At 42.2% G+C, this 116,476-nt stretch overlaps 2 protein-coding genes and 1 long non-coding RNA gene across 10 annotated transcripts in view; 2 read left to right on the plus strand and 1 right to left on the minus strand.

Moving 5' to 3' along the window:
- The first annotated feature begins 358 nt into the window (after positions 1–358).
- CLTA (clathrin light chain A) lies at positions 359–15,819 on the plus strand. Of its 3 annotated transcripts, XM_009466654.2 has the most exons (7): positions 359–743; positions 7,730–7,767; positions 10,265–10,382; positions 11,385–11,496; positions 12,914–12,967; positions 14,213–14,248; positions 15,282–15,819. In XM_009466654.2, the coding sequence occupies exons 1-7, from the start codon at positions 533–535 to the stop codon at positions 15,451–15,453; spliced, it is 741 nt and encodes a 246-aa protein (XP_009464929.2). In that variant the 5' UTR covers positions 359–532; the 3' UTR covers positions 15,454–15,819. The 3 variants fall into 3 exon arrangements, with proteins under 3 accessions (XP_009464929.2, XP_087597401.1, XP_087597402.1); XM_087741275.1 differs by lacking the exon at positions 14,213–14,248 and having other exon boundaries at positions 360–743; positions 15,282–15,815; XM_087741276.1 differs by lacking the exons at positions 12,914–12,967; positions 14,213–14,248 and having other exon boundaries at positions 372–743; positions 15,282–15,747.
- A 4,872-nt stretch (positions 15,820–20,691) lies between these two features.
- Positions 20,692–57,000, minus strand: GNE (glucosamine (UDP-N-acetyl)-2-epimerase/N-acetylmannosamine kinase). 6 transcript variants are annotated; one of them, XM_087741272.1, is made up of 13 exons: positions 56,828–56,950; positions 45,068–45,255; positions 39,856–40,064; positions 37,006–37,457; positions 35,697–35,849; positions 35,010–35,222; positions 34,210–34,297; positions 32,898–33,108; positions 29,190–29,319; positions 25,859–26,080; positions 24,673–24,855; positions 23,903–24,019; positions 20,692–23,189 (listed from the first exon to the last, which is right to left on the minus strand). In XM_087741272.1, the coding sequence occupies exons 3-13, from the start codon at positions 40,017–40,019 to the stop codon at positions 22,954–22,956; spliced, it is 2,169 nt and encodes a 722-aa protein (XP_087597398.1). In that variant the 5' UTR covers positions 40,020–40,064; positions 45,068–45,255; positions 56,828–56,950; the 3' UTR covers positions 20,692–22,953. The 6 variants fall into 6 exon arrangements, with proteins under 6 accessions (XP_087597398.1, XP_087597397.1, XP_087597396.1 ...); XM_087741271.1 differs by having other exon boundaries at positions 45,068–45,269; positions 56,828–56,946; XM_087741270.1 differs by lacking the exon at positions 56,828–56,950 and adding an exon at positions 47,732–47,919.
- Positions 57,001–111,945: 54,945 nt separating this feature from the next.
- The window catches only part of LOC148050477 (uncharacterized), an 11,329-nt gene continuing 6,798 nt past the window's right edge, over positions 111,946–116,476 (plus strand). Inside the window, exons 1-2 of the long non-coding RNA XR_015701001.1 lie at positions 111,946–112,604; positions 115,441–115,536. This is a non-coding gene — a long non-coding RNA (uncharacterized LOC148050477). The remainder of the gene's footprint in view (positions 112,605–115,440; positions 115,537–116,476) is intronic.

Raw genomic sequence — 116,476 nt, forward strand, 5'->3', positions numbered from 1 at the left:
AAATGCAACGGAGAGTCAGTCCCTGCCGCAGACCAAATCCTGGTCTATGACTGACGCGGAAGCAAAGGCCTCTCGGTACCTATCGGGCCTGCCGGACCGGGCGCTGCGTATGCAAGAGGCCAAGCCCGAGGCCTGGCCCCAGGCCGGACCTCAGGGTGCCACCGCCCGCTGCCGCAAGCCACGCGCCCGCCACCGCCCGGCTCCTCTACGCGCCAGCTCTGGTGGGAGGGAGGGGCCGGACGACCCGCAACGACGCCTCCCACCCGCAACGACACAACGCGACACGACGCCCCGCCCTCCCCGGGACGCAATGACGCTTTTGGCGCTGATTGACTCGAGCCCAAGGCATCACGCGGAGAGTTCCGTCAGCCCCGCCGCCGCCGCTCGCTGATAGGCTTTTCCGCTGGGCGATGCTCGACTCTCATTTGGCATAGGCGGGGCGCCCTCCCCTTCCGCGCTGATTTCTGGCGTAGGCGGAGGTACGGAAGCTACCGCCGATCGCACCCTGCTGCTTCCGCCGTTTCTTGCCCCCATGGCCGACCTGGAGCTCTTCGGTACTCAGCAGCAGCCGACGGCCGCCGCCGATAACGGGGCGCTGGATGGCGCCGAGGAGGATCCTGCCGCCGCTTTCCTGGCGCAGCAGGAGAACGAGATCGCGGGCATCGAGAATGACGAGGGCTACAGCATCCTGGAGAGCGGCGAGGTGCCGGCAGCACTGCAGATTCCGGAGGGCCTCGACTCGGGTACGCGGGGAGGGACGGCGGGTGGGGCGGGGAGGAGAGGGTGCTGGCCTGGCGGGGCTTCACAGCTTTGCTTCTCCCTCGGAGACCCCGTGGCCAGGAGGGGACGGTGCCGGCAGGGCCCTCGCCTCCTCCTTCTGCCCCGAGCACATGCCACCGGTGAGCGGGGCCTGCCTGTCCGGGGATGGTCCAGAGCTTAGGTCTGGGCCGTGCAGGCTTGCCGTCTTGGTCGTCCTGGGTGTGCTCTGCCTTGTGTAAGTTATATCTCTGCTCCCTCAGACGGGGTGGTCTTTATATCTTCTAAAGATGCCTGGGTGCCCAGGCTTGCTGAAGTGTAGCCTGTTGAGAACACTGCTGAGTAACTCTGATCACATCTAATCCAGGAGCCTGCCTGAAATGAAGATCCACTGAAAGCAGGATAAGTCAATATGTTGTTCTGCCACTTGTGTTTCTGTCTTCAGAGGCAGTGACCTTAAAGTATGCTAGCAGTTGAGCTAATGTTTAATTTTACAAAGCCTCTAGCCTTTATTGCTTGGCAACCTTTGTACTGAATGTGAGAAAACCGACACTGCAGAGCACAGTGTTACATTCAGAGGAGGGTGGCTGTGTATGTTGGGAACTAGAGGTTAGTTTGTTTTCAGTTAGTCTAACAGTAGCTAAAGCAGCCCTGAATGAACACTTCTAATTACAAAAGGTTTGGGGTTTTTAACTGAAGTCTAAGTGGAAAGGAGTTGTGAATGTAGGATGATGCTGCGCTTAACTGATGTGTCAACACTCTTGGAAGACTTTGCTTGTACTTGTCACTGGGTCCATAGGAACATATTTTACTCTCATGTGACATTCCATTGTTGCTTCAGGAAGATGCCACTCTTCTTCAGACTGTGACATTCCATTGTTGCTTCAGGAAGATGCCACTCTTCTTCAGACTAAGTTGAATAACTTTGCTCCCCAGTTCACTGCTGGAACATCTTTAGAATTAACTCTTCATTATGCAACCTGATTACTGAAATTACTGGCATATCTTTTGTATGAGGATGCAGGTTCATACTATCTCTTGGAATAAAGCCCACAGCTCCAACTGAGTAATGGAGACCTGTTGCTTCCAGTGCTTATTTAGCAGTAGCATGCCCTTAGAGTCAGCTCATTCATGAAGTTCAAAACATCCAGACTATATACTTCCTGTAAAAAGGGTATTTACAGGAGAGTGACTTGCTCAAGCACTAGAACGGGAGGATAATTGCTATCAGAATACCATCCTGTTTTGGTATCAGACATAACTTGACTTCCATATTATATGTATAATGCAGAAACAGACACAGTGGACAACCCCCCCTCTTTCAGAAACCTCAGACAAACATTATGCCTTATATGGTCTTTACATTCCAAACATGCTCTGGAACATTAAAGTAGCTGTTTGAAGACTAACTTCTTTGGAGAAAGTTCTAACATTGGCCTTTCTCACAGGGTGCTAGAACTAGCTAGATCCATACCTTCTCTACATGAATGCAGTGTGGCTATTGCAGGGTGATTCCTTGTCAAAAAGTCAACCTGTTAAATACTTCTAGATTGGCTTGATATGTGAAAGTAGTTCTTAAGCTGGTTTTCAAGAGTTTTTTCTTAAGTCACATAAGTTCATTTGTCATGGAATACAAAACTGTTATTGGAGAACTTTCTCTAGAAAGAGGGTCATAAAATAACGAATATGATAATATGATCTAAGGATCTGGGAAGTCTAGGTGTGATCTGTATGTCATTGTGCTTTCTTGTATGCACTGGGATTGCATTTATGCTCTGGCCTGTTAAATAGGCATAGCAGATAGTGCTTGTGGACTTTTGGTGGTCCCATTTTTTAACAGAACATCCATTTATTGACTGTTGGAGCCTGTACTCACTCACTGTTAAAAAGTGCAGACTGCAGCAGTGCAAAATGTACTGGTTCAGGCATGGTGACGAATGAACTAATGACTTCTGTTGCCATTTGTGTTTCAGATTTCTTAGCATTTGATCAGTATCCTAACAAATATCAGACAGCTCTAGTCTCTAGTGCATATTAGTTTATTAAACTGTTTTGTAATTAAGTTAAATAGGTGAACGCAAATTTCTTCTTGAAATAATACAAATTCTTATGTAAATCCTTAAGCATCATGATCAAGGATTTGTGGATTTACTTTTTTTAACCGTAACCTTTTTGAACTTCTTATTTACAGGTCTGTTAGATAAGTTTTCTTTCTAAATACTGGGCCAAAAGTCATAACTCAGGCAGCTGTCAACTGAAGGCTGAAGATCTTAACTTCAAATATTGTGAGAAGCAGTTGCCAACTTCTTGAATACACTTGAAAGAAACATGTTGTCTCATACAACAAGCAGTTTTTAATCTGCAGCCTCTTAAAAAAAGATTAGACAACTACATGGACAGCACTGAATTCATGAACTGTTAATATCAATATCAGGAAACTGGTATCAGTGTATATTTCTGTTAATTGTAGTAATGGTGGATACTGGGTGAGTATGGGGGGGAATGGCAGAATGTTGCCAAGATCATGTGTCTCACTCGCATCACTTCATATTGCCGTGGTCAGGGTTGGAATACTGGCCTGAACCAGTAAGCCAGCTAGCTATTATGTAAATAGCTATCCTGTTCAAGTTTCCTGGGCATGTGAAAACTATTCTTATTTCCCAAAAGATGAAGCATAATTGCTGCTTCAGAAAACAGGAAGTACTGTATGAGTCAAGTAATACATTTCTGTTTCCTAGTTATCAGTAACTTGGTCTTTTATGAGATTTCCTTTTCAGTGATAAATCAATGCTTGCATTTGTTTACAGTCAAATTCTTCAGTTCTCTCCAGTCTGACAATAGGACGTCTTCAGGTTATAGCAGTTCACGTGCTGCATCCTCTGAGCAGGAGAGAGTGTGTTTAGGTTGAAGTGTGGGGGTTCTAGAACTTGTATGTCAATATAAAAACCTTGTGACAGCTTGTCGAGTAGCTTCTTATGGAGAATTACATTCAAAGACAAGCAGTTTTATATGTTAACAATCATGGAAATACACACAAGTTTAATGAAGGCTGTCTAGTCTCAAACATTGCCTTTTCAAGCTCTGTCATTTTTATATTAACTTGAATGAACGATGTTTCTTCATCTTCTGAAGAGGCTCATGAGCTTCTCTAGGAATTAAGAAACTTAATTGCATTTGGTGCTTTGTCCATAAACCACATTTAATAGCCTTTCAGGGACTGAATATCAATTTGCTTGAAAATATGATTAGGAAAGAATTGGTTCCTCTGTCTCTCTAGTTAGCACCACAGACAGAAAGAGATGCTTGTTTGTGACTATTGATATTTTTTCTTAATTGTTTGAACAGCTATTATTCTGAGTTTTGCTATGCAATCAGTATCTTGAGGCTTCAAAGCACCATAAGGTAGCTCTGAGAAAGATATAATAAAGGGATGGTATCTGTTTAACTTGTATTTGCTGTCTCGTGGTAATACCGCATTATTATGAAGCTTATGGCAGAAAAAAACAATGTTTCTGTTTACAAGAGAATACTACATCTATTGGGAAGTTACAGAAGCTGTTATGGCACAGCATTATTGCAGACAGAGGAAGGTATGGTCTAGTACTAGCCTATTGATTGTATTGAAAATGAGGGAACTCTAATGGGTTTTGGTATAACAGCAGGTTAGAACTAAAACACAGGAAAGAAGCACTCTTCCTGACCTGCTTGCCTTTATTTTGCACACAGGCATGAGAATGAGTTATGGCTAGAAAAACCATTTCTTCCTCAGTTTCTTGCATACCTAGCTAAACAAAAACTTCAGAGAAAATTCTTTCTCATCGTCTTATTGATGAGAGGTGGGTGAACGGGAAGCATGATCTATACCCAAAAGGAAAAGGATGGGAAACTAGGCCTTGAGTGGTGAAGTTACTTAACCTTATGCCAGAATATGTTAAACTTGGTTATGTTCTTCTGTTGCTTTAACTATAGCTACTAGTTCACTCAAAGTATCAATGAAGAAGTAGAGTACTTACTATTTAAAAGAGATGCTGAAAGTAGCTCATTAAAAATACTTTTGTGTATGGTCATACTGAAGTTCATTTCTCCTGCATGAGAATATTGTGCAAAGCATAGCTGGATAGGAAGACCTCAGGAGGAACTAATCCATGTATTAGGAAATGGTTGGACTTGTGTTGGAAGAGCTACCTCTGCAAAGTCCTGCCTCTGACTGTTCTGATAGCTGTCTTCTTTTGCATTGAGAGTAAGAATTCAGAGAGGCTATTGAACAAGGCTAAGCAAACTTCCTTTTATGCCAAGCAGTACTGAGTCTGGTATTAATGCAAGTAGTACCTTCAGAGTAGATAATCATTGTGATAAGCCTGTGAAGCCATACGTTGACTTGTAGGACTGAAGTGGAAAAACTGTTGTACTTATCTTCAAGCTACTAAGCCCTTTCTTTTGTAAGCTCTAGTGCCTGTGGAGGGCACTGATTCTAGCTGTCTGTACCTGGCAAGCTTGACTGTTGCTTCTCTCCTGTGAATGCAAGATAGCTGATATGGTTTATGCTTTCTGAACCCTTCCAGACTCTAAAAGCTGTCTGGGTTGCTGTGTGGAATTTCATTATTGCCCTATTGCCAGCGTATGTTACAGAAATGTAGATGTTTGGACATGTTCTTTGCAACAGTATCCTTAGAAATAAAGCTTTATCTTAAGTTCAGAAGCAAACACATTGAGACTGGAGAGCTGAAATGAGAGGACATTTGACTATTGGTCTGGCTCCAGTTAGCATACTTGTATTGGCATAAAACAGCATGCTAGTAGAGTGCCATTTCCTCTTCTGCTTGTGGTATGCTCAGTCAGCATGCTGACTCTGCATCTTAATCACAAGTTCGAGGAAGCTCAAAACAGATGGGAAGTTTGTTTTAATACTTTTAGTGCATCTGACCTGAGTTCCCTCTGGAAATACTTAGCTCTGTGCCAGTTAGTGGCTGTTTCTACACAGAAGAAAAGCGGCTGTAAGACAAACACATCTGTTTTATCTCAGCTGCAGCCCTCAGCAATGATAATGTTCCTTTTACCTCAGCAGACTACCAGCGTGATTACTGAAGACCTTAATGAATGGTTTTTGGTGTAACAAGAAAAGTTAATCATATTATCACAGTTCTTGGAAGAACCTTCAAGACTTATTAGTCCTCTCACCTAGCTGGTGAGTCAGTGCTTCCCAAGGTGTGTGTCTCATGAAACAACTGCCTGCCTTCTGGAGATGAGAATTACATATATTTAAAGGCTAGCCTCTCTTGGATGTTGTAGCAATAAACTCGTGTCTCCAGTTCGATTGTCCAAACATGAGAATTGCTCTCTGCTCTTCCAAGGTAGGCAGAGTGGGCAGCTGGCTTATTCAAGCTGTTAATGTCAATATGAGTTATAGACCCTGGCTTAGCTTTTAATTCCAGCCCTGTCAAAACAAGGTGAACAGCTGCAGCATGTGTATGTAGTGCAGATGGGCTTAAATTGAAGGAAAGTGAAGTGTAAGCATGTTTTCTTTTGGGCTTTAGTCTTCATAAACCTATTTAGTAGAACTGTTAATCGTAGCTGTAACTGCCCAAGTCAGTGTGTGTGCAGTGATCTCTACAAATCTGCTTTGAGGGAGCTTCCAGACCGATGATGTGATGTGCAGGGTAGCTGCAGTGAAGCGGACAGATACTGTTAGCTTTATGTGCCTCTCAAACCAGTTCCTTTTGGCTCCTGTAACTTGCAGAGGAGTAGCAATTAGACAAAGTAGCTACCATCTTTCAGATACAGGAGTCTAGTTATAAAATACTAAGTTCTCATATCTGAAAAGCTAGTTTTTTGTTAACTTGAGTCTTCCTCTACTGAAGCTAGTAACTATGTTCTTGGAGACTAGTATCTTCTAACTTAACTACCATGTTTGAACTGATGACTTTACAGTCCTCTACCTAATACAATTAATAATTGCTATTCAGGGCTCAGGGATAAGGACTTAATAATACTTGCCTAGTTCCCTGGTAAGGGAGTATGAAGAGCTTCCTGTGTGCCATTAATGCCAGCATGAAGCTCGGGCATACATAGCCACAAAGAAATAGAGGATACAGCAGCATAATGCTCTTAGTTTTAGGTGAGTTAGCTATCTTATTTAAGAAGGTGGTACAAGATAACTTGGTTTTCTGCCTACTATTAGGCGAGTTTTGTACAGTCTCTTCTTTCATTGAAGAGTGTATTAACATGGCAGAAACACTTCTGTGTGATAAGTTTATCCATGGTAGCATTATGGGTGAGACAAAGGTAGTAACATGACTTGTTTATATCCTGCACGCAGATGTTACGTAGCCCTGTTTCAGAGAGATGCCTTGCTGAGATTTAGCAGTTCTTGACAATCTTTGTGCGTTTTGCATAGTCTGGAGATTTAAATAGTTTCACAAACTCAAATGTTTGTCTCACAACTGACACGTGTTCCCTATGGCTGTGTTTTCGTATGATGAAATTTTAGGGTTCTGTGGCAAAGATTCCTAGCTGATCCTGTTCCTGAGGCTCTACTGCCAGTGTCACTTCAGAGGGAATAATACTGCAGCTGAAGTAGGAAACTATCAAACATGTCATCAGAGAAGGTAGCAGAAAGATAACTTTGGTAGGAATGTTAGCTTTATCTTTTGAGCTGATTAGGAATTAGGAGGTAATCAAACTAGGATAAGAATTACTAAGTATTGGCTGCAGGATTGTTAATCTTCCAAGTAGAGACTAAAACAGTGAGAGCCATGCTTCTTAACTTCTGAACAGTTGTCTAGTAGCCAGCTTCTAAGAAAGGGAGGAGAAAATGAGAGTAACTTTAGAACACTGCTTGTAGCAGCTTCTCAGCAGTATCAGCTCTGCTGTTTACGTAGTCTGAAACACGTTCTCATGATGAAGAAATGACCTTGTGTTAATTTGGCTGTTCTGTCTTTTCTCAAATGGCTAAACTACAGTCACTTCTTTACAGGTGCTGTTGATGGAGTGGTTAATGGAGATGTCTATCAGGTAAGATAGAAGTATTCTGTACTTAGAATGTGCTGTTCTACTGTGGGAACCTTACCTTAATCTAGGTTAATACTTCTGATTTCTTGTCTCTAATTTCCTTTTATCTCTTCTCTGAAGAGGAACTTCTATTCTGATAGCTCATCTCATAAAGCTGTTAATGCTCTTAATATGCCCTTGCTCTGAACTTAGAGGCAACTTAAAGCAGCAGTCCATTTTGAATTATGGCTTAATAGGACATAACCACTGTAAGGAGACTGATAGGCTCTGTGGTATGACTTAATATTGACTTACCACTGTCTAATAAGCTGAAAGCATGCTCTGACTGTCTAGCTTAAAGCAGTTTTCTGAATTGATTGCTCTTTAAGGATAATTCATGTGTCCTTGTTGTCTTACGAAGATTGGTCTTACAAGGAGCTAACTGAAAACACTTCTTAGTGACAGAAAGTTGCATGAAATTATGCTGATGGCTAAATAGCTCAATCATAGTATGAAAGCATATTAGTCAGCCATGGTAATGACAAAAGGACGAGATACTTGCTTTATTAGTGCCAGGGAGGAATGAGGCATGCTAAGACAATCACTGTGTTGTAACTGAATTTCACACAAGTTTGGCTAAGGCATTGTCATTGCCTGGTATTAGAGTTGGCTGGATAGCCCTGATTAAATGAATGCTTGGGAAGGAGGCAGCATATGAGCTACTTCTCCACAGTTTTAAGTGAACATTGAGCTTTGTGGAGACACAAACAGCTTTCACTGCTGCTAACATTTTTGTATCCTCATCATTGCTGTGAGACTGGGAAAACTGTATCTTACTGGCCCTTTGTGCTTCCTTATACAACAGAAGGTAGATGAAATACCTTGGTTTTGTGTTTGCAGTTCTAAGTGACCAGCTGCCTTGGTTGATAGAGTTTCCTCTTAATGAGGAAGAGCAAACTGAATGGGCTATATGTAACTTTTGTTTTAGCTACCTGTAACTAGTTTGGCCCTGCAGCCAGCCAATTTATTTTGTTTTGGATTGAATGTGAAGCCTGGTGCTGTTGCACCAGCCTAGCTCATTCTCTTTGCATTATTCCTTCATTAAGGGCTACACGAGGTCCAAAGAGGGGCAAGATGCAGCCAAATCTGTCATTACCTGCCGTCCATCTGGTACTGTCAGGAGTGGTATTTCTTAGGTCTGTTAAGAGTAGGGTGAACTAATAGAAGTTGTTGCACTTGGGAGTATCCTCTGTGGCAAACAGCACAATATTCATTAGCTTTGCAAACCTGATGTATTAATGATAGCCCTATTCATTGCAAGTCTTTGAGCTATTGTATAGTAACAAGTGTGCTAGCACTCACACTATTTTGATGCTTAAATGTTGAAAAGTCTCTTGTGTTCTAAGCTGCTGTCATGGTTTAACCCCAGCCAGCAACTAAGCCCACACAGCTCCTCGCTCACTCCCCCCCACTGGTGGGATGGGGGAGAGAATCGGAAGGGTAAAAGGGAGAAAGCTTGTGGGTTGAGACAAGAACAGTTTACCAATTAAAGTAAAATAAAATAGAACAGTTTAATAGGTAAAGCAAAAGCTGTGCAGGCAAACAAAGCAAAACAAGGAATTCATTCACTGCTTTCCATTGGCAGGCAGGTGTTCAGCAATCCTCAGGAAAGCAGGGCTCCATCATGCATAACGGTTACTTGGGAAGACAAACGCCATCATGCCAAACGTCCCTCCCTTCCTTCTTCTTCCCCCAGCTTATATACTGAGCATGACGTCATATGGTATGGAATAGCCATTTGGTCAGTTTGGGTCAGCTGTCCTGGCTGTGCCCCCTCCCAGCTTCTTGTGCACCTGGCAGAGCATGGGAAGCTGAAAAGTCCTTGACCAGTGTGAGCACAACTGAGCAACAACTTAAACATCAGTGTGTTATCGACATTGTTGTCATCCTAAACCCAAAACACAGCACTATACCAGCTACTAAGAAGAAAATTAACTCTATCCCAGCTGAAACCAGGACAGCTGTGTACAGCAATCCAAATTCTGTGATGTCTTTAAAGGACATGGGCTTTTAATATCAGTTAAGTTCTCAAATGTCTCTGAAGTAGACAAATAAGTTAGAATGTTTTAAACTCTTATGCACAAAGCCATAACAAAATAAAAAATTACTTTCACAGCAAATATTTAAGGTGAAATGAATTGGAGGATCTCTAGGCCTACAACTGCATAGTGAGATGCTAGGCATTGTCTTCTGCTTTCTTCAGGCATAGAACTCTGACATACTTTGACTCCCCAGTCAACTTGAATTTGTGTTTGATCCCTGATTGCTAGAGGCAATCCTGTATTAATTTCCTTCAGTCCTGCTGGAATTTGCAGCAAGACATTTTTCATGTTAATGGCAGAAATGTGGTACAACATCAGCTGAATGTGTTATGTGTTCGTAATTTTATGTAGCTTGCAGGCAGTTATCTGAAATATTCAGTTTTCATGTGTAAGTGATGTTAGTATTCCTTCCCTTTAAGGAGAGTAATGGTCCAACAGATTCCTATGCTGCCATATCCCAAGTAGATCGACTACAGTCTGAACCGGAGAGTATTCGTAAGTGGAGAGAGGAGCAAAAGGAGCGCCTGGAGCAACTTGGTAAGGAGGGTGTTTGTAGTAGTATTCTTGCTTGTGGGTAACTTAGTGGCAGCTTCTTAAGCAGCAGAATTCTCAACAAGGGCTTCTGGCTTTTGGGAATCTAACATGCTTGAGTTTGAGCAGCAAGTCTGGATGAGTCTTCCAGTAAGCAGACTTAATACTGGTGTAGGAGTCAGCAAGCAAGTGGCTTTCTGAACCTTAAGAGTATTCATGTGGCCTGCCCTTTACTTACAAATAAGCTGTCAGAAAATGAACAGCTTTTATCAGCAGAAAAGAGTGAATAAATACTGCAGCCATCAGCACTTTTTTCAAAGGATAAAGATTGCTCATTTTGTAATTGCTGAGGCCATCTGTTGTCACACAGATCTTAGCTATTAGATTAAGTTAAGTAATAGACTAGTAACTAAACTAAATACAGCTGTCAAATACAGTGATACCTACCTGTGGACAGCTTGTAAGAGCCTACAAACTGGTATGCTTTCCACTTACATTATGGAGGAGGCTTTGCTTGAAGTTGTTAGGACAGAATCTTCTGTACGACATGATTCCAGATAGAGCTGAGCTTGTTGATCCTCTTCTGGGCTAGTTACAGTGGATGAGCTTGTCCTGAACTGTAGGCTGGGTGTAAAAGCATGCTGAGTGCCAGGCTCCCTCACTTTGTCTAAGCACAGAGGCTTTACTGAGCTTTGTTCTAGCACTAGCAGAGCAAGGTGACTGTGTCTGGTTTTGAACAGTTTGCAGGCCAACAGACTGACTGAATCTGAATTAGTCTACAAATGCCTATCCTAAACTGAAGTGGACTGCAAGCACTTTATTTAGCTAATCCTCTGAATGTTCATGGTATTTAGAGTTCTCAGGGCCTAAATCAGGAAATCTCCTAACCCTTACCTGAGTAGATGAAGCAACTGTCTACACTAGGGTGCACCCTGAGCCATCAGCTGAAATGTTAGCAAGATCCGGCTGGAACAAACATGACTGACAAATCAATTCTTAAATCTTCAGATGCGAACTCACGAAAGCAGGAAGGAGAATGGAAAGAGAAAGCAATAAAGGAGTTGGAGGAGTGGTATGCAAGGCAAGATGAAAAGCTCCAGAAAACAAAAGCAAGCAACAGGTAAGTTTTCTCCAGCCCCAGCCATCTGAAGAGTTATGGTACTGGATATGAAAGTAATGGGGGAAAGAGGTTAGAGTACTTCTAGTATGTTCTAAGGCACTAGTCCTTCAGATCATTAAAGTAACCTCTCCTACTAAGAAATGGGTCTCCAGTGGCAGACTATCTTTCTAGGTTTTCTTAGAAACTAGATTAAATGTCCAAGAATAGCAAGAGAAAGCATTAAGATAATGAACCAGAATTACTGAAGGTTCCTTAAGACACAAAGTTTGAATGTGCCCAGAAAAAGTTTTAGTCTACCCACTTGTTTGCATGCCACTAGTTACACAGATTTTCAGTGACTGTAATTACGTACCTTGAGACTAGCAATCTTACTTGCTATCTTTAGAACACATGGAAGTGACCTTCTCATTAGTCTTTGCTACAAGTTAATTCATTAGATATCTTAAAACCTTTGGCTGCTCCTTTTGGAAGCATTTGAGAAATAACCTGACTCAGTTCTGCTAGTGAAGAACTAAATGATGACTGTGTCTATGTTGGGTTTGAATTGTCTAATTATGGGCCCTGGGGCAGAAACTAATGACCTGGCTGCTAGGCTAGTAAGCTTACTTATTGGTTCCCTGTGGAATTTGGACTTCAAGCTACGTAAAAGTAAATATGATAGTGCTGACTTAATACCACTTAGATCTCTGCTTCTGACCGAGGATTGCCAGTGTCATTCTGTCCAGGTAATCATCGGGGCTGCTTTATACTTTGGGAACCCACAGACTTCAAGATGAGCTGCTTTTTTGAAACACCGTTTTTCCTATCAAAATGGCCAGCAGATTTGTCTTGAGTAAGTAGAGTCTTAGGTAGACTCTACTGCTTACTAAAGGAAGAAGGGAGGCCTACACTTCCTCCAAAACTATGGATTTGACACTTCTGTTCACTGAGGTACAGTCTTTTGGTTGGGCGAAGAAAGGGCAACAGGATTGGCACTCTTCTAGTTGGTGGCCAGAGCTCATGATACTCCAATAGCTTTATTGTGGCCAGTGTTTGGGTGCAGGGTTATGCATTTTGGCGCAGGGTCCATTTAACAAGCGTTGCACAGAAGGAGTGTTTAGCATTCTTATCAGCCTGGAGATCTCTCTCCTAATGGTAGTTTCTGTCCCCTGGAAGTACCCTAATGCTAACACTGGGACTCTAGTCCTAAACTAGCTGCTCCCAGCTTCTAGGATGTAGCAGAGCTTTTGTGTTGCCTGTCTGAATCAATGGCTTAATTGATACACTTCATGTGGTAGCTCCTTTCCTGTTACAGTAAGCCTAGGTGATACAAGGTTAATGTGTTTGTTAAAACTGCCTTCAGCTGTGTTCTGTACTTCTCATCCTTATCTCTTTTCTCCTGCCTGCTTGCCTGCCTGTTGGACTACTTGCTACCTAGGGTGGCAGATGAAGCTTTCTACAAACAACCCTTCGCTGACGTGATTGGTTATGTGTATGTTGCTTAACTACTAATTCTGTTTGCTAGTCAACTAGGTAATGAGGAGGATCAGAAATAGTGCTGAATGTCTGAAGGTGACTTCTGAATATTTCAGGGCAGTATAAGTATATAAGTAAATAGCCTTTACTTTTTGGATGGACTCTAATCTGCACTATTAAGTGCAGTTTTCCTGTAAGGATCTCATACACTGTACAACACCGAGCACTTTCAGATTAAGTCATGTAGTATACATACTACCGGAATTTTGGTAATTACTTCAGTAGTCTTTAGATGTAGGGGTTTACAGTTGTTTCCAGGCCAGCGAACACTGCTTAGCCAGATGCTTTGCTGGGTATGTGGGTTCGTGTCTGCAGTCTCACATGGATGCTGCATTTAGTCCTAGTCACTTCCACAGAGAAGCACTGTTTAATTCTGCATTCTCTGTAATAGGTATTGAGCTCCTGATCTGTGCTCATTTGCCTAATAATCAGAAAAATATTCAAGCAATGCTAGCACATAAAGCTCTGCAAGCCAAGGAAGGTGGAAAGGTATCCCCTGACATAAATCAGGGTGGAAGAGGTGCATTCATGTAGAATTAGGATGCTATTAGAGAACAGATGAAAAGTACAAGAAGGTGGTATTGGAAAATCAGCATTAGCTGCTGGGAGAACGTTTAGGAGCAGCCCTGTGTAGACATTTTGCCAGCCTAATAGATCAATAAGCATACAGCCATGACTTTCAAGCTCCAATGAGTATGCTAGTTTCCGTGGGGTGGAAGAATTGCAATATTCATTGGTTTGTTCATGTGTTTTTAATATCTTCCCTTAATTTATAGACTTGAATTGAAAGATGGCCATGCCACAGATTCTAAGGTGACACCTTTAGAAGGTGTATTGGTGAGCCATGATGTGGCTTTGAGTACATTAATATTGAAGGTCCAGTGTAGAATTCATTACTTAACTGTAGGTGGATGTAAACCAAGACTTGTGAAATGATGGATTTACAGGTGGTGTTTGACTTTTCTGAAGTCTCCTGGGGTTGATTTTGATAGATTTTTCCAATAAAACGCTTATTTTCATATATCCAATGCAAATGTGCAGCGTAAGTGCTGCAGAATAAAACTGGCAGCCTGTTTCCTGAATGTGGCTAAGCTACTAGTGCATGTTCAGCCAGCTGATCATCTGCATTAAACTCATTCTCATTTTCTATATCTGACTTAAACTTTCTCTCCTTGTTTCTTTTCTTCTCTTCACCTTTAAGCACAAACATAAATCATCCTTGCTACAGCCTAGAACAGTTAAGTAAAAAAATCTTCACTGCCCCTTAAAAGTGTCATGTCACATAAAGTAGCAGTGTTGTAGTGACCCTTGTCTTCAGTGGTGTCTGTAACCTTATCATCCCTGTGAACAGTGCTGAACCCTCATGGGAGAGTCATCTTCACTGCTTTTTCTGTACTGCTTGTTGGAGTAGATGGATTTGGTTTGATCTCGTAATGCTTACTGCTCTTGCACTCAGGCAGCTACCAGGGCCCCACGGTTCACATGAACTAGATGCTGGCATGTTATCCATGCATTGAAGCAATGCTGTTGGCAGCATAGCAATGCCATAAGGATACATCTGGGAAGCCACTGGCCCTAACCTGTATGTAATGTAAAAAGTCTCCTTATGGTGAGAGCAGGGAAATGTGTTTATCCTGTAAGCTGACCTCAGATGAGTCATCCCCTCTGCCAAGATATGCTTTAGTTTATAGCACCCACAAGCATGGGATTCATGACTTACTTAAATTCCTTTTGATTCATGCTGCTTCACTACAGCATTGGAAATCATCAGCAGATAGTTTTATGATGGCCTGTCGGCCTTGGGACTGATTTAAATGCTCAGATGGAATCTGTTTTAAGACATGCTTGCAGGGAGTTGTAAATTTCTAGTTGGCATGTGTCCAATATAAGCCATCAAGTGGCAGAGACTTACCTAGTTAAGACTTCGGCATTTCCTCTGTAAGTAAAATGCCTACATAGGAGTACCTTACTTCCTGGCAGTTCGTGTGGTGACTCCTTAGGCAAAGACTCAATAACTATTCTTAAAACCAAACACCTGTATTCCAACATTTTACACAGCAATCCTCTGCACTGCTTGTGCGTAGCATACTACTGCAACCTATTTTCATCTCCAGGGTTGGGGCTGTGGGAGCTTAAGTAGCCATAATGTCCACAAGCAGCTGTCAGGTCACATTTCTTATGAAACATGCTGAAAGAAACTGCATCCTGTAAGAGGGAGGGAGTGCCTTATATGTTGGGCATTAACACAAGGTGCATTGCATTGCTTTTAGGGCAGCTGAAGAAGCCTTTGTGAATGATGCAGAAGACATTTTTCCGGGCACTGAATGGGAACGTGTGGCTCAGCTCTGTGACTTTAATCCCAAGTCTAGTAAGCAGGCAAAAGATGTGTCCCGCATGCGTTCAGTCCTCATCTCACTCAAGCAGGCTCCGCTGGTGCGCTGAAGGAAAGCACAATGGAAACACTACAAATGCAATATCTTAACCTTACTCAAAGATGCTATGTTTGCAGTAATTAGATTAATTGTTTCAATGTTTTTTTTTTGGACCAAAACTCATGATGTATCTAGAGCTGATCATTGTTTGGTTGCATGTTCTTCCTCATGTTTCCTTTCTGTGTCTCAAATGGGAGAGCCTCCAAAACTGTAGTCTCTGTGCTATTGTGCACTGAGATGTCACTTCCCCCATTACTGATATTAAAGATCTGTTAAACAGCAAAATGTGTTGACTTTGAATGAATTAAGAAGCTCTCCTGCTTCCTTTCGACAGGATGTGTTTGAATTGAATGTAAGCAAACATTTCTCTTAATTGTTAGTGATTTCACCTTCCTGGTGACTGACCAGCGAGCAATGTGCCTGGTCTCTGAGAGGGTGTCCTGCTTGTCTCCAGTAAGCATTCTTAAAGCTCTTGAGAGCTTTAGTTTAAAAACTGCTTCCCTATCCAATTTATCACACAAGATAGAAGCTCTAGGAAACTGGAGCAGCAGGCTTGTTAAGGAGCTTAACTCACTTCTAGCAGAACTGAGGACAATGCCTTCTGCAGGTAAGCAGTTCTGTGTAGTTTCCTGCTGTCACTCCAGCTGCAGATCTTAGGCTAGAAATACAATACAGGGCACTGAGTCATTAAAGCCTTTGATATTCTGCTGCATATTCTATTCTGCCATCTATTCAATGCTGGCTTCCTATGCAAAGATCTGTTGTGCAGAGGCTTTTGGGGGGTTTTTGAACTGTGTCCTTGTCCTTACTGACTCTTGCAGACACTTTCTTCCACCAGGGTGGTGGGCTGGAGATTTGGAGAGCAAGAGAAAGGAAGACTTGTCTTATTTCTGCCTGTCTACTGGGTTGAAGCTCTGTTTGCCAAGGTGGTTGGATATGAAACAAACTGATCCAGAAAATCTGTTCTGCTGCTTCCTTGGCTCTCTCATCTCACCCAGCATTCACAGGGGCTATATTCTCGCCTTGCTATGGTGAGACTTACCTTAGCTGTCTATCTGGTAAGAACAGTCTGTTCAGTCTTGTACATTATTTCACTATTTTTAACAAAGATAACAGTAGCTTAAGTAGTGTGTAGCAGAATTACTTCAATACCTTTTGTCAGGCAGTTTGAAGAGGGCTGCAGATGCAGATTAAAACTTACTAAGGTTCAGGGACTGTCTTACTAGCAGCTGTGTTCCTTTGGTGGATAAGATACTGAATAAATGGTTGCCAGTTGGGCTTCAATAGTTAAGCTGTACCTTACTGTTGTCTATAGTGACTGGAGCTATTCTCATGTTTGCAAGTGTATTCAGAAGCTACTGATGAGTGGTGATGAAAATATAGTAGACTACAGGCCTGGAAGCTTAATTCCATGGAAGATTAAAGCAGGAAAATATTTTCTGAACTTCACAGGGGTACTGCAGGTGAGTTTAACAGGACTGAAGCACAGAGCAAGTCCATAGAATACTGATACTCAATGCTAGCCTTGACCAATCATGCATTCACCTTGACTGAACCCTTCCAGTCTTCTACTCGCCCCAAAGCTCTACAAATAAACACTTCTTTTAGAATTGGTAATTTAATAAAAGAAAACTCCACTGCATTAGATATACAACACTTAAAATGTTAATTTGAATTTACTGCAGTTTGAAAGATCAGCAGATTAGAGAGGTTCCTGCATGCTGAGTTATGGAACTGATTAATCACCACATTGTCTTGTCTCATAGGACATTTTACTGTGCATGAGCTGCAATCTAAGAAAATGGGCAAAGACTCTCAAATTCAAGGCCAAAGCAATGTTACAGAAGTTAAAGCAGTGTTTTATAAGCTGGGTTTGCAGGGGCTAACAATGTGTCTGCAGGTTTTTTTTTTTTGTGTACACCATCTAGCTGGAACACTTAACAAGCAGCTCTGTGGATTTTGGTTACCTCCTCTAGCTCTTGTGCTGAGATTTTGTAGATTCTGTCTTCTGCCTTAATTTTATATTCAAGTATTCTGTGTTACGTCTGGCCTAGTTGAGTGTACTCATTCCTCTGTTTACTGGCCTTAACTTCCCACTGTTGCTGCTTATCTCCATAGCATGTAGCTGATGCAGAAAACCAAGTCAGTCAGTGGAATCTGGAGAAAAAAAAAAACAACTGACATTTCCTATCCTTCAAATAAAACCCCAGGTGTGTGTGTACAAAGATCTCGTGCAGCATTGAAAGAGAAGCTGCAGACTCCTCCTGAATATATCTTTGTGTAGAACTTGCTTTGTTTAGCTTGTGATCAGGTGGCAGCCAGCACCCAGCCAGACTAAAATGATAATGAGCATTTGTAGAGAAGAAGGGGGATAGAGGGAAGGTCATGGGTTCTTTAGAAAGCAGGGAGCCTGAAAACAACAGCACTGCACCTTCATCTTGTTAGCCTGAGAAACATGGGTAATAGTTTTAAGTAGCCATAAACCAGCATGCTATGGCTTTCCTGTTTCTAGCTGATGTTTTTATTTCTGAGCAGCTGGTAAGGAGGGAAATGTATAGTTTACTGGCTTGTATTTTAGAATGGGTGAGGTGGATGTCTGTTGGTTTTGCCAAAAGAGGTTTCCTCCACCTGTCATGTGAGGAAGGTTGTTCTTCTGCAGAACGGTGATGCTGCAGCAGCACACTGTGGCACTGAGTGGTAGTGTGCCTGGGGCTGAACCGGACCTGCAGGATCCTCAGATGTTACAAGGTTACTGACAACCGAGAGCTTTGTGGTCTGATGTTATAGGGGGTGGGCTATTTAAGTGCCTCATGTTCTAGTCTGAGAAGGGAAGGGCTACTCAACACTGTTCAACAGGGGAGTGTGTCATTAGATCTTCCATCAGTAATAAAACTTTCACTGACAATTACATACGATTACAGTGTTGCAATGCCCTTGGCTATAGTTACAAGCACACATTTAATCTCTTGCTTCATGTGGCTGTTTATTGGTCACAGCTGGTTACCATGTGCAGAAATTTTAGCCTGCTCAAGGCATAAGGTACGGATGAGGTAAAATCTTACTAGCTTTTTAAAAAAAATGATGTATCCATACTTATCACAGGCAAGTGAAATTAAAAATAAAGGAACTTTTGGAAAAAAATCAGGATACTTCTTCAAATTTTACCTTAAATACAGTCTTCATACACTTTCCATTTAATTAAGCAGAAATTTGGCACTTTATTTGCATTTAAAATTTCTGTGTAATGTGCTTCATGCAAAAAAAGCTGCAAGACCTAGTATTTGGAACACCTGCAGATAGAGTTACAGCAATGGTGGTCTAATAGTATAAGCAAGGCAAAAATGGTGTGGAGATATGTTACCTCTTTTTAGACTAATGGAAAAAAATGTGTGCTTTCAAGCATGCAAAGCTTTCTTCAGCTAGCAGTAACAGCCTAACAGTAATTTGTGATTTGTTAAGGATAAAACTGATACCTGTGTGAGGTCAGAAGGAGGGTTGTGAACCCAAAAGCTTTCCTCAATTATGACAGCAGCAGAAAGAACTGGCATATTACTTGTCTTCTCATTGCCTTGCTCAGTCTGAAAAGCAGCCATCTTTGTCTGATTTTATACCAAACTGCAATGTGGAAGCAGTGGGTGGTTTGAGCACTACAGCAAAGTATATGGTTTGGTCTTGTTTTGTGTGAACTTGTCAAATGAACCAACCCAGCAGTGCTAAAACTGTATGTGCAAACTTAAGCAAGGTGTAAAAAAAATTTGGCATTCTGTGTCTTCTTTGGAATCTCTTGAGCATTTTTACTTGTTACTAAAACACATGATGTGCCCACAGTGCAAAGCATCTGCTTTCTGATTATAAAGTAAACATAGCTTGGTACCAGACTAAAACAACTGTACTAAATACATGGCTTTAGCACTTACACTTCAGCTGCCAAAGCACTAGTTCTGATGTGCCTTTGATAAACCATTTTCCAAACACAGTTATCTGGAATGGTCCAAGGGGTGTACAGTCCAGGTGTTTTACCCTTACTAATGCCTGTAAACTCTTCACAGCATTTGAAAGGGACACAGTGATCAGATTTCACTGATGCAGATGGAATCAGAGTATAAACTGTCTGGACCTTACTGTCTCTGATGTGTTTCTGTGATACAAACTTGACAGTGCCTCTATTGGTACTATGTCCTTCTGACAATTTTCATACACTTGAATAGAGGAAGGACAGTGCTTCAAGACCACCAGAAGGCTGAAGCATTTGTTAATTTTGAGTGTCTGGATGGCAGATCAAAGACTCAAAATACTGAATAACTAAACTTGCTGCTCAGGAGACCAAAAAGAAATCCCAGACCTTGATGCTGATCTGATTTGCTATGTGGCTTGCAAAGCATCAGCAATGATCTGTAAAAAGATAGCTAGCAAAATTCAACTGGCCTCCTCGTGGTCCCAAGTCCTGGCTAGTTGGGTTTCTATGCTTTGGCAGAGCTGTCACGGACAAAGCAGTCTTTTTCCACCAGGTGCAAGGATGAGGAGCAATGTGGTATAGGGACTGGCAGAGGTCTTACACTGGTTACATGAATGATAAGCTACAGCGCTAAGAACTCCAGTTTTAAATCACTTTCTAACCTTTTGGTACTCTGCAGTTAAGCACTGCTCATACTTGCTCATGCAATGCTGATTATAAACACGCATGTCCATGAAGGGTCTCCTCCCACCCAAGCTCTTGAGTGTCATATGCAATTCTGCTTAAAGGGCTGGACAGTGGCATTCTTGCTAAGGCTTCAGCAGTTGGGATACCATATGCACTTACCAGGGACCACAAAACCAAACCTCCTCCTCCAACAGGTAGTATTAGCAGGTAGTATTAGCAGATGCTGCCAATGCAGGTAATGAGAAGGCACTGCTTCTTTAGGCTTTGAAATGCTGATAATAGCTGGGGAAAGAGAGCTCAGCTGTGGTCTTGTGCTTTCACTCCCCTTCTTCCCTCCCAGTAATGGATATAAAGGCTGGTTTGCCCTCACTGGAGCCCATGACTTTCATGGTATGGACTGCTCTAAATGGACATAGTGCCAGCATCCAGTAACCAGATAGCACAGTACTGCAGATATTCTGTGAACATCTGATGTTAGCTGCCCCTGGGGTTGAATACAATTGGGAGCTAGTGTCCGTAAAACCTCTGGTACGCAATAAAGTGCCTGAAGTGCGAGGGAGGTTTCTGAACAGGGGGGGAAGGAGAAACAAACAATTAAAATCACTATTATGCTATTAAATATGATTTTTTAATTATTTTTCATTTTATAAACCCACAAACTTCTCAGGGAAAACTGCAAAGACTTCTGCACCACATGCACATATGCAGCAGGGTCTTGTCCAGTTGACAGAAAAAACATTTTCAAAAACATTTGAAGAACCATTTTCTTAACAGTACTAGACATTAAAGGTGTTTAGAGTAAAACTTTTCAAATGTGTTTCAGTCTTTCCTGTTTTCTCTATGCCTGTACCCGCCCTTCAGCTGCTAGGAAAAAAACACATCTGGAGTCTGAGATCAAAAATACCCTAGCTTCAGGAGGTCTGGAAAGCAAAAGCCTGGTCCCACTTTTAGTCAGGGATTCCTTGTGATGCTAGAGGATGGAAAGATCAAATAACAGGGCTCCTCTCTGTAAGAACCTCAATATTGTTACTCCTGACCTAAACTACTGTCACTGTAGAGCAAAGCTGATTTCTCCTTGACCTGCTCATGGAGCTACCGCTCTGATATTGAAGTTACTGGGAATCACCAAGTAAACCAAGACGCACAGGAAAAGGAACTAAGAACCCCTGGTGATGTAAAACCTACTACAACTTTGCACGTGGTTAAGAGCCAGTATTTGCTGATTCTGAGAAAAACTATCGTACAGAGGCTGCATAATTATTCCTGGAGATATCAAGAGGGAGATCTGGTGGTGTTTCTAAAATCTGTTATGAATATGTGAGTTCTCAGTAAGCATTCCTTGTAGAGGAGAGGATGAACTGAAGGCAACCTGTATATATCCCAGAATTAGCCAGTGGAGTGGTTCCCTACACAAACAGCTATTCAGTCTATGATTATTGTACAGCACAGGGCAGTGGTTGCAGAAGGTTGTTTCATTTTGGTTGGTGAAGAAGTTCGAGTGTGGAAATGGCCCTTTTTACTCCCCTGTACTAGTACATTACTGGGCTTCTGAGAATATCATCAATGGTGGCTGAGTTAGATGTCAAAATAGGCCATTAAATGCAGGCCAGAGGATGGTCTTGTGACTGTTCCTCCACAGGTACCTTCTTTCTGGGATAGCTGATCAGTTACATGGGTCTGTTCTTCAGTTTCTCCTTGTGTCAAATAGTCGTCATTACTACAGTATCTTTAAAGTGTGCTAAAAAGCAGCTGAATAAAGACAGAGCTATATATCAAGAAGGACTAGTTAAAGAAACATAAACCTTGGTTTACCTAGGCAAACCTTCATTGGTATTTGACATACTTTGCTCCCAGGCTTCTGAATGTCTTGAAGGTGAGGATAAGGCTCACATTCTACTTTCCATCCTGCAAGCTGATCACGAATACAGGAAAAGAACAGTGTACCTGCAGCCACCAGAACTGCTGAGGAGATGCACTATGTCACTCTGCAGTGGAAGAGGTTTCTTGAAAGGTAGAGTCTTTATGCTCAGATGCACCACATAGCTCAATTTCAGCTAACTGGCTACCAAAGAATAAACAGTCCCCTCTCTGCTAATTTGGCAGACAAAGTAGTAGACTAAGTCCCTTGAGAAAACCCCAAACAATAAAGCTCAAATAATTTACTGTTGGCCATAGCCAGAAGACAAAGATGCTTACTGCTACGCTTGCCAGTTTGTTTGGACTGCTCTGCAGGTAAGCTCGCTAGACCACGATCTTTTTCCTTCATATGCAAAGCTTCTAAAATGAGACTCCACCCTCTAAAGATGATGTAATAAATAACTGTCTTCACCAAGTCCTTCATGAACCACAATTTCTAGATGCAGCCTTTTTGATTGTAGAGGCAGCTTCCCTCGTTTCCACCCACTGAAATTACTACCTGCTATTGGTGATTACCTCGTATTTACTTCGTGGGTGGAAGCCTGGAAACTGAAAAGCTGGTCACATTGTAGACTTCTCATTTCACACAGGTGGGAAATGAGATATGGATCCCCAAATGTTCACTCTAATTTGACACATCATCACATATTTCCTACCATACATCAAGATATGCTCACAAATAACTCACCTGCACTTAAAGCAACATATGGGCTTATCAACAGAGGTGATTAAGAACAACTGAATTGCACATTAGTTCCTATGAAATCAGATGAAATTTAGGAAAAATATAAAAAGAAAATACCTCAATTAGGAAATGCTGAAGTAGTCACTAACTATTCAGAACACTACTCTGATTCAGTAGCTGCTCCCATAAAAGAAAAATTTTGGGTAAAGTATTCCCTCCACCCATTAGGAATTTGAATAGTCCATTTCTATAATTCTTCCAGGTACCTAGTATATTCTACGTGTAGTATAATCCAGTACCAGGCTAGCAGCTCCAAGAAGAGCAGGATCTGCTAGATTTGAGACCACCACATCCACAGTTTTAACAGAGGACAGAGCCTGTCGATTTATCACATCTTTGACAGCATTAACATAGTGGCTAGCTAGAACTCCAGAAAGGATCACAAGAGAGGGGTTCATGGTGTGCAGAATGTTCACAACTCCAAGGCCTAATGCTGTCCCAGCTGAAAACATAAAATGAAAAGAAATTAAATAGAATACTCAAAGCAGTCCAAGCATCAGTTGTTGAAATAGGTTTGTTAGCAGTAAATGACACTGCCGGAAAGTGTTCTATTCCATACGGCAGGCAGTTTTGAGTTTATGTTACCAGACAATATGAGTTTTCCATTAATTTTTCTTTCAAAAGTAAAAGAAAAAAAGGCAATTTTATTGCACAATAATGCATTATGTAGTGATACAGATGTGAAAGACAAAGCAATGCATTACCACTCTTGTAAGCTAAGGGAAAATAGGAAGGCATTATTGTACCATCTTAGTGCTATCAGCTATGTATGAGGAAGAGGACTGTGTTTAAAGCTAGTAAAACAGTAAAATATCCATATGTAAATTGCATTTGCTTGCTCAGACTAGCCATTTACTTGCCAACAATGAAATTTCCCCAAATTTTCCAATACGAGAATGTTGAGACCTCACTTTTTTAAACTGGTCTTTGCAGAAACTATTCATCTTCTCATTTATCGGAACAGAGACTTTTAATACACACTTCTGCTCACATTTCCTCCAACATTTGTATTTAACATTTCATTACCATTAGTAATATTATACAGAGGGGTCCTCAACGTGTAGAGTTGTGTTGTAGTGTTACAGTGCATTACCATTTCTGTATCCCCAAAAATCTAATTATGGGAGGTTTCCACACTTTGGGCTATGTTCTCACCTGTTCTGAGAATGCTGTCTGCTTTTGTGTTCCCAAGTTTAGCTGCTTGAATGAGATGTGCAGCACTAACAACCTCCTCCTTCTTCATTGACATTCCTTCTACTAAAAGCAGATCCTCTGTTTGAACAGGAGAGAAGCCAAGAGAAAAACATGGTGATGTGGGGAGTCAAGAAATTGAGGGTGACAAACAGCAGATCTTTACGTCTCTTTTCCTTAAACACTGAAGCCTGAATCCTGAGCAATCTGTCTAACCGTGAGTTTAGCCAAAGCAGTCATATCCATATTATTCAGGGAACTACTTGTAGAAGACAGCATCAAACTCAAACAGCTGTAGTATGGTAATTCACTAGTCTTGTCAGCCCCAAAAGTTAATAAAATAAAATATAAATGTTCCCAAACTTATCTAAGACTGAGAAGCTATTGCTGAAAGACAATCACTGTGAAACCAAACCTCACAGAATGCCTGTCAGATTACCTTACAGCATGCTTAAGAAGGAAAGACTAAACTCTACTACATGCTTCTGGTAATTTTGAGACCAGTGGTTCCAAGCGTGGCTTGTGTGGGTGTTGCCATCACTGAAAAAGAACTTTATTGTACTATGCAGGTTGTGGCAGCTCCTAGGTTGGCCATACACAGGAATCCTGTACACTTACTCTCATCTCCTCCTAGAAAAAGATGGTGGGTCTATTTTTCTTAATATCATCTTTGCAAGTTTCTCCCTGTACTGCAATTTAGTAATCATGCTTTCAAAAATAAAGTATATAGATACCATCATGCAGTTTCTTAGCTTCTCTCTGTAATGCTATTCCAGAGGCATACGCTTCTATACATCCTTGGCTACCACACAGGCATTCTGGTCCATCTAAAGATACAACAATATGCCCAAGCTCAGCAGCACAGAAAGAACTGCCATGGATCAATTCGTGTTGATGAACGATTCCGCCTCCAATTCCTGCAAAGATATGAAAACTTCTACCATTAAAAAAATAATAATAATAATAAAAAAAGATAAAATACAGTTTTTAAAGGCTCCAGTTCTTCAGGACATTGACATTTGCTTATTCTAATACAGACAAGATGAAATATGGGCCATCAGTGGTCTTCTAAACTGGAAACCAAAAATTACTGGTTATTGAAGAATTGTTGACACACCTAATAAGCAAGCTCATAGCTCCCTCCTATTCATGTATGTATCAAAATGGTATATAATGCTTCTCCTTTCTTAAAAAGCCTATGGATGGTATTGATCTACTATGACTGATCTTTTAAGTTTGTGAGTCATGCTCTCTATGCACAAAACTAACCTTTCCAAGTGGCCTTAAAATTTTGCATTTCAGAGGAGGTGATGTAATGCTGTATTTAGAGAGCAAAACCTGTGTGCTAAAGAGCCAGAACACTTAAATCTGCAATCCTCTGCTGCTCCTTCCCAGTCCCTGGGTGGGGATTCGTCAGCTAGTTATTATTGCCACCATTCTAAAGGACTATATACTTAACAATGGAAAAAAGTTACCCCATGTTTGCATTTGAAATATAATAAGCATCATCTCTCATATTTGCTTGCTTATCTTCTAGATACATACCCCGATCTGGCTTTTAGTTCTGCAGCTGGAGGAGAATTAAGCTATAGAGCTGAAAAAAGCAAAATTATTCCAGCTAAAGTGGCTCAGATTTTCCTTATTTTGAAAAAAATGGTTTGTCTGCATAGCTCTATCAGCAGAACTTCTTTTATCAGGAAGCTTATACTATGCAAAATGTTTCATTTGCCAGAGTAAATTAAGAAGTACCCTAAAAGAAACAAATAGATATAGTGGCAAAAGGATTTTTGGTTTAAGAACCTAATATATTAGGGTTTTGCAGGCACAGTGGTGGTGTTTATGCTTTTAAGATCATCAGAGTCTCTGAATGATGGTGCTGGTATTTTGACTCTGGGTTTCATTGAACTATAACATACCCACCTGTACCAGTAATGAGTGTTACAAAATTTTCTACTCCTTTTCCATGACCAAATTTCCTCTCTGCTAGAGCAGCACAGTTTCCATCATTGTCCACCCAGACTGGCAGGTGCAGAGCATCAGATATTGGAGTTCTGAGATCCACAGAGCTCCACTCCTGAATGAGTTTTGTAGAGTGAAGCACAATTCCTTCTCGAGGGTTTACCCGTCCCCCTGTGGAAATACCTAAGTCCCACAAATACAGGAAAGAAAAATCAAAACTAAGTCTGTGTAATACTTTAAGTAAAAGATCTATTTTTCTCTTTACAATGACAAGTATTTTTATTTCTAATACTAGGCTTTGAAGCAGAGTGTGAAAGTAAAAATTTCTAAGTATTACTGGCAGTGCAATTTCTGACATGTAAAAATAATTCATAGACCTCCATTGCTCTAATCACAATGCACCTGGTATCTTAAGAATAACTAGATGGATAATGGTTAGTGTTACTCAGAGAGTTAATGTTCCTACTTCAAGCAAGATTGCAGCAAATCACTTAATACTTGTGTTTCTTTTTAGTCATGTATGAAAGACATACAATAGCAAACTGTACAAAATAAATTGTTCAAACCCTGGAACAGCAGAAGTGTCCTGAAATTTGCTGTAACTCTCAAGATTTAGAATCACTAAAAATAATCACTGGACTTTGAGTAGTGAAAATACACTCCAGAAAAAAACCTCCAGAAAAATCAAGACTATGTGCAGAGATTTCTCTACTGAACAGAATAATGGCTAATAATAGGCACTATTTGCCAAACCAGTTTTCTCTAGCTGGACAAGCTTCCAAAGTTGATGGACTCTGGCAGGACCTCTGAAAAGCAGGCCACTCTATTATGGAGGTATTTAGCTCTAGACAACAAAATTTGAACATTTTTATCTATTATTCTTGTACAGAGATTGTGTCACTTATCTAAACATATTCAGAAGAGAGTGTCTCAGGGTTAACATTATAATACAAAACAGCAGCACAAAAGCTACAAGACAAGCAGCTGAATTGAACATTAAAGCTGTAAGACCTCCAAAAATCTCAGTTTTTAAAGAACAAATAATCTGAGAACCTGTCAGCAAGTATCTAATAGAAATTACATTCCCAATGTCAATCTGTGAATCTCCCTAGGATTTTAAGAACCAAATGTTTATTACAACAAAACCTTATTTAATACTTATTTGCTAACTGAGCAATAGCTTAGTAAAAAAAGTCTACTTTTTCTAAATGCCATAATTCTGTAATTGATGTAAACAACTATGGGAATTAGCAGAAGCTATGTCTTCATCCTCTTTTCTCTACTATCAGCTCCAGAAAGGTAACTTAAATACTGCCTAATAGCAGTAAATAGATAGCTCTGACAAGTACCTCTATGTAACAGTTGTGTATAGATCTGAGTCTCCTTGTGTTTTGTAAAAGTAAAGAAAAAAAAATTCAGTAACAGCTGCTAGTGTTCTTCGGGCCTGATAGCCTTTACTTTTCCCTCATTTTCATAAAGCTGTTTTTAATATAAATGTTTTGTTTTCAGTGAAAAAAAAAACAATAAAAAACCCAAAATTGAAACTAACTGCAGAGGTGTTTCAGTCTAGACTTATTTGATCATGAAGACAAATAGATGTTGAATTTTTTTTTCCCACAGTCCTACTTTTTAATTACTCTGCAAACCTGTTTTGTATTAGTGGGAGTTCTTCAATCGAAGTTATGCTTATGTAGCTAGTATTTTGAGTGCTGACAGCAGTTTATAGGACTAAAAACAGGAAAACACTTTTTTTTCATTGCTTTCTGTTAGTAGCTCTTTCTCTTTATTCATTTCCCATGGTTATTACTTCTACCCTTATCTATGATAGCTGGAAGAATGCCAGTGTTACTAATAAAAAGTCCAGGACTAAGTGCAGTCTTTCTGCTCAGTCTTGCAAAAACTTCTCCAAAGTTACAGGAACTCTCCATCTTACAATTGTTAGCCTTAACAAAATTACTAGCATCTAATACATTAATTATTCCTATAGGAATTATATGTCATTCTCTAAAGAGAATTTTCAATTTCAGCTAGTATTCTGATTCAAACTATGAGTCTGAATGAGGCAAAGAGAAGCTAACAAATATAGCCAGCTAAGAAATTTCTTATTCTGTAGCACAGCTTTTCCACTCATTATTCAGTAATTGAATAGTAAGCAATAAGTCACAGAAGGAAGGGGGCTGAAGAATAAATAGAAATGTAATTCTTGTAAAATGACAAACAAAGGGAAGTTTTTTTCCCCATATATAAACCTCTATAAACCAGTTTATGGTTTCATTATCCTAATAAACATAGCTGACTGTAAACTGTTCTTAGATACTTGCAATAGTGACTACTGCAGAGTTTACCATCTTTTCTACAGGAACTATGAGGCTTTCAAGATTTAGCATTTGGACACAATAAAATAATCTGGGTGGTTAAGTCATGTGTATGACCCAACAGATAGTCTGAAAGATTTGATTTGATTTGAAGGTCTGACATATTTCTTCTTATGGCTTTGTGTACTTAACATTGTTTTGAAAAATACTTTTAAAAGAGGTTCAAATTAACTTTTCTTCCTATTGTGTGATTCAAGTAAATTTTGGTCTGAAGCAAACTACTTTTCTTTTGGAGCATTTCTCAGCTAAAATGAGGATTGTATGTCCTCCTTAAAAATCCAGGACACATTAATTGACACCTTCATGAATAACTGTAATATCTAAGACCAAAGATCATGAAACTGAAGAAGTCCTGTCTGGTATAAACACAGTTTAACTTGGAACTCTACTACAGTGTAAGTAAACCAGACATAAACAAAAAGGCTGCTTTCCTCTCTGTTAGCTGCAAATTTAGTCTAACATTTTAGCCTTTTTAGTCTGCCCTAGTGTAACTGAGGATTCTGCTGCACAGTTGATCTTAGCCATAAGGAAAGGCTTACAGACAACAGAGGAACCTTGACTCAGCTGCAGTTGTTTCAAGAGCTGTTTCAATATACACTAAGCATCTGACTCACAATTCAGAGACTGCAGGGAGTTTCAAAATCCATAAAATCTATATACTACACATTTTAGATACAGTTTAGATATAATTCACCAGATTGCTTTCATGGCTGTTACAGACTGGGGCAACTTCAGCCTTTATAGTCAGCTTCTCATTTTCAGAAACATTTAAAAAAGTTTCTGTTTTAAGAATATAACTTAAGAGCTTAAAATACACAAGATCTGTTTTAAAGAAGTGTTTTAAATTAATCAGTAGTGGTTTCATTTCACATTGAAAAACTCAGATGAAAAGACAAAATTAGTATTTGTTAACTTACCTACTCCCAAAATTCTACAGTTCACGTTTACTGCCTCAGATGCAGCCTCTACACACATCTTTAGAATTAATTCTAGTCTGTCTTCATAAGTTTTAGGGTTGAGCTGGGTATACTTCTTAACTATTTCACCCTAGAAATTAAAAACAACAAAACACGCCCCATAGAAATGTACTTCATGATGAAATTTCTCTTCAATTTAAACTACAGGTCAACCTGAAAATGGAGTCATAATTTCTGTCTTTTAAAAAAAATACAGATGCATGCCTTAGATCTTTGTTCTACAGGCTGTTCTGTGCAAGATTCCTGACAACTGTGGGAGACAAGTTTGCAAGATTAGGCGTTACACTCTGCTTCTGTATTCAGCCTCCCCTGTCTGAAATAAAATATGGTAAGGAACACATGGACTGTGTAAGGAAGTATCACAGGAGCTACTGGAACTGTTGTTAGAAGCAAACCGTGATACAGCAATGCACTTAAGCTCAAAACTATAAAGTGTTAAAAAAAGGTAACAGAGTAACAATTGCTAAAAAGTAAAGAAAACCCATAGTGCTTGAAGAAGAAAATGTTTCCAGGTTGACTACATGAAAGTTTTGCATGGTGTCAAAGACTGCTATTTTACCAGCAGGAGGACAGTCAGCCAGAGAGAAATGCTAGAAATTTTAATGCAAAATTTACTATTCTTTCAGGAATAACTTTTCTTCTAAGCAATTATACTTCTGAGTCGCTTAAATATTTCTGGGGCACCATCTACTGTGATGTATGTTGTACAGGGGACAGAGGATCCAGGAGGAAGGGATTATTTTCAACCCTAGGAGTCACGCAGTGGTAATGAAAGCATTCATTATGCATGCCTGAATCTGTGGGTAGTAAGGAACTTAACGTGATGTTAATATTGCAGGATTAGGCCAGGAAGCTACAGAAGATATGCTGCCTAGTGATGTTATTCTCCCTATTATATCCCCAGTATGCTACAATCTATCTAAGTGAACAGCAGTGTATTAATACAACTAAGCAAAAAGGAGTAACAAAGACAGTCTATATGCAACATGGCTGAGTCACTGTTGCCAAAGTAACAGAAAATTCCAAGACATCAATGGTTTGAGTATTAGATCCCACCATCTAAGCATCACATCAGCAATAGGGTTTGGGGATTTTTATGATATTTCCTCTTCACTTTTGGTTTCGAGGGGGAGGGGAATCAGAGGAAGTTATTTTGGAAGACAAGGCTGAAGCAAACATTATCAGACACAACAGCTTTTAAAAGGCGTTTTTGAAAACTCAGTTATTTTCTTCATGAAAAGAAAACTAGAACTTCAACTCTGCCATTCCCTGTTAAATGCTTACATCTGTTGTGTAACTTTTATTATGAAAGTCTGATCCTTTTCACTCTGACTTGCTAACATTTCAACTTTCATAAATGCTACCTCAAGCTACACTCTGTGAAATGGACAGGATTTTTTAAATTTCTTTTTTTTCCTGGCTGTGTTGGCAGAAAATGTTGTACCAATTCTACTTCTAAAAAAATTATATTTGTACAAGTTTTCTTTAAGACCTTAAAGATCTGCCAGACATCTCCTTTTAAATGAATGCCAAAATTCTGGACCATATCAGGTCAATTTACAGAGCCCTTCATCTTTCTGCAGGTAACTTACTTTTCTTTCTGGGTAACTATGTCTAACTGATCTAGTTATCTGGAAGTATGCAGTGTAACAGTAGGAGTAATTATCCAATACTGTTCGGAATAAAAGCCAAAGACTTCTAAAGATGAGCTTCATTCACATCTTTTAAGTGCTGCAGAGTTCAGGATTTTTATGGGGGTTTTTCCCCCAAACAGGAAGACGGGTATCTAAATGAGTTAAAATTCTTCAGTCCTAACTATCCTTTGATTTATCAACCTGGATAAGAATTATTTCAAATATTTTTACACCATCACCAAGTAATTTTTATCCCATAAGCTTGAAGCTCACAAGTTTAAACAGAAATTTTGTGGTTTTTTAATTGATCTGGATAATCAGCTGATGGTCATGGGTGTATTTACTTGTTTCACTATAAGATGCCCTTGCAAGTGATCTGGCACCAGACTGATACTGATGCCATTTTGGTAGCCTTACTTGCTGTTTTTTAAGACTTTTTGCCAAGTATAAACTTTCATCTTTGCAAGGTAGCCGTCAAACATTTGTAATATGCTGTCTACGGCAAAGCTATGCCAGCAATGCATACTTATTAGTGCTATGACACAGGCAAAGGAAAGCTTCCAGCTGTGCCAGTACCAAAGAAATGGGTTGAGGAACTTCTAAGCATGGAGACCATTAAATCACACAGTATCCCTAAACGTGAACATCTCTCCATACAGCCTTTACAAAGCTGTAACTTCAAACCTATTTCAAATGGGTTACTTTTACAGGAAGAGAGGCACTTCAGACACAAAACTCACTCAAATCTTTAAAGTCTCTATGAATTCTAGTGTATGTATATCTAGCTGTATGTACATCTAGCTGGATAATCAAATTCTACTTACTCTGATGATAGTATTAAACCATCAATCACCTTTTTTCATACATCAAAGGACACAGTCAACATAATGAAAAAAAACAAACCAAAAACCCTGATATGAATTTTAGAAGATCATTACACAACTCAAGTCCATCACCCTTTTCCATGCAAGAACAACAAACTGTAATTCAGCTGGTTTTAAGAGACCTTTTAAAACCAGTTCCTACTATTTCAGTAATGAAGACACTATACCCTTCCAGACTATCTATTCCAGTCTTCTATTGCATTGACAGCTAAGCTGGATAATAAGAAAAACTTTAAAATAATTTTCCGTTCTGCTGCTTTAATATTTTACTACTTGTTCATGCACAAGTGAATCTGATTTTTCTCTTCACAAAAGTCTTCCACATATCTGAAGGCTCTCCCCCTCCCCCAGTCAGTTTCCTCTTCTCTAGACTAAACAGTTCTAGTTTCTTCAACTTCTCCCTGTCTTCCATGTCTGTAATAATTATTGCTATTTTTTTCCTGACTCTCTCTCCAATTGATCTATATCTCTGTGGTGTGATGCATTTCAGTGAACATTGTTCCAGCTGAGGCTCAGTACTATGTTACTGATTATGCTTCTACGCAGGAAGATACTGAGAATTTTTGATTACTGGCTGTTCTTCTCTTGGTAGAAGAGATGCAAAATTCTGTATCCTGAACCCACCCACCATGAACCCACCACTCTCCCTCAGTAAATTGTTTTGCTAGATGCTGGTTGTTGCTCAAAATGGTTCTGTGTGTCCATTGCATGGCTGTGTAAAGCAGCGGGGAAGTAAAAAGACTGCTCTTGGAGCCTTTTCCTTTTTTGCTTGGCATATAAAAAGTTGCAGGGTGAACTGAGTCACCTTTTACAGGGAACCAACACATCTGAGAGTTGTCCTATTTTTCAAGGTCTGTATGACTCCCACAGAGAGGGAGCAGCTAGGACCATGCACCAGCAAATGGGCTTTGCTAGTTCAACAGCAGCCTTGGAAGAGCAAACCAGCAGGCAAATTGTTTCAAGACTGTATGAGAGGTGCAACAAATGAGGGAAAATCTACTTTACCCCGCAACAGCAAAAGGCAGTAGGACTGCTTTGTTTCGGAGCTGTTTTGCATCATCTGTAGGAACAAAGCCACAAAGCCCAATGGAGTTTGCAGAAGATATCTAAAAGCACAACAGAATATTTACCTTCATACTGACAATTGCTACTCGGAGATTTGTTCCGCCTAGATCCACAGCCAGAGCACTCTGTGTCTCTAGAATATGGTCAATATCTTGAGAGATATTATCTTTGACAGGAGGAAAACAGAATTTCTTTTGCAATGGCTCTTTGAGGTCAATAGATTTGAGGAACTTCAAAATCCTTGGAACAGCATTACCATCTCCATATATTTTTGAGCTATAAGATGAAAAAAAATCAATTTAATTGGAAATAACACTGCAATCTATAAAGTTCTTTGTATGACAGAAGGCTGTAACACTGTGTCATTATAAAATTATTATATGGCTTCTATGACAATACTGCAGCTCACACTACTTGAGTCTGTCATGGAATATGGTAGATGGTGTCAGTTGTTTGAAGATCACACAACGGATTGTGCAAGTTGGGCATTAGCTCCACTTTGGAATACGAAACATGGAATGTAGAAAACTGGAAAGCTAATGATGCAAGAGAAAAAAAAAAAAAAAGAGTTTAACGAAAGGACCCACATAATAAAGCTCTAAAATTATGGAAAGTTTGTGTATGTGCTACATGTCTAGACAAGATGTACTTATCACACAGATGACAACTACATAATAATAAATGGTAGATTCATGTCAGTTTGCAACATCTAAGTCTGGTTTTAAAATATCATTGTACATGGTGTCAGACATTTGGTATTACAGAATTCAGTTTTTTTACTCTATTGAGGTTCTTAAGAAATACAATTTAGATTCTTGTCCTTCATTAGACAGATATTATCTCTTGAAGTTTGTAAGAACTTACACGTTAAAGAAGTGAGGGTCAATACTGTCTGGCTGAAGAATAACACAAAGCATCTTGCTATAATCCTGCAGCTCCCCTGAAAGCTTGCAGTCAGGACTTGCTACATATCATGCCTGAGGTCAATCCAGCTGTAAAGTACTGTGTCCTTCAGGCACAAGTCAGGGGTAGGCAGACAGGATGTCCTCCCCCATGCTGCTCCTATGGAACAAGCTCTCTTAATCATGCTAGTCTAAGCTAGCATATGACTTTTGTCCTCTTGACGTTCTGTTGGATGTTACATTACTAGTTATATCAAAACACTATGAGTACCATTTTGCTCTATAAATACTAATCTGCACGCCAGACATTGCACTATGATTCTGAATGAGGCATGTGAAATGAAAAATAATTTGTAACCTCAGATTAGTGCATTAAAAGCACTCCAGTCAAATATGATGAACCACCTCAAGACTAAATGCCTTTTACTCTACTGCTTTAACATCCCCTCCAATGAAGCAAGATGAATGTACTTACCATGGATACTGTTTACCAAACTGCAGCTGTAGAGCATGCAGAATCTTATCCTGTGTATCAGCATCACGAACATGAAGAACATTTTCACCTAGATGACAAAAAGTTAACATAATAGGACAGGTCAGCTCCTCAAATTACATTAGAAGATAAGAACTGCTTTAGAAATTAAGAAATATTATTTGTGTTTGCTCTGGCAGGAAAGACTACAGCCAGATTGACGTTGCTCTTCATCAGTTGTTACGTGCCTCCCTTTGCTCCCTGTGCCTCCCACCAGTAAAGCAATGGTGACTCCTACGATACGCTGTCATGCATCACAAAACACCAGAGAGTAGAATATTAGCTTTCAACAGAATTCTATTATTAAATTTAAAATGCATGAATGAAAACAGGAAGTAAATGGCTCTTTGTGTCATATCTGCATATCTGTGAAATACCACAATACAGTTACTTCTTGAAGTGGTGAAGAGGTCATATTTTTTAAAGTGAAAATTTGATACATGTCAAACATCAAACTAGCTATAAAGGAAAACAATTAGTTGCCTATTCTGCTAAATGGAATCCACTGCAAATGGAGATATATTTTAACATGTCTATAGATAAAAGCCTCATTATCTTACGTAAAACACACAAGCAACACTAACATGATACAGGAATAGCCAGTGAAGCTTTAAAATTGGTCAAAAATTATGTTGCACTGATACTGTAAGATGGCCTCTGTCAAGCATTCATTTGACTTTATCCCGTGGAACAAAAAAACCTCAGAACCATGAGGAAATTAAAGTAGTTAAGCAAACATGTACCTGTTTCTCTTCCTGTCTGACGTGTCCCCAAGTTGATGACAGGTGTACCAAATGCTCCCACCTCTCTGACACCACAACTGCTGTTACCAATCATACAACCAGCGTGAGCAACTAGTTGAATGAACTGGTCAAATGGGACATGCTTTACTGCCCGGAAATTGGGATGATGTTCAATGCCCTTCTTCCTCATCACCCGAACCATATCTTTGCTTCCTACAGAAAAAACAAGAGAGTTGTTTTTAAATAAACGATTCAAGTTCTGTTGTTAAACGGAAAGTCCAAACATGCAAAGGAGCTAATAGCTGTTCATTGAGTTGCCCAGTCTGAGTTGGTTTTGTTCTTTTTTTATCCTCACAGGGTAAGCTGCAGAGCTGGGCACATAAGCCCAAGCTTGATCCCAAAATCCACTGCAAAAATCTTTTTGTAGTTTTTAGTTATTTTAAGAGGCACTAATAGTGCTTCCATGTGTCACATAGCTTCCCTTCATCTTCCTCCCCACACTGAAAAGCTGAAACATCTTCCAGCAATGTGAACATGGAGCTGCAGCAGATGGACACCTGATGCTGAGACCATCCAGCTACTTCCATCTGGCTGGAGGTTCTGGGATAAAAGCACTCCATAAGAACCAAAGTATGCTTTAAAGACAATCTGTTATGTGTGCCTCTGTCATGAAGGCATTTTACTTACCTGCATCCACATTAGGGAATAGAACAAGTGTTCTCTTGTTGAAGGAGATGAGTGCATCTAGTGTCAGTTCAAACATCTTTATGGAATGTTTAATATCTGTGGTTACAGGATGTTGCAGAGCAACTATATAATCTCGGGTTTTGACATCTTCACCTGTCCAAATGGTGCCCAAGAAAAGTTTTTTTTATTGGCATAGAATAGTAAGAGGACGGGAGGACATACTTTTGAAACTAGCAATGTGAAAGCCTTAACAGTCAAGGCACTGAATGGGATATCTAACACATAAATTTCAATGCTACTATAAAACTCAAGGGAATACCAGTAGGATTTAGCTTGTTACTTGCCTCTCTAAGCAAGTCTTATAACTTTAGAAACCACTACCTAAACCCTAACAAACTGTTAACTTGCAGGCCTACCTCTAAAGCTTTGCAAGACTATACCAGAGTCAAGAGCATGTTCTCACACCCGTATAAATCTGGAATAACAAGAAAGCCCTGAAGCTGCTCAGGTTTTATGTCAATTCTCCATCTCTCAAGCAAAGACTTCATTCTCGTTGTGTTTTAAAAAGTCAGTCATACTTGGTTTAGTACGTTTGATAAAAAAGTTTATCTGCAAAATATTCACCTACTGATCTAAGAAGATTCCAGCTTCCAGCTACACAGGTTGATGTGCCATATAGGAGATTGCTTTGTCAAAGATAAAAAGCAAACACAAAACCCCATTGTTTACAGGAATTATTTGTAAGTAAATGAATATGAAACACCAAAAGCCTCTGGCACATGTTGCCCTGTTTCAGTGCATTTGTCAAAAGAATGATCATAATATAAATTCCCTTTGATTTTTTTTAGATTAGCCCTGAAGAGCTCTGATTCTATTTAAATACATCCTTTACACCAAAATAACTGTTCATGCAAGACTGTTCTGTTTTTAATTGTTCAGCTCAGAGAAATTACCCATTTAAGAAGTTATTTTTTTTATTTGGCAAGAGGACCAGAAGTGTTTACTAGGACAGATTGTAGCTTTCCAGCTATACATGGTAGAACACAGATCAAAAGAAAAAGAAAATGTAGAAGGAAAGAAATACTAGATGCTATTACCAAATACACTATTTTTTGAGAAGCAGCAGGTTGATGCTTGATAATTATCTCCAATTAAGCAAACTTAAACTTACTAGCAAGAAGTCCATCTGTTTCTTTCCTGTACTTTTCTCAGAGCTGCTGGTCAACAGATCCCACAGATCTGTAACCTAGTTACTGAGTTTGTCTAGTGTTGAAAGTCATATGAAAAACATAAAAAGTAGACTGCTTACCTAGCCACATACGTATAATACTCATGTAGTCCTTATTTTTGGCAGAGAGAAGCTTGTCATATGAGGGACAGCCCGCTAAAAGGATGCGATCATGGTCTTCACACATGGCTATTAAATGCTGCTCTGCACTCCTTGTGCAGCACACGTGGTAATGGGCCAGTTTGGTTATAGCGTGTCTGATAGAGTCATCAATGGTCCCACTGACTTCCCCACCTTCAATGTGAAGAATGCGAATATTCATCAGGGCTGCAGATGTGGCCAGGGCCAAAGCATCAAATCTGTCCCCATGAACTATCATTATGTCAGGTTTCAGGCGGTTCAGGACATCCGGTAACTTGACTAATGCAAGGCCCACTGACTCCACCATAGCTGCCTCATCCTCCCCTCTCACAATTGTGTGCAATCTTGTATGAATATCGAAGTCATCTTGTTCAATCATACGGTAGGTATTACTGAAGGCAAGAGAAAAAGGGTTAGAGTAAATACAAAGTGGTTTTACAGCAACATAGCTTGACAAAATAACTGCAAATTAGAATAATTGTACTGAGTTTGAACAAAGGCCTGCTTATCACATCTCCTTCATTGAGGAAACTAGTTTTTAAGATTTTAACAGAATGTTCTCATTCATATCAAGATCGTCCCTCATACTCCAAGCATCAAGTTTTTCTAGACATCTTTAATAAGGAGTTAAATAAGAGAGAAAAAACCCAGAAGTTTTCCAATTTTGTCTTCAACCCATCTGACATATTCACTGTCTTATTCAAAGGATTACACTTTTAAACTGATTTAAATCAGATTTAATTTTCATTAAATCCACTCTGCACATTAAATCACATTCATTAAATCACATTCTGCAAATGAAAATCTCATGATCTGCGAGCCAAGCAAAGATAGCAAAGACAGCAAAGATAGCAAAGTGCTCCAGCTCCAGTAAAGAAGCAATCTCCATTCTGTGTAACTAAAGAAAATTCTATCTATCTACTCAATTCTGCTCACTGCTGTAAGACACAGCAGATATTCCTACAAGTAGCTAGTCAGGTAATTTGTTTTTTTAAAAAGGCAAGTCCTTTTTATGTGACTGAGTGAAGCGGCTCAGATTTTTATAGCATAAACTGCATTACATTTCCAGCTCCATTTACAAATACCCTTCATAGACCTGCCTTTTTCCCTACTACGAGCATTTATCTCAAAAAACTTTCTTTTCTTTTCTTCTATAATTCTTTCCCTTCCGAAAGATCAAAATCTAGGGAACAAACAAGACTGCATTTTTGGTGTTTTGTTTCTTTTACTATCCTCCAAATGTTTCAGTAAGAAACATTTCATGGGATCACTATCATTTGAATTCTGCTGCTGTTCATTACCCTACTCAAATCACTGGAACACATACATTTTGAGGACCCACTAATTCTCTAGGATCCCCCAGCTTAAGGAGTGCAGGGTTAGGTCCTGAAAAAAACCGAAGCAGTACCAGGGTTTAAGAATACTTACCACAAAGCAACTAACAGCAACAACATTTGTCAGATCAAAATCTCTATTGCTTTGTGCGTTACAAATGACTTACATCAGAGAGACAGGGGTTAAACACCTTGGAACTGGAAAAGTATTAGTTTGCACAAGTCTTGCAGACAGCAAAGGATTCAAGACTATAGAAAAATCAGGGCCATGTTTCTCCTCTTCAGCAAATGAAATGGGATTACCTTGTTACCTCAGACAGAATGGAATTCAACATGTTAACCTGGCAAGAAGTTTCATAGGATTTTTTTGTTTGTTTTTTTAAATCAGGTTAGTTTTGTGGTGTTGAATTCAACTTGCCATGTCATGTTATTAGATGGAAACAACATTCAGTACAAAGCAAGGAACAGAGCACTATACTGAGAACGGGCAGCAGTGGAACTTCCTGTCTTAGTAGTTTGAGATAATATAACTTTCTCACACTCTAACTTATAAAGCGCCAACTATTTCTCGTTGGAAAGTCCAAAACGTGTCTTTACTTGAAGATATGCATACCATTTCTAAAAGCTCAGCAATGCTGATATACTGCAAGCCTTATGCTAAAGTCTGATTTTGACTTGCAAAGTAAGCGTCTTCCTATCTATTTCACTTACTGGGCCCAATCTGGTACATGCAGCCTGAGCAAAACCAACCAACCAACCACCATAACCCCAGCAATATGTATGCTGTTCCTTCTGCCTTTTCCCCAGCAAATAGGAGAATATTCACCTAGGATACGGTAAGTCCTTCCAAAGCAAGGGATTTCGACCAAGACATTCCATCCTCCCAGGCAGGTGATCTGACTGCTTACTTACAGAGTGTTACAGAGGGGACCCTAATCTCTCCTGCAAAACCATATCTAATACATCTATCAGTTATTCATTTTGTCAGAAAGAAACAACCACCCTTTCCTTCCTCCACCACCCTGGAAGTAAGAACAGTATTCCCCTAGAATATGGAATATATAAGCACTTTCTCCAATAACTATGCAAAGTGGAAGAGCTGCAACTTAAAATGATTGAAGATTATCTTTCCTCTGTGAAAATTAAAAACTGCAGCACATTTTCACTTGATAATCACCAGATTCTTAGGGAAATCTGAATGGAGTTTCTCACTTCATATAGTCCGTGATCCTGTTGAAGACCTGAATTACACCATTTACACAAAACTTTCTAAAATTCCAAGATTGGTTGAAAAAAACAGAAACATGCAATCTCAGAAGCAGCTGCAAAATGAAATAAAATCTGAAAAAAAATTTAAAATTCTGCTTTGTACATTCACCGTGACAAGAATTTTGTTACCTAACATTCATGACTAACACGCCAGAAACAGATTGGAAGATACAAAAATTCACCTTACCCATAATCATCAATCAGGTGGGAACCAAGCACTACAACATCAAGCTCAAAGAACTGTGGTTCTGCCTTAATACCAAACATAATGGGAGCTAATTTTGAATAATCAGCACGGTTGCAAGTAGCAACACAAACACGGAGTTTGTGGTTGTTTCCATTCTTCTCCATGACTTCCTTTTGTTTCTGTTTTGAAAGATTCTTGAAATACACTTCCTGAAATAATAGGGGGAAAAAAAAAGAAGCATTAATAATACTCTTTATAGTAAGTAAACGGTACACTTCACGAACAGCATACACAAGTGCAGCTCAGAATTGTGGACACATACTATCTCATCCATTGATAACAGACAACTAATACCTTACAGTACCTATCATTAGAAGATTTTAGAAAAGGACAGATTTTTTTTTTTTTTTTAGTTAAAACTCACTTAATTTTAATACCTCTATTTCAATAAATAATGTATAAAAATTCTATATAAATGATATTTAAGTATTATGAATTTCAACTGTAATTACACAGTAAAATGACCTTTTCCTGTTCAGATGGAAACTTCTGTATAAATGAAAAAATTATTGATGCCTTAGTAAATGAAAGAAAACAATCTCATATTCCAAAACCACACAATGGAACAAAGTGCTAAAAGATACATCCACTGACAGACTCTGAACAAAAAGAGAAAGTTTTTGCCTAAGTCAGCTTACGTATCTGTTAAACACACTTTGGTGAGATAAAGTGAGTTAAACATTCACTTCTAAACCCTTCCATACTATTTTGCAGGCCAAAGTACATCAAGATATTCAATAATACAATATTAGGTTGCAATAAGACAACAACTTTTGGAGACAAGTAGACAAATAAGGATGATGATTATCATCAGGCAATTTGGAGGCTATTGGAAAAAAAAAGGGGTTCTGACAATTGAAATGTCACAGAAACCCAGTATTTTTACAAGAAACATCAACAGCTACTGTAACAAGACGTTTTCTCTAATCCAATTCTACAGCTTGTTGAGTAGCTGATAAAACTATGTAATAATTTTTAACGTTTACCAATCCTCTGTTTATTATTTTGCCTTGCTGGCTTTTTGCCGTTTTTTTTTTCATTTAGCAATTGGAAAAAAACATTTTAGAGAAAAAGAAAATAAAAATACAATAAAAATACAATACAGCGGAGAGGGAACAGCCTAAGAGGTCTCTGGTGTGTGTGGAAGATAACGTCCTGACACAGCTGGTGAGCGAACCAACTAGGGAAGGCGCCCTGCTGGACCTCTTGTTTGCAAACAGAGAAGGCCTGGTGGGTGATGTGATGGTTGGAGGCTGTCTTGGACATAGTGATCATGAAATGACAGTTTTTGATTCTCAGAGCAGTAAGGAGGGGGGTCAGCAGAACTGCTACCCTGGACTTTTGGAGGGCAGACTTTGGCCTGTTTAGGAGACTGAGTCCCTTAGGAAGCAGTCCTGAAGGGCAATGGAGTCCAGGAAGGCTGGACATTCTTCAAGAAGGAAATCTTAAAGGTACAGGAGCAGGCCATTTCCGTGTGCTGAAAGATGAGCTGGTGTGGGAGAAGACCAGCCTGGCTGAACAGAGAGCTTCAGCTGGAACTCAGCCAGTTTACCTCCAAAAAGAGGTTGTTTTAGAAATGAGAAAGCAGTGGTTCTGTTAGATCTGAATCTAGCTAATGCAGTTTCGGAGAGTTTATGGCCTTTGGAAGAAGGGGCAGGCAACTCAGTAGGACTATACGGCTGTCATGAGGTTATGCAAGGAGAAAATCAGAAGGGCCAAAGCCCAGCTGGAACTTAATCTGGCTACTGCTGTAAAAGACAATTAAAAATGTTTCTATAAATACATTAGCAACAAAAGGAGGGCTAAGGAGAATCTCCATCTTTTATTAGATGCTGGGGGAAACATAGTAACAAAGGACGAAGAAAAGGCTGAGGTACATAATGCCTTCTCTGCCTCGGCCTTTCATAGTCAGATCAGTTGTTCTTGGGGTACCCAGCCCCAGGCGCTGGAAGACAGGGACGGGGAGCAGAATGAAGTCCCCATAATCCAAGGGGAAACGGTTGGCAATCTGCTATGCCATGTAGACACACACAAGTCTACAGGGCCGGCTGGGATCCACCCAAGGGTACTGAGGGAGCTGGCAGAAGTCCTCACCAAGCCACTTTCCATCATCTGTCAGCCATCCTGGCTAACCAGGGAGGTCCCCGTTGACTGGAGGTTAGCAAATGTGATGCCCATCTACAAGAAGGACCAGAAGGAGGATCCAGGGAACTACAGGCCTGTCAATCTGACTTCAGTCCCGGGGAAGGTTATGGAGCAGATCAGCCTGAGTGCCATCAGGTGACATGTGTGGGACAACCAGGGGATGAGGTCCAGTCAGCATGGGTTTATGAAAGGCAGGTCCTGCTTGACTAACCTGATCTCCTTCTATGACAAGGTGACCCGCTTAGTGGGTGAGGGAAAGGCTGTGGATGTTGTCTACCTGGACTTTAGTAAGGCCTTTGACAAGGTTTCCCACAGAAATCTCATCAAGAAACTGGCTGCTCATGGCTTGGACAGGCATACTCTTCGCTGGGTAAAAACTTGCTGGATGGCCAGGCCCAAAGAGTTGTGGTGAATGGAGTTAAATCCAGTTGGTGGCCAGTCACAAGTGGTGTTCCCCAGGGCTCAGTATTGGGGCCAGTTCTGTTTAATATCTTTATCAATGATCTGGATGAGGGGATTGAGTGCACCCTCAGTAAATTTGCAGAGAATAGCAAGTTGGGAGGGGGTGTTGATCTGCTGGAGGGTAGGAAGGCCCTACAGAGGGATCTGGACAGGCTGGATTGATGGGTTGAGGCCAATTGGATGAGGTTCAACAAGGCTAAGTGCTGGGTCCTGCACTTGGGTCACAACAACCCCATGCAACGCTACAGGCTTGGGGAAGAGTGGCTGGAGAGCTGCCCAGTGGAAAAAGACCTGGGGGTGTTGGTCAACAGCCACCTGAATATGAGCCAGCAGTGTGCTCAGGTGGCCAAGAAGACCAATAGCATCCTGGCTTGCATCAGAAATAGTGTGGCCAGCAGGACTAAGGAAGTGATCATTCCCCTGTACTCGGCACTGATGAGGCCACACCTTGAATACTGTGTTCAGTTTTGGGCCGCTCACTACAAGAAGGACATTGAGGTGGTGGAGCATGTCCAAAGAAGGACAACAAAGCTGGTGAAGGGTCTAGACCACAAGTCTTATAAGTAGCTGAGGGAACGGGGATTGTTTAGTCTGGAGAAGAGGAGGCTCAGGGGAGACCTTATTGCTCTCTACAACTACCTGAAAGGAGGTTGTAGCAAAGGGGGGGTTGGTCTCTTCTCCCAAGTAGTGAGTGATAGGACAAGACGAAATGGCTTCAAGTTGTGCCAGGGGAGGTTTACATTGGATATTAGGAAAAGTTTCTTCACCAACAGGGTTGTCAGGTACTGGAACAGGCTGCCCAGGGAAGTGGTTGAGTCCCCATCCCTGGAGGTATTTAAAAGGCATGTAGATGTGGTGCTTAGGGACATGGTTTAGTGGTGGACTTGGCAGTGCTAGGTTAATGGTTGGATTTGATGATCTTAAAGATCTTTTCCAACCTAAACCATTTTATGATTCTAAAAGCCTATTAAAAAAGGATACAGCAGTAACTCCCCCAAAATAACTCAAATTTCTTCTCTCTTCAAACAGAAACCACTAAGTTGGTAGCAGAGGGTATCAGACCAGCTGTTTCTAAGTTTTTTCTTGTTCTCCTTCCAAAAATAACTGCATTTTAAGTGAGCACCATCCTTTTGGTATGAAATCTAATGTTATGTCAGATTTTTACTCCAGTTTAATGGCAATTACACTTTTTCCAGATTAATGCACAAGGATTTCTCACCTCTGACTCAGATAGAACAGTATCAATCTCTCTACAGCTTTTGACAGCTAGGGAAGCTCTTTCTGAGAAACTGCTATGCAAGCATGACAATATTGACATCCAATTTCATGCCCCTTTTATATTGCATTTATTGTTTTTCACTAAATTTTTAAAAGAAAGGCTATTGTGACATTGCACTCTTAGGAAACTTAGAAAATCCAGCAACTTTTCAGATTTCTCTATTTTTAACACAGATTAGTTTAGGTTTTATAACACATAATGAAACAATGTTTTGGTATAATAGTCACGTTATGGTGATCAGGAATCTGTCACAAGTTGTCAAAGGTAAGAGATGTTTCTAGTCTCCACTTGCAATCCATTATGGCTCTGCAAAACTATGACTGGCAGTGATGATTTTTCTAGTTTATCTCCAACAACCACGATTCCTGAGAGAGTAGTTTACACTGCCTTTCAGAATGGCAAAAAGCAAAGACGGCTGCCATGACTAAGCTCATAAGAAATGGCATTTCTCATTTACTCAAGCAAAGCAGCTATGGCTATGCCAACCAACTTCAGTAGAATAGATGCAGCCTCGAATTTCAGCATTTGATTACTATCATGACAATTAAGCTGAGTTCTATGGATTTAGCCAAAAAGTAACAGATATTCTTTGGTTTACATTGAGCCCCTTCATTTGAATTTACATTTGAAGCTTACTTCAAAAGTAGTATCTTAATCACTGTCAGATGATTAATCAGGGTCAGATGATAATCCTTCAGGCAAATTAATTATTTCCTCATGCTGAAAACATTTGCAGATACATGTGTATATGATGTCTGTTTTAATTTAATCTTGTCTTTCTTTTTGTCCAGTAGGCTTGAAATATTTTAAATGTATGTAAGAAATTCAGTACCTCATGTTGAAAATGTAGAGAAAGTACTTAGCAGGATTTAAGATGCTGCATAAAGGTAGGTCAGAGAGCATGTGTTCCTGTATCATTGAGTTAAACCTGAAACCACGTTAGCTAGATTCAGATCTAACAGAACCACTGCTTTCTCATTTCTAAAGCAACCTCTTTTTGGAGATGGTTCTGAGCAGGACATCTTTTCATTGCATATGTAAAAACAGCTGCTAATTCAAATAAAATCATGTTCAAGATGTGAAGGCCACTTCTGACATCCCTATAAGCTTGTCTTTGAAACTGCATGAATAATGTTAATATAGTTAGAAGCAAACCTCTCACAAGACTCTTCAGTCACCCACTGCTGCACACATATTCTACACTATATAAACTGAGAAGCCAAAGTAAAAGGGCACAGAATAAGTTAGTGACAAGAGTTAGCTTACCCAAAGTCTGCTTACTCCAAGTTACCTTCCTGAATCAGAACCATCACTTCCCCTCTGACAAAGCAGTTCTCTTTTCATTTATGCAAAGTAGGCTTTTAAGAAGCAGAATAGTTTTGTGTCCTCCTTGATCTTCAAGTAGTGTATAAAATTCTAGAACCTTTCAATCCAAATCCAGAAAATACCATCTCCTAAAATAGTAAGTCTGTAAGTTGTAAAAAAATAAAATCTCATGGTTCACCAAAACTACAGATCTACCAAAACTCAATTGCTAGATCACACGTCTTTCTGGCCACACAGATCACATTTAATTATAATTGCTATGGACTGCAATAATGGTCTCTTGAAATAATTTTGGAGGTAGATGTAGAGATATTTCAAAGGCATATGAACTGACCAGAATCAAAAGCAATTCATGCTATTTGTGCATTTCAACTTCTGTTAACATTAGGTTTCAGTAAGTCCCAAAGCAGAATTATTTTTAGTATTGCCCTAAACCTCTGTAACACAATAGTTTCAAAAAGTTTCAAGTAAGCCACACACAGGCCTTGCAGCAGACACAGTTTTTCTATTGCTGTCAGTTTTAACACATTTTTCTGAAGAACCAAAATATTTACCCTAGCAAAAGAACTGTTAACAATCCAATATAAGTGTTAACTACATGGGGAAATTTACCACTAATTAAACCAGTTTATTGTTTTTCAGGTTAGGTTGGATGATGATTTCTAAAGAAACATGTGATGTATTTCTACATCACAGTTTAAGAACAGACAGATTAGCATCTTGACTCTGACCAGTTCTGAGCCTGTAAATGCATAAATAATTCCGTATTTTCAGACAGCATTCACTGTCAACGAGTAATGGCAAAGTCCCTTCAATCATTAACAGTATATTCCTTCAAGCAGAGCTGTAATGTCCTAGCTATATAATTTTAAGTTTGTTGCCACTATGACTTTAGAATTTATTAACAGATTTTGCAAGCTAATCACCTCTTTTCAGAACTGTTCACTGAAATTCTGACAAATAATTAATTGCTAACAGTTGCCTATTAGTTTCGAGGTGTTTGATGATATACTGAGTTTGATCTACACAGCCTTCTCTCGTCTGGCATCTTCCTGTTCCAAGGTCTACTTCTTCCACCTTGCTGGGACTAGTAATCTTCAGCAGAAAGGAGAAGAAATAAAACAGTGTTCCATGAAGGACTGCTTGAAATAATTAATCTCTACTTGTTTTGGTCTACTGCCCTTCCATATCCCATCTTAAGGCTTTTAGACTAGTAGAGGTTCAAAGACTTTTTAAGACTGGAAAATTCTGGACCAGATTTTACAACAACCAAGTAGCAACTATTACTGTTAGCAGTCTCAAGTGCACGAGACACCCCTTTATCAGTGTTTCACAAACAAATGATACTACCTGTATATTCTACATTCACATTTCTAAAGTGATGATTTTCAAAATCAAAGAGTCTGGAATACTCCTCTACAATCTCTACACTCTGCATATGCCTGTGTGCTTGTAGAGTCATTCGATCTTCCCACTTGCTTCGCTGTGTGGTATGCATGTAGGTTATTCTGCCCAAATCTCTTCCCACACCATGTACTTGTATGTGTATTCGTGCCACCCTCCTTTACCAACAGTACCATTGCTTCCATATCGCCTGTATGCACACACATCCAGGGCCTGTTCCTGTGTGCAGGTGACCGTATACAAGTGTCTTTCAACAACACCATTGAACACATCTTTGCAAGTGGAAAAAGTATTCTCACTATCACACTGCATATTTGTTTCTTGTATCACCCTGTGCACCTATTATGCTGTGCTGAGGTGATAAATCCTTCCCCCCATTTTCCCCCATGAATGGGATCAACCTCTTCACTGCCTCCCTTCCTTGTGTGCATGTGGGATCACACCCTCTACACCTCTGAAGTATACAGGTAAATTTATTACCCAAGTCCAGGGTCTGCCCTTCTATACCTCCTTTCTTCCACACCTGCGAAGAACCATTCCTGCTGTACACCCCCAATATACACTAGCACACACCTCTCCATGGAAAACCCTTCTGCCATGCAACATACATGTGTGCACATATCCGTGTGCAGGGTCATGTCCTCTAAAGGCCTGTTAAATCTATGTGTGCAAGGCCAGTACCTCAACACACCTCCAACACACAAAAGTGCACACGTGCCTTTCTGTGAACAACCCTTCCATTCTCCCCGATTTGCACATGTGTATACACCCACACCTACGGCCATCCTCTTTATTCCCCCGGAAAAGACTCATGCGCACCTTTCCATTTGCAGGAATTACAGAACCCTGCATCTCCCCAAGACACATACATGCCTTGGCACGGCCATTCCCGCTGGCCTCCATAACAAACCCGCGCTCGCTCCCCCGTGCAGGCCCAGACGCTTCGTGCCCCGCCGCACGCAGCTGGACTCGCCCTGCGCTCCTCGCCCAGCACCCTCCCTCGCAGCGGGCGCATGCGCCCGCTCCCCGCCGGTTGGCCGCGGCGCGCGACACCGCCACGCCCAGCGGGCGCAGCACTTCCAGCCTGATGACGCCCTGGCGCCGGGGCGCGGCCACAGGCCGCTCTGCAGAGCTCCCGCCCCCGCCTCCCCCAGCCGTTAGCCGGTGCCCCGCGTCGCGCCCCCCGTCCGGCAGGACGACCTGAGCGGCCCCGGTCCCTCCGGGCGCCCAGACACCCCGCGCGGGCCGGATCGGCGCGGCCCCGCTCCGCGGTCACCTCGCTCCGCGATCACCTCGCCCGGCGCCGAGGCCGCAGTGAAGACGCTGGAGCCGAGCGCATCAAAGGCCGAGCCGGCACGAAGGCCCCGCCCCCAGCAGGGCGGCCCCGCCCCGCCCGCCTCCGCGGAGGGCTGGGGGAGGGGCGGCTGGGCCCCGCTGGCGAGCGGGCTACGTCCGGGCCTTGCAGTTTGGGGCCAGCCGCGGCGCCGGAGCCGTCGCTCCTGCTGCGGCACTGCGCACCTCCTGCCGCGGGCGTCTTCAGAATGATGGAGCAGGAGCCGTCAGCAGCGTCGAGCTGGACATCTGTCTGACGAAGGGCTGAGCACGAGGGCTGTCCGTGGTAGTATTTGTAGGGTCATACGCTTGTTTGCCTTCATAACGAGTAACCACATCCTTGCATGAGGACAGCCTCTTGCTGTTGGTTTATATATGGAATAAGCTGATGTAATACGCATCTGAGCAATACAGTTAAAAATGCTGAATGATGTTACAGCTTCAGCGAGAATTACCATCATGTTAATAGCTTTTAAAATGAGGGCTGTCTGAAAACTATGAACTGTACAGTTGCCTGTAGGAGATGCAAAGCGAGGACAGCAACGGCCCACAGCAGTGCATAGAAGAATAAGGAGGCTGCCTGAACTTGCAGGCTGTGAGAAACTATAGCATAGCTCTCTACAGTTAGAGCACCTGCCTGTAGCTCATGAAGAGTTTCTGGGTGTGCTGCAGAGTTCTATGACTTTGGTGTTAATTCAGCCAAGAATGCGTGCATTTCCTTAAATCCTGTTGACTTAATTGGCATGTGACACAATCAAGAAAGCTGTTAAATGAGCTGTTAAGTATTACTGATCATCTGTGTGTTTCAGTTGATGGTAAACAAGATGTGTTTTGTTTTTTCGCACTGGATGTGTTTTGGGGTCAAAGTGGTCTCTTATTAGTGAGATTACTGTGACTTTGATCCTGGTTCAATACCGTAGGCACCATGTGTAACAACAGCAAACTATGCCCACTATATTTTGCTATGGAAGTGCCTAAATAAAATGTTTTGGTAGCTGGTGTCACACAATCCTAGTAAAATGAGAATTCTTCACCCATTTTTCTCCCTCTGATAGATCTCATATTTGTGTGGCTGAAACCTGACAGTCTAATGTGGTAGGACCACGCATATTTGATCATGAGTGTATGAAAGTGTATATATTTACAAATTCTGAATTATACCAGTACTTACGCAGCTAGAAGCAACTGCATTGAGAGTTAATTATTCTTACAACAGCATCAGTGCATCTCTTTGATGTGGTCTTTCCAGAAATGTTCTAATGGTGTTTCGGCATCTTGCAGCACAAGCTGCAGAAGAAGGGGGAAATTTTATGCTCCTTTTGGTTACTTCTCCCCCACAGACCTTACATATTACATAAACAGGATGAAATTTATCTTGTGTTACTGAGTGAGCCCTGCCCCAAGTCTCTCCAGCAGAGAGACAAATGCTATCCAGAAAGATGAGATGGCAGGAGAAGCCTCAGCCCATAATCTGCCTGCTCCAGTCAGCCTTACCCTTTCCTGCTCAAAATCTCTAATGACACTGTGAAGATGGCCTCCTGTCCTTGCTAAGCCATGAGGCAATACTGGGGTTCATTAGAGGAGTAGGGTCTCAGTGTTCACATTCATTGGCCCTCTGCTCATCAAAAAGCTATGCAGAAATGGTAACAGCCCGGCAGGGACTAAAGGGACATTAATACACAAAATGTTGGGAAATGCTGGAGATGAGGAGCTTACTTCTTTCTAGAGAGGTCACACTGCTTAAGATTTGAACAGAAGGACCAAGATCATCTGGTTTGGTTTGCAGCTGTCTCAAGATCATTCTCTTTGGAAACCCATCCTGAATGAGGTGAAAGGTGCAAAACTGTGGTCTGACAAGGGATTTGTCAGTGCATGACTGTGTCCAGGAGATGGATAATGTGGACAGTCAGTAGCACTGTGATCTTCTGCACTGGGGCTAAGCACTTCTTCCCTCCTGAAAGCAAAGGAATATGTCTTTTTAAATCAACATCTAGATGAGGTGGAGCTTTAATTACTTCTTCTCTTAACTCTTCATTTGCATCCATTTTATTTGTGTCAAAACCAGTTGCTGAGTGTAAGAAAGTGAAAACTTAGGCTAAGATTTTCAAAAGCAACTAGAAGCAGCTGTCCATGTCGATTCTGTACTGTCCAGCTTGAAAGCAGCTTGAATTTTAAAGGTAAGGGTCATAGTGCTTTCAGACAAGCAGGTCCTTCTGACACGGCCAAAGTAAAACCTTTTGAAAATTCTGGCACAGCAGTGCTCAGCTGCTGTGAATGCACTCCATTATGAATATCCCTTATAGGAAAAGACTACGTAACACATATTACATGATACAAGGAGAATACACACAGTAGGGAAAGCATAACAAGTTATTACCTTCCTGCATTTTCCTGTTTGTTCTTCCCAGTTAAAACTACCAGGTGAGCTGTGCAGTTAATAGTAACTGTAAGCAACCACAGCAGTGTGTTATCTAGGCCAGTATCACATCATGGACTTGCAGCTTGTATGTGATGTTTCAGAGAAAGGGAAGAGATGGAGGATAAGACAATGACATACATGCTATGCAAAGGGAAATTTGGGTTTTTATTCTCTCCTCGCCACAACACAGATGTCTCACATCTTTGCTCTGTGTCTTATGCTAACACAAGAAGAGGACCTGCATGTAGATAAGATTGTTAGGCACAGAATTCCTGGCCAAGGGAGAGGAAATCTAAAACTATGTGAAAATTTGTTCCCTGTCTCAGGGAGGATATATGTCCAAAGAAGAGCAATGAAGCTGGTGAAGGGAGCTGCCTTATGAGGAGCAGCTGAAGGAACTGGGGTTATTTAGTCTAGAGAAAAGGAGGCTGGGGGGAGACCTTATTGCTCTCTACAACTACCTGAAAGGAGGTTGCAGCAAAGTGGGGGCCAGTCTCATTTCCCAAATAGCAAGTAATAGGATGAGAGGAAACGGCCTCAAGTTGCACCAGGGGAGGTTTAGATGGGATATCAGGAAAAATTTCTTCACCAGAAGGGTTGTCAAGCATTGGAACAGGCTGCGCAGGGAAGTGGTTGAGTCCGCATCCCTGGAGGTAGTTAAAAGATGTGTAGATGTGGTGCTTAGGGACATGGTTTAGTGGTGGACTTGGCAGTGCTAGGTTAACGGTTGGACTTGATGATCCTAAGGCTCTTTTCCAACCTAAATGATTCTGTGTTAAAATCAGGTGATCAAAACCCCAGGTAGCAAGCAGAGTTGTGAATCTCATTGAAGTAACTAGGATTTAGCTAAAAAATATCACAGGATTTTCTTTAGAGCTGTCAATATTCTATAACAGCCTCTTCTTTCTTACTAGAAAGAGGGCATACACTGATGTCTGGTGTTTTACGATAGAATTGCGTTTGCCTACGTCCTATAAAATTTGAATCAAGTTTCCAGTAACTAGCTACAGTTGTAGGATGCGATAAAGGGACGGTATGAAAAGCAACTTCCATTCTAGGGGATTCCTTGGTTGGGGGCAGGGAGAAAGAGAAGTATCCATCTGAAACTCCTGCAAAGCACTGGAAAGAGTGCTGGCAACCTCAACAGGATTTTCTTCAGTTCACTCAATCTCTAACAATTTGAGCCTTTATCATAATTTCAGCTGGAAAAAAACCACAAAACTTTTCTTTCCCACTGCCTCTCTCTAAAAACAAAATAGTGGAACTGACCCACTTTTTGCTGTCACTGTGTAATTCACTCTGCTTGTGTGATCTGTTTAATTCTTCAAAAGGGCCTGTTTTCTTTACTTGGATTAACAGCTCTTAAGGTTATGGTTTGTCTGTTTCTTCTGAAGCTCCACTCCTGTTCAGTCCTGCTGGAATAAACATGATTGCTATGGCTGATTGTTGACACACATCTAACAACCACTGGAGAATATGACAGTTCAACATACCCAAGCTGGCTTCAAACTAGTTGGTCTTGAACAATGATGGCAGCCTAGGCTGGGATGATTCTTGTGATGGAATTCCTCTTCTTACTGTGCTGATGCCTGTGCTGTGCATCTAAACCCCTTGATCAGCAGTCAACATGGTTTACTTAAAACAACTTGGGGTATGTTCAAACAGGAATTAATAGAGCCACTGTACATACTCAAGAGTATTTGGACAAAAGCCAGAGAAGAATCAACTTGATTGGAAGCTGTCATCACTAGGTAAGAACAGTGGGCAAGTTTGCCAAATACCAGATCCCAGTTTCCACCTCAGCTACAGGTGGGAGAGTTGTTATGCACACTTCGTCAAGGAAACCATGCAGAAGAAACAGCTAAGTTATCTGGATGCAAATGACTCTCATATGTGAAAGACCAGAAAGCAAGTTCTGTTAAGCTTTCTCAGTTCTGGTCACTTTGGGTTTTTATCACAATAACAAGTGGTTTACATTTCTTTAAAGAGACAACTTTGCAAGACTGGACTTAATTCTCTATCCAGCTTGCAGTGGAAGCTAAACCTACATTGTTTCTGCTTTATTCCTACTGTATCACAATTATAAAGGTGGAAGATACCAAAATTACCATGTGCCAGTGGTGCTGTGGTTCTAATCTTGCAGCCCTCTGTCCTGACCCTAATCTTCCTTTCAGTGGGTGCAAAGAGACTAAGCGTGGATTGTGTTGTCTGTCCAGAGAGGAGCAGCTGTGCATGTGGGTCTGTGGAGGCTTGTGAGCTCTAACAAAGGTGCAAGAGCTGTGCTGTCTTGGAGCCACAAGTCCAACAGGCCAGAAGCTGGGAGGAATAGAAGGGAGGAGCCAGAAATTATCATTTAGTGACAAGACTGCCTAATTTTTCCACTTAAAATTTACATACAGTGTTGAAAAGAAAGTTAAATGGCTGGCAGTAAGGAGGAATACTGCATCAAACTCTGGCCTCTTATCACTATTAATAAATACCTCCTATATTACAAACAGGTCTAGAGGTTTCTATTTGCTCTTCTTGTCCAACTTGCATCTCTTTAAGATGTAAAGAAAGATAAAGGTAAAGATATATAAAGAAAGATAAAGATGTTTACATCTTTCTTACACCTTCTGAGGCTCTATGGCATCCTACTTGCATGCAGCTGTGTTTTCAATGCAACTGTCAGCTGACAAATATTTGAAATATTATGTCTTCACTGGTAATTTCTAATTTTAAGGGGTACTAATGCTACTACATAATTACAAAAAAAAAATTCCATTAAGCAGAGATCTAATGTCCGGACTAAAGAATAATAATAATGAACATGTATTTCCACCTTTTTTCCATATTAAAAGAATTTGTCTTGTGCGTAGTTTGCAGACTTTTACTTTGGCTATTAACTGCACTGAGACAAAAATGTGATGAAAGAAGAAAATGTGATTGTAAAGATGGTTATGGTACAAAGCATATAGTCAGTTTACAGTTTCAAAGACAGATGAGGGTATTTTGAGAGAAAGAGAATATAAAATGGGCAAAGAAGTGTAGCTGTAGCTGTTGACTAAGCAAAGGCTAAATCCTCCTGTCTTGGAAGCTTGTAACACACATTATTATAATCTCTCTCCCCCATATCTATTCCTCTCTCTCATCTATATTGTATATGTTTTATCATTAGCTGAGTTATTCAAATGTCTTCTTTAATCATGTGACTTTTATAGCAATCTTAAATCCTAAACTATTACATGGTTATTATAATTTCCTGAAACAATTTCAGATTTTTCATTTGAAGAAGCTTACAGAGATGTAATGGAAGGCTCAAATGCCAGTCAAAAGCACAGTGTTTTTTGTATCAGCATTACACAAAAGTACGTCTTTGTTTCTAATTCTGGGTAAAGAATAAAATGCCCTCATTTTTTGTTTGGAGTATCTATAGCCCTTATTTTCATTACCAGCAATCTCCAGAAATGGTTTTGTTTTTTTAAACAAGAAACAGAAGTCCAGGAAAAGTAAAAACAAGCACACAATTTTAAAAGACGTACTATCTCTAAAGAGTGCATAGAAAGCCTTCAGCCAACAAACCTTCTGTAAATGTGCTTTACTTGGACAGGAAGCCAGGACCTTGTAAATAATGAAGATCAAATCTTTGGAGTTCAGGATGACATTTAGGAAAGAAAAAACAAACCCACATGTTAAATGGCCATTTACTTCTTTCCTTCCTTCCTTTTGATACTTATCTGGAAAAAAAGTCATGTGAAGAGCGTCTGAGTCAGCTGTTATTCTGACTTAACTTTCAGGATAGTCTAAGTTTCTCAGCTGGATTTGCTATCCATGTTCTTTTATTAAAGCTTTGATTTAGTACTTTAATGAAAGATGGTCCAGAATTACAAAGAAATAAAAGCAACTGCTAAAATATTCCCTGATTTTGCAGGAAGGGCAACTCTCCCGATAGATGTTCTAACTTCAGCACACATGTCCACAGGCTATCCTGAGTCCCTCTGGGAAATACCATACACCATTGGGAGACTAGCAGTCTATTTTCCCAAGGCCCTCTATGTGCCAGGATGTAGGAGGTTACTCAGAATCATGTGGTTACAGATGACTTTCTGACTGGCCTGGCTGCTGAGGCAATATTATTAGAAACTCAGCCTGAATATCCCTGCCATTTGGCTAGTGAGACTCCACGTTGTGAGAGGCTCTCCCTCTTACTTTTCCTGTACTTTCTGAAACCTCCTTGTGTATCTCTGAGAGGCAGTTATGAATACTGACATTGTGTAGCATGCTCTCATGCCTGTATTTTCTCATGAAGTTCTATGACCCATCCTAATCTTTCACAATGAAATTGTAACAAAAACTATCCAATTTGAACAGGATTTTCAAAGCGACATTTTGTATTTTTAAAGCTAAGTACTTAGTGGGAAAATCACTATAATTGGCTTCTACCACATGAAACCATGCTGGTTTATGGAAAAGATTACAGGGATCCTTGACTCTGCCCTAGTCTCAGTTTTACATAGCCCATATATATCCCCTTTCCCTAAGCAGTACAGTGTTGTTGGGAATCTCCTTTCCTTAATTACTTCCCCTAGTGCGGGCTGCCAACCTTCTTACTAGCTAAAGTTCTCCAGGCTGCAGGTAGACTGTTTAAGTATGATATGCTAAAGGAGCAATGCAGCAGAGGTGAGAAATCTTCTGGTAGAAGAGTGCTCCCAAGTCAAAAAGTCCATTTAGTTTTTGTGTACCAACATTCTAATTTAAAGGCTTGGGGGACATGCAAACGTTGTATAGTTTCCATCAGAAGCCTTGATTTCCTTAATATGAATGGGGAGCTTTGTTAGTTTTCACTTCTGTCCCTAAGTTGGTTTACTCCTTAGCATCTGATGTACTGACACAGTGGTGTCACATTTGGACTTAGAGCACCATAGGGAAACACTGCTACAAGAGGGCAAAACAAGCTGTCAATTAATTTCTTACTTAAAAATAAGGACAATGGACATATTTTCAATGCTTGTTGGAAATCCATTTCTTTAAAGCCTAAATCAGAGTCCTAGGTGGAAGCCTTCATTGGAGAATATCCAAGGTGATGATATTTCTCAACACCTCCAGATCTCACGGAGACCTGCAGCCAAACCTGAAGTCAAAGCTGGCTGGGAAGCAAGAGGAAAGGGAGGATATATAAAGAAACACTTCAGAGAAAGAGGCGTTTCCAGCTGACATAGTAAGACATTCAGATTCAAATGGGACAGGGTTTCTTTGCATAATAGGCACACACCTTTTGTTTTGTATTTTGGCAGTCATCACCTCCAATGCCTTTTCCACACCCTCCCTGCATGCAGAGTGCCATATCCCCTGGTAGCATAAAACAGCTGACAGGCAGCCACACAACCTGCTCTACAGGTGGCAAAGTGAACAGCCTGGGGCAACAGCATCAGCAGAACTACTTCCTGCAGTGTGAGTGCTGGCAAGGAATCAGGATGACCCCCTGCGGGCTTGGCTGGCTCTTTGGCCCTCTCTCCAGTGCCACCTTCCCGACCTTTCTGGACTTGCTGTCCCTCTTCTCCCTGCTGCATGCCTCTCCTCTGCCTTTCCCTCAATGTTGCTTTCACTTCACTCGTTAGCTGAATGCCTTCTGAGAAAACCTACCTAAAAAATTACCCCACAGAGCTCAAGCCCCCTTGTAACCCTGCTTGCATTCATGTCTCTTCTCCCTGCACACCACCCCCCACCCCCACCCCCCACCTCCCCACCCCCCGTCCATATCCTGCTTGGATGTGAATCCTTTGAGGGTCCGTGCCTTTCTTCCCACTGTGCCTGTACAGTAGCTGGCATGGTGGGGCCATTCCTCATTGCCACTGGTACATCAGCAAAATAAAATGGATTAATAATTCTAAAACCCTGCCAAGACCACCCTTCAGGTAGTAACCCAGCATTGGTGAGTCCAAACCTAATCTCTCATCTCCCAAATAATAGACAAGGAAGTCACAGTGACAAGGAATGGAGTGCTTGGTTTGGGAAGGTCACCAGGTCCCCATAGCTTGCTATGGGCTTAATAACGAAAAGAGAATCCCAAGAAGAATGGGCCCAAATGGGCAACCATTTAGCACCGTTCTCCAGAGAACTTCTAAATACCCAGCACGTTGGCCGGCACGGCCGCCAATGCCATATGCCAGATGGAGAAACGGAGGTAGAGAGACGGGTCCCGCGTTAGCCCTGGAAACGGCACCTGCCATGACATCCTCGCCTCGGGGAGCTCCCTCCGGGGTTCATCACACGCCGGGTGCCGGCTCGCCCTCCCCCGCAGGGCTGCCTTCGCCCAGGCCGCCTGCAAGCAGGGGCACGGCGGAATGCTGTTTCCCCCGAATGCTGTCTGCCCCGGGAAGGGCGCGGGCCGCCTGTCCGCTGCTTGCCGCCCCGGCTCGCTCACCCGCCTGGGGGACAGCCACTGACAAACAGCAGCTCCCACAGCCCCTGCACGGCGGGCACGCCCGCAGGCGGTCCCCCGCCCGCACCGCCGGAGCCCCCCTCCTTGGGACCCCCGCCGGCGGCGAGCGAAACCGCTGACTTACGTGGGGGCCGCGGGCGAGCGAGTCCCGGCGTGACGGCACGTTGGTCCCCATGGCGGCCGGCGGGTCCCCGGCACCGAGCCGCTTCCCAGGCGGCTCTGCCGCTGCCAGGCCCCGGCCCCGGGTGCCGCTCTCGCGGCGGCCCGGTGGCCCGGGCCACGCCGGGACCGCCCAGCGCCGCAAGCACCGCCTCCGCCCGCCGGCGGGTGGGGGCTACGCTCCGCGGTGGAAGGCGCCAGAGGGGTCAGAGGTGCTGAGCTTCAGGCGGGGCTTTTCGGCTCTTCTGGGGTAAGCCCGCGCCGCACCGGGCGTCGTCGGGCGTGCTGGGGGCCAACGTTTGCAAAGGCCGCGCCGGTATCCCTGCAGGGCAATGTGGGAAATTGGTATTTTATATCTATATTTATACAAACGTGGTCTGTACCTAGGGTGCCCCCCGCATGAGGCGGTGCCTCCTAGTGTGCTCCTGTATCTCAGGGAGCCATTTCCCTGCTGCGTACCACCTGTGCACACACAGTAGTTAGGAGATGCAGGCAGCCTTGCTGCCGCTAAGCCTACTCTGTGGATATTACCAGCTAGTATCAGTGATACCTTTTTAACATTGCCAAGACTACCCAGATCCATTCAGAACAACAGGAAGCTGCAGCTGTCTCAAGGCAAGGAGCTTGGGAAGCATGTATGGCACCTGCATCAAACAAGTGAGTCTTCCAAGCACAGGTCTGGAAGACAGCAGCAGCCAGAACTATAGAAGTCTGATTCCAGCTGCTTCTTGCCTTCACATACACCATTTCAAGGCTGTGTCTTGCTGTGGCTTGTTTGCAGCTGTGCCTCTGACCCCTTTCAGGTCCTGGGACCTGCATGTTTGCCGTGTCCCAAGGGAGCCCTGCAGTCGCCCTTCTCATACAGGGCCCCAAGCAGCTGTAGGCACCTGTGTGACCCCTGACTTTCAGGGTCATCTTGGGGTACTTGCAGTTCTTTCCTGTCTTTTGATTTCTGATACGTGGGCCTTAGTGTTTGCAAAGAAATTACGTGTCTCCAGCCTTTCTCTCCTTTCCTGCTTGTTTTTCCTGAAACACACACATTCAGCCTAACACATAAATTTAGAGCAGAAACAATCCAGTAAGCAGGTCAGTGTACAGTGCCTGTACATTTTACTGATTGGCTCTTCCTCTGTGACCAGATTTACACGTATACACAAACAATTCAACAGTAGTGGCCATTCTGACTATTGCTGAGAGATTTTTTTTAACTTGGGATCAACGTGCTATGCTGATATCTGTTTTAATTCATCCCTTTGTAGCCATGGCAGTTTATAATTTTTTGCATTCTGGTAGTGCAGTGTGTTTCTAGCTGCTCATTTTGTCCTGTTGATATATCTACGAGGCAGGCTGCTAAATAAAGCACCAGAAGAAAAAGAAGAAAAATAAAGCAGCACCAAGACTTCAAAAGAGTGGGCAGTTGTAGAATCAGAGAAGAAGGAGGTACTTTGTTAGTTTGCTGTGAAATGCATGTTGCAATTTTTTTCCCTGTTTTCCACATACTTCCATCTCTGCATGATTCTCCTTTCACAATGTATTTTAACTGTAAGTTCTTTTGCTGTTAAGTTCTCTGCTTTCTTTGTCTCAGAAAAATACCTTATTTTTTGTGTCTGCAATCTAATCTGAAACCCGCCAGTGTTACACTCTGCCGTACTGAAGGCACATCCTCCACACACGTGTTTGCAGCTTCTACTGCTTCTCATTGAAACTTTCACTTAACAGATTTTCTTCTCACAGGGCTGCATTATGCATGTTTTTATGTGTATGCATACACATAAATATATATGCAGGTATATGGTTTTTAAACATGTTTGCCAGTTGTGGAATATTTCAGAAAACAAGCTGTATTCAGATTTCCCTGCATCAGATACTTGGCTTCTAAAATTTCTCCATTGTTCACAAAAAAGGATGTTAGATTTGGAGCTTGAGGCTCTGTTTGTTTGGTTTTTTTTTTCCCTGGGACAACACCACATAGAAAGAAAAGCCCAAATTCCCTTGGGCTTCCCCAAGGCCGATACCCTTCTTACTGTACTTTTCCACTTTAGCAGACATTTGCCATCCTGCTTCTCCAAATCTCACTGATCTTTGTCTGGCATGGGACCCTTACTTCCTACTCTCCTGATGATTAATCCACTTCAAGAATGATGGGCCTTTGTTTTGGATTGATACTAATGTAAGTTCATTTAACTCCATTGTTCCTTTAGTACTGTATTATGTAGCACTGTGGAAAATTTAAGTCTGCCAGGAACTGTGTCTGCTGGGCCACTTCCGTGTTAGCTTTACCTCCCAGCATGAGACCTCTGTCTTTTGCTTTTCCTGAAACTTTGCAAAAACAGGAGCCCCAGAGCATGGGATGTCAGCCTGAGACATTCTTGAGTCTGCTCTGAAAACTAACCAAACACTTTCAGACAAATAAGTACACTTGAGTGTTTGCAGGGACAGTCAGGTGTTCTTGTCCTGGTCCCTTGTGCCATATGAGTCGTACTGGTACTTTCCCCAGTGCAGGAAAACATGACCACAGGCTTCAGAGGTGCCATAAAGTACCCCCAAGGTGTTTGAGGCTCTGCACCAAAGTAGTATGAACAGCTCAGTGTTATGTGCCTTTGTCTTGGCTTCCCTAGCTGAAAGGTCACTGTTACTCTCAGGCAGGCTCTATAGACATACCTGTATAGGCATGGTAACACATAAGTGTAAGGCTTTTATGCAGGAGGGATGGCTACTGGATGCATAAAGTGAACCTTTGACAAGGTTTTCCCTCAACCTTTGGCTCAGAGTAGCAACAGGTCATTTCTGTGATATGTCCACCACTCCTTCTCTGCACAAATAACAAACATAGGAGAGGGTTGTATTCTCCCTAATCTTGAGTGGGCTTGTGAATCACTTAAGGATGTACAAGTTATTTGGACCTAATTGAGTGCCTATCTTCTCACACAAAACGAGACCTTCAGGTGCCATATCTGGCCTCATCTTCTGGCCTCTCCTTTAGGGAACAAGTCTTGGTAAAATGTTGTTGCCCAATGTCCACTCAGTCTACAGTCTAAAAAAAAGTATTACATTTTTAATAACATACTGAAAGTTTTTTATCAATTTGGCAGAAGTTTCAATTCCTCCCCCTCTTCCCCCCATTTGATCAGACCACTGGCTTGGGGATGGAGATAACCCCAGTGAACAGTGGTGTTCTTCTGAGGAACAGGCTCCATGTTGAGCTCAAACTGCTGCTTGCATTGCTGGCCAGGTTGGGCAGCTGGCACAGAGCTGACAGCAGCCCAACTGTCTGGTAATGAGAGGGGAGAAAAAAAGGCTTTGCCTTTGTACAGTTGTATGGGATATTAAAATGAGGGATAGTATAATATATAGGATATACACTGATGGCTTCAAACATCCGTGCCTGTTCTCACGTCCCTCCACTGGCTTTTCCTATTGGAAGGCAGATGGCACCACCCTTTCCCTGCTAATTTTGCCTGGACGTTCAACAACACCTTATAGGTTCACTTGATCTCCATTTTGTAGTTTATAGTTTGGAGTCCTCTGCCCTGCCCAAGTGAGGAGGCACTGGGCATGGAGGAAATTGAAATGTGGACCTGGATGTTTTGCAGAAGGGTTTTTCTGGTCCTGTGTGGGAATTCAGAGCCCTGAGCTGGTGTTGGAGGAAGTTGAGAGTACACGTTAACTCCTCTGACCCCTTCTAGGATATATTTACCTCTCTCTGCTTTGGGGCAAGGAGGGATAGAAAGCACTTGCAGGCAATCTCTGATTAAACAATTAACCTTGCTATACTAGCTCTTCTTGTTCTACCCTCCTCTTTGTCCCTTTATTTGCCTCCAGGCTATTCCTGTGAAAATGGCATGTGAACAAAATCCACTCAGAAAAGAGCAGACACTTAATGTAGTTCATTCAGGCTTGGTTACAAAAATGTCATTGCAAACACTGCAGGAATTCAGTGTAACAATTAGGACAGTAAAGCTACCAAAGGAGAAAGGAAGGGTCTGAACTTCCAGAAAAAGAGGTGGTTTCTACCAACCACTGCAGTGAGGGGCTGTGGACTCCTCAGGCCAGCTGGGGCTTTCCACTGGCCCTTTTCATCCTGTATGTAAGAGCCTGGCCAGACTGTTTGACAGGAGTGGAAAGGGGATCCTGGGCCCATAACAGTGGGGACTCTGGGTTGAGAGGGAGGTGAATGGGAAAGGTCTGTGTGGAAAAACTCTAGGCTTGCAGGCTTAATAAGACCCAGTAGCTTGTTCAGATTCAAATGGATGCTGAATATTACCTTACTCATATTTAAAAAAAGGTCAAAGCTCCAGCCAAAAGTCCAAGGGTGTTAACATGGTAAAGGCACTTGAGTTTCTGTAGCTAGTGGCATACAGTTTGGTGAATGGCTAATACATTTATTTAGCCACAACTCATTAAAAGTAAAATCAATAACATCTGAAATATAATAGCATCTCTCTGCTACCAGGACCAAAACATCACATTTATTTACATGTCCACAGCCTGTTTCAACACTCAGTGAAATCAGATCTTACTCCTGAGTCAGGTTTTGGCTAAGTCAGTCCTCAGTTGTAATCCCAATAATGTGTCTGTATGTAGTAAGGTTCTCAGAGTAATGATTTAGTACACAAGCTATGCGGTGCCAGAGGAAAGCATGGTTACTCCTGCTTTTCTAATTTCAAAAGCTTCAAGCTGTGCTGGACCTGCAGGATCCTGCACAGATTGAGTTCACGGAAGTATTTGTAATGGTGGTTATCTTCTGACTGTTCAGACAGCATTGAACTACAATCCCTGCTACATTTTTGTGAAGCAGGAGTCTGGGAACACCAGGTTTAAGTAGTTAAATATGTATGGAAGCAAGCTGGAGGTAGGATTCATTGGAGATGGCATAGGATGTTTACCTAGAAAACAAGCAGAGCCCGTCTGGTGTCCTGTATTTAAAAAAGGGTCACATTTTACTTATGTGGGAAGATTGCAGATCCCCATGTACTTGGTCACTCAGATTGATACTTGCTCTGGTGCTAGAAAAGGCAAATATAAAAACAAATATTTGAGGGAGTTGAGTGATTAGCTCAAGGAAAGCCACACGGATTTCAAAGTTCTCTAAGGAGACCTGTGACCATATGCAGAAGTCATGAGGTCTAATTAATCTTTCAGGAAATGGATCCATGTGACTATTAGGCCAGCTCGCACGTGATTTTCGGTGAGAAAAAGCATGCAGAAACAAGCACTTTGTAGTTATGGAGAGAACAGTGCTGTTAGAGGATGGTCCTCAGACAATATCTGCCCTTAACTAAACTTGAGGAAGATGATACCTTTACCTGCCTTCTACCTCGCTGCTGTGATGAGTTATAGCAGGGGAACCAGCCAAGATCCAGCTCTTTCCAATAAACCCTGGTTCTTCACAGAGTTGACTATTTATGAAGGGAGCACCGCGGTCAGGTATCTGAGCGTGAGAGAGCTGAAGATACTTGAGGAGCAGAGGAGAGCTAAGGATCAAGGTGTACAGTTTTTTGGTTAATAGCAGAAAGACAAGAGAAAAAAACATGCCTGTCAGAAAACAACGGTGATCCAAATTTACACAGGTCTTTTATCTGAAGAATGGTGGTCACTCCACAGTTAGCAATGAGCCTCCTCCCAGCCCTGTCTGGAAAGTGTCAGACTGAGTAAACACAGGCATAGACAGGAAACAGCCCTCCCTATTATCCTAATCTTGCTGTTTAACATTAAGTCCTTACTTCTTCTATGTGCATGCAGAGGAGGGTCTGAGTTATTGATGCCAGTGGATTTGCGCAGTTCCTGGCACTTGGCAACAATCAAAACACTTTCACTTTGGTCCCAAATAACAAACCAAGGAGCCCAGAGTTGGACACAGGAGACTGAAAATGCCTTTCATGCATTACCAACAGTCAGAAAGCAAGCCTGCGGCTTCACTCCCCAAGTCTGTGGTCAATAAACAATGACTGCCTCATTGCTTTCAAGGAATGGTTTGGCCTCAGTTTGGCTGTTTGCTTATCAAGCACTGTAGAAATGAATTTGTTTACATGTCCAGGAGACTGCAGGAAAGTCTGAAGGAAGGAAGACTTTGTTCTCTTCTAGTTGGAAGAGATTCAGGTTAGAGAATATTCAAGTAAATTGGACATATCTAAGACCATGGGCCCTGATGAGATGCACCCATGAGTGCTGAGGGAACTGGCAGATGTCATTGTGAGGCCACCCTCGATTATCTTTGAATGATCGTCGTGATTGAGGGAGGTTCTTGAGGACTGGAGGAAAGCAAATATCACTCCAGTCTTCAAACAGGACAAGAAGGAGTACCCAGGGAACTACAGGCCAGTCAGCCTCATCTTGACTCCTGAGAAGGTGGTGAAACAACTAATCCTGGAAACTATTCATTTCTGGAAAGAAGGTGATTTGGATTGGTCCGCATGGATTTATGAAGAGGAAGTCCTGCTTAATGAAGCCGATAACCTTCTATGATGAAAGGACTGGCTTGATAGATGAGGGGAGAGCAGTAGATGTTGCCTACCTTGACTTCAGTGAGGCTTTTGACACTCTCTCCCGTAAGGTCTTCAGAGAAGCTGATGATGTATGGCCTGGATGAGCAGACAGTGAGGTGATTGAAAACTGGCTGAACATCCGGACCCAGAACGTAGTGATCAGTGGCACGAAGTTTGAGGCCAGTAACCAGTGGTGCACCCCAGGGGTCAGTACTGGGTCCAGTACTATTTCAACATCTTCATTAATGATCTGGATGATGGGACAGAGTGCAGCCTCAGCAAGTTTGCTGCTGATACAAAACTGTGAGGAGTTCCGTTCAGTGGAAGGGCAGGGCCAGGATGTGGATCCTGTTGAAGAGGACGAAGGTGTTTGACTTATAGGTGTTGGCTTGTTTGGTGTATCAAATGACACTTTGCAGAAATCCCTGCCTTTTTTTCCCAAGCGTGAACTTTTTACAGGGTTGTTTCTTCCATTTTTTTTTCTTGGTCAGGTTTTGATTCTATTGTTTGGTGGTTTTGGATCCTTGTAGGACCAGGTGTGTGTTTAGATTTTATGGTGGCAAGGGACAATTTGAAATACATGGCCTCAAGTGTCAAGGTAGAAGAGGCCTGGGAGCCTAAATACCTTTATAGATCTGGGCCTTGCTGCTTGATACTTCAAAGGTAGAGATTAGAGTCTTGGTGGCTCTGAGCCAAGTGCCTGGGACTTGGTACTTTCGGAGAGAAGGTCTGGTCCAGGGGAATTTGATAGAAGAGTTGAAATCAGAGTTGGGCACTGGTGTCTTTAAGCTGAGGGTCTAGGCTTGGGGTCCATTTGGGATTTGGGGTGTGCTGAATACCAGGAAAAAAACCCTTTATTGATGAGAGAAAATTTTGAGAATTGTACTACAGTTGCCTACAGACACACAATCTTTCCATCCTAGATCACCTGCCATCTCATCCTGCTGGTTTCTGAGTATAAGCTAGAGTAAAACAGAAAGCTACTGGAACAGATACTGTTGTACTGGATTCTCCTCTGTGGAGAAATTTAGATCTTTCTTTGATTTGGACTTTTTCCGGGTGCAAACTATAATTGACAGGACAGCCTTGCTTTCATGACCATTTTTTACTGTTGGATCAGTCCCAAAAACAGAAGGTCTAATTCTGTCATGAGAGTTTAAGTGAGGATCTGAAATGTGTTGGATCTGAAATATACTGGATCTATACCTCCAACAGGTCTTTGAAAATCCAGGGGTGGGAAAACAGGCCCTAGATGATGCAGATTTCCTGTATATAATGGATAGAGTAGGCATATTTGTGGGCATCATGCAGAAAGGAACATACAATAGAGCCAAACTCAAAGGAGTATTTATTAAGCAAGTTTTCCTTTAAAGACAGAAAGGCATCTTCTTGCAAGTCACTATTCTTGCACTAAATGCAAGGGAAGCAACACTGATTATACTGTGTGAGAGCAGCACTGAAGGTGAGTTCATACTTCACATTTGAGATGAACAGGGGACAGAGTAGGTCTTTCTGTTCTTGGCAAAGGTATTTGCAATGATGTGTGTGGCTGACACTCTTTTACATAGAAAAGACAAAGCTTGCGTATATATTGAGGCTAGGTGACAAATGAGGTCCCTACTTACTTCAGCACTTTGCTCATCCAAAATTACAGGATGCTGTACCAGCAAAGCATTTTGGCAACAGTGCAGCTCTGTGAGTAGACATGTCATACACTTGTATCACTTTTGCTCCAAGAGCAAGATGTGCTATCCCAATAAAAGCCCAGGCCTGTGAGACAGCTGAACCAGTCCTGTGGTATTTGTGAGTGCTGCTTTGTTAATACTGCTCTTTGACCCCTCAGAGCTATGTTGATAGAGGTCTGAAGCTTCCTTCTGGGTCCTTCCTGTGCAGGCCTATGTCAGAAACTGACAGTACAGCTCCTCATTGCAGCAGTTCAGTCTGGTGCTTTCATTCCCCTCTTCTGAACATCTGTTGAAACCTGTTGCTGAGGCAGAATTGAAGAAACCCTAGCTCTGCAGCTGAGCTGCTCTGTGCCTATGCACTGCTGAGCTGAGGGAGATCTTGTCCGTCTGTGCCACAAAGAGACAGGAAGGCTCTGGAGGACATTCTTGTTTACGTTCTGTCCTCACTGGGCTTTTAGTCCACGTGAGGACCCTAGCAGACTATTTTCTTTAGGTGAGGCCAGCAGCCTAGTGTAGAGGGAGGGTTTCGGAAGCAGAGATGTAAGTGACACCTCTTCACAAATTCTGCAGTTAAAGCCTACCTCATTGGTTTGACCAAGCTTCTCTGACATTCACTGCTGTACAGACTCAAGCACGGAGAGAGTCCTGAGGTAAAACCCCCTCTAAGCCTTCAAAAGAGACTCTTTTCCCAGTGCCTCAGGGCATCCCTCTTCATAAATGTCATGCAGACTTATGGAAAGGGTAAGAAAGGGTAAGAAGGCATGCACAAGTTTCAAGCATTCAACTTACTGAAAAGTTTTAGTGCTTCATATGTTTTGCAATTACCTATGTATGGGCTTTCCGGTATCTGAAAAGATTTTGAAAATGTTTTATTCTTTGTATTTTAATTACCCCAAAATAGCCAAACTGAAATACTTCATAAAGGAGGAAAATAAATAACCTTTGAGAAAGTAGACTAGAACATTTCAGACTGAAAGAGATTTTGTTTGAGCAAGTTACAGACAATGAAGGAAGTCAGAGGTGGTGGAACACATAGCAGGCCTAGCTGAATTCTTCTCAGCCTAGTTTTGAAAGCCATTTTTAACAGCTAGATCTTGCTGAATTTTAGTGGGGAAGGGCAACTTTTTAAAGCTGCTTTGGCACTTAAAATATAGAAAGACACCACTGGGATATTCGAATATGCATTGGAAGGTGTTGAGATTCAGAACTCCCCTTCCCTCTGCTACCTAGCCAATTGGGATCTCAAGTCAACCAAGACCTTCTTCCATCTGTAGGGACCGCAGTGTACTTGAGAAACTGATGGTGTGATGCTCAGCTTTGCCCTGAAGCAGAGAGCTCTGAGGGTGTTAAGAAACTGAGAGTACAGTCATTCTGGACTTCAGCCCTGGCTGAAGGTAGAGAAAGTATTAACAAACCTGCAGGAGGGCTGGCAGGACTTTGAGACTTGGCACCACCTGTGTGGGCTATTGCCTCTTCCTCTGTATCTTGAGGGCTTTCAGGGGTGGCACATCATGGCGCAGCAGGAGGCAGAGCATGGTGAGCAGCACTGCTTTTGCTTCCTTCTTCCCTCTAGGTCACACAGTTGTTTTAACAAAGAGGTACAGTTCTCACACCAAACCCCAACTCCGCCCTCTTGGGGATGTAGTCCCACAGCAGCACTGCGCTTAGCAAACTGTTGCTGTATGTTCTGCAGCCAGTCTAATGGTGTACAGAAGAAGGGGGCGTGCTTTTACTCCTTGCATATGACTGGCTTTTCTTAGGGCTCTGTTTAAGCTGCAAAACTCAAGGGCACATAGTTTTCTCAATGAAGGAGCAGCAAAGGGTAAGCACAGGTTTGCTGTACGGCAAAAGTCTGTAGTCAGGGAGAGAAAGCTGTAATACTTCTGTGAGAATGGCATGCCTAGCACCCAAACAACTCAAGACTGCCAATATTTGGCTAAAATCTGCAGCATATAATACCTGATACAGACCAGTCTTTCCCTTCTTGAAAAATACAGATGAGAACAAGTCAAAAATAGCTCACAGAGCCTGCTTTAAGGATTCAGGAGAGAGCAGGTCAAAGGGCAGCACTGTGGTCAGATGTCCTGCTCTAGCTGCTGGTGATCAGGTAACTTGCAGCCACTTCTCCATCAGACCTAGGATGTCCGCCACCACTATATAGGTGGCTGTTCTTTGGCATAGCCAATCCGTATGACCCAGTTTAGCCATATTTAAGCTAACCCTAGATCGCTGTGGTACCCATCTGTATGCACTTGCACATTCAAGTTGTGCTGGCCAGACTGAATGAGTAGAAGTCTTTTGAATTTAACTATTTGAATTTAAACATATACTTATTCTCTACAGAAATCAGTATGGAGTAAACCCACACCTTGTTATTTTGCTGTTGCTCACTCATCTTCATTTTAGTTGTACTGTTGGGCCTCTCTTCTTTGAGAGAGCTTTGAAAAGCTACAGTGTGGGAACACCGTACAACTTTAATTCTGCATGTCTTTCTCAGTCCTTAGGGGTTCTCCTCCTAAGGCCATTTGATGACTGTAGGATGTGGCTTTTGAAACCTGCAGACAAGAAGGTGTGTGTGTAACATTCCCTTATTCATGGGATTTTGTCAGTGTGTTCACAGGGAAGAATGTATTGTTGGTGATATCATTCATATCAGAATTAATAGCAGTATTTTATACCTATAGACACTTTTATAAACATAAAAAATTTAATATCTCAGTCCAAGATTCTCAGTTGTTGAAGGCAATGGGAGATCTGTTGAATAAAATTCCCAGAGGACTCAACACAAGGAACTGTTTCCCACACTTCTGCAGGAGATGCTGTACTCTTCTCCCCCACCCAAGTCCTGATGGTCCCTTTCCACTTCAAATGGAAAAATAATTCACTCCTGAACCCAACTTTGGTTAGGTAATTAATCATGACCATGTGAGCAGGATATACTAGCTTTTTGTCAGAGAGAAATGAATGCTGCTTCTTCAAGACAGGTGAAAAGGAGTGGTTTCATTTCCTTCTACCTCCTAGATCCACTGGCACTAGAAACTTCCTTTTATTTATCTTTTGTTTACCTTTAATTTACCTAGTCTCCAGGGACTTAAGTTTTATTTGCCCCAAAGATGTCAACAGAAAGTGACTCACTTTTCCTTTTCAGCAGAGATCCAGCTGATCTGTACCTGAATGTTTGTTGTTCGTTAATCAGTACCTTAATCAAGGTGTGTTGTGTTTGTTCTTTAACCTGTGCCTCTTTCAGTACATCTTTCAGAAAGGGTCAGGAGAGTATTACATCATCTAACAGAGATCAGGGAGGGATTTTCTCTCTAGAAATTAAGAAAATCTAAAATGCATGGTGTCAAAATGCTCCATTACCTTTTTGGAGAATAAGGGGATTAAAAAAAAACATCTGGGATTCTCTCTGCTTTCCCTTGCTCTCCTTCAGTTCATTTGAGCCCAGTTTGGTTTTGGGAGGAGAAACACAAATACATTTCTTGAGACTGCAAGAACCCTATGATCTAAGGAGACTGTCAGAGAAAACCTGTGCTCTATCCTGAAAGTCTACATACCTACAGTTGCAAGAACAAGACAGTGCTTCAGTGATTCCTTAATGGACTAAGCTTAGGGACAGTTAGGAAGGCCATGAACATCTTGCTATGGCCTTTTTGCAGGGAAACATTGCTTCAGAGAAATGCTGTGTGATAGGATACCGTGGGGACTTCCCTGTCAATATGAAGTACTCTGTAACTAGTCACAGCAACTGGTTTAGTGCAGTAAAACTGGTGCAAAGCAGCAGGGGAAGTACTCACATAGGTCAGCTGGGTTGTCTCACTCTGTGAAGCTTCATGCTGTGTTTTATTCAGGTCTTGCCAAATAGACTGTGCTAGGATATAAGAAGTCAAAGTGGAGCTGAGGTGTGCAAGGACCAAGAAGAGCTGTAGACAAGTGTCCAGAATTCATCTGCAGCAGCAATGAAGGGACTAAGAAGAAGTGATTTTAAGTAGAGAAAACCAAGTCCTCTTTAAATTGGCTAGCTCTGGCACTGTTACCTCTTGCTTGACGTGGCTGAACACAGCTCAGCGTAGGCTAATGGGATCTTCCTGGGAGAATTCACCACAGCTCTTTGTCTCACTGCTATGGGTACAGCATTTGAAACCAACATGGGTGTCATGACACATCAAGGTAAACATTGCCTCCCCAGAAGATGAAAGGACAGGTTATGGACAGGAAGGCCAGGTATCAAAGGAAGCTGTAGGCAGGTTCACCTAAATCAAGCTGTCTTTCACATTGGGGAAATTTGGGTTGGGTTTGGCAAGGGGCTACTTCCAAGGATAGTCACCAAAAAGCACAGTGTTAGTGTTAGCAGTGTAAGTCTTGTGGTACTTGATGTCTGAATTTGGACTTTAAAGAAGCAGCAAAACGAATTTGTAGCTCTTGGGACTGGAATATGAGAAATGTTCTCTGAAGGTAAGGGGAAAGGTGAGACCTAAAAGGACTCAAAATAATAATTAAAAAAAATTCTAAAAATCTGACTGGGATTGGAATTTCTGTGATCCTATTCTGTTTGTGTCCCTGGGTGACTAATCCTCATTGCCTACCCATACATTCCAGGCCTGAATGAAGCAAATGTTAGAGTCACAGCTGTCTGAAAAGCAGGTGCTACAGTACTTGCTGTATTCACCAGGCCATGCTGCTCCAGGCTCTGGAGCATTTAATAAATAGTCCTGATTGCTACTGTTGGTGAAGGGAATCTTTCCACTTTTCTAACCACTAGGTCAGAGCAGTTAATTATTGAACTCTGTGAGTTAAAAATAAGCACAGTGCAGTAGTTCTGAGAACACCATCTGTTTTACACAAGGTAACTAGAAGGTGTTTCTCAAATGGGTGGCAGTCACGCATGCAAATTTTCTATGCAAGCCAGTCTTAACTGGTCTTTAAAGGTCATTATTTCTGTGCAAATGTTTGTTTAAAAGTTTAAGTATAATTTCTGGTTCTGAACCTGGCTCTTTGTCAGCTTTCTCCTGGCTGTGCAAAGACGTGAGATGGTGTTCAGTCCTATGTTAGACAGGTAGCAGAACCTCAGCTGTCAGCCTGCCTGTGCCAGCCTACAAGCAGCAGTCCCCTCTCACATCTTGTGCATGTGCTGGGGGTAGGAGGGCAGGAGTGTGTCAGCTCTTCTCTTATGCCGAGCAGAGGTGAGGGCCATATGCCGCAGCAGGCTGGCTGTGCCTGGGAAACACCCAGGTTGGCATGTCCCAATCAAAGACAGAAATGTTGCGTGTTGCTTGTTTCCCATGTTGGCTGGATCACACATTGGTGGGGTATTCAGAGCTGGCTGAGGCTAGATCATTAAAGCTTCAAGGCATGTATTTTCCCTTTTCATCCTACATGGCTGGTTTGCCATTTGATGAGATTTTTCTGTTTGGACTGTCTTCAGTTCACACTTGGATCCTCACTGTAGTTGCTCTAGCTCCTTTGAGGTCCCCATAATATTTCTGGGAGTTAGCAGAATGAAGTCCTAATTCCTGAGCAAATAATTTATTTTTAGCTTGCAGACTTGCATATGACCAACCATAGTGGACCTGGGATTGGTGAACATTACCAGAAGCTGAGTATTTCGTAGCAAAATTGCTACTCATTCTCACAAATCAACAGAGATATTTATTTTAATATGCTGGCCAAGATGAAACATGTTTTCATTTTAGGTTGACTGAAAGCTCACCAATCAAATAAAAATTTCTGTCTGCTGACCACCCAAAGCCCTTAAGAGTTTTGTTCAAGAGGAAAAAGTTTCAGTCAAAAGCAAAACGTCTCTAATTTTTTGTTTGTTTAAGATTCAGCTGAACTAAAGTAATGAATTCTTGTTACAGATTGAAAATGGAAACTTTATTTTTTTGGAACCATGAATATCTGACATTTTGGGAGAAAAGCAAAACATTTCTTTCTTGCTGACCAGACAGATTTACATTCGAGCAAGTGAAGTGTTTCACTGAAATCTTCCTTTCTCAGCCAAAAAATTTCAGTTGAATTTTTTTGTTCCACTCCACTTCTCAGTTGGGGCTTAAGAGAACATTCATGAGCTCCTTCTGGGAACAGCTGCTAAAATCCTGCCTGGCGTGGCAAATCTGTCTTGTTGAGCTATATTCTAGTCTCTATAAATTCAGGGAGGGTGATGTCATATAAAAAGCTCCCTCTCAGCAATGAAAAGAACTATGTGTAATTAACCGAACCAAACCTATGTAGTTATCTCAGGATTTGCTCTCCTCAGGAGACGGAGCTATACAGTGAGACAGTGGGAGGTCAGAGAAAATTCCAGTGGCTCAGACTGTTCGGAAAAATGATAAAGGCTTGGTAGTACGTGGCCAGTATACCTCCACGCGTCTTTCCTTCCTCCTCCTGTAGTCAAATCCTGGCTAAACACTGGTTACACTTTCATATCTAGCAACCAGGAATTGTTGGGGGGAAACAGATGTGATCACCCATTGTGATTTTTTGCACCAAGTGCTGGAAAGTTTTACTGGTGAAACAGGTTAGCTTGGCTCTTTGTGATTGCTCCAGTGAGGGAGTGGTCCTGGGGTGGTAGCTCTGCTGGTGGATCAAAGGAGCAGGTAACAGGGCAAGGGAGATAGTGCCAAAGGTCACGTAGGAGCTGTGATGAGCTCCACTGTCCTTGCTGGATCTGGGAAAAGGTGCAGCAAGCACCCTGGTATTCCTTCAGGAAGTGCTCCACTCTCCTGAAGTGGAAATCCTGTGGGAGGTTTGCAGCCTTGCTGTGATCTCAGAAGCCAACTGTTGTCCTGCAAATGCTGGCAAAGCAGCACACTGTTGTAATCTCAAGCAGTACATCAGTAACACCATTCTCCAAGTTCTCATTTCTCCAAGTACAGTAGGAAGCCTGTCTTAAGAGTTTTTTACCTTCTGACGGGACATGGAATAATTTAACTCAGGAGTTTCAGTGCAGTTTATGCTTTACTGTTAGAATTGGTTTGCACATCAGATGCTCCAAGAGCATTCACTAGTGATAATTAACCCAGAGAACATGTGCTACAAAATACTGTATTGATCAAAGTTTGTGAATGGGTTGTAGTCTGTCATTCAGGATAGGAAAGACATTTTCAAGAACTCTGAAAAGGGCATCTAAACTGTTCTTCATTCTCATGTTCTATTCAAAGGGTATCACTAAATTCGGCTTAGAAACCTTTTCTATAAACTGACAGTTTACAAAGTTTCCTGGTGGAACTTAACATTCAGTTCCTACTAAGAAGAAATTGGGCAAAACTGGGCACCTCTAATCCCCAAGAGTTGAGAAAACCTGTTATTTTGCAAAGTAATTTTAAATTCTTTGCTTTGAAAAGTATTTCCAGTCCTCTGTATTCAAAAAATACTGATATTTACTTAAAATCATAAAACAATATATTTTGCCTTCTTACGCTCTTCTTTGAGTCTTTGAGTCTTTTGGGTGCCCTTTTTTTCAAGGTTTTCTTTGCAACTGTGAAGATCAGAACCTTAATTTTTGGTTAATAAGGGGCAAGTCAGATGACATGACTTCAGGAGCTGGGACTTTAGGCAAAAGCACAGTGCTTGCCACTATAGTTAATTGAATCTTCTGTCTTCAAACAGTACCAACTGTGTATTTGAGGCTCCACATCAGGATCCTGGAATGGCCTGAGCTATCTGCTTAGTGGGCAATGTGGCTCAGAGGTTGGTTGTGTAAACCACAAATCAAGTCACTCTGCACAAAGAATTCCTTTTTATATATAGGGCAGAAATTCCTGTTTGACTGTGGTAAAAAACAACCAAACCCTGCCACATACCCAGGATTCACTGAACAGAAAGCTGAGGTGACTCTGCTATTAGTCTGTAGAAGAATTGGAGAATAGTACCAGCTTTCGTTTGTACATTTTCACATCAGCTGAAACAAGAATCCACTCCTCTAAGTTGAGCCTCATTCCTGTAATTGCACTGTTACCATCCCCTGGGTACTATGTTGTTGCAGACATAGCCAAGGGATGGCGGGCAGAGACTAGTGGGGGTGTCGAAGAAGGGCTAGACTCTTTGAACCATTCCTCCTACATTCTTCACTGACAACCCCATTCATGTTTCAGTCTAGAAAGGGTGGGAAAGGGCTTTTCCCAGGAAGATAAGTGGGATTCCCTCCAAAATGTTCCTCAGTGTGTGGAGAGGGGAAATTTTAGGTCTCTCTGTTGTAGGTTAAGACCAAGACTCCGGTTATCACAGAACCTGGAATGTGGATGGAAGAATCTTTACTGCCAGAGTTGAACATCTCTGCTGGAGCTTGTGGACTGTTTCTCTTGGTGACCCTTGTCCCAGACAGCTGTCTTTGGGAAGGGAAAAGTGTAGCAAAGGCTTCCCTGACAAGCAGCAGACTCCAGCTGAAAGACTGTCTGTCTTCACTGTCTTTCTGCAGTCAGACACCAGGCAATGGGAGATATCTGGAAATAGTTTTCCCTCCTGTAATGGCAAACCTGTCCTGCGCAAGCAATCCAGGCATTGTAACAGGACAAAGCAACCTTTCTGTCACAGCAGTTTGTGATTGCATCTGGTCAACCAGAACATGTTGGGATCGGATACTGCAGTAAGAAAAACAGTAAAGTCTTTGCATTTGCTGGGAAATAAATAGTGGTCCAAGAAGTCTGTCTCCAAAATCAGTTGAGCATGTTGTATAGTTTCACCAAATCAGATTAGCGATCAAACTGAGAATTCTCCAGGAATGCACCTATTCAGCCAAGTCCAGCAAATAATTTGTGAGATGTTAAGAACATCTCCAGTGGTACAGTATATTTTTCTGAAAGCCTGCAACAGAAATCTGTCATTGCTGTATTAGATGCTATAAATATGCATAACCAGCCCTTTCATAAAATGCTTCACTTCAAATGAGAGAAGAGGAACAGTAGGGACATAAAGCCATAGAGACATTAAACTGTTTGCCCAAAAAGTTAGTGATTGCACCAGGAGCATGTCCTGCATTTCTAGACTTCAGTTATCACCCTCTCTATTGAACTATGCTTCCCCATGGTTTTGTGTTAAGGTTGTATCTGAAGCCAAAAATAATCACATCCACCTTAAGAAATCAGTTATGTTGCTGAATCAAATCAGTATGTTTGGTGGCTTAGGTTTCCAGCTGAAAGTCACTGTGTGTTGACTAGGCAGGAAGAGAGATACCTTTGCTTGTGTCTTTTTTTCTACTGACAGGCCACGGAGCAGAGCTGAATAGAACATTTCCATCAGAGTAATACCCTCTGGGAAATAAAATTTTGAAGGAGTCAAAGTGATCCACTAAATTGCTACAGTTTCAACAACATTTAGTTTAAGAAAACCAAGTCTAAATAAAAATTGACCCTAAAAGTTGTGACCTTCCAAGTGAATCAGTTTTATTTGACTAGGTCCATTTGAAGAAATAAGACTAAGCAGATCAGTGTTGTAGGAAAGTGCATAGAATCCATAGAAACTTAACAAAAAAAAAAAAAAAAGAGTTCCAAAATTATGTTTTCCATCTCAAGTTGGGATGAATATATGAATATGAAATATGCAATGTCAAGTGTTTCCCATAGCTTTTCTTCCAGTTGTAAGTCTGAGTCAGTATAGGAGGGTACCGTGAAAATCCACCTGCCTTCCTAGGAATTAAGGTCCAGTGAAACACTTCATCATACAGGGCTTAGAAGTAGAGCAATAGCATGTTTGCAATAGATGTTGCATGTTGCAAGAGAGACTTAATTCAGATTTCAGTTTTAAGCCCTGAAAGGCTGAAGTCCTTTGGATAAGGAGAGAAACACTCAAGCAAGGCTTGCTGTTCCTTTCTTCTGAGCCTTCTATGCTGTGCCCACAGCATTCAATATTTCCGTCCTTGCCAAAATCCATTCACAATATTGTGCAATAGCATGCAGCATGAAATTTCCAACTGATTACTCAGGTAGAAGATGAAATTGTCATTGTTTGCCTTACTCTGCTGAAAGCAGACAGGGTAGACAGTGAAGTCAATGGTGTAAACAAGTTGGGTCTGTTGCGCTGGTAGATCCTGTGTGGTATTTCTCAAGTGACACTGGCACTATCTGATGGTCATCTTTCTAGGGTGATCCTGATAACTATGAGATCTGGAGTGCTGGTTTCACCCTTGACCCTAGCAGAGCTGTTTCTGGTGTTTGGCACCAGTACTTTCAAGCTAGAGCTTGCAGTCTTCTTCAAGTGATTACAAGAGTCCAAAGGTGGAAAACTGAATTTAACTCAGCAGAGATAGCATCACAGCATGGGGAGGAGACCTTCTGCTGTGCAAGGGGCATGATTAGTAACCTGTTGTTAGTGTTCTCTGGTGGAGGGCAGTGAATCGCCACACATAACCCACACGTTCTTACGCATAAATAGGTTTCTGAGACACAGAAACTGAACAGGTCCTCCATGGGCCAAAAAGTGTTTATTTTCCTCTTTTTCCAAGGAAAGCACCATATTTCTCATATGTCTAATCAAAATAGAAGTTGCAAGGAGAAATGTTTGGTTATCTGGAACAGGGCCAGAGAAAAGCTAACCTTTGTAGGCAGGATGTGAGTTTTTATCCAGATGGACCTGTGAGAAAAACGTACAAGGCTGGTTTCACTTTTTGATGAACAATTATCTTGTCACTTGACAGTTTCAGCCTACTCAACAGGTACTGCCTTTAGTCTTTCAAGGGGTCCTAAGAGAGCTAGGTATCTACATTTTAATTGGATTTTCTCCCATTCCTCTTTTTAAGTGGAGTATTGGGATTCTTTATAAACATCTGATCTCCTTGGCATGCTAAACCTTTTTGTTGTAAACTGGATTCTACAAGGAAAAAACCCACATTTTTAAAAGAAAAATGTTGTCAAAGTTAGGTTATGATTTTATCTTTCTTTTTCTTGTTTTCAGTGATACTTTCTTCCTTCTTCATCTTTTCCTGCAGTTTATTTCTCTTACTAAGTCAGCAGACAACTGTGTTTGCTATGATAGGTTTGCGTGATAAATATGACTGAAACCTGGGATGTTTTTTAGGCCAGAGGTGGCATGCAATTGTGCTCAATATTGCAGAAAATGCCTCAAGTAATTCATGCATGCCTTAACACAGATAAAAGCATGAGGTGTGTGCAGAGCATATGGCAGCATCACATGCACTGTGCTGTCATTGTAATTAAACTGACTCAGCTGGTCTATGATAGCCTGGTGTAAGTTTTAGACGTTATTGATACCATAAACCCTCTACTAATCTAATCAAAATAAGACAATAAGCATAAGGAAGTAGACCTGTGGAAGCCTGCATCCCATCTGACTATCCCAACACAAGGAGAGAGGAAACAACAGTGATGTTTCCCACAAAACAGTTTCTTATTGTGCGAGCCTATGAATGCAGTGTCAGTCTTTTTTAACCTCGCAGGTACCACTAGGGATGGCCGTTACTGCCCACATGGCAGCACAAATGTTTCTCTACATACACAGGGCAATGGGGGTGTGGTGGTGGGAGAGAATCTAACAGACTTCAGTTTGGCAAGCGTAGGGAAACTGCACAAGCTCCTGAATGCTGCTCTGGTTTTCTGATGGTGGGGTGTGGTTTAGAGGGAGTGGAGCTCATTTGGGCCACATTGCCATCATGGGGATGTGAACAAATCCCTGCCATAGGGTCAGGTGAGGGATAGAAACCAGTGTTCAGTGCAAAAGACCCTAAAAGTTGTGGGGAGTCACCAGTTCACTGTGGTTTTGACCTGAGAAATGCTAGACCTATGGGGAGACAAGTCAGCAAACCTCTGTACTGTAAACTAGTGGAAGAGATAGCATTTTCAGAGATTTCTCAGCTCCCTTCTTTACGAAGATTGTTTAAATGTGCATAAATTGAATTTAAAATAATTTTAAGGGGTAATTCTAGCAAAATGAGACAGTTTGACTGCAAATCTGCCTTTGGCCTTTAGTTCGTTGCTAGGAGTCAAGACAGTTTTTCTTTTTTATAAAGTTGAAACTTTTAATTTGTTTTGGGAAAGCTGTATTCCTGCTTAGCTCGCAAACACACAGTTCCTCCCATCTAAGGCTTTCAAAAAACCACAAAGAGTGCTCAAAACAGGCATTCAGCCCACCCGATTCTGATCCCTCAGAAACTTATTCTCCATTGCCAGCTGTCTTTATTTTTTTTTTTAAAGAAAGCAGAGTTGTTGTCCAAACTGGACCTGCGATTTTCTTAAAAATTCACAGTATTCGTGATACCAGTTGCAGACAGCTGAAGGTCATCACGTTAGGGGACCAGGCAGGATACGAGTATGTGTCCCACAGTCCCATAGACTAGTCTCCCTACTTGCACTGAAAGGCCTTTCTGCAACATTTTCCTTACCAGAAAGAGGAGGGAACTTTGCCACTTTTGCAGAGGCTAATTTCAGGACTGAACTTTGCTTTTCTGGTTGATTTTCCTTGCTGCCAGCCCCATGGGACCAGATTTCTGCTCAGAAACTGCCATGTCTGGCAAATGCAAGGAGTACAAGACTTTCACAACCCACCTCCTCTTATTTCTGCAGCTTCACAGTACAGCAGCCTTTTCTACTTCCAGATCTTGTGCACCAGGGGAAGGTGGCTGGTTTGGTCTGTGTGCAGCCAGTCTGATGCATACAGCTCCTGTTGTCACAGAGCTAAGGGCAGGGTGGAGCACATGCAATAGACCGGCATTTGCCTTGCAAGAACTAAGTGTTTCTTGTAGCCCTAACCAAGCTCCACCTCCCAGCACTGCCTAGGGTCTTCTCTACGGTGTGTGCCTCCAGGAGACACCTGTCAGAGTCCTAAAAGGAGAGAAAATAGAATGGAAAAGTCTTATATTTTGGGAGGGAGGGCTCCTATTGGAGGTGAAGCGTCAGTCCTTTTTGCAGCATAGAGAAGTCCTCCCTTAGCGGAAAAACAGAAGAGCAACGTGTGCTCAGAACTTCCCTATCAAGAGAGAAGAGAAAGCACAGGTCAGCCCAAGCTGTGCTCTGTGTCTTAGTTCTGCGCTCAGTGAAGGTGGTTCTATTCCCTCCAAGTGTTAGCTGTCTTTGAGTTATTGAACAACATGGCTATTACAGAGCCAGGGTGAAGAGCCAGGGGAAATGTCTGGAGATGAGCTTGTAGATCACAGAGAAGAGACTCCTGACAGGACAGAGCAGCAAATGGGACACCGGGAGAGGTGTTGTGCATTTATGACAACCAAGGAAAAAGAAGCGTCACTGTGTTCCTGCCATCTGGAAGCCTCCCTTGGCACACTGAGCCTCGGGATGGCTCATCTGGCTTGCAGCAGGAAGGAGCAAGCAAGCAATCCTCATTTCTGCAGCCAAGAGAAGCAGGAAGGTTCAGCTTACACTGAATCTGGGGAAGTTCACCAAGCCAAAGCAGGCGCAGAAACCAGACAGCTCAGCCCAGTGGAGAGCCCCTGCCTTCCCTGGGCTGCCTGCTGTGGTGGAAGAGGTGGAGGAAAGAGAGAGTCTGGACAGTAGACCTTCATCCACCAATTTTCCTGTTACTTGGAACTTGGCTCTTAGCAAGCCATGTAATGGCTAGGCTTGGCCTCAGGGAAGTTCTGGTCACCACCCTTGCCTGATGGCCTCACACTCCCTCATGCAGTCAGAAAACTGGAACAAAAGGGGCATTCACCCCAGACAGGGACACATTCCCACCCATAGACCAGGCAGCAATTTCTGGGAAAGGCAGAGCTGTGGACAGAGTCCTGGCTTGGGGGAATGGCAAGAAGAAGCTGAGAGCTTATGGTTCAAGTCCTGGCTGAGGTGAGGGATTTAGATTAACACTCCCATTTCTTACGCCCTGTTGTGATCTAGGATAGGTATACTTTGTGTATCCCTTGGCAACGGGATCACAGAGTTACCTTCCTTCCCATGTCCTTCCTTTTCCTAATGGAAATATGTGGCAAGGCCTTAGGTTTTAGCTAGCCAGTCCAGTCAGAGAAGACAAACAGATATTCACAGAGGCTGTACATAAATAAAAGTCAAGAGGTGCTGGACTGAAAGGCCGAGCTGACCCAAGCTAGTGAAGCTGAAGCTATGCTGGCTCCTGTTGAGTGACATTTGGGCTCTATGTGTTCCATCAAGAATTTCGGTCTTACATTTTGGGTTCTTCTGCCTCCTTATGCTTTGTTATTTAGTATAGTAGTGACCTCTGATGCCAAGATCTCCCATAACCTTTGTCCTCCAGAAAATGCTTTACAGCTGTGAAGCTAAACTGTTGTCAGGAAAAGAGCTTCCACTGTACATGCCAGTGTCAGCCACCTTGGGCTTCTCATATTACAGAGTCCAAAAATACCACTCAGGCTTGAGGTCATTCACCACCTAGGCAAATTCCACCCTCTCACTGTAACTGAATGCCATTTTGAGATTTGCTTTGGTACAACTGAAAGATTTGATTGCAGGAATGTGGTCCTGCATCCCATTACACTTAATCTGTAAGAGTGTCACTCGCATCTGAGCGATGGGCATCTCTAGACTGTTGCAACCCCTTGGCTGCCAAGAACATAGTAGGGTCCTGGGCACCCCTGGTATCATGCTTTGTATAAGGAGGGGATGTTTTGCAGTTGAAGAAGGACATATTGAAGAAAGGTGGCAGATCATGGGCAAGGAATGAGGAAGTGACAATGCCAGAAAGCATTGCCTCTTGTGAGGCCTTCAGCAGCGGTCACTTAAAATGGCAGGACCCTGGGGCAAGTTGAACCGTTTGCTCCATGGCGTAGGCAGGCTGGTACAGTGGCTAGAGCTGGGTCTGAGGAGACCTAGGCTGCTTCCCTGAGGCCAACTGGTGCAATAACCTGGCTGCAGTGTATGGGTGAGAGGTTGCACACTGCGTAATGCTAACAGTAAGGCTACGGTCCCCTAAACTGTGTGTCTCTCCAGGACTGTCCTTCCTTCCACAGAAGAGAGCCAGCTTTTCTGCTGATGACCTGCTTGAAACCCTTGCCCTAAACTAACGTTAACGTTTACCTCACCTTGAATGCCAGTACTTTCTGGGAATCCCCCTATCCCACTCCTACCTCATAAGGAGCTCCCTTTCTTTGGAAGGCCTTACTCCTTTCCAACTCACCTTCACCCCTCATCAAGCTGTCACAGTCCTTTTAAAAAAGATATGTGGATTGAGCAAGTGCAGGAGTCCCTGAACTGCGTGGTCCCTGTTGTCTTTGTCACTGACAACAGGAGCACAGCTGAATTTCCAGACTGAAACTACCAGCCCTCGTTACTGTGCAGGCAATCGCCTCTTGTGGAGTAGCAGTGACACCCGGTGGCCATTAAATAAATTCGGAAAGTCACTTTCACTTCCACCTTTTTCCCCTCCCTGCCCACCCTTGGTGCATTTGCAGGGACATTAAATACAGGGTGCAGTAACACGACACTCACAAGCTCCGCAGACAACCTCATTCAGTTCCTTCACATCTTTCTCAGCCATCCAAGACAAACCGTGAGCAACAGATTTCTTTGGTTTCCTGAGAACTGTGCAATCAAGTGCCAGCTGTACTTGTTGCACTGCGCAAGAATAAAACATCTCTGGGAAATGAAAGATCAGATGTTAGGAACAGGGTGTGTGCAAAGGAAATTATTCCCCTAAATTAGCTGTACCCAGTTTATAATCCCTAGCAAGTAGCAGAAAATTGAAATGACGGGTGATTTGTAACAGTGTACACCAGAGGTGCCCAGAACATCTTTTCAGACCTTGAGGAAGACAGGAGTTAGACTGTGCTGTACACAGGCCATTTTATCTTTGCAGTAGCAGGCCATTACTTCACCACATTTAGTCTGACCATCATTAGATTTTTATCCCTTTTCCTTTTTGCTTTGTGAAAATTGTGAGTTATGTGCAAGCAGAACAATGCTTTTCTACAAAATTACAGTCAGATCTGGAAGATTCTGTGCAGCCTCCCTAGAACCTACAGCTGTCCACAGCTGGCAGACACCACTTGAGATCATCCAGTCCAACCACTCTGCCTAAGCGAGGTCAGCTAAAGCAGGTTGCCCAGGTCTGTCTCCAGTCAGATTTTGAAAAGCTTCAGGGATTGAGACTCTACAACCTCTCTGGGCAACCCATCCCAGTGTTTGACCACCCTCACAGTGAAAAAGTCTGTTCTTGTGTGCAAGTGGAATGTCATGTATTTTAATTTGTGTCCATTGCATCTTGTCTTTTCACTCCATACCACTGAAAAGAGCCTGGCTCTGTCTTCTGTACTCTGCCTTATGACGTATTTATATACATTGATAAGATCCCCAAGCCTTCTCTTCTCCAGGCTGAACAGTCCCAGCTCACTCAGCCTTTCCTCACATAACAGATGCCCCAGTCCCTTAATCATCTTGGTGGCCCTTTGTTGGACTCTTTCCAGTAAGTCCCTGTCTCTCTTGTACTGAGGAGCCCTGAACAGGACACAGTGCTCCAGGTGTGGCCTCACCAGTGCTGAGTAGAGGGGAAGAATCACCTCCCTCGACCTACTCAGGTGCCTGGGGTTACTTTTCCTCAGATGCAGAACTTCACATTTCCCTCTGTTGAACTTCATGAGATTCTTCTTGTCCCATTTCTCCAGCCTATCAATGTCCTTCTGTATGGCAGCATAGCCATCTGGTGCATTGGATTAGATTAGACTTCTCCCACTTTTGTGTCTTCTGCAAACTTGCTGCAGGTGCACTCTACCTAATTGTTCAGAGCATTAATGAAGATATTAAACAGTATTGGCCCCAGTACAGACCCCAGGGCGTACATCATTGGTCACCAGCCTCCAGGTGGACTTTGTGCCACTGTTCAGAACCCTCTGGGCCAGTCGTTTGGCCAGTTTTTAATCCATCTCAGTGCCTACTTACCTAACCTGTTTTTTTTTTCTGGTTTCTCTTTTAGGATGTTATGAAAAACAATATCAAAAGCCAACCTAAGTCAAGGTAAACAATGTTCACTGCTCTCCTCTCATCCACCAAGCTAGTCAACTTGCTGGAGAAGACTATCAAATTAGTTAAAAATGACTTCCCATTCATAAATCCCTGCTGACTACTGCTGATCACCTTCTTGTCCTTCATGTGTCTAGAAATGGTTTCCCGGATTAGTTGTTCCATCACCTTCCAGGGACTGAGGAGACCTAGACTGGCCTGTGCTTCCCTGACTCTTTCTTCTTGCCCTTCTTGAAGACAGGCTTGACATTTGTTCTCTTCCAGTCCTCAGAACCTCTCCCGGTTGCCTTTCAAAGGTAATCAAGAGTGGCCTCCTATTGATATCTTCTACGTTCCCTCAGCACTTGTGAGTGCAAGCTGTCAGGTCCCATCAACTTCTGTATGTCCAATTTGTCTAGGTGTTTCCTAACTTGACCCTCCTCTACCAAGAGTAAGTCTTCCCTACTCCAAATTTTCTTTCTGGTCTCAGGAGTCTAGGATTCCTGAATGCTAGTCTTACCAGTAAAGGCTGAGGCAAGGAAGGCATTAAGTACCTTTGGCTTTTCCATAATAGTATAGTACTAAAATAGGCAGCATGAGCTGCACTGGTAACACTAAATAGTTTTTCACTTATTGGTATAGAGAAAAAACATGCAAGCTTGCTCCTTTGCTCATGTTTTCTCTTGAGGCATAAGGAAAGCAGTATTTATTCATCTGTGTTTCTCCCATAGAGCCACAGAGTCGTCAGCCAGGTCTTAAGTGCAATGAACAGTAGGCAGATGAGCAGAAAGGGCTGAGATGCTGGGGTGTGCTTTTGGCAGAAGACCTCCCTGGGAGCAATTCTCTCCAGTCCTCCAGGTAGGCATGGTCTATTGGGATTCCAGATGGTTCCCGGCTGTGCTGCAACTCAGACATTTCACCGCCAGAGAGGGAAAGGAAACTGCAGGTTTTAAAAAGAAACCAGAAAGCAAATTTTCCCAAAACTCCTGCTAGAAGATACACTCTGTAACCACTTAAGAGGTTCTCAAGGACTTTGCTCTTAAATGACCCAAAGGTACCCAGAGGAGACAGTTTTCCAAATGGAGAAAGAAACTCCCCATAATATTTACTAGAAAAGTTAGGAGAGAACTGTCTCACCTATGGTTGCACTAGTTACAATGTACTCAAGATACCCAGATTTTTTTTCTTTCACAGTAATGGCTGGATATTTCTCCTCTGCAGTGAGCATATCCCTACCCCATTAAAAAAGGCCAATAGGATCATTGCTACTCTGAGTGACATATGTTCCGATCCAGTGATTTTATCAATTACTTTGTAGCTCAAAACCCAATTCACCTCACTCAACTCTAACAGAACTGTATTGAGCAAGGATCGAAGGATAAATCCAGAATCCAGCTAATGAATACTGCTGAGAAAGGTCATTGCCTATGTGAACTCAATTTTAGCAAATAATTTTATTTAGGCCAACTCTAACTGCTTAGATCAGATTGTATTAGTCATTTTTATGAGCTATAGTCTTCTCAAGCTTCTTTTATTAGATTTGGTGCTCACTAAACTGCTGCTGAAACTGGAGTTTCAAGTTCATCACTTGTTACTGAAATGCATTTTTATGTCATATATAAAATTCAGCTCTGCTGCGTTGTGACCACACATTGGTGTTGTGGTGATGCTGTTGGCTGATCATGATACTGTGAACAGCATGGCTTGTAGCCTTTCTTTATAGCCCAAGTTACGATGAAAGGACATATATTTCTGAATCAGGTGTGTGAAGTAAAAAGTTGCTTTTTTAAACAGATACCCTGAAAGACTTGGCAACTTCATGGCTCACTCTGAACAGTTCTGGCAGCTTGATTTTCTTAGACTTAGTCAACCTGGCCCTTACTCATTTCTTAGCCCTGCTTCTTTCTCTTCTCTGTGATACAACGTAATGCTGGCATGCAAAGGATGACTGTGACATGTCAAGGCCTTACTGCAGTTTTGGTGAGGACATTGAAGGGAAGGGTATTTCCTGAGGGCTGGGCTAATCAGGACTGATACCAGTGTGGGTCTAGCCAAAATGTTTTTTTTTTTTTTTTAGTAAGGGGAACTTAGCTCAGACCTTATCTGGAAGACTTGGCTGCATTTGTTCTAATGACCAGTCTGGTCACAGAGTCATAGAACAACTTAGGTTGGGAGGGACCTCCAGAGGTCATGTAGTCCAGCTGCCTGTTCAAAGCAGCATTAAACAGATCAGAATTTTTAGGGCTGTCTCCAGCTGAGTCATGACTACCTTCAAAGAGGAAGATCCCCCAAATTCTGTGGGTGATGTCATCTGGTATTTGACCGGATTATGGTAAATCTTCTTTTCCTAATATCTGATCAGAATTTCCCATGTTCCAACTTGTGCTCATTACCATTTGTCTTATCACCATGCATCTCTGAGAAGAGTCTGGCTCCGTCTTCTCTGTACCCTCTGACTTTCTTGTTGCAGATAGCAATGAAGCCTCCCCTTCACCTTCTCTTCTGTAAGCTAAACAGACCCAGTTCCTTTAGGCTCTCCTGACATGCTGTGTCCCTCAGCTCCCTGACCGTCTTAATGGCCTATACTGGACCGGCTCCAGAAAGCAAAATCTTTCTTGTAATAGGAAATGAAGGTAATAGAGAGCTGCCTTGCTATGACATCTGCGTCCTGCTGGATGCATTCCATATGGACCCATGGACTTGTGTATGCCTAAGTGATACCTAGCCCTATCTTCTTTTTCTGTGGGTACTTCCACAGACTCTACTGGGAAGCTTAGGGACCTGAGACGCCTGAGGACAAGCCTTACGAGGCAAAACTGAGGCAAAATGACACTGAATACTTCAGCACTTCCTGTGTCCCTTTTAATTAGATCTCCTGCCTTAAGCAATAGGCCCACACTCTCCTTAGTCTTCCTTTTGCTGCCCATTTTCTTATACAAACCTTTCTTGTTGGCCTTCAAACTCCAGATGAGCTTTGACTTTCCTCATACCATACCTATGTTAGTGGGCAATGTCTCTGTAGTCCTCCCAGGTAGCCTGTCGTTGCTTCTACCTGCTGTGTACTTCCTTTCTGTGTTTGAGCTCAGTCAGGATCTCTATGTTTATCCATATTAGTACTTTGCCATGCTTGCTTGACTTTCTGTATATTGGGATGGACTGTTCTTGTGCTCTGAGGAGTCTGGCTGTGAAGATCAAACAGTTCTCCCAGGCCCCTTTAACCTCCAGGGCAATTTCCCTTAGGATTTTTCCAAGCAGGTCCCTGAACAGTTCAAATTCTGTTCCTCTGATGTCCAGGGTTGTAATTCTGCTCTTTGTCTTGTTCATTCCTCTCAAGATCTGGTACTCCACAGCCCTGTGTTTGCTGCAGCCAAGAATGCACTTGAACTTCTCACCTATAATTAGTTCTTCCTTGTTTGGAAGTCGCAGGCTGAACAGAGGATCTTTTCATGTCAGTTCATCAGTCATCTGTGTCAGAAATTGCCTTCAGCACATTCCAGACATACTGTGGTTTCTTGCCACCAGCTGTATTGCTGTTCCAGCACACATCAAGGTGGTTAAAGTCATCCATAAGTATCAAGGCGTGTGTTGGAGAAGCTTTCTCCAGCTGCCTAAATAAGGTTTCATCTATCTGCTTTTCTTGATTATGTTGTGTGTAGCAGACACCTACTACAACCATCACATTCACTGATTTGTCCTCTAATCCTTACCCACAAGCTCTATACTGCTTTGTGACCTGTCCAAAGGCAAACCAATATGCATTCAAGCTACTCCTTCATGTCCAGTGCAATTGCTTCTCCTCACCTTCCCACCCTATCTTTCCTGAAAAGCCGATATCCTTCCATTGCAGCACCCCACCATTGCAGCTTATCTCACCTATCCCACCTTATCTCTGTAATCCCAGTGAGGTCATAGGTCTGCAACTGTGCGTGGATTTCTAATTCCTCTTGCTTGTTCCTTACACTTCATGCGTCAGTGTACAAGCATTTGAGATAGGCTGCAAGTTATACTGCTTTTACAGTGGAAGTGTGAGAGCTTCCCCTGTCATGCCACATTTGCTCAGCCCCATGTGCCCTCAATTCCAGTCAGGTTATAGAAGCCCTCCCAGGCATAGCTATTTTAAAGCACTCCTTACTAGGTTAGCCAGTCTGCTTACAAAGACAAGTCTTACCCCACTTTGTCAGATGTATCAATACTGCTCAATACTCCTCATTTCTTACAGAAAGTCATAGAAGCCACAACCCTGCTTTTGACACTTGCTATGTGGTCAGGTGTTGGCCCACTCAATGAGTCCACTTCTGCTTGAGTCTTTCCCCTTTACTAGTGGGATCGAGGAGACACCACCTGGGCACCCATCTCCTTCACCTTCATCCTTGCCCCAGAGGTCTGTAGTCCCTCTTGACATGATTGAAGTCACCCTGGCAGCCTAAAATATTTCTCAAAATTATGGTTTTGCAGCCTAAAATATTTCTTAAAAGTATTATAAAAAATAGTTTTGAAAAAAGAGTACCTCTGTTTTCTGTTGAAAAAGAAAAAGAAGAAAAAAAGAAGAAAAATTCTAGGTCTAAAAAGCCCTCTTCATTACTGGGCTAGATGGGCAGAATCTGGCTTTAACTGTAACTAACTGTAAGCTGTTCAAGGCAGTTTGCAAACAGAAAAAAAGTAGTTCATCATCTATAATATCTATCATCTATCATCATCTATAATACTCTGAATTATTTGCTAAGTTCCATAGAGGGAGCTGATATTCCTTCTAAAGCTTTTTAAATCCGCCTGTTGTTTCTCCCTTCCAGGCTTGTATCTTCCAGATATGAGTAAGTAATGATTTACAGTGTAAAATTTATATAACAAAGTACACTAATTTCTCCCCCTCTAGTTCATGAACTGCCTCTGAAGTGATAATGAAATCCTCATTATTTTGGCAAGCGTTTGTGAATTTTCTTTAGCTAATCTTGATTCATTGTAGATAGCCACAGCCCTCTTTGATCAGTTCTGAAGGCCCTATAGGAATGTTTAGTTTCTTCCTTGGGTGACTGTAGTAATGAATAGAGTTTGTGACAATTTCAGATGACATGCTTGATTTCTGAAAAGAAAAAGGCATTAAAAATAGATCCTTACATGTAGAAGTAAAAATTAAACTCCTTAAACTGAGTTTGAAGGCTGAACAGGAGTATTTACTGAAGAAGAGGTTGAACTTTAATAGGTTTACACAAACCTTATTGTAGAAGAATGCTGAAATATAGAGGAATAGAATAACAAATAAACTCTCAAGCATTTATGATGTGGGCAAACTGTGGGCAAACTCTAGATATGACATTACTTATTAAAAAGGAAACACCAAAGTATTTGCCATGGCAGATTTATTTTTTGTATTGCCCTCTGTCCCTCTCTGGATCACTCTCTCTGCCGTTTCCCATTCTGCGCTCCCCACCTCATCTTTCTCCTTGAACTCTTTCTAACTCTGTGTTTCTCTGTTCCTTCTGTCAGCCTCTCTCAGCCTCTTTGCCCCTCCATCTTTCCCCCTCTCTTTCTCCTCTCACTCGCCACGCCCGCCCTCTCTACCTTTTCTGTCTGTGTCGCTGTCTCTGTCTCTCTAAATGACTACCCAAATGTGAAGAAGGACTTCTCCCAAAAACATCCCTGTTTTTTCTTGCGCTGTGGGATGGTCTAATTAAAGATACTTCTTTCTCCTTACACACTCTGCCTGGCTAAGTGCAATGTAATGCAATCACATAGTCATGGATATTTTAAACGTACAGGAAAGCAAGAAACAACTATTTCAGTTGTACTACCTGCATTAAAGACGTAATCCCCAGCAAGAAAGGGATACTCAGGAGCAAGATGCTGCAACTGAATTAAATTGTTTGATGAAAACTCGCAAGGTCAAAACGGACTTTGAGAAGCAAAATATCTCTTTCTCCTAGTACGGAATATCTGATAAAGCTAAGAAGCAGTCTACTGAAAAGTGATACAATTAACTCACTTATGACATAAGGCTAACTAATCTGGAGAGCCGAGGCTGCGTGGTTGGAACTGCTGCATGCAGTTTATATGACTGAAAAGTTGTCAGAATTCATGAGGTTCTAGGCAAATGGAGAAAGGGTTTGTCAAAACCTTTGTTCTATGATCCTTTGCTCCCACTTCCCATGTGAAGGGTTTGAATAACCTAAACATGGCACATCAGGAATCTAGGCCCAGATCTCAGTCCCCGTTTAAAGGACGGTCATTGTCTTTACAATGGCCTTGTTCAGATGTTTGCTTCACCACACAGCTTTGAACCAGGAGTTGTCTAAAACTGGCACCTGAATTTGTCAGAGTGGATTGGTTCCTTTTTTTTAATCTGCCTATTACAGAGACTTCAATTCTGTCTTTTTTTTTCCCTGTATTTCAACATGATCTTACAGACTTTTCTTATATTAGATAAAACCATGAGAGGTAGGCTGTAATTTCAATTTCACAAACACATTAAACGAGTGTGGACTGGGACTCTAGGCTGAAGAGGCTGTCCAAGACACAAACCCAGACCACCGTCCTAATTCTAGTTCTCCATGTGCTTGAAAGCATGTTTTTTGCTTGTGCAACAGAGGAGACAGTTTTGACAATGGTTGTGGGGAGGAAGAAGAAAGTGGGTGGTTTCTTTTGAGGCCCTGATTGTGATACATTACCTCATAATCAGATTTCATTCCAGCCTCTGATCAGATTTTGACTGTGATGAAGACCTTGGACCAAGCTTGTCTGTTCTCTCTGCTGTGTCTTGTGACAGTTAGTTTGTCAGTTCTTAGATACTGTGATCATAGCTGAGAAAATGGTGAAAGACACCAGAAGACTCATTTCCCTTCTGTAGATTTACAGAAGGGATTCAGTGGTATGTTTGCCTGTGATAGCAGGATTGGTTTTGATGATCAGAGAAGTCCCCTTCTGTCTTGTCTTTCTGTAGACTTGAAAGATACACCTGCAGAGATCTGGCCTCATCTTACATTACTCGTTTGTAGAACTAGAATCTGTTGAATACTGGTCACTGTTGAATTCCTACTGAATTAGAAGCTGAGTTTTTAAACAAGCCCTTCCTGGCTGTTATTTCATCATACAGGGTCTTGCTTCCTTCTCGTGCTGAGGCTGATTTCCTACTCTGTCTTCAACTTTATCTCCAATTTTTGTTTTTGATAAGACAACCTGTCTCAGAAATTGTTCGAGGTCATTTTTCTCCTTTCCACATGCCCATGCCTTGACATGGGAAGCAGCATTTTTCCAACTAATATTTCCCAGGTATTTTCCAGTGCATTTCTCAAAGAATGTCCATCTTCTGCCTTTTGGTTTTTGGTCCCCATCCCTTTGGCTTTTACCTTCTTGGGCTGGTTTTTGCTTTTGCTCACTCTTTCTGTTCCAAACTCATTGCTTCCTGACCTTGTCTTAATTCTTTTCTTCAAGGATTGTTCAGGCTTAGTTCAGTAGAAAATGGTCACAAGGCCATTTAGTTAGGCCCAGATTTCTCCTCTGCCCTGGCACTGCAGGTAATTACAGGGCTGTGGAGAAGCAGCCTATATGGCACGTTTGTTTGATCAGGTGAAACACCACTGTTAGATGTTGTGGTGCCAGACAGAAGGTGCTGCTGTTTGTGCAGTTGTCTTGTATAGTATTTCCCAAAATCTCCCAAATTGGCTGTTTAAGTATTATACAACTCTTTCCACTCCTGTTTTCTGCAGTGGTGGTCCTGTGATCTCCGACTGAGGCTTTCCTGGCAAGTCTGTGTCCCCATGCCTCTTACTTCTCCAGATACTAGCCAGAGCAAAGTGCTGGACCTGGCAAATCACTCCTCAAGTAAGTGTAATCCTGACACCGTTTTGTGACTCAGCTGTTGGTGAAATAGGCAGGGCCCGGACCAAGTGCCCAAAACGAGACGCCAGTATGGAAACTGTAGGGTGATCTCATTTCCTTCTATCTGACTCTCTGTTGCTCATGTGAGACACTTGTTTATGGGAGGATGATTCCCTTTCCAATGGGATGAGTTTATCCCACCTTCCTGTGAGCAGCCTGAAAAATCTCCCTGGATGCATGCATCTTGACAAGTCAAGTGCTAAAGCAACTCAACAGCGAATGCTTCACTTTGGTGATATTTTGGGAAACAGCTGCTCCAACACATGCCAACAACCTGTTGTACATCCCTGAGTAGATCTCTTCCAAGAAAGGACATGGGTATTGAAGATGACTTCAGGAACAAAATAACAACTCTGTGAATGACTGAGCTCATCTTTCCTTTTGTCTCTGCACTGGTCACCCAGCACTGGGTGAAAGAGTAAGACAAGGTGAAGCTCTCCTTTTCCCACTCATCACATCTTTGACATAGGAACTTTGAAGATTATGGTGTGTGCAGGGGCTGCATGTGCTGGGGAGGTTTGTTAGAGAAAAGCAAGTGCTACTCAGAGGAGCACCACAGGAGAGTTACCTGTTTATGCAATACTGTTGGGACATAAAGTACCAGCTTGCCACTGACCTGCAAATAGTGACCCTAATTCCTGTGTTTGATGAGAGACTCCTATGCTGTATTTGTGTTCCTGATGGTACCACCCTGCTGCAGGACAAGGCAAAAGCAGTGGTCTGCTCATGTGGATGGATCACATCCTCACCCACGTTGGCAAATGTTAGAGAAACATGCAGCTGTTACAGTTATGGCCATGCAAATTTACAGTTGGCAGGAGCCTCTTCATGCATGCAGCTTATCACATTAGCTCTGATCATCCTTCAGGGGCCAGTCAGGAAGCAAAATCATGTCTTGGAAAGTCCTGGCAACACAGAGGGATATATGTCTTAAATGAAATTTTTTAGAGGGCATCTAACAACTTTTTGTGAATTTTGCAAGGAGATGCATCATCACACAAGTCTGGATGAGTGACAAGGTCACCCTTATCACTGTTACAACTGATTCTCATTGTAGATGAATCCCATCTTTTCTCTGAAGGGAAACAGTATTTTGTCCTCAGGGCTGCTCTTATTTTCCAAGTTAAAAAATCTTGATGATCCTTTCAAAAGGAACTGTTATTTGTTATTCTTTATTGCTCTTCAAGTGAACTACGCATAAACACTATATGTCATGCCAAAGGAATATTAGAGATATCTGAAGTCTTTCCACAGGGTCTTTCCACAGCTTCTTGAAAGCTCATAGACTCAGGAAGCTGAGATCTGTTGGTGTAAGTATAAAGAGGGGATTTTATTCTTTACAAATAAGGGATTCAAGTACATTCAGTCTATTTTTTTAAGCCACCATGGTAAATCAGAAGAGGCAATCTGAAAAAAGAATTTATTTAACACAGAGACAAAGTGGCTTTTAAAAATACCTCCCTCTGAAACAGCATCTTGCATTTCAGCTTCTGAATCATTATTCTCAAATATCTGCAAGTGGCCAGTGTGATGGAAATTCGCCATGACAACCACCACACCTTATTCTGTTTTCATATCCAGGGCATTAACATCCTGCTATGGTTGTGATTTCTGATACTTCAGTTGATATGTGAAATTCTTTTGGATACAAACAGCCTAATTCATGGACTGTATCAAGCTGCCTGTGTAAGAACTAAAAGTTGCCTTCCTCACAGGACACTGTTTCTTGCCTGAGAACAAAGATACAAAATAAAAGACACTCAGGCCATTTCTGATTTTAGTTACACAGAGAGATTCCTTCTGAAAGTGAATTTTGAAACACTGAATTTTCTAGCTGTTATATTTATGTTCTTTGTCTGAAAAAGCAAAGAGGGGATTAGGACCTCAGCAACTTGCGACCTACACAGCCTATATTCCTGCTTCATGTATCTCAGTAGAGAAATCCAAATAGGGATTGGTGGTAGGGGCAAAGGGACAGTTTAAAGAGGCAAAGAGCAATAGGTGTATGAAAGAGGGCACCTTAACCTCAGGTCAAATTCAGGTGCTGCAGTGAGTCTGGCTAATGGTCCTACTTGAAATTCAGGTCTTTGTTAGAGAAAGAAAGACTTTTGGGTGTCCTGCCTGCAAACGTCTGCAGATGAGCAGTGAAATACAGGCCCTGGATATTTCTGCCTGTCTCCTCTACTGAGGTGTTGCTGCTTGTTGGGAGCAGTCTATCCTCAAAGTGCACATGGGTTAAATCCACCCAAAAGCCTGTGTGCAGCTCCTGGCACTACTTAGATATAAAACCAGCAGTAGAAGAATGCCAAACAGGTCCTCTTTTGATGACCTCCCTGACACGGGAAAGTGACACACAGCTCCTATTAGTTTCCCCTGTGAAAGGAATGTAAGACTGGTCCTTAGCTTGCTTCTTCCCTCCATTGAAACTGGAAACTTAATGTTCATGCCAGTCGCCTTAGGACACGTAGATTTTAACATTGCTGGAAGCCCTGACACACATATTTTTGGAGGCTGGAAGAATATTCTGAGGAAGGATTGCTCCTTGCTTACCCTGTTCTTGAACTGTCCTGCAGATACGCACTTCTGGCAATAACATGAGGTGAGACCCTGGGCCAGATGACCTTCTGATGAAGAGGTGTGTTGGTGTATTATGTTGTACTCTGTTACTATGTAGCCCTATAATATGGTATTGCCATTGATAGTAACAGGCCATAACCTTTGTAACCTTTGGTAGTAGGTTAATACCAGGCTTGCTTTATCTGAACTTAGCGAGATGTGCCTACGGCTTGTTTCACCTGATTTAGCTGTAACAGCAATTTTTCTGATTCACCAGGTGCTAATTTGTTTTACTTTTGCTTAGGTTTGTATGGTTTTTATCACTCTAACATAATGATGTAGTGTAGAGAAATACAGGTTTGGTATGACAGCAGAGGCCTTGAGAAGTGGAGAGAGAGGATGTTCTGTAGAGGACTACATGCATGGGATAATAAGAGGCAGGGTACAGGGTTGACAGTGGAGATGCCACAGCTGTGTGCTCTGCACTTGAGGTCCATAATGGAGGTCCTGGAGACAAGGGAAGATCTGTGAGGGGAAGCCTGAGAGTGCCTGGCTTGATGCTGGCAGTGCAAATCAAACAGCTGTAGTCCCATAGTGTCACAAGATGAGGCTGTGTCAGAGCATTATTGTCTAGGCTGGTCTGGTGTGAAAGCACTTAGCTTGTGCATATGTGTACACAGGAAAGGCTGACAGCTACTGAGACCTCATAAGACAACCATCGCAGAGACAAATGCAGGTCCTATAACCCCGTTAAAGCCCCAGGGCAACTGCACTATGGTGTCAAAAGTCATGACTCAGGGCATGTGGATGGGATAGCTGATATTTAGTCTATAAGGTTAGACAAGAGCTGATCTAGCCTGTAGCTGTTCAAGGCAGAATTGGTTCTTTCTAAAACATTACTGACAGTTGTTTGTATAATGTTCTCTTTCTGCCTCCTGTAATGGGGATCCTCCTTTCCCAGGCAGGCAGCATTTGGATCTCGTTGTTGCCATTAGAAAATATTTCCTCATGTCTAATAAAGCTCTACCACGGTGCAGTTTCAGCACACAGGATTTGTCCTGGGTTTTTTTTTGCCACTCTGAAGCATGTAGGGCTTGTGTTTGTCCTGGCTTTCCATCTCAACCATGAGCACCAGAGAATATCTTTTTTTAAAGAAAGATAAGGTTGTCACATAATAGCAGGGGAGAAGGCCTTATAGAAACAGCTCCTTGCAATGCTGTAGTCAAGGCCACTTACAGGTACATAAGAATCCTTATTTGGCAAAGACAATCTCTTTCTGGCTGGAGCCAGGGTCTTGAGTTGTATTGTTTCTGCTCCTGTTTAGTAAAGCACATGTTTCTCTAGACTACTGTTTGAAGAGAGAACAAGACCAGTAAGAAAAAGGCCTATAAACACTGAGGCCTTTGTATTTAGGAGTTTAGCTCCTGTTCACATGCCCAGCTCGTACTAGAGAAAGAAGCTTGGAGAAAGTGCTGGGTAGAAAGATGCTCCCAAGTGCCATTGCCTGACAATGCTGAAAGGACCATTGCCATATGACAATGCTTTGTTGGAGCCCATAGTCAAGGGATAACAGAGGGAAAAGTCTCAGGGCAGGTTTAGTCAGTGGCAAACTGCAACAATATGGGTCATCTTTCTTGACCCGGCATTGGATATGGATACATCCTACTGATAGTTAGCTCCAGCCCTGCTTTCAGCCCAGTATGTCTTCCTTCTCTTCTGCTCCTGATAGGTTTCTGATCTTCTTCTGCTCTTTCAACAAGGTGCTGTATCCAGAACCCAGTATTGGTGATGAGTCTCCTAACTGGAGAGTGAATAAAGGACTGAAAACTCTCTGCACTCCTAGTGTAAAATATGGTCAGCTAGCACAGAGCTTGGTTATTACCATGGATTTATATTGCTGACGTATCCATCCTGTCACTTTCCAACTAGATTCCTGGGTCCTGCAGGAAGGAAAAGACAATCTTGCAACACCAGGATAGTACCTTAAATAAAATTTTTAAAGGCCATTTGGAGTTGGTGAAGCTGTTGGGTATTTATGCCTAGCCCAGAATGAGGTACAGCAGAATAACACAAGTGTTCGTGCACTTGTGCAGTCACCCTTCCCAGGCTGATGTCCTGAGGGCCTCCCTGAAACACTCCATCACCCAAATTGTGACAGTAAGCATACAGGTCTAGTTAAAGAGTCTGCTTCAGAGAGAGCAAGAAATAATGCCTTTTGGAAGGAGGCTTTAGCCTTATGCTTTTGGCAGTGATGTCTACTCCTTCTGGCTCTCAAGAGAAGTTGTCTATTTCGTTCATCTTCATGGTGGGATGTTTGGTGAACAAGGGAGGAAAAAGCATTCCATCTGCAGGGACTGTTCAGACTGCCATCTTCCTAAGTGAGAGTCTACGGGATGATACAGTTTTTAAGGGCTCAGCCCATATTAGGCTCTGATAGAAAGTTTCCACTGAAGAAAGTAGCATAGTGGAAACCAATCAAGAGCAGTGGCAGGCCATTGCAGATCTGTCCAGAAGACAAACATTCTGTTTAAGCAGAAAACACAAAGTTCTTAGATCTATTTTCATGATTCTGCTCAACAAAACTGAGGACTTTATAAATCTTATATGGCAATATTAAGACCTTGAGTCCTCCCTTTAGTATGACCTCAAACCCTCTTGAGATATCTGCATTTATGTCTCTGTTCTGTGCTATACTGTTGCTCACACTTGTCTGAAGTGCGTATAAAATACTAATTAATTGGTATTATACAATGTGGAAGTTTTTACTTTTAGCTGGAAAGACTCAGAAGGCTCTTCAGTGTGTGGAATAAGGCTATCAACAGGGAGAAGGTTAGGTGCCTGACTTTTGCCACTTATTAAAGGCCTGCCAAAATGTTGAGCATTTGATAGAAAGAAAGAAAGAAGGAAAGAATCATGAAGAATATCTTGGACTCTAATATCCTATCAAGAGATAAAAGCCCTGGAACGTGGGTTTGCCTTCATCTGAGACTAGAAATCAAGATCCTTTCAGGAGTTTTAAAGCAGAACAACTGAATGAGCTTTATGTCTCCATGGAAACTGATAACGAGGATATGCCTAACAAGCAAGAGATACAGCGATGCGGCTGTATTTGATATTGGGCAGGTAGGCTTGATTAGAACAAGGAACATGAATGTAATGTTGCAATTTAATTGTGGCACCATCAGTCATGGACTGGGCATGGGAGTCAGAAGACAGTCAGGTGAGCCCGGAGAGCTAATCTCAGGGGGTGGATGGTGTATTGGGAACCCTGCAGAAGGCATTGTGTTTGAGGAGTTAGTGATCTTGAACAGGCCATGTCTGCCGTATTGGGCCTCATACTTAAGGCCTGAGCAGCCTGTACACTAGCTTGAATAGCTGCTGTATGGGAACCTGCAGCAATGCCCTGTGTTGGGCGATGCTGTGCGTGGGTGGGTGCTATGACGGAGATAACATCCCAGCCTCTCAGGAAACTTTCTGCTAGCTGAACAGCTTACTAATATAATATCGTAAGTTATAAAACCTTTGAGAAAGGTAAACTGTGTATGGATCAAGGGGTGGAATGTATTGATCCTGACCAGATGACCATTGTATGTCAAGGAGTTAGTGATCCACAATGCAGTTAACCTGAGCACACCCAGGTCTGTGCTGTGCGGCACTGTGCTGCACGTACAGTGTGGCCTTCGTGCTTGTGTTGTGCTGTAGAATCCCTTGGCTGCAGGATAAACTCAGCCAGCCCATTGTAACTGCAGGGAGCTCCCACTTGGCACCAGTGATTAGTACACCTGCATGGCCTGCCTTTATCTAACAGAGTAGCAAGAAGTTCTCATGAGAACATCCTTTACAAATAGAATTGTTTTCTTGTAAGAAAATAATATAATATTTCAAATGACCAAAAAGATAAAAACTTCTCTCCATGGATGGGATCTGCATAGTGTGCTGTGGGAAAATCCATCCAGAGTCCGTTCAATGCTGCACAAATGTGGGGTCTCAAAACACAAAGGAATGTACGACTTTTACTCACTAACTTTATTCCTCTTTTTATTCTATCTTATTGAAACAGCTATTTTATTACACCATTTGTTGTTGGGCATTTTTTATTGAGATCCAGAAAAAGCCCTGCAGAATCTCTGCCCCTCTCACCCCTGGCCCTGCTGATGCAGAACAGATGGCATTGCACATCCATTAGAACGCTGTTTCCCATGACACAGTGAGTATCATGCCTGAGTCTGCAGCAGAGGGAGGATCTCCATACAGTCTTATGCAATAAGCAGCAAGAGTTAGTTATTAGTCCTGCAGTTTGGGAATACTGTGGACAATTTTCTTCTTTTTCCTTCCGTGACATAGAAGTTGCTACTGTGATTCATTTACCCCCATACTCATTTTTTGAGGATGTTTATGCTGTTATCATAGTAGACAGAGTCCTTGCTGGGAATCCTACAGGGTAATAGATATTAAATTCCTAGACCTTTAAATTCTGCATTGTAGTCTTGCTACCCACCCCAAATCATTTAATCTTGCTTTGTGCCTGCTTCCTCCAGGGAACCAATCCTCGTGTCATTTCACTGCAATTGAAATCACGCTGCCAGCCAAAGCTAGGCTGGGTGCTGTGTTCTTTCTAATATTGTCCAGAGTCGGCAAAGCAGAACAGATTTTGGGGACAGGGATAAGGGAGAGTGGGTAGGCAAAGGAGATAACATCATGGGATCTGTTTCCCAGCTTGACTTTCAAGTGACCTTGAAGCAGGGCCAGAAATAGAGATGTTGCATAACAGGACAGAGCTGGACTCAGTGTTGAGGAGGAGCCCTTGTGCTCCTCCCCCACAATGAGCTCAAACAGAAAATGACCCATTAAACCTGTCTTTCCTGCCTTGAACAGTTACAGAACCAGCAGATCCTGAGAAATGCCAGCACCAGGTATTTTAATCATAAGAAGTGGGGCTCTGAGGCATAATCCATATATTTCTGGGACAAGTGGCATGGGATGAGGAATCAGCTGAGCTGCTAGTGATGTTATGCCTGTACTGTAATCACCTGTCGTTTCTGGGGAAGCTGGATTTATGATCGTCTCTGGCCTGTACTTCCTCCCTGCACATGGCCATTGCCTTCCAAGAGAGAATATTCAGGAGCCATTCTGCTAGCATTTCAAGTGGGTGAAGAAGGCAATTGGGCCACTGACAAAAAGGAGGCAGAGGAAAACACTGGCTTTCCATATGCTGATCATTCTCAGGGCTGTGCCTTTGGGAGGCTGCAGTGAATGATCTGCAGCCTGTCTGCTATGTTCAGTCACTCAGCTGGGAGCTGGTACCTTGTCCAGGATGAGCACCCACTCAGGAATTCCTAGTGGGTGACCTGCCATCTGCTCCATCTGCTGCTAAGGAGAGGCAGGATGAACCCACATGGGAACATCCCAAATAATTATGTGATCGCTGTGTTGCTCCACAAGCTGTTGTAAGTGGGGTACATTAGAAAGGAAGCTTAGTTGTGGAAATAGGGTATTACATGACAGTTCAAGGCTGGATTCTTGTTCCTTTGAAGCTGCACACTGCTTTTAAGTCCAGGTGTTTATTAGATGCACAGACAGCAGGGAGCAGTGATTTAGGAGACCCAGACCTATATCAGGCCTGCAATGGCCTATTCAGTGTGTCAGTGCTGAGGGAGAACTGGTGACAGACAGATATCCTGCCTTCTAGCCTGTGTTTACTAATTTTACAGGTTTTTCAGTTTAACAGGAATTACTTCCTTCCTAGGAGGGACAATGGGGTATTCCCACAACAATTTATGTAATTTAACCATGACTAATATCTTGGTCTTTTTTACATTATCATCCACATAGAGAAGCTGAAAGACAAGCACTTTGATCACAGTTGCTAAGCTGTGGTTGCCATCTGCTGATGCATGTCTTCAAGCTGTTAGAAATGGTCAGAATTTTTCCACTGGAATACTGGTTTAGCAAAAAAAGTTTTGTTCTTTTTTTGACTGTAACTGAGTTAGTTTTGCTAGATGTGTCTACTCTCTGCAGACCAATTCAATTTCTCCATTGCAAATCTAACTGTAACAATATAGGAACATTATTGTATCTCTGCTACTTCAGATGAAGGCACCCCTAGCTGAGCAGCCTGTCTCTAGTCATGTACAAAAGCACATGCTGAGAGAAGAATAAGAACAGGGCACGTATATCTGATACTTTCCTTGAGGATTCCCCAGATTCCTGCTATTTTTAGCCCAGGAAACTCCATGAATTTGATGTGTTTTTCCATCAGTAAGTGTCATGCAAATACCTACCCTTTTTTCCTTTAAATATATGCCAACTTTTTGCACTCAAAGCATCCTTCAACAATGAGTTCCACTAACACCCAAATTGCAGTTTCAGCTCTAAGCACCATGAAACTTTTTTCCCAGTGTATTCTATATTTCTAGGTATGTTAAGGTTTTATAAAGTGAATTCACTTTCTACAGTGTAAACACAAAAAGACTTCAGGGAAATGTTGTGAAAACCAGGGAGACTGAAGTCAGGAGGGTGTGAAACACATTTCCAGCTTTCATAAGTAAGTCACTAAAGTTCATTGGCAAAATGAAACTATACATCAAGTGAAAAGGTGAAATTTTCAGGATGCTTCTTTCTCTCTTGCTGTCCAAAGAGCAGCAAGAGGTGGGCTGCTTCACAGGGGAAGGGAATTCAAGAGCGGGGCTGCTTCACAAGGGAGGGAATTCAGTAGCTAAGGGTGAGCACAGCACAGGCAGGGATACTGATCTTCCTGACGGGGCACTGTCACACAGCACCTGAAGGAGAGCAATAGCTAGAGTCAGACAAGAATCCAGTGCTGGCCAGACAAATCCACAGTGATGAGTCAGGTCTCAAGTCAAACCAGGTACATGGTCACGGTCAGCAAGATAAATGGTCAGGCACAAGCATATCTACAGAGTAGCTCAGGCAAGAATCAATGCAGCTCCCAAGCCAAGGGGTGAAGGGTGTGTGGGTGGAAGTCCCAGATGAGGCTTTTCACAGCCCTTTTTATCCATCTTTATCCCAGCAGTCCCAGGTTACAAGGCTGTACCATGCCAGAGCTGGAATTGTACACAGGCAGCCAAACCCTTGGAGAGCAAGAGATTGCAGAGCCTATTGGTGCACTCACGGTCCCGATTCTCATTTTTCAACTGGCTGCACATCTTTCTTTTCCTGCTAGGTCTCTAACATGAGAGGCATCTAACCTTCTGTGCCAGTGTGATTTACTGTTTTTACTGAGAAGCAAGAATGAGCTTTTCTGTCCAGCAGAGATAGTGGCAGTTCCTGTTGATGTGTATACTGTCTGGCTGGCAAACCCATACAGGCTGATGGGCTGGCTGACAGAACAGTAATTGTTAGAATTACACCTCTGGTTTTATGGCAGTGGGGACTCTAATTTGCAAATACCTTTCAAGCTACTTATTTTCAAGAAACTTGCAGAAATTTTGTATCTATCTTGTATTTGCCCATGGCTGAAATAAGTTGAGACAGACAGATAGCTAAATCCTTATCTCCTTGAGAAATTAGGGCCTCTGCCTCTTATGCATACACTTAGGTATCTGTTTTAGTGGGCTGAACCCTGCTGAGAACACGGAAACAAAAAATTGCCATAGAGAAGAAAGAGTGGCTCAACTCCTACCTCTTAAAACAAGCTCCTGTCAGTGTGAAACCACTAGGAAGCTATGCACTTTAGGGAATTCCCCTCTTTAAAGGAAGAGTAATTGCTTGGTCCTGTGACAAATGGTGAATAGACTGGTGCTGATGATCAGTTATGCATTCTGTAAAGATGCCAGCTTTTGCGAGCACTTCGGCAGCTTCACACCAAACCCCAGCACAGATTTAATCTGAGTGCTAGGGAAGGACTACTTTATTAACAGCTGCCAGTCTCATGTGGCTTCCTCAGTATACCTGCTAGCTCAAATCATCACTCTGGTTTTGCAAGACTCCATCAGGAGTCAGCATTTTTCTTTCTACACATCTGAACTTTTTTCTCCAGATCTGAGAGACAGAAGAAGTCAGCTAAACTTCTGATGAGTTTCATCGCCCCCAGGTCAGTAGAAGACCCTAAATGCTGACTCACAAACACAGGAGTGCTACAAGGATCAAAACATCTAGCTTGTGTAGGTCTTCATCCCCCATCACTCCCAAAAGTTACTGGGAGCAGCCTGTAAAACACCTCTACAGCTGCAGAGCATTACACTGCAATTGGTGCTGATTTGGGATCACAAATACCTTTCCCTAGGCTTCTTTCAGCCTCTCCAAGCTCCTGTCTCTGGGTACTCTTGCTTGTCCTCCCTTTCCCACTTAATATTAAATCTCTCCTTTCTGGGAGTGTCTGGGCAGATTTGTCTCAATCTGAGACTCTCAGCTTGCTCACTGAAAAATCCTTCTCTTCTTGCTCTCTCCTTTATGGCTGTGAGTAGGCATTTTCTAGTGTGAAATCAAGCCTAAAACAAATAGTAATTTTGTACTTTTGTATTTTGCCATGAGCCTGGGGGGTTGATGGACATGTGGTACTTGCTTATGGTAAAAATAGGTTTTATCTCTGTTTCAGTAGAGCATGTTCACATACACTGCAAATATATAAAGTGGAAAAAAAAAAGAAGAGAGTTTTTCAATTAAACTGCAGCCCTCTCTTTTTACAGATGACTAAAAATGACCAAGTTATATTAGGAATAACCTGAATTATGCACAAGTCTAATTTTATAATTCCTATTAATTTTGACACTGAATAAAAATGACAGTATTTTCTCAGCTTTGAATGGTTTTCCATAACTACATGCACTGCCTCTTTGATAGCTTGAAGACCATCATTGTAATGAGGATGCTAACAGTATATTTTTGGTTGGAAATGCCATTTAAGCAATCCCCTGTGCAGCATATTAAAATTACTAGTCTGGGACCTTATTGGGAGTTGGCACTTAAAATCCTATACATGAGTTCAAAAACAGTTTAGTGGGTGACCACCACAGCCTTTCACTTTTCTCATGAAACCCAGTGCGTATTTATGGAAAATTCAATTTTCCTAGACTGTAGGAAACCTATTTAAGTATTCTGGCTGCTCCCATGCTAAACAACCACTCTTGAGGCAAATTGTTGCAGAACTGAAGGTGCTTTCCTTTCCATGCCTCATACCTTCTCCCTACCTCAGATGATTTCTGAACAACTTTAATTTTTTTTGTTTCACTAGTATTGTTTGTGGTGTGGCAGGAGAAACCCATTTGCTCTCTTAGCACCCTGTAAAGCAACACAGATGAATTAGGAGTTTTCTCCTCACTGGTTCTCAATGCTTTCCTGTCATACCAGTGTCACCAAACGCTAAGGGGACAGGCAGATTCTTTAAGGATCCTTGGTAGAATGATGATGTAACAAAGTTGTTGTTACAATCAGAACTTTATTTTACCTGGGCCCTCTGCAGATTGGGTTGTTTTAACACATCAGTCATAATTTCAGCTCAAAGTACATATAGAAATTGTTGCTCAGTCCTCAGAGGAGGTAGCTGATGGTGGAGGTGTCCCTGACTACCGGGGGATCACAGGCCTGCTGTCCAGCAGCAGCTCCAGTCCTGTTCCCACCTGGGATTTGAAGCTGTGCATTTTTATAAGAGGTGCCCACGTGATGTTATGCTTCCTTTTTCCCCTATCTGTGTCACCCTGACTGGGCCGGCGCCTGGGATGCTTTTAAAGGAGTGCGTATATGACCAGCTTGTTTACAACTAATGGCCAATTGTTTCACCAGATGGCACTAGTCATGCAAATCATAACACCAGGGGTTAGGAGTAGGGGGCACCAGTCACAACAAGAGACAAACATTTGGTGGAAGATAGGTATGTACTTTACCTTCATTAGAATTTTCTGTCAGAGCCCTTTTAAACTCACTACAGCTTATTACATTTGAGTTAAGGTGGGGAAAAACCTGAAGTTCCCCAGAAAGAGGCAAAGGCCAATGAGAACCCTGAGCTTCCCAGGCTCAAAAGCTTCTGGGTGGTTCTTGGGGTCATGAGTTGCAGTCAATTGTAGATCTGGTGAACTTCCTGAGGTCTCCTGAAGGCATTGCAAATACATACCTTACAGCCCTCTGAAGGCATTCTTAGAAGTTTTGCAGTTTCCAAGGCATATTTATGTTTACCACTGTGTTTTTCCCTTCAGTGAAGCCTTTGTGTACATATGGCTAACACCATGTCTTCTGTTTACAGCCATGCCCACTGGAGTCTGCTTTCAGTGTATGTTCATAGTAAGCACTGCATTCATGTGTCCAGACAAATGCTGAAGACCATTACCTACTGTTCCCCTGTATTCCTCTACTGGATATATACTGGACACTTTTAAGACTCAGATAGACAGAGTGCTGGTCTATCTCATCTAGACTGTGCTCTTGCCTAGAATGGTTGGACCAGGTGATTCTTGAGGTCCCTTCCAACCTGGTATTCTATGATTCTATGATTCAAAATCAAGAGAAGGAAAGCAACCTGAAAAAAGAGCAGCTATTCTGCTCTTAATCTCATGCAGTTCTTAGCCATGACACCAAAGGCACCAAATCAGAACAGCAACATGTAGTGTCTGCTTGGTCTTGCAGTCAGCGACTGGCCAGAAGATGGGGCTGTTGCTAAATTGAACCTATTGCAAAACTCTCACCAAAACCAGTAGGAAAAAAAACAGGTCAAAATGAAGTGTTTCTTACTACAGAGATGAATGAGATGTTCTAACTTCCAGTTTGCCAAAGAACTCATATTTGCTAGTGCTTCATAGCCTCATAAGACACTTATGGATGTAGGCACAAACATGCTTCAGGCATACCCATTGCCAGCAGTAGATGAGGGCTGGCTCCAGTTTTGATACTGTCAATAGATGACATGCAGCATTGATCACAGGGCACTGAGATTCCCGAGGATGTGACTGTCCACCCACAGCCTGGAACAATTGTGTGGAAAGAAAATTCCTAACATTTTCTGCTGCTCTTTGCACATACAGCATTTCATGCTGAAGACCATATTTATGTGTTAGCATGGTTTAGATTGTTGACAACAATTCCATGGTATTAACGTTCCATTTTTGCTTTGATTCTGTGCATTCTGCGTCATGTGTACTTCACAGCTTATGCCAAGAAGTGGAAAAAAATAGTAAAACCAGAGAAGCTGATATGACCCAAGAAAAATGAAAATTGCACTATGATTTTCTTGAAATACTGGGTGGAATTAAGGGAAAATAATAAATGGTTTCATGGAGTTGGCTGTTCACTTTTCTAGTGCAGAACCGAGGGTAATGATATGAAACTAGTTGCTAGCAGTAGTTAATTGCAAATACAAACAAAGCAGATGGTTCTTCATTTAGTTTGCAGTTAGGTGTGGAACTCCATGCTGTAGGATGCTGAGGATGCTGGAAATTTATGTGGTTTCAAGAAGGATATTGGGGAAGTCAAGGAAGACAAATCCTTAGAGGGTTATTAAATAGATAGTCATCAGCTGTTGTTTGTGATTTTCTTGGCCCATAAACTGTTGCACACCATGGAAGTACTGGAGGGCAATAAACTATAAAGCTTGATCTATTCTGCTATTCTTACGTAGTCACCTGCTTTTGGCTACTGTGAAGGACAGGACACAGTGAGAGTGGAATTGTCAGTGTGGTGTAGCGTAGCCTTTCTTAGGTTCTTCTGAACAAAGGGGCATGAGAGATGCAGAACAGCAGAAAAGACAAGAATTATTTGAGATCTCTGTAACCAGCGTTGCCAAAAGGGACACTTAGCTTGACAATGAGAAGAAAATGCTGGGAATTAAAAAGATTGAAATTCTATCAGAAAAAATGAGGGAAGTCAAGTGACATAAAGTATGACAGTATCTGAGTACAACTTGAAGAAACCAAGCACCAAAAAGGCATGATCATGAGGTGCAGCAGAGAATGTTCTGTAATTGAAAGCTGCTGCACCTGCTATTATAGACACCAAAGCAAGTGCAAAGAGACAGCAGGGATACCAGGAAGGTCTGTTCAGGAGTGACTGACATGGGGGTTCTCATGGGTTAGTGATGGAGAGGAGACAGGAGAGGATTTCATCTTGCCTAGGGGATGAGAAGAGGCCACAGTAGAACATTCTTGGCTAATTGCGATTCTAGCACACAAGGCTGGGACTTGAGTCACATCTCTGCTTGCCAGTGAACAAGAAGGGCTTTGGATCTGGGTGCATGGGATTCTGTCCCCTCAAAACAGGCATCTAGTGCTGCTTTAGAGGGGCTTGTGTATCCCACCTGTCCTCCAAGATCTAGAAAGATGGGTGTCTCCCTTAGCTCTTTGTCATGTCTTCTGGGCCCTTATGGGTGATTTAAAGACACCCCAGGTGTCTGAAGATTGGCATTATATGGTATACTATTGGCACTATGGACTGTACACTGTACAATATATTTAGGTAACTGTGTCCCAGCAGGTAGCACACAGAAGCATGGCTTTTTGGCAAAACCATGTAACTACTATCCAGTGTTCTAATATGTACCTAGACCTCCCAGGTTTTGGAACTCCACTGGGATGCTGAGTTGCTGTGGTAAAGAGAACCCTGTGGTTCAATATGGTTGTGGAAGTGCAATATTAACAGAAGAACAGCAACGACCAGAAATAACAGTGTTAAACCCTCTAGAACTATGCAGAAAACTCAAGCCCTGCAGGTGACCCATATAGTGAGAGGTTCACACAATCTTCTTTGGCCCGCTGAGCTCACTTATAAAATATATTACCAAAAGCTTTCCCAATATGCGAAGAGACAGGGGAATCATTTGGATTCCTCAGGCCTGTTATAATAAAAGTGAGAACAATACAAGGGAATAGGTATGGGAATAAAACTACGCTGATACCAGCACTTAGGAAGTTTGGGAAAGGTTAAAAGCATTGTGAATGTACCACAGTAAAATGTCTTCCATGTCTTCAATGCAGATCCACCACTTGGACTCCAAAACAGGGAGAGGGCAAAGATTTCAAGGCTTTGGTATCAGCTGATTCCAAAGGAATCTTCATATACCATACCCACAGCACAGTAACAACCACTCAGCAGGAGGCACGACAGTAATTGGATCTGAGAGTCTCTATTGACGTGAGCAGAGTAAGGTAGAAGGAGAAGTGGGAGTGCCAGCACTAAAGAACAGTTTGGAAGGGAACAAGTAAGCTGCACAGGATAATGTGTTCCCAAGTCTCAAAAGGAATGGTGGGAGCAGAGATCCCCACGTGGAGGATAGCAGCACACAGCATTTCAGAGTGATACCTGGTGACATGGTGTGGAAAGAGCTGACCACCTGGCCAGTGAAACTCTGATATGGGATGTCTTGCCTGGGAAACAAGGTGGAGGTACAGAATAATGCACCCATTGTGTCCCCTGCAGCCCCATGGTGTCTCCCTGAGGAGAAGTGTCGAGCTGTCTGCTTCCCATGCCAGACACTGAGGCATGGGTGAGGGGAAATGGTTTCCAATGTTTTCTATTACCACCCTGATAAGTGATATTAAGGATCGTGGCTTGGGACACAGATGGCATTCAGGGGCTGTTTTTCCTCTAACCTGTGTTTTGATCTGGAAATTTCATTACCCTTTTCATTACATAGATTACCCCGGCAACTTCCTGAAATTAACTGAAAGATGCTTAGCAGGTACTGAGGACGTTTCAGGGCTGCTTTGAAGAGCAATTTAGACCAATTTTTGTCTAGCTTTTCTGAAGCCATGAGACAGAACTCTGTCTCTGGTCATTAAAAGAATTATGCTGGCAGCTAGTAATACTTTATTAAAATCTCTGATTTGTAAAAAGAGGTTTTATTTAAAATGCTTTTGGCAAAGTTGGGAGGCTTGATTAAATCCTAAACAAAAATTAAAGTCACATATGTTTCCTTTTATTTTTCAATAAAAATAACAAATGGCTGTGGATCATTTAAATAAGAGATGAGTTATTTAAATAGCAGATTACTTTCTAGAATTCAAATAACTGTTGACTTTGGTCATCTGTTGAGTGTGTAAACTCTTAGGGTTCTGTTGCAAGTACATATTTATCATTTTGGAACAGAAATCAAAGTTGTTGGAAAGAGTGATTTTTTTTTGCTCTTCCTCTGATTTCACTATCATGATCTAGACAAAGAAATTAGTTACGGTACTGGACCGTGAATGGCAAGAACTGTGTTTCCAACTCTGCAAAAAACTCCCTGAATTCCTTGGACAGATTGCCTTTTCAACCCATGTCCCTTGGGAGGATTTTTGGGAAAGAATCAGCCCCGGGTTTATTTATGTTTTTTCCACATCCGAAGAAGCTGATGAGAAAGGAGAGGTGGGATGAGATTTGAGTGCCTTATTCTAAGCAGGCAGAGATTGCTCTTGTATCTCCAGGACTGCATGGGAGAGCTCTAGGTCTGTCTGCTCTCCCAGTGCTCACTTACCTGTTATCTACTTTCTTGCCTGCTCAACCACAGATCAGTGCCCATTGCCCTCATAATACCTTCCTGGACAAATGGTCCATAAGCTTTGCCTGGCGGTATGGTCTGCTTTCTTCTCCTTAGCAGATGGGGAACCAGAAAGAGTCAGGGATTACATCATCACCCTTGTCTTCTCCTCACCACCATCCAAAGGGGTGACTCACATTTGCAGAATAAGAGCAGTTTGTTTCAGGCTGCTCCAGAGGAGAGAGCTGGTAATAATCATGGCTGTCTGTTTTCAATAGGAAAGCTTGAAACATTTTGGAGACAAGACCAGGCAGCGAGGCTGTTTCTCTCCAGTGGATGCAGAGGCATGTCACAGGCTGCCCAGGAGCTGAGTCAGAGCAGAATTTGGGTGTCACAAGTCCCAGTCCAGTATAGCATTGGCAAGTGGGCAGACATCATGCCTGTCTGTGTTGGTTACAATACAGACTGCCTGGGCATGGTGGAAGCTGACTGCTGTCTGGGGCTGTAGGGCTGGGAGCTGAGGGGAATAACCAGCAGCTCAGGGCCTGGCAGCCAGGACCATCCCACTGTGCCAGCCTGGATCAGGGTAGCTGGGGGCACCGGAGGCAGCTCCAGCCGCAGGCATCAGCCACCTCCCAGGGGACAGGGACAGGCCCAGGCTGGGCTGGGATGTGGGCCCATGGCAGGGCCTGGCTCAGCGGGGCCCATGGCTGGGCAGGGCAGGGGCTTGGGAAGCTGGAGATGAGCCTTGCTGTGGTGTCACTGGGACAGGGGCTGACAGCCCTTGGGGCTGGCATGGGGTCCTGGGCTGTGGGCAGGTAGGAGGAGTCCCAGGGGGCTGGGCAGCATCAGGCAGGCCCACTGATGCCCTTCAGCCCCTGACACAGACAATATCATGTTGAACTCCTCCCTTGGGTGACAGGATCAGTATCACATGCTTCAAATGTCAATGTAGATGTGAATATCAGTAGTGTGAAGCTTGTTGACTTCTGAGTCCTATTTTGTGCCTGCTGCTGTGCTACCTAGAGACTGGGTGAAGCTGAGCTTCCTATGTGATCACACACATCCAGGTGATGAGGCTTTACAAAATCTTGATGAGCTTGACATTTCTGAGACAGCAGAACTATAAGCATACTAACACCACGTAGCTGAGGGTTTAGGAGGAAGCAGAGTGTGGCTTTCTTTCCTGGTGCCAGGAGGAGCACAGCAGATCATTCACTTTGGGTTAACCATTCCCCAAAGCTCGTTGAAGTGGATGGACAAGCTCCTACTGATTGCAGCAGGCATTGTTTGCTCTCTCGGTTATACTCCTGTAAAGCATCAGAACTTAAGCTTTCTGCTCAGTCTGTCTTCCAGTGGGAGGATGGAGGTGGTCTGACAGATCAGATGAGGTTAGGAGTGTTTATGCTGCAGTCCAAACCTTTAGCACAACTATGGGAAACTACTTCCCCTCCTACTTCACTATTTTCCTTTTCTGCCTGAGGAAGCTGTTGCTGTAGAGTTGTAGCCTTCACACCTTCCATTGTAGAACATGGTAGAGGGTTCTAATATAAAACCAGGAAGTAAATCTGCAGTAGGTGAAGATGTTCCAATGATAGGTCTGTCAAAGCAATCAGTCACATCTATTTGAATAATACAAACAGCAGAAGTGAATCCTAAAATAAAGAAATCAAACAGCTGATAAAGAGTGAAATGTGAACAGATCAGTTCTGGGTCTTCTGTTTTCCTTCTATCCAGTGACTTCCCCAGAATGCCTTCAAGGCACATGGCTCTCAAGAGCTATCAACAAATTTAAGAATTAAATTTTGCATGGTGTGGAATGAATGTTTCCCCTTAAATGTCAGTCTCCTAATAGCAGGACAGCTTGCCTGCTGAGGTCCAATGTTCATGACTCTAGAGCCAGCCAGTCAGCATCTTTTTCTTTCTGTTGACAGTGTGATATCCTCTCCTCCAAATGGTGGTTACACAGTATGACAGATTCACTGCCAGAAGTTCCAGGCAGTAAGGCATAGTATAGCCTGGGGAGATGTGAAAGCTTTCAGTCTCCAGGGCTATCAGCTCACCTCATGCCACCTCTTGCCATAGAGCATAAATTTGATGCTTAGAAGGTAGGGAGAGAGAGCTGTAATATAACATGGATATCTCCTAAGGGAGAAACCCCAGAAAAAAACCCAGAAAGCAGGGTATTATCTTTGCAAAAATGTTTGCGTTATGTGTCTGAGAACTGGAAATAACCATCTGTAGATAGAGTGCAATGTGAGGCAGAGGCCCAGAACTGAGAGAGGACTGACTGTGTTTGGGGAGGAAATTCTTTGTGTTTGCTGGTTCTATTCCTTTCATTGCTGCCTGTAGGAAAAAATATGTCTGTGGTCTTGTGGGAGATGTTTGACATACCTGTGGGACTGACTCCATGGTTGGAGTGAAGGTATGACATTCCTGAAGAAAACAGTTCATTCCAAGGAAGTCAGGGCAATACTTCATTCAGCAATAGTGGATTTGATATGCCACTCAATAGCAGCAAACTATTCTGGAGTGTTCATGAGATCTTCGCTCCTTCTGGAAACAAGATAGGTATGGTTTTTTATGGCATATGGCTATTGGTGCAATGGTAGCTCAACAATGGCAAGTCCAAAAGGATTTCAGCTTGTGAATGAAGATGAAAGAATTTCCCCTGCTTTGTAGAATGCCAAGTGAAAATTGCAGAGATTTCCATAAAAGAAGTGCTTCTTCTGGGTGAGCACAATCTCCTCTGTCAGTGGGATTACTTTTGCAAGCAAGATGTTTAGGGTTTAGCTTTGATGCTGTGGTCTATTGGTCACGTTCATGTGGCTTTTGCCAAAGCTTCTGGCTCTCACGGCATTCATCCCAGCATTCACCCAAGCATTCCAGCAAGGAAGATCAAGGGTATGCTGAGATACTGGTGACACTTCGAATGGAGATCTGACCAACCAATACAGATTTCCATATTGGTGCCATGCTTGTCTGTGAAAAAGCCCACCTATCTAGTCAGTAAGTTGGATCTTATACTGTGATCCCAGCCTATTTACTGTGCTATAGTTTCATGCTGTGCTCTATGCAAGGTAATGGCATTCTTACCTCCCCACAAGGCTAACGCCTTCTGTTAATTTCCTTCTGCTGAGGTGTCATTGTGTTCTCTAAAGGTGTTCACTTACTCGCCTGCTACTAAGTAAATTCCTTTGAGTGCAATGGATCATACTGACTTAAAAAGTCTGTCCAAAAAAAGCAGTTCTGACTTCAAGTGCAAGGGTCTGGAGTACAGTATTAATGGAAAATAAAGGTTGAAAAGAGTAGAAAGTGAAAAGAACTTGATCAAATACGGTTCTTTCATATAAAACGTCATGCTTCTACATTGTGCTTTGGAAAGTACAGAGCTAAAAGCTGCCAGTTGCTTTAATAGCTTCTGAAATTTGAAGCTGGGAGAGAGCTTTATGTTCCCTGTCCTCATCCCCTACACAGCAGATGAGAGAGCTGTGCTCAGGCACTACTGCATTTGTTTCCATCTAAGCTACGAGTGCCTCGCAGCCTGGGTGTAGGGGAGCAGAGGAGGAACTGATTGCAGAACTGTGAAGCAGCTGCACTGCTCATGTGAACAGCGACATGTGAGCATCACGGAGTAAGGCTACCTGAGCTGTAAAATATCTGCCTATCCCAGATCCAGCCTGACATCAGTTCCATCATGTAAACAACTTTAAGCAGAGCTTTTCTGCAGGGCGATATGCAGGCATCCTGCCAAATCTTGTAGACACTCAGAGCAAGAGACATGATCCTCCAGGCTTGAACTTCCATTTGTGGCTGGAAGCAGAGCCCAAAGGATAGACTACAGTTTTAACAGGATGATACCCCACTCTGATCTTTTCATGCCTTCCTCTGGGATTTACAACATAATTTTAAGGCTACTCAAGGAACTCCCCACTTTTTTTCCAGGCGTACTTCCCACCAGTTCCCATGTCATGATAGAGTGATGTCTGTAAATCACTCCTCTTTGGGGCACAAGCCATTCCCTAGGTTGGGTAGGTCTGCTTTTTCAGTTTGTGCTGGCCTTGTCTTTCGCAGCTGTTTCTTCTCAAGTGACTGCTGTGAGTACTTCACTTCTGCCCTGTACCTGAGAGCCAGGTGAGAAGGAGAGGGAAGTGAACAGGCTGCAAAGAGAATGAGTGAATGCAGCTTCAGCCCCCATCCAGTGCACCACTGTGCTGATGATATGCAGAATGCAGATCACTCCTGAAAGCCTGCTACATGGCCACCACACCTCCCTCATAATTACCCTGCAGCACTACATTGGTCACAGGCGAGGACAATGTGTCTGGCCTGGTCTGACAGTTCTAATATTTCTAAAGGATCAGATGGTATCTTTTTTTTTTTTTAATGCTTTGTCTAGGAAATCACATGAATAAACCATATTAATGTTACAGGTGCCTCTACCATGTAAAACATATGGAATTACCACTTAGAAAAGCACATTTCTTTTTTGGGAATGTGATCTGAAATATAACAGGTTATGTCAGATTTTCACCTGTCATTAATCTCAGCAGGTTTTCCTAAAAAAAAAAAAATTATTTCGTACTGTGATATTCTCCTACAGGACTAACTCTAGTATTTACTGCTGCTCAGAGCAGGGTTTCCCACTCTTGTTCTGTGGCTTTGGTCATCTTGTTTTCTGGTACCTTTGAGACAATGGTTGTCACAGTTTATATCTAGAAAGACAGCTGCTAAACTGGCAGTATTGTTTTTCCTGGTGTTATAAATGATACAGTTTTTAATAAATCTTGTCCTGCACTACTACTTTTTTTATTGTTGCCCTGTGATGGATTGATTGTTGCATAATGTGATGCTTGGTATGTTAGGCCACAGCTGATCTGAGAATATCCAGCACTGAAAATTGATGACAACCAAACTAGGTACCCAAACTCCAAGACTAGTAGCCTGACCAGCAGAGCACATCACTTGCATTCAGCTGCTATCAGTGGGGACTTGCTGGGTCCTACACCTCTAAATGTAGCCATTCCAGGCTTAGATATTGGATTATGTTTTTTTTTTCCTGCTTCCAGACCAGCTAAAGCCTGTGAAAAGTGATTTTCTGTCAGATCAAGAAAAGCAATGTTCTTTCATGGTCTCTTAAAATACCTCATGAAACACCAGCTCCTAGCTGCCCTGAAGGTATCTGCAGGAATGAGAAATCTGAAGTGTGTCCCATTAATGTCCTGGATCTTGCTAATTCATATCTCATCCTGAAATAAGTTCTATCTTTTAAATCCAGGACTGGAACTTTCAAGTTTCATCCTGCTAGCAAGAACAAATGCTTTTGTGTCATTTTATAAGCACTTGTATGGGCAGAAATCACCAACCTTAAGACCAGGTATAATCTAAGCCTTCTTGTACTAATTATGGTTAAAAAGTAAAAAATGTACATTGTAGGCTTAGTCCTTATTTTTAACAATGACAAGATAAAATATGCCGGAAGGATAACCAAAACAGAACAGGAAATATCTTTAGTTTGGCTCGAAGGTTGTTTAATACTTCAGAAGCCAAGCCTGTTCTGTGACTGAAAACAATCCCTATGCACTGAATAGAGCTCCCTGCCTCTTAGTCTAAACACAGTTTACAAAAGATGGGATTTCTTTATCACCGTGTCACTGTAGTGAAATAGCAGTGTAGAGAAAGTGACTCCTCTGAAGTCACCAACAGGACAGAACAGAGACTAGCCCTGCAGTCTCCTGACTCTCAGGCTAATGCCCTATTCAGTCAGCTAGAAGAACTGGGGCAATGCTTGAGTCTTGCGGTAACCAAGGTATCCCTTGTTCCTGACTCAAGAAGATACTTCCTGTGACGCATGAAGGCTATCAGCTACCCTCCTTCAAAGGTAAGAGGATATGATTAATTCTTAATAAAGCAGTACTAAATCCACTGATCCCTGTAGCTGCATTTGAACAAGTCTGGAGTAACAGGGCTGCATTTGTTCTGTACCTGTCTATATTATTGCATCAAAAGCTGATCATGGAAAGGATGTGGGCATGTTTGAGATATTTTGTCTTCTCTGCTCTGCTGTGTATGACAAAGGAAAAAGGTAAGGATCAGCTCTTCTGTGGGGAGCAGTCAATGGAGCTACATGAAAACTTCGACCAATTTATGCTGTCTGGGAATGAAAACTTAAGTCTGTTGTAAAGGCACAAAATTCACCCTAAATTTCAAGTGTAACAAGCCAGAGAGACCACTGTGTTAAAAGGCAGCTATGAAACCTAGAAAGTTTTGTGATGCTGTGATTGACTCATAGTGTACTGTTCAGGTGGAGGTGGAAGAATCAGCTCTGTGTTGGAATAGCTTGGGAGGATTCTGAATTTGGATTTGAACATCAAATAAGGATTTCGTGATCATTTTTAAAACAAACAAACTTTTTGTTTGTTTTACCATATGTTTTCAGTTATAGGTAATCTCAATTTTGTTTTCTCCTTGTCTGTCTCTCCTCTTCTTCCCCAGAAGATACCAGGGAGCTGATTTGAAGTTTGTTCCACCATCAATGAGAACGTCTGTAAACTTCCTAAATTTAAAAAGACATATTTTATCAAGCCTATCCAAGCCTCCTCCTGTTAATCCAGATTATTTCTGCTCACAGTGGTGCGCAGTAACTGGGCTTTGTCAGTTAGATACAATCCAAGAAAAGACAGAGATGTCAGGTTTTTTAAATGTACTTTAAAAAGTATTTTGTGCACTGAAAAGTACCAAAGACTTCTATAAAAGCCTGCTATGGGTCAGTAACTGACAACTTGTCTTGTGAACTGCTAAAGAAAGAATAATCCTGTATTTCTTTTTGTCATACTGTATTTTGGATCTCAAAAGCATCCCACTCTTTGGAATTTGTGTACAGGCTGATGGAAGTGTGAGAATGGAGCACTGAACTTTTCAAACTCAGGGGGCAGTTTTTGAGGGACAGACAGCCTCCAGTATCTTTCTGAGCTGGTTCATATGTGTGGTGAATGCTTCATTATGTGTTCAGAAGCAACCTCTTGCTTGGCTGTTGTGTTCTTCACTGCACTTTCCAGAAGCAGACTGTTCTTAGATTATCAATTAAACAGCCTGGAAATTTCACTTTCTACACTAGCAAACATTTCAGTGCAAATGTTTTCATCTTCTTAGAGCTTATTATCAAGCATTTTGCTTTTATTTTATCTATTTTCTGTTTGAGAGGAAAAGGAAAAGAAATGACATTTTGTTTCTGGCTTTTTAAAATAAATATAGGTGTTTTTTCTTTTCAAACCCAGAAATGCTTTACAAAAATGGATTTTTTTTTTTTTTTAACTTTCCAGCAACATGTACAACTCCTTTTCTCAATAGAAATTATTTTTTGGAGAAGTGTAATTTAGATAGACAGTTATTCACCAGAATCAGTGTAAAGTATTTCTCCTCAGCTGGCTGTGTGTTTAGCTGTTGCCTTCCCAAACCAAAAAGGACTGTACAGAAGAAGACACTTTGGAATCACTTGGAATGTGACACATGGTGTCTATATTTGGCACAACAATGCTAGGCAACTGAAAACATCTTTCCAGTCTGGTATCATTACTTCAACCTACTCCTTACCTCAGATAAACAGGCTGATTAAACCCTTTTTGTTGAAGATCGAAACCTTAACTTGATTTAACAGAGAAAAATAGAAACAAATGTAGCTACAGAGAATTTAAATTGCTGATGTTTTCCACTTGGATGGCTTAGATTTTCACATCATATAGATGTGTAGTTGCGTTAATTGTGTTGTGATGTGTTCATTATACTTGGTTCATTATACTTGATGGCCAATGGCCTTTGTCTTCTTTGCTGGACTTTTTATTTACCTGTCCTTCCTCTAGCTGACAAGTGAAACTAAATATATGGGAAGCTGATATCGCATTATCTTCTTTTTATATCTGTGTCCCTATGTATTAACATAATCACTGGAAGTAATTAGCAGGGATAATTGCCTAAAGAAGATCTTTGTGCAGAGTACATGTAAACTCCTGTAGCATATTTTGTGGGGAGGGGTCTCTGCTGTCTATAGCACCTAGTTAAGCTCTAAGAAACATTTGGATGGGTGCTTCTCAGCACCCAGACATTTGTACTGTCTTTTTTTCTATTGACGGCTTAGATCTTGATGGATTTGCTTCTTACCAGGGAGAGGTCCTGATGACGCCTTGGTCAGAAGGAGAGCAGATGATAAGGAGCTTACTGACCTTGACATGGACAATTTAGTAAACTGCTGCAGCTGTCACTTAGAAGTTATTGCACTACATTTAATGAGCTGACAAAGAGAAATGCCACCTGGCTGAGCACAGGGTTTCATCCTTATAGATGTTCTTGGAGATTTATAGGCAAAAAACACTGAAAAAGAACTAGCTATTCATAGAAGATGAGAACAGTGTAGAATAATTGACTTTCTGGTGGGAGGGATTTTTGAATCTGTGTTTCATACAGGTTTATATAATGCCACATTTCTCTTTATGACCACTTGGAAAAGAATCCAGTACCATTTCAAGAGATTAAAGTAACTTGTCAAGAAGGCTTTATTTTGGATAATCCCAACTCAATATATACAAAATAATATGCTACATGCAATGTTCTTTCAACCCGTCTTCCATTGACACCAGAACAAGTTCTTACTCTTTTTAATGCTATGTGTTCTGAAAGCCCTTCTAATGAATCTCTTTATTTGTTCCATAATGGCCAAACAGCTGTGACATAAAAGAAAATCAGAGTAATGGAAAGTCTCTAATGGTACTTCATGTTCCTGTACTTGCACTGAAGGTAGTCAGTCACCCTTTTTAAAGGTAAGGAATTTTTCCACTAAAGGAAGCCTATTGTATCAGATATTTCTATTGCTTCACACCCTGTTATTTATTTACAGCATATGCCTTTATGTCAAATTCCTCCACTGAAACATAGATGGGTAAATGGGGAGGGTTCAGTCTGTTCAAACTCTTCTTTGATTCTCTGATACCAACAGCAGCTGCCACATGTCAGTCTGAGGTGATGCTGTGAAGAGCTGCAAGAGTTTCCATAAGCAGCTGCTGGTCATGCTGTGCACCACCAAAAGCAGAGCCCTGCACCTGTGATGTCTTTTGCTGAGCGACATGAAGACTGGTCTTGGCATTTTTTTCTTCCCTAGCTCTATGCGTTTTTGGTTTATAAACATTATTTACAAGGTACCACATGCTCATTTACGTAAGATAAAGGCCTTGAGGGAGGAAGAGAGATATAGAACAACAAATATTTACCACTTCTTCATCTACTTTTTTCCCTAAGACAGACATATGCCTTTGTTTCTACAGCTAATCTTCTATAAAATCCCTTTTCTGTACATTTAATTAATTCCTTACACCCACTACCCAGTGCTCGGAGGCAGATCCTTCTGCTTCCTAACTCCACAAAGGCATTATGCCTTCAGGTTTCTGAAGGCATAAGGACTGCCTGAATCAACATTAAAGCCCCATGGTTTGGGGGTCGGCTGGGGGTTGCTCCATATCTGCAATGGGCTCTATTAATAAGCCACCTTTTCTGCTTTCTGGAATTGACAGACGGAATATCCACTCGCTATTGAATTATCCCTGCAAGACTAGTGCAGAGGATGTGACTCTTCTCTTGAGGCTTCCTCTGTTATTTACACAGTTGCTAGAAGCACTTAATTCCTTGCTGGAACTAAGTTGCCAGCACAGCTAAGCCTTGTGAGGCTGGACTGATGAGAGGAAAGCCCATTCTCTGACTGTCCTT

Source organism: Nipponia nippon, unplaced genomic scaffold (genome assembly GCF_047370975.1).
Source record: "Nipponia nippon isolate SJK-2023a ecotype South Korea unplaced genomic scaffold, ASM4737097v1 scaffold_8, whole genome shotgun sequence".
NCBI classification, from domain to species: Eukaryota; Metazoa; Chordata; class Aves; order Pelecaniformes; family Threskiornithidae; genus Nipponia; species Nipponia nippon.

What these genes read in the sequence shown, in the direction of transcription:
- CLTA (XM_009466654.2), top strand. Translation starts at nt 533, where the DNA reads ATGGCCGACCTGGAGCTCTTCGGTACTCAGCAGCAGCCGACGGCCGCC. An exon ending in TTAATGGAGATGTCTATCAG is followed by an intron (nt 7,768 to 10,264) that starts GTAAGATAGAAG and finishes CTTCCCTTTAAG; the next exon opens with GAGAGTAATGGTCCAACAGA. An exon ending in GCTGACGTGATTGGTTATGT is followed by an intron (nt 12,968 to 14,212) that starts GTATGTTGCTTA and finishes TTCACCTTTAAG; the next exon opens with CACAAACATAAATCATCCTT.
- GNE (XM_087741268.1), bottom strand. Translation starts at nt 56,878, where the DNA reads ATGGGGACCAACGTGCCGTCACGCCGGGACTCGCTCGCCCGCGGCCCC. An exon ending in TCAGACAGGAAGAGAAACAG is followed by an intron (nt 34,298 to 35,009) that starts GTACATGTTTGC and finishes TTTGTCATCTAG; the next exon opens with GTGAAAATGTTCTTCATGTT. An exon ending in AGCTAAGAAACTGCATGATG is followed by an intron (nt 24,020 to 24,672) that starts GTATCTATATAC and finishes CTGTTCAAACAG; the next exon opens with AGGATCTGCTTTTAGTAGAA.